Source organism: Sturnira hondurensis, unplaced genomic scaffold, assembly GCF_014824575.4.
Source record: "Sturnira hondurensis isolate 20B ecotype Veracruz unplaced genomic scaffold, ASM1482457v3 Scaffold0020903, whole genome shotgun sequence".
NCBI classification, from domain to species: Eukaryota; Metazoa; Chordata; class Mammalia; order Chiroptera; family Phyllostomidae; genus Sturnira; species Sturnira hondurensis.
In genome coordinates this window covers 4,255-107,371 of record NW_028093534.1, presented here as the reverse complement: position 1 = coordinate 107,371, position 103,117 = coordinate 4,255, and the positions used below count along the sequence as shown (strand labels likewise).

Here is a 103,117-nt window from a genome sequence, read left to right as displayed (position 1 = left end):
TGACACAGAGGAACGTCCCGGAAGCGTTTGTAGAAACGCCTCCCCATACGCTCCCCTCTCTGGGAGTCTTGGGCAGACCTCATTATGGCGTGGTTAGTCAGGTGTCCCACGTGGGAACCCAGAACAAAAACTCAGACCTCTGGTTGGAGGGCGTCTTCCCCAGTGGCCTGGATGGGGGCCATTGATTGGGGAGCAATGTCTTTGACCTGTTCTTGAGCTGACCATCCCCGAGAAGTCCCGCCTGGGGCGGTCTGTGTAGTGTCCCTGCGGATGCAAGCGCATCCCTCAGGTATGATGAGGTGGAGAGAGGGCTTTCTGACGGGCAACTTTCTTTCACTTGTTTTACAGGAGGAACTCTACTTCTCCCATCTTTTTTAAAATTTGGGATTAAAAAACAAGATTTTAAAAAAGACCTGAATGGGTAGAAGATATTTTGCCACAAAAACATATATCTGATCTTAAGACATAGAAACCCTTTCAGCTGTTTTCTCCCTGGCAATGCAGTCCGTCGGATGTCTCCAGTGTGTGTGCCCAGGAGCACGCCGACCCTTTGGGACCTTGCGAGCACTCCTCTCGGTGCAGCGTCCCCTAGTCTTCCTAGACTTCCTGGGCCGCATTCTGGGCACATCACGGCCTGGGTCCCACCAAGGGGCAGAATCAGGTTCAGGGACTACCAAGTCTCCTGTGAGGAGGGAAAGGAGTCCCACCAGGCACCTGCTGCTCCCGGGGGGGGGGGCGGTGTTGTGGGGGAGTCTAGGGGAGTGTCCGCGTTTTCTTTCTGGTGGTGGTGGTGGAGGATATGTATGTATACACATATGTGTGCCTCGGGTGTTTTCTCCATTACTTCATGCCCATCCTCATCCTCCCAGGGCTGCCTCCACCACACTCCGTTCCCTGGCTGCTCGCTTCTCACCACCACTGTCCGAGAGCACCCAGGGGAAGAAGAGAGGGCATGTTGGGGGACCACTTTGCTTTTGAACAAAATAGAAGTGGGCAGGGACTTTTGGGGGCACAGAGGGGTCTGGTGGGGGGTGCAGGAAAGTGGTGCGAGGCAGCCGTGCACGAAGCCTTTCCCACTGCAAGTCCCCCCTCCCAAAGAGAGCAGAATGTAGTGCAGGTGTCCTCATTGCTCCAGTGTGCAATGAGCACAACACTCAGCTCTGTCTCCTTCGACGTCCACGTTCCTGAGAGTGGCAGGGCTGTGAGTGTGCACACAGGGCTGTGAGTGTGCACACAGGGGGAATTCCCAGGTGGTCATTTCCTACGTCCAGGTGCACTGCAAAGGGGAACATGCGGTGTGATTGCCTTGGTCTTGTGGTTGATTCGCGCTTCTCACTATGTTTGGCTCCGGTGAATAACGACACCAATCTATGTTTCCTGAGGTCCCAAAGGCTGAAGCAAGGGACAGTTGGAGACACTGGGGCTGGGAGCTAGAGTCAGTCTGGGAGTGGGTGTTGGTGACAATGACACAAAGTGGAGGGGACTTGAGACAGCAAGGAGTGCTGTGACCTCAGAGAGAAAAGAAGATTCTGAGGCCCAAGCTTCCCTGAGTTTTCAAAAGGGCTGTAATGCACACTTTCTCATTCTTTGGAGACCCTGTGCACTTTTGGGGATACACCGAGTATTTGAATAAGAGTAGAAAACAGGCAGAAGGTCTGATGTTTCTGCCAGGTTCCTAGCTTGGTCTGTGGAGTTTCAAAGGAGAGGGCAGCCCAGGAGAGAGCACTGGAATCACCCACACGGGCCAACTTGGTCATCTGGGCCGCCTGCTCTTCTGGCCCTTCCCCGAGCTCTTGATTCTAGACCACTCGGCTTCTCCTTTAAGTTTATTATTTCCTAATACAACTTTAATTCTTAGTTACTCTTATAATCACATCCTTTCATTTCTGTAGGGGATAGTTCTTCTATCAGCAGAGGGCTGTGGGGGCCCTGGAATCCTTTGAGCCAGAACAGTTTGCTCTGCGTTTTGCTGTTGGCTGCAAGGAGGGCTGGGGGAGAAGTTTCCTTCCCCAACCAATGGCGCCTCTCTCTAATTGAGTCAGTTGGCTGGTCTCTGCATACAAAGCATGGAAACTTATTAAAAGGCTCATTAATATCTCTAAGCTCCTGACTGTTTGACTTTTCAATGCGTGGTGTCATATTTGGGGGCGGGTATTGGATTTGGCATTTTTGTTATGTTTGGCTCAGACCCGTGGTAACATCAGGGTGTCTTCCCCAACACAGACTCACTCCAGCAACCCAGAACCAGAGGAGGTAGCTGGGCCGGACCTTACACTTCCCTGGGTTGATTGCTGGAGCACGGAGGCCACTTCTTGTTCAAGGTGTCCCTGAGACACGGCAGACTTGATGCCCAAACTCTGATCTCCTGACTTCTCAACCCCTGAGATTTACCCTTCCTGTGGCTGAACGTGGTACCCTAAATCGAGCGTTGTCCTGTTGTGACTATGACCATGTCCTCAAGGCCCAGCCAGGTGGGAGAAAAGAGCAGAGCAGGCAAGAAACTTGGAGGAAGCCAGCTTGGTGTCGGCTGGCAAACTTCAAACAGCAGCAGCCTAAGCACTCAGAAGAGGCCACTGCCTCCAGTGGAGCTACAACGCTTTGGGCTTGGAGTGAGATTCCTCAGAATGCGCAAGGTCTTACTCTCCCAGGGGCAAGGCTGGGGGGATGGGGCAGCAGAGGGGGCTGGCAGGTGGACATCTGTGTGAAATAGCGGCAGCCAGTTTGTGAATAGTGACAGCCAGTTTTGGACTCACCTCCAGTGGATAAATGGAGGTGAGTCCCAGAGGGCTGGTGTCTACAACTCCTGCTCTACCAGCTGTCTGAGTTCACCCAACCATCCCAGACCTGACATGCCCTGGACCCCCATCTTGGGGCTTAGTTGGGGGTCAGAGCCAGGAGGAGATACTTCCTGCTCTCAAGGAACCTCCAGCTTGATCCAAGCTCCAGACACACCCAATGACACCCCTGGCCCTGAGCCACGAGGACAGAACCAGAGATCTTCAGGGTTCCGGACACTGTGGTGCACGGGGAAGAGGATGTGTGTGGGGGAGGGGAGGGGAGGGCAGAAGAGTACAGAGAGCACTGAGCAAAGACAAATGGGAGGAGGAGTGTGGGATGGCCTATGTGTCCGTGGGGGATGGTCCTTGGTGGCTTCAGAGGGTGGTCTTGTCTCCATTAGGTGGTGCCCTCGTCTAGGACACCAGCCCTGGCTGAAGGGGTTGTGCAGGGTTCAGGAGCAGGTGGAAGAAGAGAAGGAAGGAGCCTGTGTTTGGCATAAGGAGCACACACACAGGCTGGGAGCTGGTTGGAACCAGGCGGGAGGGGTGAGAGTGATGAATTTGGGATGGGATTCTGGCTGCTGGGGGTATGTGGGTATGGTTAGGGAGAAAGAGGTCATGGGGAAAACTGGAGCTTCGGTCCAGGCCTGAGTGGACTGAGAAGTCCTGAACTGGAATCAGGCTATGGAAGTGGATAGGAAGCAGCAGAGTCACTGGGGAATTGGGGACGCGCCACATGGATTGGGGAAAGGGTTTGCCAGCTGGAGATGGGGCAAGAGGGAGCGAGGGGTTGGGACGTTGGAGAGGACGCATGCACATCATGTTCATAAGATCACGTATCCTTGCATCGTGGCAGCATTTATTGAAACACCAAGTGAGACAACCCAGAAGGCAAGCCACCCACAGACAGTCATTCACAAGCGGGAGACTCAGGAAGTGGCCTAATTTTCCCCATCTCACCCTCTCCACGTTGGACAGACCCCTCCTGCGCGGGCAGGGGCAGATCTGGAGCAACCATGGAGTTTCCTCTGAAATATATAAGGTGCATTGAATAGCAGTACCTGTCCAAAGTCAGAAGGGTTTCCCTTCCCATAACGGGTCTCTCAGCTGGGAGGTCACTGAGAGAGCTGGAACAGGCTAACCCAGAGGAAGGCAGTCAGTCAGAGAGATCAGGGAAACACACACAAAATGACCCCTGGGCAGGTGCTCCCTGCTGAGACATTTCCAACCAGGAGAGGGAGCCACCGGGTATGGGGCAAACAATAGCTTCCTTTCTGATTCTCAGGTTGTGGGAGACCTGAGGAGTTAGGCTCATTTCTTGTCCCCGGGGAAGATCGAGCTCCCATGATGTTCAGCCACGCTGGGTGACTGGCAAACAATACAAATTGGCCGTGGGTGTTTTTGAGTCAAATGGGACTTAAGTGAAGAGCTGGGAATGACTCTAACTGAAGCCAAGAGGAGAACCAAGAAACAACTCCCTAAAAAAAGAAGGTAGCAGAGCGGTTCCAGGGTCTGTACCTCTGTAGGAACATGTGGAAGATTCCAGAAGCAAACATACATTTTCCATTCATACATCATCTGTGCACAAATACACACAGGCGGCCCTGGACCCTATGCAAAGCGGACAGACCGGCTGCTCCCGCAGCTGAAGCTGGAGGGGCAGGGCTGACAGGGGGCGCAGGAGTCCGGCGCCATCACGGTGATGCTGCCCCCCGTGGCCATGGGGCCAGAGACAATCTGGCGTCCAGGGGTGGTGCTACATGTGAGGCCCCCACAGGTGACTCCGCCGCGGGAACTGCTGACGCCTGTGGGATGAGGGGACACAGAGGGATGAATGGCCTGCCGTGATTTCACCAACCCTGGGACAGGCCCTAACTGGCTTCCGCATGGCAGGACTTTCTTTCTCCTCAAAGAATTTTAGTGGTTAATAACTCAGGCCCTGTTCTTCTCAGTATCTCAGCCCTTCTAGGGGAATGGGGCAAGAAAGACAAAGAGGCCCGTGGGAAACCAGTGGGACCCAGTTGCCCCTCCAGATTTCCATGGCCTGCAGTTCACATTGCCACCAGGGGAGGGCGCTTAACCCTACTTTTTCTATAACTCCCTTGGTGTCCCCAGTGAGACGTCAAGGCAGCATGAAAGGCAGCCTCCCAGTCCAGGAATGTTCCAGGTTCACTGGGTTAGATTGTAAGGTTCAGCTTTGCCTACTGACAAAGCCATTTTGGGGGGAGTTCCAGCAGATACTTACAAACGTTCACGGCGCTCACTCCTTCACACAGCCTATAGAGAAAGAAAACTGTTAACTCTGGACACTGAGCTGGATTCTTTGAGATGATGGCTGCTTGGAGACAGAGAGGGCCCTCCTGTGTACAGATCTACCCCCAGAAGCAGGAAGGGCCCCCCTAGTCTGCACTAAAGGCTCACTGTCTTTCTCCAACTGTTCTGTGACCACAGAGACAAGGCCTTCTGATTTTCAGCAGAGGGTGGTGAGATTATGAACTCGACCCACTACTTCCAACCTGAGAGCCCAGGCCCACGCTGGGTGGTAGGATTGGGCTCCCAGAAAGCGCCGAACTGCACACACCGGTGTGTGTGAAAGGGCTTTGTGGGCGGTGAAGAGCCACTACCTGCATCCAGGGGTAGGCAAGAGTAGGTTTACAGTTGTGAGTTCCTGACACTCAGAGTTTATTCTTGTATTATTTACTCTTGTATTACATATTTTTTTAATACAAGCAACTGTACTTTTGCCCACCTCTGCATAGAGTAAATTGTCCTTAAAATGGGTAAGTTTGCGTGCAGGCCCAGCTACAGCCTCACGTAGGAAGCTACTCAAAGACAATGGATTTCAGAGGCACATGACTTGGGTGCAAGTCCCGGCTATTGGACTTACTAACTGTGTGGTCATGAGAAAGTCACTGAGCACTGACTGAGCCTTATTCCTTATCTTGTATGGGAAAACTGATACCTACCCCGTCGGATTGTGAGGATTACAGTGAGCATTTAGCACAGGCCGAACACATAAGAATTTGATAATTATTATTACTGAAGCTTGACCTGTATGAGTGGTTGGAGGAGATGTAGCTCACACTTGGGCTTAAGGAAATTCACTCTGATGGGACCAGGGCCTCCACCTCCTATACCCCACAAGGTCTTCCTTAGCCCCACCTGTGCTCCTCGCCCTCCAGCAGGCGCCTGTAGGTGGCGATCTCGATGTCCAGGCCCAGCTTGGAGTTCATCACCTCCTGGTACTCCTTGAGCAGGCAGGCCATGTCCTGCTTGGCCTTCTGCAGGGCGGCCTCCAGCTCTGCCAGCTTGCAGCGGGCATCGCTGATGGCTGCCTCGCCCTGCTGCTCAGCCTCTGCCACGGCAGCCTCCAGCTTGGCCCGCTGTGGGGAACGAGGTAAAGACAAGGATCAGAGAGAGGAAGCACAGCTTGGTTCACTCGAGTTGATAGATGGGGACAGGAAGAGGAGGGTCCCAGAGAGAAGGCAGGTTAACTGCCTATGACCAAGTAGTTAATATGATGTAAACACAAAGAAGAGAGTGGTAAGCTCTTTACCATCTCTCCTTGGTGGTGGTCACGGGGTGGCCAAGGAAAGGGGCATCAGCGATACAGCTCAACCCAGCTCAAGTGCTGTGTGAGGTGGTAGGGGCCCTGCCTTGTCTCTGGGTCCCTGCTTCCTCATATGCACACTAGGGGGCCCGATTTGGGCCAGAAGGGCAAAGGGCTCGGTGCTGCAGTCTGCCTGTTCTGGGTTTTTGAGCTCTCCCCACACCCTACCTGGCACTTGGCGTTCTCGATCTCAGCTGTCAGCCTCTGGATCATGCGGTTCAGCTCATTGATCTCCTCCTTGGTGCGGCGCAGGGTCTCCCCATGACGGATCACCGTGGCCTTCATCTCCTCGCACTGCAGGGAACAGAGACTCAGGATGGCGTGTCCCACCCACTCGGGACACCACGCATGACTGTGTGAGTTGTACAGCGCTCAGCCTGTGCAACTTTCCATGGCAGCCCTGCTCAGCCACCTCAACCGGAGAGCTCTCTGCCAAAAGAAGCCTCTTCTAATATTTACCTCTCATCCCTCCCTCCTGAGGCCGTGACTAGGAGGCAGGGGTCCAGTGCCACTCACCTTGCTGCGGTACCAGGACTCGGCCTCGGCCCGGCTGCGGCTGGCGACGTCATCGTACTGAGCCTTGATCTCGGCCACAACGCAGTCCATGTTCAGGTCCCTGCTGTTGTCCATCTTGACGATGACCGAGGTGTCTGAGATGTGGGCGTGGAGAATCTGGATCTCCTGGGGGACCAACAGCCAATGCGTTTGTTTCTGTTGCCTGATCTGGGCCATGTGCTCCACCCCTGGGGGCAGTGCCCATTCTCTGGAAGGGACACTGGTCATGAATGTTACACGACGCCTGCTCCCCATGCTCCCACCCACTTTCATTCACATACAGACACATAAAATGAAGCTGGAAGAAGCTTAGCATGTGTGAAAAGGCCTAACTCTGTCACCCAGTAAGGAAACTGGGGTTTCAGTGCCAGGACTAGTGATTTGTCTATTAACTAAGGCCCCTCTCTAGCTAGAACCCCACCCTGATGCCTACCCCCACATAGGTGCTTTCATATCCATGTGCAGATGGACAGGGCACAGACCAGCACACAGGCACACACAGTGCAACATGCAGAGGTGCTCAAAGACATAGAGAGGCGTGACCACGGACAATCCTATCTTCATACATGTATGCCAGGCTCCCAACTCGGCACATGCATACACATGCCTGTGGCAGCCACACAACATGCCCCTTTTGCTTGTGTCTACATGTTCTTTTCATGCTCACATCACACATGGGACAAACATGTGCACACAGTGCACCCTCGCTCCTCTCCCTCAGGTCTCCACACCGCCCCCTCCACTGCCCTGGCTGGTTGGCCTCACCTCGTCATAGAGGCGCTTCAGGAAGCTCGACTCCTCCACCAGGGCCTCCACGTTGGCCTCCAGGTCTGATTTCCGCAGGTAGGCGCAGTCCACGTCCTGGTGGTGCGGAGAGGAGGAGGGGCACGTGTGTGAGAGGAGGCCCACGGAGGGAAGGTGCCTCTGTGGTCCGTGTGGTGACCGTGCCCCCATGGGAGGTTGCACAGGTGGGGCCACCTCCCGCCCTGCCCCTTGACCCGTCCACTCACCTTCTTTAGAACCACGAACTCGTTCTCTGCTGTGGCTCTCAGAGCCACCTCCTCTTCATACCTGAGTGTGGGGGACAGAGGTGCCAGAGCTGAGGGATCAGTGCTTGGATACCACCCCAGTTCCCAGGCAAGTTCTCCTCTGGGCCAAAATAGATGAACTTGCTGCAAAGGTTATCTTGCTCTCTCCAGGGTCTGTTTTGTGTTATCCATGGGCTGGCCCTTGTATCAGCCTGGTTATTCTGCCCCACTTGTTCTGCTTGTGGGGTGAGATCAGGGAAGCACAATCTGTCCCCCGAGCCTAGACTCATCTGTGCGCCCTGGATCCACAGAGAGATAACGCCGTGGGCAGGGAGAGCACAGAGCCCATGTAATACAACTGAGCTGGGCGGGGCAGGAACAAAGATAGCTGCAGAACTCCATTGGGACTCCTTTCTTTACTTCCCTGGAACCAGCTCTAAGACCCCCCAGGACTTCAAGGGGTGAGATGAAGCCAAAGAATCCAAAGAAATCTAGGTCTCTGCTGGACAGTCCCTGGGGTCCCAGACAGCTCCTGTTGACAGGCAGGAATCTTAGAGAAGCTGCCTCCATAAGGTTTTGGGGGGGTTTTCCCCCTTTCCCTGTGTCCCCCAGTTGTGCTGAACTTACTTCTTCTTGTAGCCCTCCAGCACCTCCTGCACGTGGTTGAGCTCTGAGGCCAGCCTCCCGCTGTCCGCCTCCACGCACTCCGCCTCCCGCCTCAGCGTCTCGATGTAGCCATTGAACAGCGGCTCCAGGTTGCTCTCACAGCAGCGCTGGTTCTGGTAGAACTGCCACTTGGTCTCCAGCAGCTTGTTTTGCTGCTCCAGGAAGCGCACCTGCCACCCAGGGGTGGGGAGAGAGACTCAGTGGGGAGTCTGTGGGGGCGGGGGGTGCGTGGTCCGCGGAGCTCCCTCTGCCCTGAGGCTCCCTGAACGGCCAGGTCCAGCCAAGAGCTGAGCCATGGGGTCGAGTGTCTGCAACCGAAGGGACCTAGCTCCAGCTCCTGAGGGCGGTGCGGGTGTGAGCGAAAGCACCCAGGCTTAAAACCGGAAGCCTGGGTCAGGCCCCAGTTCTGTCACTGTGAGCAGGCAAGTTGCCGGACCGCTTGGTGCTGGGTTTGCTCATTTCTAGAACAGAGACGGTCGTAGTGCCTTCCTAGGGCTGTGAGGACTGAGCGAGTTCACGCATGTCAAGTGCTTAGAACAGTCCCAGATACACAGTAAGTGCTTCACTAGTTTGATCGTTACTGTAATTACTCAAATTAACTATTATTACAATTCATTGATACAACACATTGAGTATATACTATGTGATGCCAGGGTCTGTGCCAAGATACATGCACACACACTTCCATCTGCATCTGTCTGTACCTGCACCTGCATCTCTCTCTCTCCGTCTATCTCCATCTACCTACCCGTTTCACTCAGTTACTGCAATCCTTTGGGTGGGGCACGTTATTTCCCCAATGAACAGGCAGGGAGACTGTCCTTTGGGTGTGGAATGGCTAGCTTCTTGTCACACACTGATGGAGTCCCTTTCAGTCCCCTTCACCTGCCCACCACCTTATGTTGAAGCAGCTCATCTATCTTCAATTTATTATTAAAAAAATGAAGACAATAACATACCCCACTGGGGCATTTTGAGGATTAACTAAGATCACCACAGAGAAAGTGACAATAGGAAGGTCACTCTGTCGCCCCCGAGCCCCTGATCCCAGACCCCAGAGTGGGTCCTGTCCACCCCACCAGAGTGGGGCCCCGAGGGGCCAACGTGAAGGGCGGTGCAGAGGTGGCCTTCTTGGGCGGCAGCCTCACAGTGGCGTGGCATTTATCACACCACGTCAGCGGGCCTCCTGTCGCCAGCCTGCATGCCTTCCCTGCCGTGGTCCCAGCCCTCCATCTGTGAGAGAGGCTGCCAGGCCTGGCTGGTCATCTCTCACACCTCCTCACTCCTGTCCTTGGAAAACAACACTAACAGCTAATATTTTTGAGCACTTACTTTGTGCCTGCACTTTTCATGCACAAACCCATTACTCCTCACAACCACCTCTTGAGGCTGGTTCTGTTATCCAGACACACACACACCGGAGGACCCACATGGCTGAGGGGCAGAGTGAAAGTGGGGGAGGCGGCAAGGCTCCCAGCCATGCCCCAGGCATGCCCCAGCCGCTTCCCCGACCCCTGGGCCCAGAGCTACATGCCCTCTGTCTTCCCCACTTGCCCCCGCTCTTCCAGCCCCCGGTCTAGTTTTTCGGGGGCAGCTCTGCTATCCCTCGCTGTCTCCGGAAGCACACAAACACTTCAGATCGCAGACTGGGTTTCTGGACTACTCTGGGCCCTCAACACTCTGCTGAAATTAAACAACGAAAACTGATCTTCCCGCGTGTAATGGTTGCATTTCTCTCTTCTCTCCTGCCTCAGATCTGGCTGCCACGCTGTCTCCCCAACAGACTGGGCCCTCCCCGAGGCAGGGCGGGGCTGGGACCTTCTGTGGACCCTCCTGGGCCTCACTGACCTTGTCGATGAAGGCAGCGAACCTGTTGTTGAGACACTTGATCTGCTCCTTCTCCTCATGCTTCACACACTGCGCGTTGGGGTCAATCTCCAGGTTGAGGGGCGTGAGGAGACTCTCGTTGACCGACACGGTGGTGATGCAGGGCGGGCTGGGTCCGCACACGCCGCCAGAGCGGTATCCGAAGCTGCGGCCGCAGGAGCCAGAGCGGAAGCCGCCCACAGCCATGCGGGGCCCGCAGGCGCCCAGGTGAGAGAGGCTGCGGCTCCCGAAGCCCGCCAGCCCCCGGTAGCAGGACACCCCTCGGTAAGGGGTGGCCGTAATGCAGCAGCGGCTGCCGGTTTTCGGGGCCACAGCCGAGCAGGAGCTGAAGGTCCTGGTGACCCCACATCCAGGGTTGATCCGGTAGGAGCGGCAGGACATCGTGTGGGTCTGAGCACAGCCTGAGGGCTGCAGGAGTCTTCGCGGCTGCGGGAGTCTTCGTGGGCTGCGGGAGTCTTCGTGGGCTGCAGGAGTCTTCGTGGGCTGCGGGTGCGCTGCTTAGGTTCCCTCTGGCCTCTCTGATCCTTCCTGGTCCTTTTATTGGCGGGGAGAGCTAGGGTTGGCTGCATAAAAGGAGTGAAAAGGCATTTTATGTTGTTTATTGGCTTGGGGAGTTCGCCAGCAACTCCCCAAGGACTCGTCTTAAAGGCAAGCTCAGCGGCGACTCCGGGGCTCCCCAGAAGTGTTGAAGAGGTTATTAGGAACACTATGCGTTTGCACTTTTCATCTTCAAAGCTTGTTTACATACATTAAGTAATTAATTTTCTCGTATTCTCCCTGTGAGATGGCCTCAACCCATCCCCAGAGACGGATTTGAACTCCACAACAGCCTGAGGTGGGTGGACCTGGGATAGAGGCAGGGGCCACTGTCCCAGGGAAAAGTTCCGGGGGTCCCAGATTGGGTGAGACCACAGAGGGGTCATTACCTCTTTCCTCCCGGCTCCACGCAGCATTGGTGGTCAAGTGAATCATTGTTCCAGAGGCTGATAGGTGAGGTGACTCCAAACCCACCCGGGGGCAGCATGGAGGGTGGGGTTGAGGGCCAGAGGGGCCATTATGCTCCCTGCACAACTGAGGGGTGGGGCACCATCTCTTAGAACCTTCTGGATTCCAGACCAGAAGACCCTGCTTCAGAGCCTTCATTTCTCACCCAGCAAAACTGCAAACCACATAACGCTCGGTGGCCTCAATAACAGCCATTTGTGGGTAACAGGGAGCCTCCCCTTTAGCCACTTTCTCCCGCGTGGCTGCATGAGGGAGAACCCTGACCTGGGGGGATAACCTGGCTGCCGTGAACTTGCTCTGGGCCGTTTCCCTTGGCTATTTAAGAAGAAACGGGCCCTTTGAGTCTCTCTTTGAAGACCACCAGCCAGAGGAGGTCCTCATGCTCTCCATCAGCCTTGGGCTGTCCCTCTTAGAGAAACGTTTAGAGGCTGCTGGGTGGGAAGGCGGCTTTTCTCATCTAAAGGCATGGTGATTTCTGGCGCCTTCTAGTTTCCCTGCGACCCTGTGTGTCCTGGGGCAACTTATGAGGAAAACGATGGCTGTTCTTTTAAGGTTCAGTGAGCATAGACCTGGGGCATGTGGTCCCTGCCCAGGGAGGCTGGCTAGAACCCCGAGGTGTTAGGGGCCTCAGGAAAAAGAGCCGATGACATTCCTCTGAGGGTGATAATCCCTCCAGAGAGCCTTCCAGAACCGGACACCGCCACTGTGCCGCCATTTCCTGAATCTTCCCTCAAACGCACGATGTTCTGCCCTGGGTCTGCCTTCGTCTCTACGGCCAGGACCAGGCTGGTTTCTAGCTCCATCTTCCACACCCGTTCTTCAGAGTAGGGCAGGACCACCTCGGGCAGCTGGGGGGTAGGAGCAGTCCCGACACTATGGCCCCAGATGATCTTCAGAGCACAGTCGGTCATGGGGAAGCTGCTGGGGTTTAGCAACCTGGGCAACGGAATCAAAGTTGGAAGACCTGGTTCAAACCTGGAGCCTTTCTAGCTGTGTGGCTTTGCGGGAATTCTTAACCTCTCTGAGCTTCTATTTCTTTCTTCGTAATGTAGAATTCATCCTTATCTCCCAGGGCTATTGGGAGGATTAAGTGGATAATACGCAAAAGTGTGCTTTGGGGATCAGAAAACTGTGTCAAGGAAAGGACGCTTGCTTCCGGTCGGGAGCACCTCCCCCAACCCACTGCACCAGCGGAGACTGGCCTGTCCTGTGCCCCACCCACGGTCTTCACCTCCTCTGCATGTTTACGGCTCCTTACACTTCCATGCTTGCCTTTCATGTTTCCTCCAACCTGATTTCACTGGTATGAAAATTTGGGGTGGAGTCTGGGGGTGGAGAGGGGAAGCTAGGTTGTGGAGCACGGGGGCTTTGCTGGCCTGGGCCAGGGGTGTATTCTGGTGCCTTGGACAGTGAGCTCACTGGCTGACAGTTGTGTAGACCTGCAGCTGATGTGGTGTGGGCCAAGAGGAATTTGGCCCTTCGAAAGTGGGGGGAAGATAGGGGCTGACTGTGAGAGGAAGAGGGTGGGTGAGCCCTCTGCTGAGCCAGCCTCAAGAGCCCATAAGACCTCACCCTCTTCTCTAAACTCCTATGGGCCTCCGCTCACCTTCAGCGTATTGAAAAGGGTAGAAGCGGATCCATTTCTGCCTATTCTTGGGAGAGGAGGGGTGAGGTCTTTTTCCTACAGAGTGGCTTCCCTATGCCCCCAACACACACACCCTCCCCAAACCTCTACCCTGATTTGGGCCTGGACGCTGACGATGGGACAGGGGAGCTGGAGGACTCAGGAGACCTGGAGAGTCCCCACTGGTTTCGGAAACAAGATTACCCACCCAGGACCAGCAGGACTATCCAGAACAACGGTGTGGGCACTTGGGTGTCCAGGTCTGGAGTGAGGGCAGGCCCAACTCAGCACAGGGATGAACTAATGGACACTGGGTAAAGTTTGCGTCACTGCAGATGGCCGCTGAGATCAGGGCTGGTGGGGGCTGCTCATGATGGCTGTCTGCACTTTGGATTAGACGGGCTGGGCTGGAGAGGGAGGCTAGGTCCTTATGCAGTTCATTCAGGGCAAGTGAGAAACTCACAAACCAGACCAGTCGGACGCAGCTGCCCTGAACCCATGGCACATAGGCCTTTGTCCTATGGATCTGTACCCAAGGGAAGGACAGAACACCCATACCCCCCTGCCTATCTCTGCCCATCCCCTCCCACCTCTGTGCAGTAGGTCTGGATCCCCGTCCTGCTCTGGGATGGGAGCTGGACCTCCCTTCTCTGGCCGCCTCCTCATTTACTGCCCACCTGTGCCCTGTTCGCTCCCCAGGCATTCTCCCTGGTTACGCTTTGCCCGAAACGCCCCAGAATGGCCAGCCATCGCTGCCAGGAAGCCTTTGTGAACTAGTCAGAGGGAGGCTGTGATTCCTCCTCCTCCCTGTCTCAGCAAGCATCTCATAAAACGCCCTTTCCGGGGCTCCCTGGGTAACTCCAATTATCCACCTCCACACCCTCTTGTCTTGGGTGTTGTTGTTCATTGCCCTCTTGGTCTTGTACTCTCTTGCTCCCAAACTTTTTGAAGGTCACACCCAATGTCAGGAATGTCCACTCAAGAACCCATGTCCTTCCTGTAATTTAAAATGCTCCTAAGGCATCCTCCTTCGTGTTACCTAAGCTGTGATGTCTGCTGGGGGAAGGCTTGCTCTCCACTCAGGGCTCACTGTCTCCTTTCCCTTCTGCCCTCTCGACTGGGCTCAAAGTCCCCCTGCCTCTAGAAGTGCCTTTCCGATTTGTCCAAAGATAAGGCAGCGCAGCACCTTCCGTCCTGCCTTGTTGACCCCTGTGATTCTGTGTTTGTATTCCCGTGGGTTCTCACGGGTCATCTTGCTATCTCTCTTGGCTGGTTCTCGGGAATCAACCCGGACTGGCTCCCTACAGACAAGGCATGTCCTGAGCAGCGCTGCCCACACGACTCCCCGGAGTCAGGCATCACCCATCACCTCTGCAGTTCTTCTCCACACTTTTACTATGTATTTGAATCTATATCACCGCCTGGTGCTAGGACACAGCTTGTGAAGGGTCTTCTAGCTCTGTGACACTTTCTTCGGCTTTCATTAAAATTTGGGCATGACTCAGAGATCCTATAAGAGAGCAGTGAGGATGGAGAAACTGGAAGGAGCTGGATGAACCACTGGGCCACTCCCAATGCAGGGGCCCCTCGCCCGGGTGACAGATCCGCTCCCTGGGCTGCCTCGCCTCTCCTCTCACAGGCTTCTCCAGCAGGAGCTCTAGCCTCCCCCGAAAGCCGCGCACGCGCCCTCCTGCAGGCAGCGTCCTGTGGCTGCTTTGGGCCAGAGCAGACGCTGAATAAATACAGAGCCCCTAATTTCAGAAATGATCATATTAATGGTTTTGACATTTTTCTTTTTAGCACTAGAACCATTTTCCTAAGTCGAAGAGGAAAAACAGCTACCTAAAGCTGATGGTTGATGGTAGCAGCTATGTGATGCAGAGTGGGGGTGGTCGTCTGAGCCAGACCTCTCTCCGCCGTGTGCTGGGAAGATGGGCAGGGCCCCTGGGGGAGTCCGGCCTCCACGACGTCTCTCAGGGCGTGGCTAAGGACACCCCCTGAGACCTTGATGCTGGGGCACTGACCTACAGCCATGTGCTGCATCATGGTGTGTGGGTTAATGACAGACCACAAATGTGACAGTGGCCCCATAAAATTATAATGGAGCCGAAAAATTCCTGTTGCCAGGTGACATCATAGCCATCGTGATGTTGCAGTGCGGTGGATGCGAAAGCCAACCTTGTTGAGATGGCAAACAACTTCAACCTGGGTGTGGATGGCAATGACGTTGGAGAGCCCTTCCAGACGGTCCCCGAGGAACTGACCGATGAGGGGTTGTGGGAACCAGCTCAGGAACACATAGCTGGAGAAGAGGCAAGAATCTTCAGAAGAAAAAGAACCCCCAAGAATATTCACAGCAAAGGCTTTAGTACAAGTTTTGCAGACCTCAGCAAGCTCCGTAAAAAGTTTGAAAACATAGGCTCTGAATCTGGAAGGTTCTTGCTAACAGAGAGGAATGTTCATGCTGTATTATTTACCTGCAAGAACATCTATAATGAAAAAGAACACAAACTGAGCAGACAGTAAGGACATACTCCTCAGGCGGGCCCTCGGGGGTGTTCCAGAAGAACTGGTCATCACGGGAGGTGACAGCTCCACGCGTGTCATCGCCCCGAGGACCTTCCAGTGGGGCAAGATGCGGAGGTCGGAGGCGATCCTGACCCTGTGCAGACTCAGGCTAATGTGTGTGCTTGTGTCTTAGTTTTTAACCAAAAAAAGTTAAAAATAAATTTTAAAAATATAAAAGCTTATAGAATAAGGATTTAGAGAAAGAAAATATCTTTTTGTACAGCTGCATGATATGTGTATGTTCCAAGCTAAGTGTTGTTATGGAAGAACCAAAAAGTTAGAAAGGACTCTCCGTAGTGCAGTGAGAACATTACAGTGAACCACGGTCAGCGGTTGTAAAGTCTGCCGTGGGCGCAGCACCGTCCCGGGCCCTCGCCGTCACTCACCCCGCACTCACGCCTCATCCGGGGCCGTGTCGGTCCTGCAAGCTCCACTCAGGGCAAGTGCCCTGTGTGGGCATACCATTTTTATACCAAATTTCTACTGTGCCATTTTAGCGTTAGATGTGTGCAGAGACACAAATGCCGTTGTGTGACAGTGTCCGCAGTGTCCAGTACAGCACCACGCGGCCCAGGCCTGCGGCCCGGGAGGAACGGGCTGCACCTCACAGCCGGGGTGTGCCGCAGGCTGTGCTCCCCAGGAGTGTGAGCACAGGCTCTCGTGTTCACACGACAGTGAAATTGCCTAATGATACATGTCTCAGAATGTGTCTCTGTTGTTAAGTGACACATGACTGGATATATATACTTAGAAAAATGGATAAGGCTGACATGCTCATCTCTCTGCTTGGCCTGGCCCCCTACCTTCCATTCTCAACCTAGTAGAGTGACCCTTCACAGGGTTCTGTTGGGTTGTGTCGCTCCTCGGCTCAGACACCCCAATAATCTGCCACTCCACTGGGAGTGAAAGACACGTCCAAACAATGGCCACCAAGGCCATGCCCCGCCTGCCCCTCTTCCTACCTCTCTCACCTCAGCTTCCCACCACACCAGCCTCCTGCTGCTCCTCGGACACACTGCCTCACTCCTGACTCAGGGCCTCTGCACTGACCGTCCCTCCCGTCCAGAATGCTCTTCCCGCAGCCGCATGGCCTTCTCTGTTGCCGCCTGTGAGGCTTCGCCCGAAACCACCTCTTGCGGAGGCCCGGGGCCCTTGTAAGAATGGCAACCTGTCCTCCCGTTCCTAGACATTCTCCAGCTCAACTCGCTTGGGCCTTTCTCTTTGTTCCATAGCGCTTAGCACCTTCTAACACACTCTGTAATCGACGTATTTATTCTGTGTATTCATTGCAGTCTTGCCTCTCACTCCAAAATAAACTCCACGGGAGCAAGAATTTTTGTCTGTTTTGTTCATTGATGGCTTTCAAGCACTCACAGCACTGTTGGGAATATAGAAAGTGCTCAGTAAATGTTTGTTGACTGCGCATAAATGAATGGATACCTTGGATACTTCAAATATTTGATGTTTGGCAGAAAATGTCACCTGGTGGGAAACTCTGGTGCTCTGGACCTGAGGAGCACACCCAGCTTGAAAACCATGGGACTCAGAGCCCTCTGTGGCGTTTTCCTGCTTCGAGGCTGTGGCTTTCTGAGCACCTGTGGGAACAAAGACTGACATAAGCTCAGAACAGTGAAGACAGTGCTGTGTTGGGCTGCTAAGAGAGGGGGTGAATTTCTCTCTTAAAGTTGCTATTTGTTGTTGTAGAAAAAAAAAGTGTTTTAAGAGCCTCTAAGCTCCCCTCTCCCCCCACATAATGTTAAATCAGCAAATACTAGGTTACTTTGCTTTGAAAATGCCCTGTGTGGTGGCACCTGGGAAGTTGGTGGCCAGCAGAGGGCAGCAAACGCCCAGAGTTGGAGGGCAGAGGCTCAGTCCTGGCAGCAGGAGCAGGAAAAGCCCGGCAGCAGCCGGCCTGCCTGCCTGCCTGCACCTCAGGGTTCACGCAGATGCTGGAAAGCGTCCACTGCCACCACAGCGCCCGCCTGTGCCTCGCCCGAGTGGCTGACTGCCAATCAAAGCTATTCCCTGCTAGTAATAAAACGAGAAACACCTCCACCACCATCATCAAAACACTAGCAACCATTTATCGCGTGCCCACTGTGCGCGAGGCTGTGTGCCACACACGCTACTTGTGCCATTGTGTGACATTTCCACAACAACTCTTTGACGTAGGACGTTATTTTCACATGTTCTGGACAAGGCAAGGGGCTTACTGTTTTCCTCCAGTATTATTTTCTGCCATTCTGCAGGTGACACATTCTTTTAGTTTTCTTTCATCTGAGAATGTCCTTTTTTTATTTTTTATTTTTGCTTTCCCTTCTGAAGGATGGGTTCGCCAGATACAGAATTCAGAGCTGGCAGTCATTAAGGACTCCGTCTCTCTTGGTTTCGGATGTGAGATCTACGGTCCTTGGACTTGCTGCCCCCGTACGTAATGTGTCATTTTTATGCGGCTTAAAAATGTATTTCCCAATATGTTTTTCCTGTATTCTTCAGACTGGATAATTTCTATGAATTTATGTTCAAGTTACTGACTCTGTCTTACGTTCTCTCCTTTTGGCCCTGGAGCTCACCAGTGATTTAGAATGTTTAAAGGCAGTGTTTTGGGTTTTTTTTTTTTTCAGTTCTAAAATTTCCACTCGGCTCTGCTTTCACAGTTTCTATTTTCTCCTGAGAAACTTTTATTCACTCCAAATGCATTTGCCTTTATCTCCTGGAACAGAGTTATAGCTGGGCTTTCATGTCTCCGTGTGATAATTCCAATGTCTGTATCATCTTGGGATTGGCGTCTGCTGATTTTCTTTCCCTTTGAGAATTGGTCTCGTTTTCCTGGTTCCTTGAGTGTCCAAATAATTTTGGTTCATGTCCTGGGTATTTAAAATACTATAATGTATAGGCTGTTGGCCCTGCTAAAATCCTCTGGAGAATGTTCCGCCGTGTTTTGCTTTAGCGCAGAATCAGCCTCGTTAGGTTCAGACTGCACGTTCTGCCCCTCCTGTGCGGGCCCTGATTCCAAACTTACTTCAGTTTGTCAGCTTTTTTTGCTGCTCTGTGCCTGTCCTGTGTGTAGGGCGCTTAGCGGTTTGCCTGAAACTTGGGCAGCGCTTTCCATCTCGCCTCAGTTTTCAAAGCCTTTCGGCCTGCTGCTTTGGGTCTCTGATGAGTGTGCAGCTCACGGGACAGGACTCCTCACCCTCCTTCCTCCAGTCCAGAGGTCCCTCAGCCGGAAGATCACCTTTCTCTCGGAGTTTTGCTCCCAAATCACTGCAGCCACACAGCTCCATGGCTGGGATCTGCTCCTCAGGCAAAGCCATGGGAGGAAAGAGAAAAACATGAGGATCCACACTTTCCAGCCCCTGGGGCCTCTTTTCCTACTTTCTCTGGTTGGAAAGATGGAGTTTCTGTTGGAATTTTGGCTGGTCGTGCTGTGGTTCACAGCCCCACAACCGGGGCCCACCCTCAGCTCACAGCCATGGGAACAGAGGGGAAGACACATAGGTCACTTCTGCAAGCTTTGTTGTCCCATCGTGATCTGCCTGCTTTTGTTTACTTTCTGGAGTCTTCTGATAGAAGTTCAGTTTTTAAAAAATGTATCCAGTGTTTTTAGTTGTAATCAGTGGAAGAGACAGGCTATAATAGGCTTACTCCATCATGCGTGCACCTGGAGGTTAACTTAGTCTGAACGAGATCACCTTGGTTGTTTTTCTGGGAACAGACTGAAGAAGGTGAGAGAAGCAGGGAGCCAGTGAGGAGGCTGCTGCGGTCGTCCAGGCCGGAGCCACACACCGGGGCCTCAGTGGTGGTCACGGGGGTGGGGGAAGCAGTTGGATGCTGGATGTTATCTGAAGGTTATGCCGATGGGATAAATGTGGGGATGTTAGAGAAACAGAGGGGTTGGAGATGATTCTAAGATGTTTGTTTGTTTATTTATTTATTCTTAAGCAACTGAATGAAGTTGCCATTATTCTGGAAGCAGCACTGACGGGGAAGAGGGAAGATGAGGCGTTCGGTTTTGGACGTGTTTGTTGTGAAACGCCCCTTCGATGCTCAAGTGGAGAAGTCAGTGAGCAGTCTGTGTGTACCAGCCTGTGGTTCATGGGAGGTCCGGGCTGGAGATGCAGACTCAGGTGTTACTGGCATATGGGTGGCGTTTAAAATCACGAGGCTGGGTAAGGTCACCTACAAGGTGGGATAGAGAGAGGATTGAAGAGACCTGAGGGCTGGGTCCTGAGAAATCCCAGTGCTAGCTTGTTGCCTGGCCTCAGAGGTTGGAAGCAATGCCGTCCAAACGGCATTGTGTCAGTCGAGGGACAGTACCACACAGAAACTTGAACATGGGAAGTTCAGTATGGATAATACTGGGGCTGGCGTCCTGAGGGAAAAAGAGCTCTAGTGAGTATAGAAATGACAGATGTAAGGAATAGCATCTAGGCCTGTGAAAGAAGCACCAGAGAAAAGCCACAGCTGATACCCAGACCCCATTGGAGAGGGCACAGCCACTGCTCACTGGCTGCTACACTGCTGGAACTTGCTGGAAACCTTCCATCCAGACTTACCAGAGTGTACCCTTTCGGGTGCTGGGAAAAGCTTATCCCAAGGGGGGGGTCTTCCTGGAGGCACTTTGCTATGCCATTGCCCCACGAGACTGTTGGGGCAGCTCCTGGCTGCCGCTGCCACTGCCGGGCCCGAGGTGGAGATGCCGTTTGCGCTGCAGGAATCTCCACTGGGGAAACTGCCGAGAGAGTGCAATGGAAGCACATGCTCGACTTTGCAGTGCCTCTCCAATGGTTACGGAAACGCCTACTGACAAGGCTTAATGTCATGCTACCTGGCAAAGGGAAACTTCTAAAGGGGTCAGATCCATTGGCATAGAGTAGTCAATAAGGGTGAATTTGTAGCTGGGGCAATAAATTGATAATTGGCACAGGGTGAATGTGAGTCTGGCTGAGGAGAGGCAGCAAGGTCAGGAACAGGGGCAACCTTGTTGGGGGCAACGTTGGGGGCAACCTTGGTGTTGCTGTCACCTGAGAGATGTGTGTGTGACTTTGCCCATGGGAGATGAAGTGGGAAGTCAGGAGTCCCTGGAAGCAGGAGGGCAGGTGGCTGGTGAGTCCCTGGTCAGGCAGGCCTTAGGTTGTGAGCAGAAAAATCTGTAAGTTGTCCGGTTGCTGGTTGAAGTCTGAGCAAGGCAGCATATATAAAGGTGTAAGACGAGCATCCTGCTCTCTAAGGAGGACCCTGGAGGTGAGGCAGAGTGGTGCGCAGTCCCTGCTGTGAGATACGTGCCCAGTGGAGCCCTGTCCAGGGTGCTGGTCACGATTGTGCCTTGGCTGGCCCCTGCCCCTTCCTGTGCTATGGTCATACTCAACCCCAGGCAGATCCCAAACTGGGCATGCTCTCTCCAACCTCTTGGTTTGCACACATGCTGTTGTTGCCTCTGCTTGGGACAATTCTCCCTTCTTAGCACAGCTAACTCATCATCCTTCACGTCTCTGCTGGGACACCACATCCTCCTGGGAGCATTTAATGATGCCCCAGCCTGGGTGGGCCTCTCCTCTGTGCCCTGCAGCCTTGACGTTAGCCTCAACACAGTGTGTAGCATATCGAGTCCCAATTGCTTGCTTGTCTGTCCGTCTATCAAGCAGCACTGTAAGCTCTTTGAGGACAAGGACCAAGTCTTGCCTACTGCTCCTTTCCCAGCATCAGGCCTGGCGTGTAGCAAGCACTGACCAAATGTTGATTGAACAAATAAAGGATGATAGGCCAAACGTGGGGCACATGGGAAGCAGGGATGGCAGGGAGTGTGTGAGCAGGTCATCTGGGGTTTATCCGCCATGGTAAGAAGTTTGAACTACTTTGGAAGGCAGTGGAGAGCCACCGAGGGCTGTAAGTACATGGGTCAGTTTTCTCTGTGAGAAAGACCTGTATAGCAGCATCATGGTGAATGAGCTGGATGAGGACAAGAGTGGGGATAGGAAATTCAGGAGATCCCTGCAGTGATCCCAGAGGACACCTGAGTGTGGGGTGGGGTCCAGGGAAGATGAATGGGCACCCCTCGGTCAGAAGGGCACCAATGGGTCGCAGGGCAATGCCCGGAGAGAAGTGGGCTGCTTGACACTTGTGTTCAGAGCCTTTGCTGTGTATCTCCTGTCCCTCACTGAACTGTAAGCCCCTCCTGGGAAGGACCTGAGCCCTCTTTTCTGAGCACCTACCCTGTGCCCAGGATACCAGCTTCTGCCTTTGGCAAGCCCCCAGGATGGGTCCAGGAGGCCGTAGCCCCCACCCCAGCACCAAGAAGGAGAGGCCAGTGTCCTAGTGATGTTAGCATGGCAAGTTTATTGAAAACCAAGGGACACAAAGAGCAGTACAAACAGGTACCCCACCCAACTCCAGGGCTCCCCGGAGCTCACAGACATAAACCCTCCCGCAGTGGACAGGGCTGGGCACCCCCACCAACAGGCATGTAGGGTGTAGCAGAGCCCACCTCTCCACGAGCACCCAACCCACTTCATGAGCTCACATGCCGCGGAGTTAAACCAACAACCCAGGAAAAGAAGCAACCAGGGCATATGCCCCTTGGAGAAGAACCATCTCGGGGTACTGAGGGGTTCCTTGGGCCACCAAGGACTATGGCTCCTTCTGGGTCAGGAGAGAAGGGGAAAGCCTTCTTCTGCCCGGGGAAAGGAAGGGGAAAGAAGCCAGAGGTTGTGGGCCAAGGACACCTGCAGCGTGGACAGTCAACTTTGCATCCTCTGAATGAATCTGAAAATGGGGTGGCGATGGTGCCCAAAGACACTCGTTTTTGGCTTTGGGCTGCTGCTTTTCTTCCCAGACCCAGGTTTTTGTCATTGTATTGAATCTGCATTTCTTGAGGCTATTCATCTGGATGGTGAGTATTGATCCAATGGAAGGAAATTGGGAGTCAGGCAGAAACCAGTCTGGTTGGGGCTGCGATGGACCACCTGAGTGGTGAAAAATATCCCCCTGCATCAGGCCAGGCAGAGCTGTCGCTTCCTGGAGGGAGAGGTAGCCCCTCCCGCCCAGAGTCCAGATGCCTTGGGGTTGGAAGCAGGAGACTCTGAGATGGTTCTTCCCCGGGCAGTGGCAGCTGGCACTAGGTTCTCAGTACTTGGTCTGACGGCAGGTGGTGGTGGACACGAAGCGGACGCTGGAACCGCGGATGCCGCGGCCCCCACTGCAGCTGCTGAAGCCACCCTCGGTGGGCAGTGGGCAGGAGATGCTGGGGGTGCAGGCCCCCCCCAGGAGCACTGAGCCTGAGCCCACCCGGGAGCCTGTGCTCAGCAGGTTTCCACCGCCCATGACAACCTGGGTGCCACCCAGGCTGGAGCCACACATGCCACCAGAAGACATGCTGCCGCTGGAGAAGGTGACTCCGCTGCGGGAGAGGGTGGAGCTGGTGGCCAGGAGCTCAGGCCCACACACCGTGCCACCGCGGGAGCTGCTCACGGCTGCGGGGGGAAGAAACACAGCGAGGCTGCCAAGTCCGCCAGGCTCCCAGTGTGGGGTGGGGGCCAGGGGTGGTGGCATCAGGGAAGTGGCCCCTATTATCTACATAGTCAGTACCCACTTTTCCCTTCTCTTGTCTAGGTGACTCAGGGGCTGTGACTCTCCTAGAGTCAAACATTCAGAGTCAAGTAGAAGATTCAGTCAGTTCTCCAGATGTGCGCATGTAGCCACAGGCTGATTCTCATTTCTATGTGGCCAGAGTCAGGCTGGGTTTTGTTGGGGGGACAGTGCACTGCATTATGAGATGGAGCAGTAGCCTTCACACAGCCATGAGGCTCCTGTCTTCCAGTTACATCCTGCCCCTCGGTTGTCCCCACACGGCCCCTCTCATGAGTCCCTTGTCAGCTCTCTTCTGACCCTCTGGCGACCCAGCTTATAGCCCTTTGGTTTCCACTGGGCACACCTCAGTGTCCCAGGACCCTGATCTGACAAACATTTGCTTAGACCAGCCCTCATCTATGGGGCGCCCCTCCTTCTTGCCTCTTCTCTCATGGACTCCTCCCTGGCCTCCACTCAAGCATGACCCCCCCCCCCAAAGCCATTGCTCACTAGCCCCGCCCTCCGAGGGCTCTGTCATCCAGCACTTGCGCTCTTAAGGCCTGACCCACCCAGCGAGCACTGGGTTCCACTGTGCAGCTGTGTGTGTTTGTGCTTTTGGAGTCAGAAATCTGGGTGTGAGTTCTGGTCGTGCCACTGGCTGTGTGACTTCCGGCAAATCCTGTATTATCCCTGAGTGAGGTTGCCCCTGTCTATTCCTCCCCCCGGGTTCCTTTGAGGAGTGGGGTGATAATGGGCAGGACTCCTCTCCTCAAGAAGATTATAATTCTAGAGGGCAGGGGCGGGGGATCACCCTCTTTGTGTCCCACCCTGCAGTGCCAGGCACGGTGCCCTGCATGCTCTGTGCACAGCCAAGACTTTAGTAGAAGCAGCAGGGGACTTCCATTCAGCCTTGTCCCATCCCCTGCCATCAGGAAGGTAGGGAACTTCCCAGCAGAGGCCCTTTCATTCCTCCCTCTGACTTTTGTCCCTAAAGGACAAAGTCACTCAAAATGAAAGGGCTGCTGCTCTTCCGGAACCCTCCCCCACCTATGAGGCTCCACAAACCTTGGCAATTGCTTACTCTGGGGAAGGCAGGCCCTGGAGAGATCTCAGACCTCTGCTAAGGGGTGCTCCCAGGCCAGGGGCCAGATGGTCCCTGCTCCCCTGACCATCCTGGCCAGCCCAGCGTGGGCTCCTGACCCCAATGTGGGCCTGAGTTGAAAGGAAATTTGAAAGGCCCCAGGAGAGAAATGTGAAGAGGAAAAGACTTAAGTTTCTTACATATGTTTACTGGTCCAACACCTTCGCAGATCCTGGAGGGAGAAAAGAAGGAAGTCAGTTAAAGAGTAGTGTTGTTCCCTGAAAACTGGCTTGCTCTCAGAAGGGCTTTCTTGGCTGAGCAGACCAGTGGACCTGTGGTTTTCACCCTTAACTGTACGAGCATCCAGAGCTTTGAAAAAAACAGTGTATTCTTAAACCCCATCCCAAGACCAGTTAGCAAGCTAACCAAATCCAGCAAAACTCCTTCTGTTTCTGGTACAGTCTGTCTACAAACTTGCATTCAGGCGTCACAGATTTAGTCATCTTCTAATCCCCCGCCAGGGTCAACATGACTAATGTTTGCAGAAAAGGCTGTCTTACTTCCAGAGATTGATTATTCCAGCAGTTCTTCACCTGCCCCCCTCCCCTACTTAGTCCGATGCCCAAGTCTGACCTCATTCCCTCCCCGGGCACTGAGAGCGCTCACCGGATCTCCTCGCCCTCCAGCAGGCGCCTGTAGGTGGCGATCTCGATGTCCAGGCCCAGCTTGACGTTCATGAGCTCCTGGTACTCGCGCAGCTGCCTTGCCATGTCCTGCTTGGCCTGCTGCAGGGCACCCTCCAGCTCGGCCAGCTTGCATTTGGCGTCCTTGAGGGCTGCCTCACCCTGCTGCTCTGCCTCCACCACCGCGGCCTCCAGCTTGGCTCGCTGCAGGGAGGGCAGTCTGCGTGGGCTTTGGCAGAGCCTGGGGGTCCCCGTGTGGGGCCAGAAACACTGCTCCCTGTTAGCGGGGACACAGCCTGGTGCCAGGTCAGGGGTGGAGCCCGTGTGGCATGCTTTCTTAGGGACTGTGATCTCGCAGTTTGATGTCACCAGGGACGAAGTGTTCCTTTTCTTCAGTTCCCATCCCCACTTCCTGCTATCTGCTGCTCCAAGGCTGTGAGGTGCAGAGGGTAAAGCTATTCTTTCTCCTTTACCTGCACCCCCCCAAGTTATCCCCCACCTTTTCTTCTATGTGGTAGACCCTCCTTTTCTTTCACATTTTCCTTCTCCAGGAAGTCTTCCGGGACTAGTCACTTCATTTCTGGGTCCTAGGGGTCTCTCCCATGTCATCAGACATGCCTATCCTCAAATCTCAGAGCCCTGCCTTCCTCCCTCTGGGGCTTTCTCAGCTTTCCTTTGCCCACCTGAGCCTTGGCGTGCTCGATCTCTGCCTTCAGCCTCTGGATCAGACGGGTCAGCTCACTGATCTCATTCCGTGTGTTGCGCAGGTTGTCACAGTGTTGGCCAGCTGTCACCTGCATCTCCTCATACTGTGGGGAGGGGGCACAGTGGTGAGGAGAAAGGGATGTTCTGAGGGCTCAAAGGTTGGGTCAAGACCACAGCTTCGACTGAGCTGGAAGTCTCAGACCTCCATGGGGCCTACTTCATGGTACCTGAGTCTCACCCCAGGGCTGCCTACCTCCCTTCTTCAGCCCCCCTCTGCCCACCTTGGTCTGGTACCAGGCCTCAGCATCAGCCCGACTGCGCCTGGCAACCTCTTCATACTGGGCCTTGATTTCACAGATGATTCCATCCAAGTCCAGGTTCCGGCTATTGTCCATCTTCACGATGACTGATGTCTCTGAGATATGTGACTGCAGCAACTCAATTTCCTGTGTTGAAGGATCGGTAAGATAGATGGATTCAGTCCCATTAGTGGCCAGGACGCTGCCTCGAGGTCCCCAGGATGTGGCGGCAGGAGCAGAGAGCACTGCTCATTCGTTCAGAGCAAAGCAGTGGAGCAGGGCATCCAGAAGAAGGGCAAAGAAGAAGACGCGACCGAGAACCATTTACGTCTGACTGTAAACTCTCGAATATCAAGACCATGGAGGCCTAGGGTTTAGTCAAAGAGGAGTGATAGCCCTGCTGGGACTTCAACTTGTCTTTGCATAAAGTGGCTGTGCCATTCATGGATTGTTGAGAGCCAACAATAATTTAGGACATGTTAGTCTAGGAATTTTTCTTTCCAAAGTCCTTAATAGAACCAGGGAGCATGGAACTGGCCTGCAAGGTCAAGGATGCAAAGGGAGCTTTCTTTAGCATTTCCCCTCAGAGCCAGACGTTCAGCTCTGGCTGGGTCTATACAAGACCAAACAGATCGCCTATGAAGCAAAAGAGAGCTGGTTCATTTGACTAATTAGGTCAAACACAATTTTTCTTACATCTTCTAGCAAATCAATTTTATAGAATCTTTTGATCAAGAGATAGGAAGTGACATTCCTAGACCCCAACATTTGGATTGGCCAACAAGAGTGTAAGTCATAGATCCAAGGAGTTTATTCACAGACTTCAGTCAGGCTGCTGAGAAGCCTGCTTGCCTTTCCTTCTCCACTGGGAGACACATCACATAGAGAGGATAGAGATTGGAGTGGGAGGAGAGATGAATGGCAGCATGTGTTAGAAAATATGCCAGTCCAGGCGAAGCCCCCAAGGTGTCTAGGTTAATCATTGATCTTATATCGCTCAGAGAAAATGGGCCCTTACCGCCATGTACAAGGTTTTCAGGAAGTCAATTTCCTGAGCTAGGGTGTTCACATTGGTCTCTAGATCAGATTTCTTTAAGAAGGCTGTGTCCACATCCTGCATAAAAGAGAGAAGGATAAGATGCTCATTACTTGTGCACTGTTCAGCCTCCCCACCTTGGCAGGGTCCGAGGGTGGGTGGGAAGATCAGATCAATCCCCATAGGCTCAGGCCGGGCCATGGCGTGGGTGGTAAAGTCACTGGGTAGAAACGCTGTATAGTGACTGTCGCTCTTCTCCTCCTGCAACATAAAAACTCCCCTGGGGCTGCTGGAACTTTCCCGATGCCTATTTAAAGGCAAAGTGAATCTGGATAATCCAAGACTCTTAAAAGGACATCTAAATAGTCTAACTGACTTTAAATAGTCTGAGACAAATTAGAACCTCAAAGGGAACCTGTGTGACCTTAGGGATTCCACTCTGAGTGGTCTGACACACCACAGGGCCACCTGACTGTTTTCATGGGCTATTTCAAGAACATTTGCTTGTCTGAAGGAGAACTTTGCCTGGGCTTATTGCTCTCCCTTACCTTCTTCAGAGCCACAAACTCGTTCTCAGCATTGGCCCGGAATCCCACCTCCTCTTCGTACCTGGATTATAAGAATTAAGAGGATGGGTTCTCATTCTGAACTGAGAGCCAGTGACTTCCAACTCCCCAGTGAGCATCTTAAGACCTCTTTGCCCCACCCAGGAGCATGGCTTCCTGTTGACACCTACGTGTTCTCAGCCACTCTGTCCCTTCTTTAAGACCTTACATGAACCGGTAGCCTTCGGTTTCTCCAAACCCCTTTTACTTTCTCAAATAGAATGTGGACCTGAAAATCAAGTCCATTGCCATGCTCCTTTGCTAGAAAAGATTTAAGGTCATTGCCAATGACCATAGAGTAAATAGGACCCAACTTGTTGTTGAACCTGGGCACTACTCTCAAAACCAGAGGGGCTAACTCACCCATCCCCACAGTCAGAATTAGGAAAAACCATGCCAGTTCCAAGTCTCCCTTTCCCTCAGGACCCACCAAGGGCCGCCTCCTGCTCCCTTACATATCACTGCCCCCCACTTCTGTGCCCAGGCTGGGTGTCGAAACCCACATGCAACTCCAGTTCTCCCAGCTGCTCTCATCTGAGCCTGGCTGCCACTTCAGGGATCGGGACCTGTCCATCCTTAGTCAGTGCCATCCAGATGCCACTCACTTTTTCTTGAAACCCTCAAGGACATCCTGCATGTTGTTCCTCTCAGCCTCCAGACGGGCCCGGTCACTGTTGGCTGCACCCAGCTGCCTCTTCAGGTTGGTGATGTAGTCCTCAAAGAGGGGCTCCAGGGTGCTCCTGGCACATTTCTGCTCTTGGAGGAAGTTCCACTTGGTCTCTAGAAGCTTATTCTGCTGTTCCAGGAACCGCACCTAAAACCGCAGGGGCACAGAAAGGGCAATTGAAGTGCTTGGCAGAGTCACCTGCGTGCCCACTGGCTCTTCAGGCGGCCAGACTCTCAACACTGGGGTGACATTGTTCTCTCCTCCATTGACTTTCATTCCTCCTCTAATTTGGTAGGACCTGGAAAAGCAGGTCTCTGACGCCCTCCTCATGTTCTCTCAGGCTCAGCTACAAACAGAGGCTCTTGAAACAAAGCACCTCAGGACTATTTCTCTTTCTACCCTCTGAGAAAGGTGTAAGCCAGTGTCCCGGGAAGTTTGAAAGACTGCTTCTGCCTGAGTTGGCTTTGTCTATTTATGAAAACTGACGTCAGCCATCCCTGACAGGAAATGAGGAACAAATTAAAGTACATCCAGGGTGGGGTATGGCACTAGGAGATGGGTCCTACTGACCACCCCAGATATTGCATCTGCTGAGACTTACGGGGCTAGAGGAGAACACGGAGATCGTTTGCCCCAACTCCTCATTTTAGACGAGGAAACTGAAGCTCACAGAAGTGAAGCTCGGGCACCATCAGAGCATTCTCGCTCCATGGAGACAATTTGTGGGACGTCTGTTCCAGGTCACTGTTCCTCTCATCAGCCTGAAGATCGGTGACTACCCATGGTAGTTACCCACTATTTCCCTCAATCTAGGTGCCTAGGTTGAATCTGGATAACCCACATGGAGGTATGGGTTCTTTGTTTTGTACCCCATTCCCCAATCTCCTAAGGCGGGCAGATGTGGCCACCCAGCCTCAGGAACTATGAAAACTTCAAAGATGGCACGGGGGACTCAAAGGATAAAACCTTTTAAACCTACAACAGCTGGCACCTGGCTGAAGTCCTAATGTTTCCAGCCTGTTTAGGAGATAGTTCTAAGTGACTAAGTAGTAGGTCTTAGTTTGTCCAGATGCCCTCAAACTTGACTGGACGTTCCTTTTTCCTCCCGTAAGATACACCCTCTGTGTTAGTCTTTCCCATCATGCAGCATTCCTCAAGCTTGCTCTGCAGCTGGGTGACCTGGAAATCATACTGCAATGCCTTTGGTTGACACCTGAAGGATCTAAGGGTCAAGTTTGATGCCCTAGACCAGGGCCATTTCTTCTTAAGGAAAAGAACACTGCAATGCGTGTTAGCTCTCATGATCCCAGACCCAGATATTGAGCTGTACCTTGTCAATGAAGGAGGCAAATTTGTTGTTGAGGGTCTTGATTTGCTCCTTCTCATCCCTCTTCACCCTCTGTGCATTGGGGTCAATTTCCAAGTTCAGAGGGGTCAGTAGGCTCTGGTTAACCGTCACTGCTGTGATAGATGGGCCTGCTGGGACTCCAAGTCCTCCGACTCTGTAGCCAAAGCCAGGGCCACCAAAGCCATAGCCAAGGCAGCTGCTGGCTCCAAAGCCCAGACCAACACCACTGCCAGCCCCAAACCCTAGGCTAGCACCGCACCCATTACCAAAGCCAAAGGCCCGACCACTACCAGCACCAAAGCCAACTCCACAGCGAATGGGACGAGGGCCTCCAGCCGCTATCCGGGGCGAGCACGATCCATAGGTGATGACACTCCGACTACCAAAGCCACCAGAGCCTCGGAAGCTGGACCCACTCCTGCAGGAGACAGAGCTGGCCTGGAAGCGGTTCAGGTTCTGGGGAGCCACTGCTGAGCAAGAGCTGAAATTTCCTGCGTGGCGACTAGAGCTGGCTCGGTAGGAGCGGCAAGACATGATGGCTTCCGGGGTGAGAGCAGAGCAGTGATTGCAGAGTGTGCGGAGTGCTGGAGCTAGGAGTCCCTCTGAGGCTAGAGGATCCCTCTCACCCCTTTTATGTGTGTGGGGATGTGAGGATTGGCCCCATAAAAATGGAAAAGGCCATTTGGATGCATTTATGAGCTTGGGTAGTTAGCAGAAACTCTTCATGCCTATAACCTCCTTAAAATGAGCTAATCAGACACACCTATTCTCCTTAAGATGAGAGTTATAACATCAAACCTATAAACATTAAAAATGCATAAACACGTAAACATTATGGCCCCATTTTTCCCACAAGTCCACCACAATTGCCATTATGGGGACATTAATTTGTTTCAGTCATAAATCCAATAGACTTTTTCACTGCAAGTGTGGCTAACCACCAGAAAGTTAGGATGGTAGTAGCTCTAGGAAGAGGCTCACGAGGGATGCATCTATATAGACATAAGCCCCCAAAGAGATGGGATTTGCAGAAGAGAGATGGGATCTGCAGAGCTCTTAGCAAGAAATAATATGGTGAGAATACAGCTTATTGCATCTCTGTAGATGGATTCAGGAGTATCCAACCTTTTGGTGTCTCTGGGCCACACTGGAAGAAGAAGAGTTGTCTTGGGCCACATATTAAATACATTGCAATGTGTAATCACAAAAAAATCTCATAATGTTTTAAGTAAGTTTACAGTTTTGTGTTGGGCCACATTCATAGCCATCCTGGACCACATGCAGCCAATGGGCTACAGGTCGGACACCCTGCATAGTCCATTGGATAGTCCAGAAACCTTTTGCAGTATTTTATCTATCCTCTATGATCTGATTTGGCTGTTTACCTAGGAGCTTAATCTTCGGTAAAGCTCATTTGCAGTAGTATAGACACATGCCTAATTCAAGACACTCAAAGGAGATTCATTCATTCATTCACTCATTCATTCAACAATAATCAGGTGCCTACACTGTCCCAGGTGCTGTGCTTGGTGCTGAAAGTACAGAAATAAAAAAGATGGTCACTGCCCTCATGATGGTGGAGGAAGATTAACCTTGAGGACTTCAACCAGTCAATACTTTTGTCACATAATTTGAGGCCAAAGCACACCAATAATTTGGCCGTCTCTCTGTGTGAAAAGTTAGCCCCATGGTTTTGAGCCCCTCTCCCTAGTACACGTGAGGGCTCATCTCTAGCTCTGTCTGAGCAGATTCCTTAAATTATTGATGAATCTTTGGTTAGGATAGAGAGATACAAAGCAATAAGCATCAAGAGAGAAAAATAAAAAGCTCTAAGCCACTGGATGTTGTTATCCTTTTAATCAATGTTGCAGATATTTCAGGACCCAGAGGCAGGTGTTTGCCTTTTCTATTCTAGTGGGTGATATGGTTTGTCTTGCCTGCCTTTTGCCTTGGGGAGCTCATGCTTAATTGCACATTGGAATTTGCGGGGGATGCTTGGGATTACGCTTGGAAGGGAATATGTGCTTTTGACTGGAGCTCCTTTCTTCCTTCCCAATTGCTGTACCTCTTTTTCTTATTTTTGCCTATTGCTTTAGCTACAACTTGAGTGTGATGTTGAAAAGCAGTGGCAAAAGGGGGCATCTTTGCCTTATTTCTAATTTTAGTGGAAAAACTTCAAGTTTCTTATCATTAAGCATGATGTCAGCTACAGGTTTTTTGGTAGATACTCTTTATCAAGTTGAGGGAGTGTCCCTCTATTCCTAGTTTACTGCTATTTTTCATAAACCCAGTTGTCAGGTATATGTCTAATGAAAGAACAAGCAGAAAAATAATAACGAGAATACTTCTTGTGAAGACTAATAGTGATCTTCCTGTTGCTAAAATCAGTGCCCTGTTCTCAGTTCTCATTTAACTTGACCTATCAGCAGTATTTGGTCATTCCCTTTTTCTTGAAATACTTTCTTTCTTCTTTTGGTTTCCAGACATTACACTCTCCCGATTTTCTTGTTATATTACTGGCTGCTTCTTTTTAGTTTTCTTAGCAGTGTCTCTTCGTATCTCCAACCTCTAGACACTGCAGCACTCTGGGACTCAGCCCTTATGCCTTTTCTCATCTTTCTCTATACTCATTCCTTTGTTGAGGTCATACAGCTTCATAACTTTCAATACTATCTATCCACTGGTGATTGCCAAGGGCCTATCTTTATCCTGGACTTCCCTCTGCACCATATATGTATACTTTTTTAAAGAAGTTCTCACCCAAGGATATGCTTATTGATTTTAGAAAGAGAGGAAGGGAGACAGAGAGAGAGAAACACTGATGTGAGAAACACGGACCAGTTGCCTCCCACGTGTGCCCTGCCTGGGGATCAAACCCCAAACCTTTTCGTGTATGGAACGATACTGCAACCAACTGAGCCACTTGGCCAGGGCTCCACATGTATACTTTGACCAATGTCTCTATTTGGATATCAAACAAGCATGTCACCCTTAATATATCAGAAACTGTTCTCCCACATGTTCATACTAAATACGTTCTGCTTGCCAGTCTCACTGGCAAAACTCAGTAGTAGCTCAGGCCAAAACTCTGAGAGCCATCCTTTATTCTTCTGTTTTCTCCATATCTACATTCAGTCCATCGGCAAATCATACCTCCTTAATGTATCTGCTACTGCTCTTCACCACCCCAAGTGGTACCACCACGTGGGCCCAAGCTCAGCACTTCCCACAGGGACCACTGATGTATCCTCCAGCCTGTCTCCCTGTGTCCTCCTTTGCCTCAGTCTTCTCTTAACACCCTGGTCAGTCACCCACTAAAAACATGTTAGATCATGACATTCCTGTGCTCAAACCCCTTTAACGGCTTCACATCCTACTCAGAGTAAATGCCATACCCAGTCTCCCCTCCCCTTTCACCATCCTCATCGCCCTCAGCCACCCTGGCCTCCCAGTTGTCCACCAGACAGGCAGGAAAACCCCTGCTGCACACACTTTCCCACTCGCTCTTTTCTCTGTGGGGAGCGCTTTTTCCTCAAATAGCTACACGGCTGCATCTCCCAACTCCTCCAGGTCTCTGATCATAGGTCACCCCTATTTGAAACTCCTCCCCCATGTACTGGCTGTCTCCCCTCCATGGCCCCTTCTCTCCTTAGCAGTCTTCACCACTGAGGCCCAATCCCGAATGGATTTGCTGCTTGTAGGCCGCCATCTCTTGCTGGAATAAAGCTCCAGGAGGCAGGCACTGTTGTGTGTTTTGCTCTCCTCTGTGTTTCCAGTGCGCAGTAGAGTGGGCCATGTGGTAGACATGTTACATGGCTTTGTTGAATGAATGGATACACCACAGAGATTAAAAGCAGGGGAGGGGGGAGTGGGAGACAGGAGCAGGATGCACCAGGAAGAGGAATTTAGGTATTTGGTGGTGCAGAAACTCAGACGCTCACAGGGGAACCAAGCCAGTTTGCCCTCCAGCTCCAGCTTCTGGGGGCTTGAGTGGGAAAGGTCGTGTCGGTGCTTTGTAGGAAAGGGCATTCCCCTCTTCTGAGGCCACGCAAGGGGATCCAGGAGAGAGGGTAGGGGACCAGAGGACCCCTATGGAGGTGAAAGGGAGAGGGGAGCTGGAGGGATGGCATAGAGCATGCCAGCTAGTGTGCCAGGCCCAGGACAGAAGACTTGGCCTAGCCCTTAGAGTTTTAGATGGGCCTGGATTCATTCCCTGTGTTGCCACCTGACAGCAACGTGACCTCGGACAGCATGCACCGAGGGCAGGGTGGTGGCAGGGTTCTGCTCTGGGTAGTAGGCAATAAAGCGAGCTCGTCTGTAGAGAACTTAAAAAGCAATAATATAACCAACTAAACATTGATCAGTTTTTATTGTCACTGTGCACCGCTAGTCTGCGAATGCTCTCCCTCTCTGGTATACAAGTGACCTGGGGAAAATTGTTTAACTTCTCTGTAAAATGGAATGACCCTTACTTCCCAGCACTGTGAGGATGAATGCCAAGAGGATGGGGTGTACCCTGTGTGGTTATTGTCATCCATTTTCCCCTGCTGTCTTTCCTTCTTCCCTCCGTCGTTTTCTTCCGCCCATTCTCCTCTGTCTTACACAATCCTCCCTTCACTTCTCTTGTAAGTAATCATCCCTGGTCCGGTCCAGCACTCCACCCCCTTCCCACTCTAGTGTTCATTGCCCCATCAACTGTTCCTGGGACCGTCCCGTGTCTGGGCTCAGCTTCCTTCAACCCTGACCAGGCTGGGTGGGGTGGGGGTAATTGGGACCGGGCAAGCATAACCCCAGTTCTGGGATGAGCTGACACCATCAGCAGTTTATAGTTCTGAAGCATAACTTCGTCAGATGATGCATAACACCACCCTCAGTCATTTTTAGGGGGTGGCAGGTGGGGAGAGGGGGAGGAGCCGCCCTCGAAACTCCAGGCAGAAGGTTTTGCTGCCCCGACAGTTTCTTCTTCCTGCTGTCAGTCAGCCTGAATGCAATCCTCAGATATGCTGGGAGAGTCCCATGGGGCTGCTGCAGGGTGATTGCTGGCTCATCCCCAAGCTGTCTGTGCAGCAGGGAGGAGGGGAGGGCTAGGGGGAGGGGCTAAACAGGGTCTGGGAACGCTGGGCTCTAGGTGGCTGTGTGTGTGAGTGCAAGCGCTGGAGAATGCGGTGGGGAAAGAGGGTAACAGGGAAATCCCAGATGCTTAGAAGGCTTTGCTAAAAGCCACCTTCAGAGTGTTTCCGTTTTGCCCAGAAACAAGTTTGTGCTGGAGAGAGGCCCTCACAGGGAGGTGCTCAGGCTGAGACACGCCCTGTGGGAAAGGAAGCTCAGGAGTCCCTCAGCAGAAGGAGGGGGACAGTGGGAGAGGCTGAGTCCACCCCTGCCTATGCCCTCTCAGATTGATGACACTTAGACAGAATCTAAACACCTCCCTGGAGAGATAACACACCCCTCTTGTGTGGGCCCATCCCCACCCTCCAAGCAGGACCATTTGTTTCCGGTTTGATCCGGATTCTTCATTTGCCCACACAGCCTCATCTGTCCAGGGTAAAAATATTGCATCTCATGGGTGTGAGGTCGGTTTGCTTCAACAAACCTTTATTGCATGCTGCCTTGTGCCCGGCGTTGTATGTAGGTGCTGGGATGGCTGGTCCCGAGCCCTCTTCCTTCTGTCAGACTCAGTTTCCCCTCCGCTGCTCACAGTGCCATTTCTGAAACTATTCCCCCCAATCCAAGCTCCAGTGGAGAGTGGCAGTAGTGGGTGACCTGAGGGGGCCAGGCTGAGGAAGGGGTCCTGGAGAGAGACAAGTGCCTCTGGGGGGAAGAGGCAGAGAGCACCTGAGGGAGGGGTCAGTGGGGGCAAGGTAGGCCTTGTCAGGAGAAGAGAGGCACCAGTGAGAAGGTAAAAAGAAGGACAAAGAAATGGGAGACATTTCTGGGGAGACAGACACAGACACAAGGAGCTCCATTCTGGATTCTCCCACCCTCCCCTGGCTCGTGGTGGGTGGTCCCCACCAGTCCTCACAGGGACTCTCGGGAAGGCCTGGATTTGGAGTTCCCAGGTGAATGAAATACAGTGAGGCTGTGGCTTCATGGAGCGGGGTCTCCCTTCCTTGCCCAGGACAGGGGGTTGGGCCTGATCCTCTGTATCCCTGCATCCTGTGAGGCTGGCCCCAGGGAAAAAGAAACTCAGGAGGTGTTTGCCCAGGGGAGCGGAGTGTGGATCACTGGGCCACCACTAGGAGGCAGTTTTCCCCCACCTGCCTTGATTCACCTTCTGGGAAGAGAAGGGGGTGGGAGGATGGGGCGTCACTGCCACACATCACTAAGGGAGTTCCCCTGGTGGAAATTCTGGAGGGGGTGTGACCAGGCCTCTGAGCTCACACCCAGGCCTGATCTGGGGCACCTCCATTACTGAGTTTAGACTGGCCTCCCCTCCTCAGGGGCCTGGGCGCTCTGAAATGGGAAGTTCCAAAGGGATGGTCCACAAATCAAGCCCACCACTCAGTGCTGGTGGGGGAGCCTGTCCCCCGCCCCCTCTATTCTGGCAGTGGGTTTCCTGGGCCTCAGGTAGTCATTTGTGGGATAGAGGTGGATGGTCTGTTGGAATCTCCTAGGCCAGGGCATCCCTGTAAGTTTTCAGAGCTTCAATATATTAACCAGCAAGGAGCTTGGCTGGCTCTAGGGCCCGGGGCTAGGGTGGAACCCTCAGATACGTCCCCTCCATGACAGGTCTCACGTCTGTGGTTTTCTGGTCCAGGGCTGCATTCCCTGCCGTTTGGTACTGAGATGTATTTCCCACACCATAACGTTCACTCATTTAAAATGTACGATTCAGTGACTTCAGTACATTCCTAGGCGTGTCCTCCAGTCCTGAGCAACCCGAATCTGCTGGCTCTCTCTGTGGATTTGTATATTCTGAACTTTCTTAATATACTGCATGGTCTTTGTGTCTGCCTTTTCTGTACCTTCCATAATGTTTTCAATGTTCAACCATGTTGCAGCACATATCAGCGCTTCATTCCTTCTTATGACTGAATAATATTCCATTGTAAGAACATACCACATTTTCATTACCCATTTGTCTGTTGATGGACATTTGGGTGTTTTCCACCTCTTGGCCATCGCACGTGCAGCGATGAACATCCACGTGCAAGTTTTTATGGGGATGTGGGTTTTCATTTCTCCTGCATAGATACCTAGGAGTGGAATTGCTGGGTCACGTGGTAACTCTGTGTTTAACGTGTGAGGAGTTACCAGACTGTTTTCCAGAGTGGCCGCACCAGCACGCAGCCCCCGCAGTGGGCTCTAGGTACTGTGCCTACTGTGCCTGCTGGGAGAGTTGGCCCTGACTGGGCCTGTCTTGTTCACCCCTGTGTCACCAGCCCCGGGGTGGCCTGACCCATAGCAGGTACTTGGCAAATATGTATTGGGTGGCAGAAATAAGGGCATGTGCTCTTTGGAATTTTCTGCCCACGAGTATGACACCTAGACTTCCCTTTAGACTCTGTCCTTACGGTCCTCTCTGTGAGTCTCTCTGACTGGGCGTCAACAGGAGCGGCCTTTTCTCTTTGCTGCCCTACTCCCTGGCTCTCACCAATGTCCCCTCTGTGAAGCAATGTCCCTCCACTGTCCAGAAGGTGTCTTAGTCACCTTGGCACCACCAGCTGCGTGTGCGGGGCCGGGCACAGAATAGACACCCCGTGTGGGGCTGTGGGGAGTAGGAGCTTGCCTAAGGCCCAGGAAGGGGAGCCACAGGGCAGTTTGTGGTGGGGGGCCGTTTCAGGGAATCAAGCCCCCAACCACAGGGAGGCTATCGGGCCCCACAGGGGGTGAAACTGTTGCTACCAAGTCTCATTTCCAAATTACCAAAGTCTCAGACCTTGGGACTCCCTAAGCAGGGACAGGAGACTTGAGGGACCTTCTTCCTGGCTGGGCTGCCCCCCATCCTCGCTGCTTCCCCTGGGCCAGTGCTGTCCTGCACGGAGACGGGTCCAGGATGGCGAGGCAGAGCCCAGGCTTTGGAGCCTGAGACATGTAGACAAGATGGGGGCCCAGGTGCAGGGGACCACGTTGCAAGGAAGCCTATGTGCTATGGGCATGCGGTTTTTAATGTTGCAAATGCCTTGTACACTACTGGGGTGTGACGTGCGTCTTTTAAGCGCAATTTGTGTGGGTCCACATTGATTCCAAGGGCTGCTTGTGAATTGTTCATAGGTAGTTTTCCCTTTGTATAATAACCTTCATTTCTACCCCAAGTTCCCCAGCGTCCAGGCCCCAAAGGCTGCTTATTTGTTCTGCCTCAGAGGAGCTTCCTCACTTCACACCCCACAGAGCAGATTGAATAACCCTGATCCCTGTAACCTGTGAACAGTGAATTTATTGGGAACAGACAAGCCCAGAGGCTCTTGGCAGAGTGGATCCTTGGGTGGGTGAGGCTTCTGCAGATGTAGTGCTGGGTGAGGGTCCGGGGGAGGGCTCTGGGGGGATAGGGTCAGCCCAGCACCTCCTCCTCCTCCCTGGCAGCCCCAGAGCTAGAGCCTCCAATAGGGTTTGGAGGTGCTGCATGGCTGTAGCCAGGAAAACACATTTGTATCAGACCCAAAAGAAGAGGAAGTTAAGGGAGAGAGAGTAGGAACCAGGTGGCTATGTACAGGAGGGGTGAGGTGGGGTGGGGCTTGATTCCTTTAAGCAAATAAAGCCAGCTCTTCATTGTCCCTCTGTTAAGTAAATATCCTTGTCCCCTTGCCTTTGTTCTAGGCTTGTCTCCACCATCAGCGGCCAAAGTGAGCCCAGGAAAAGGCGTATTTTCATAGCATGGGAGTTCAACGCATCTGAGCAGGTAAATCTACTGCCCAAAGGCCACCTGTGGATTCTGTATTCTCTGAGAGGACTGTGGGCAGGTCCTGCGTGGCCCCCAAATCTTGGCCCTTGCCTTTCCAATTCAGAATGGGATTTTGGAGTGTCTCTTTTTGACATTTGCAATGGCACATGTTTTAGGTGCGTGTTAAAAGAAGTCCATTTTTCTTAGTGGCATGAGAATCAGAGGTAAGGGAAGTGGGGAACCTCCAGGGGTTGGGGGAGGCTGGCTTTGTGGGGACACTTTGTGGTTTAATCGACAAATCAGAACTGTGATGTGCCCGTTGTCTTCCTCATCCGGAAGAGAAATGGTTGGGCACTGTTACCATTCAGTTGGCCACTTGAGGGCCTGACTGTCAGCAGCAGCGGTCCAGGCGGCCTGGGCGATGCCTTCCTTTCTTCGCATCCTACCCCACCCCAGGGCCCAGCTCAGGGTCTGCAGACAACTAGTGAGCAATGACTCTAGAAGATACAGTGCATTTGAGGAGTGGCTTCCCATGAACATCCAAGGGAAGCCTGAGGTCAACACAGCAAAGTGGGGTTTCAGAATCTCCTGGCCTCTGCCCCAGTGAGCATGGGCAGCATCCAGGCTGGGGCTGGTGCCCTGCATCCTGGACTTGTGGCTTCCGAAGCAGTGCTAACACTTGTCGGAGGAGGAGCTGCCTCCAGCCCCTAGCTTCACGCTGGAGCTCTGCCCGCTCGAGCAGCCCAGGAGCTCCTGGGGCTCGCAGGGGACGAAGGGTTCACCGGTGCCCACCACGCTGCAGCCCCCACTGTTCTTGAGGGCAGTGGTGCCCCCTGGGCAGTATTCGGTTCTCAGCAAGGGCGTGCTGACCACACATGGCTCATACAAGACGGCACCTTTTGAGCTGCTCACGGCTGTGGGGATAGGAAAGGATGCTCAGGGCCCTGTACTGCCTGGCTCCAAGGACATTGCCCTGAACTGGTCAGTCAGGCCGTGCTCCCCGCCTGCAGTCACTCACCTCGAAGGAACTTTCCCTCTCAGTTAGCAGTCCCCACCCCAGCCACAAAGTACCTATGAGTTCCCCACGTGCCTCTCTTCTATCGCCAGAGCCTTGGCTTCTGCCTCACTCTCTCTGGGTCTGCTGGTCTGAGCCTGCTTCAAATCCTCTCTCCAGAAAAGCATATCCTGATCAGTATATGCTTGCAGCTTCCGGGCCTGAAGCCCCGAAACCTTGCTGCAGACCTGCTCCTCATTCCAACTCCCAAAGCATCATGTAGCCTTGCAGGGGAGCTTCTCCCTCTGACCAGGAGCTCCCAGCAGCCAGAATCCTCCTTTGGGGTGAGGAGGCATGCCGAGGTCTGGGCGGGGGGACTGTAGTCTGTGTTGGCTTGATCAGCCCCCAAGACCCCGAGAGCCCCCGGGGAGTACGCATCTACTCACAGATATTCACGGGCCCAATGCCTTCACACAGCCTGGGGTGAGAGGAAAAAGACACAAAGTAACTGCATCAAAGAAGACAAGGCGGACACCGCGCCCCCCGTTCTTCTGCCCACAACACAGACCAGGTTCACAAGGAGGGCCTGCAGACCGTGTGCTCTTCTGGGTGTTCCGTGACGGTGGGATTGGCAATAGCAGCAGCAACCCAAGGGCAGGACAGTGTCCACGCCTGGGGCCCATCCTTGACTCACCTGTACTCCTCGCCCTCCAGCAGGCGCCTGTAGGTGGCGATCTCGATGTCCAGGCCCAGCTTGGAGTTCATCACCTCCTGGTACTCCTTGAGCAGGCAGGCCATGTCCTGCTTGGCCTTCTGCAGGGCCTCCTCCAGTCCGGCCAGCTTGCCCTTGGCGTCGTTGAGGGCCGCCTCGCCCTGCTGCTCCGCCTGGGAAACTGCAGCTTCCAGTCTGCAGCGCTGGGGAGAGGGCACAGAAGATTACTGGGGGCCTTTGGAGCCCTAGGCCAACTCTCAGAGGAACAGAGAGGACATGGTCATTTAGAGGTGATAGAGTATGCATATGTTCTATTATCTGTCACTGGCACAGAGCTCCTAAAACTCTTGTAATTTCATACGTGATAAGAACACTGCAGTCATCTTTGTTTCTAATATTTGGTCTTTGTCCCAGGTTCTTTACAAAGATCCCCTAAGTGCCTTGGAATTTTTTGAATGACAGCAGTGTCTTTTGTTCTAATGAATGACTCCGGGTGGCTCCTGGATGGCTCCTGGGTGAGGGTGGGTCCCAGAAAGACCAGAACACGATCCAAGACTTGGAATTTTCAGTCCAACCCTCCACCCTCCAGACTGAAGAGAGGGGCTGGAAATTACAGGCCATGCCTAGGTGAGGAAGCCTCTGCAAAAATTCCAAGGTGGGACTCAGGGGCTTCCAGGTTGGTGGACACATGGAGGCGTCGGGATAGCGGTGCGCCCAGAGAGAGCACGGAAGCCTGTGCCCTTTCTCACATACCTTGCCCTGCACATGCCTTCCTCGTTCATGTTCATTTGTATCCTGTGTCATATCCTTTTACAGCAAACTCAGCAGGTAAATGGTTTTCCTGAGTTCTGTGAGCTGCTCTAGCAAACCAATCAAACCCGAGAAGGGGCTTCCAAGGCATAACAGATTGGTCGGAAGCTCAGGTGACAACCTGGACTTGTGATTGGCATCTGGAATGGAGCCGTCTTGTGGGACTGGTGGGACAGCCCTTCACCCGCGGGGTCTGATGCTGTTTCCATGTAGTGTCAGAATGGAGTTAAATTGTGAGATACCCAGCTGGTATTGCAGAGTTACTTGGTGTGGGGAAAAACGCACACAACTGGTGAAGGAGTGTTTTGAGTTTTCCCACGGTCTTGGTTACATGGCAGATTTAAATCTGCTGTGGGTTTTGTCCTGGGATTGTTCCTCTGGGGGAGTTGTCCCAGTCCCCCTGTCTGGAACACCTCAAGGAGATCCAGGAATTTCTCTGAGACACACTGAGCAATTTCTTCATGGCAGTAGATTTTAAGTGGCTGGTCTTCACCAGCCTAGGAGAACAATGGGTCCCATTTTATGAACTCTGCAGAGTCACCTTGAATTTCAGGATAATTAAATTATAGTCTTGGGGTTGGAAGGGACTATGGGGACCATCTTTTCTATGCTCCCATCTACTGAAGCACATTTGCTATTTCATCTTTGACAATAGGTCACCTGGCCTCTGTTGGGAACCTCGCTGTTTCCAAGGCTGCTCCTCCTGCAGTTGGTCAGCTCTTTTGTAGTAAGGGCTGTGCCCTCTTGCGTGAGGCAGCCTAAGTTTGTTCCCTCTTCTGCAGCACGCCCAGGGAGGGTGCAGCCACCCCACGTGACCAGGCTAGGCGGCGGGTCAGCCTAGGATTAGCCCTCGGAACAAGGTCTCTCTGGCCTCACCTGGGCTTTGACGTTCTCATTTTCTTGCTGCAGCTGCTGGATGAGCTTGTTCATTTCCAGGATCTCGTTTCTGTGGTTGCAGAGGTTGTCACAGTGGTTCCCAGAGGTCTGCCGCAGCTCCTCGTACTGCCGGGACGAGAGGTCAGAACCCCGGTGCCCTGCTGGGGTACCTCCTAGCCCCCTTTCTCACGGTCCCCAGTCTCTCCTACGATAGCTTCCTGACTCAGGTGCTCCCTGGATACTCACACTACCTCTTCTCCCCACTCCCTGCCCATTTCTGGTCAGTTTTGGGGTTCTTTCCTGGGCTTCTCCTTCTTCCCTTCTTCCCTCCCAGCCCCGAACACTCAGGTTTATTAAATTTTCCTTCAACTTCTGTGCTTCCTTCCTCTCTGTTTAGCTGTTCTGTGTCTTGTCCTTTTCTCTCTGCCCCAGAGCTCAAAGGTCTGCTGAGGGCCTCTCCCTTTCAGATGTTCCTCTGGATCTCAGAAGGGGGTTCCGTGCTCAGCAGGGAGTGGCGACAGACCGAGGACGGGGGACGGACCGTGTCTGTCCCCACAGTGAGTACAGTGGGATATTCTTGTCCAAAGCCATTGAAAACAATTGCTTTGTTATTTGCAATGTTATTTCTACCTTGGCTGAGGGTTTTTCTAAACTTTGCAACTCCGAAGCCAATTTCTGACTAGTGTATTCTAGATGACAGATGTTTGAAAATGAGCCAACTAGATTTTCTGCACACAGTGGAGAGGAGCATTTTGCATAGAAACTGCAAAACAAAGAGATAAGTACAAATCTCTCTCTTTGGCCCTTTGGGTATTTGGTTATTGTGATAAAGCCCTACAGTTGCTTAATCAGTGTCTATTATCCTCTTGTTAAACAGAACTCTCCTTTTGAGCCCAGATGGGAAAATTTTGCTCAGCCTTCTTATCAATGAGATCTATGGCCCTGGCTGGATAGAGTTTCCAGAAAAGTTCTTTGAAGTGGGGGATGACTCAGTTGGCATTTTTCCCCTTCCCTGATTCTCTCTGCCTGGCAGCTGTCTTGAGACAGGAGGCAGCTGTGAAGATTCATAAAGCAATGGTAAGGGTGGCAGAATAGAAAGCTAGAAAGAGCCTGTATCCTTGAAGGTGACATAGATCCCTTGGGTGAAATAACTTGAAGTCTATTTCTGTACTTCCAGTTATTTGAGAAAAAAAGGGAAAACCAAAGTTGTTTTAACTAATGTTTTGAAAAACTTTCTGGTCCTCACAGCTAAATACAATCCTTGAACAACAGAGTTGTCTTTCTGGTTCTGACTTAGAAGCATGGGGGACCACGGTTGTTCTGAGCCCCCTTGACTGATGGGCTGATGGGCGGCCTAGGAGAGCAGCCGGAGGAGAAGGGACCAGCTGGGGTGAACCCTGGTGTGGACAGGCCATAGAATCACTGGGAACTCACTTCAGGCCAGGGGTTCCATACCTCTGATCACCATGGATTTCCAGAAAATGGGCATAATATTGCTTGGGGCACTCTCTGAGCAACCGTACCCATTGGCTTCCGAAAACAAGTCCAAAGTACTTGGCACAGCTCTGCAGATTTGCTGTGCTCTGGTCCCATGCTCCCCTTCCAGCCCCATCTCCCCATGGTCCTTCATACTGGGAACCTGGTTTTCATGCTTGGCATCCTGGCTACTGCTGCCCCTCAGCCAGATGCACCCTCCCCTCCTGCTCTGCTGATTGAAATCATGCTTGGCCTTCAAGATCCAGATCAAGCGCCGATGGCTCTGCCATTCCAGGTACTGCATGCGACCAGGCTACTCGTTTCTCTCCCCATGGACTGTAGTGTCCTTGAGCACAGGGGTGGCCTGTCGCTTAGTGTCCTGGTGGTGCCACACGCCTTGGTAAGACCATCCTTCCCCAGCTACCTTCTTCAAACCACATTCCCACAATACTTTCTACATTTCTGCCCGCCCCCCTCCCGCCCAGTCATCTCCTCCACGGCACCCATCGCCATCTAACTCACGTGCACTCATTTGTCTTGTTCGCTGTCTGTCCCCCCGCTCTGCCCCTGCCTTTAGAATGAAAGTGACATGAAGGCGTGGATTGCTGTGTGTTTTGTTCCCTGCCTAGAACAGTGCTTGGCACATGGCTCAAGAAACAGTTGTTGAATGAATAAATGGATGAGCGAATGAATGAATGGATACATGGTGCCTTTCACAGATGGGGCAGGTGAGACTGATATGATATCTGTTCCATCAAATTGCCCTCGGGGACACCAACTGTCCTTATAGCAAGCTCCTCATTACCTGAGTCTGGGGCCACCTGAATCACCCTTCCTGGTTCACCATTAGTACCACCCCACGCCTTATCCTCCTCTGACGCTGTGAAGCCCAGAACCCTCTTTGCCTTCATTGGCAATGATGTTCCTTGAATTCAGGTCAAGGGAGCCTGTGGGTAAATAAAGCTGGGGCACCCTGGCATCATGATAATAGGCCTGGGCTGTCTGTGGGGTCCACTTTCCAGCGTTTCATAGGCACCTGGCCAGGGGCCTGCCAGAAACACCAGGGACTGGGGTTATGGGGTTCCCTTGGCTCTCTCATTATTTTCCCACCCACTTTCTGGGGAAGTGGGTCCAGGGCCCCCTCCCCAACCTGGGCCTCACCCGGCACTGGTACCAGGCCTCCGCTTCAGCTTTGCTGCGGCTGGCGATGTCATCATACTGGGCCTTGATCTCGGCAATGATGCTGTCCACATCCAGGGCCCGGCTGTTGTCCATCTTCACAACCACCGAGGTCTCTGAGATCTGAGACTGGAGCAGGCAGATCTCCTGGGGGTGGGGTGAGGACGGGTGAGGTCTTTGAGGGTACAGGGGGAGAACCTGCTCTGACCTTCCTGTAGCAGCTTCATGCAGGACTTTGCTGTGACTGTCTCGGGCCTTCAATTACCAACTTGCTCCCTGTCCCCCATGCTAGCTACACAGACACCTGGGAGCCAAGGTCTGGGCCATCACTGGCTGAGAACCAGCTGTCCAGTGCTGACTTCTTCACATGCTCACTTTGCAGCCTGCTTGTCCTGAAACGTACCCACTGGGCAGGAGCTTTCCCAACCCAGGGTCCTCACAGAACTGGCCCCCGATCTGCCACCTGCAGGTGGTGTGGCTGCAGGTACCTCCTCATACAGGCCTTTCAGGAAGTCGATCTCCTGGACCAGAGCCTCCACGTTGGTCTCCAGGTCAGACTTCATCAGGAAGGCCGTATCCACATCCTGTATTCAGAGCATTGACAACTATAACCTGGGGCTGGGGGAACGTGGAAGGGCCCCCCAGCCCATTCACCATCTGGGCCCTTCCCAGCAGGGCAGTGGCAGATGCGGGACCCACCTTTCCTCACTTAAGCCCATGTGAAGAGGAAGGGACCACAAAGCCAAAGATGGAGGGAGAGGTCCCTAGCCCCAGGACCGCTTGCCTGGGCCTGGCACCTTGTTGGAGAAGGATCTAAAGGGAAAGGGGTTTAAAGGAGCCTTGAGTGCAGCTTCTCAGAGCTCACTGCGTAGGGCCTGGGCCAGGAGCTACCTAGCTATCTGTCTGGGAAATCATGGCAACAGTTTTCATCTTTTGGGGTTTGAGTCAGAGTTTTTGTTTTGCCTTTGATTTGGCATTGGTTACCTCTGCAGCTTTCTTGGGCAGGTGTAGATACAACCTTAACCAGCTTTGGCCCCTATGCATTGGGAGGTGGAGGCCCAGTCAATCACTGCCCTTTAGCAAGGGGTGGGGATGCTGGCCCTCCTCTTCCTCATGGTCACTTGGACTGGCATTGGGACCTGGGGGTGAGAGATCCTTTTGCATGTGTGTGTGTGTGTGTGGGGGGGCGCTGCAGACTTGTTTGGACGCCATGCCGGCCGGGCCCGCTGAGGAGGCTCTCCCCTGTCTGTGCCAACTCCCTCACCTTCTTTAAGGCAACAAACTCATTTTCTGAACAGGACCGCAGGGACAGCTCCTCTTCATATCTGGTGGCATGGGCAGGAAAAACAATTTTAGTCAGCCTGTGGGATTGGAAGGGACCTTGGTATCACACCTAAGAGAAGGGGCCTTTGTGGGGCGAAGCTGCCTGTCACTGACTCAGTGCTTTAAGGAGTCATCAGGTCCCTCTCCGGTCTCGGGACACCTCTAGCTGCTCCAGCCACTCAAGACAGTTGATTATTACTGTAGCCTTTCATTAGCTACTTTGCCAGTTTACCCCACTCCCATTAGCCTGTTCCTGTGATGAATCATCCTCTGGGAAGTCCTTCCTAAGGCTAACTTCATTCTGTCTTCATTCTGCTAAGGAAGCCCATTTTAGCTGATCATTTCCTATAGAAAGGTGGTGAAAAGCTGGCTGCCTGTGGCTGGCATGGCTGTCTACGATTTGTGTTGCTCTGAGAGTTGGCCGTAGTCCCTGAAATCCTAGCTGACCCCATGCCCTCCTCACCAGAGAGTCCTGGGCCTGATCCCTACCTGCAAGTCTATTGCAGAGGTAGCAATTACCCATTTACCAGACCCGCAGACAGAGCCCAGCTATTTCCTCTAGGACTTCGCCCACTCACTGCCCTCCAAGGCAATGGAGTCGGGGGCAAGAGGTTCAGTCTGGCCAGAATGACTCAGGTCGAAGAGCAACATTGATGCGTTAAAAGCTTCGCTGTGCTTCCTGACGCCCATCCTTCCTTTTCGCAGTGGAAGGAACTCTTCAGCAAAGCTGGCACTGGGCGCAGGAGCTCACCCTCGGCTTTGAATCCTGCCACAGTCAAGTGCTAGTCATGTGACCGTGACTTGCCTTCTCTGTGCCTCAGTTTCCTCATCTGTAGAATGAGGATAACACTGGTCCTGCCTCACAGGGCTGTTGTGAGTTAATGCATCACATGTGTTAGTATCTGCAGAGCACTGAGCCTGGCACGGGACATGTACCATGAAAGTGTTGGCTATTCTTGTTAAAATATACTCTACTCTCATCCTCCTCCTACTGTTGCACTTTTAAAATCCAGAGTCCTCATCATCTCCAGCTGCAAGATGTGGTTCAAGGAGATGCTGAGAGGGGAGCCTATCAGAAGAAAAAACAGGGGGGCAAAATCTTGGAGTGGAGAGGGTTTGGGGACCTGTTTGGGGAATAAGATGTAGTTCAGGAAATGCCAAAGGGTTGGTAGAAGATAGGTCAAAATAGGTGGTTTGGAGTGGAGCCCTGGAATGCCAGAAATGGCAGGAGAAAGATCATGTTTTACACTGAGAGAGAGGACAAGGACCTTCCCTAGGCAGGGCGGTGGGCAGTTTCAGAGTTTCTACCATGTGCCAATGGTCAGCACCCTAGATGCTCTGCCTACATTATCCTACCGAGTTGTTCTGCCAACTAACGAACTTAGTTTTAGGTTTCCCTAAAACTTTGTATAGAAGGGGAGACCAAGACCCAGACTGTTTACGGAGCTCGCCCTGGGTTCCTTGGCAGGGTGAAGTCAGAGCAGACTCACTTTTTCTTGTAGCCCTCCAGTGCGTCCTGGAGGCTGCAGAGCTCCGTCTGCAGCCTGACCCGGTCCCCGGCCACACAGTCCAGCTGCCTCTGGAGGCTGCAGATGTAGGCCTCGAAGATGGGCTCCACGTTGCTCTGGTAGCACCTCTGCTGCTGCATGAACTTCCACTTGGTCTCTAGAAGCTTGTTCTTCTGCTCCAGAAACCGGACCTGCAACCAAGAACAGGACATCACTGGATAGCAGGCTCCCTGGGGACCATGGCTTGGAGAGAGTAAATGGTGGTGTGGACAGTGAATCAGTTTCTGCTCTCTCTTCTGACACACTGCTACCAACATGCTGCAGTTTACAGATTGGGTCTCCGGGTAGACTGGCAGCTGAAGTTATGTCTCTGTGTCTCTCCTGCCTGGGGAAGCTTATAGGACCCACCTCCCACCCAGGGCTTGCATGTTGTAGTGGAAAGAACACTGCCCACAAGGCCTGGGGCAGGTCCTCCTTCCAGCCCTGCCTGCCTGCCTGCCTCCCACCAGCCTGTAACCTTTTCCAGGCCATTCCATCCTTTTAAGCCTTGCTTTCTTTCCCAAAGCTCCTGCTTTGGGTTGTGCATGGGGAGCACTTCACAGATCTTCCTACTAATGTAAGTGGGTGACATTATACCCAGGAGGGGTTGGGCTCTCTTCAGTTACAGCCCAGGGACATGTGGGGGAGAAGGTAGTATCGAAGGCCCTGTCCCAGGACTTATAGCTGTTTTCACACTCTGCCCCATCCTGCATGGCTGCATCCAAAAAAAGTCTCTCATACAGTAATGTGGAGAGCTGCTGGCCCACCCCCTCCATTTCTGTGGCTTGGAAACCTAGATTAGGAGAAGCTGAGCGAGTTGATCATGGTCACCCAGCTAGCCATTGGCAGAGAGAACATGGTGTCCAGTTCTCGCTCTGGGATTTTTCCTATTGTGCATCGTCTCCCAGAAGAACGGTAGAGGAAGCAACGTTGCCCTACTGCTGGTGACCTGCCACGTCCTCAGGGGGCTTCCAGCCTCGCAGCGGGTGTGGTGATGCTGCTGACAGCCAGGGCCTGTGCTGATAGAATGAACTTGCAACCAGAACTTACAAGCTTTCAAAATTAAACTGTGTGACAGTTCCTATTTACTAAAACAAGTTCCTTTTTGGAAGGCTTCTGCATCTGTTACCTCCTCTAATTCCCCCACCACCATTCCCCCACTTTTCTTGAATGTCTCTGAGGCTGGGAGGTGAATGGTTTGCACAGGGCCTCAGGGTAGCAGTCAGGACTGGAGCCAACGGGTCTCCTGATTTCTGGCTCAAGACTCTTTGCCCTAAACCTTGCAGTCACCACAAGTGCCTGCTCAGACTTTGACATGGGTTCTGATCCCCACGAGCCTTTCTGAGGTGTGGGGAGCAGTCCAGAGGTGGTGCAGGGTGACGGGACAGTTCAGCACCTTCCCTTTCCTGAAGGCTTTCAGAGTTGTGGCTCTGGGTTGACAGATACAAGACTTTGGTCACAAGCCCCCTCATCCCTGGCTCTCATTGCTGCACCTTCTCTTCATCACAGGCCTAAGCTGATGGCAAATTCTGAGGTCTCCTCCATACCCAAAGGTCTGGCCCCAGCTCAGGCACTTAGAAAGCAGCTCTGTTGCTAAAGCTTCATCAAGAAGGTCTCTTAGCGAAGGTTTAATCTCCAAAATATACAAAGAACTCACACAACTTCACTCTAAGAAGACAACTAACCCAATTAAAAAATGGGGAAAGGACTTGAACAGACACTTCTGCAAGGAGGACATACAGAGGATCCAGAGACACATGAAGAGATGCTCAGTATCGCTTGCTATCAGAGAGATGCAAATTAAAACCACAATGAGATACCACTTTACACCGGTGAGAGTGGCTAACATAAACAAAGCAATAAACAAAAAATGTTGGAGAGGGTGTGGGGAAAAGGGGACTCTGGTCCACTGTTGGTGGGATTGCAGACTGGTACAACCATTATGGAAAACAGTATGGAATTTTCTCAGAAAACTAAAATTGGACGTGCCTTTTGACCCAGCAATTCCACTGCTAGGATTGTATCCTAAGAACCCTAAAACACCACTCCCAAAGAACATATGCACACCAATGTTCATAGCAGCACAATTTAGAATGGCCAAGAGCTGGAAGCAACCTAGGTCCCCGTCAGTAAATTAATGGATCAAAAAACTATGGTACGTATACACAATGGAATTTTATGCTGCAGAAAGAAAGAAGGAGCTCCTACCTTTTGCAATATCATGGATGGAACTGGAAAGCATTATGCTGAGTGAAATAAGCCAGGTGTTGAAGGACAAATACCATATGATCTCACCTTTAACAGGAAGCTAAACAACAAAACAAACAAGCAAGCAAAATATAACAAAAGACACTGAAATAGAGAACAGGCTGACAGTGACCAGAGGGGAGAGGGGAGGGAATTTCAGGGGAAATAGGGGAGGGATTTAGAAGAACATATATAAAGGATACATGGACAACAACTGAGAAGGGTGGAAATGGGAGGGGGGGAGCACGGGGGTTGGATGGGATGGGAGTAATAGTCAGAAAACTGTACTTGAAAAATAATTAAATAAAAAAATTGGAAAAAAAAAGAGAAGGTCTCTTAGGTTGTTCCTCTCAATATCTATCATTGTGTTGGAAGTTCCTCTTGTAATCTGACCTCAAGCAACCTTGGTGATATACAGAGAGAGATGACATGTTAAAAACAAAGGATCAGCAAACAGAAATGTTTCGTGCTGACCTTGATCTCACCCACTTTCAATGATTGCTGGTTGTGGAGTACAGAAGAGGCGGATAGATGAACCATGGCTTCCTATGGTGAGTGTTTTTGTTGCCCCCCCGGGACCAGATACAAGATGTTCTCTGCATCTGACCGTCCCAGACTTCTTACCTTGTTGATGAAAGATGCAAAACGGCTATTGAGGCATTTGATCTGCTCCTTCTCGTCCCTCTTCACACTCTGCACAGTTGGGTCAATTTCCAGCTCGAGTGGGACCAGTAGGCTCTCATCGATGGTGACAGGGGTGATGCAGGCAGAGGGCCCACAGGTGGCCCCCGCTCGGTATCCGAAGACAGGAAGGCCACACCTGGAGGCGACCCGGGGCCTCCCAAAGCCCACGTTGCACAGGCTTCGTGAGCCAAGGCAGCCCAGGACGCGGAGGCCCCCACCACCCCCTGGCCGGCATGGCCCCTTGCTCACTGCGTAGTGGGTGACCACCTGGGGGAGGACAGCTGAGCATGAGCTGAAGCTCCGGCTGCCACATCTGGAGCCCTGCTGGAAGGATCGGCACGACATGGCAGGAGAGAGAGGCAGAGAGGTGGGCCCTGGTGGGGAGAATGGGCGAGCTTCAGGTCAGTTCAGCTCCCACCCTTTTAACTGGTAGGGGGATGGAGGGCTGAGCTGGGTCAAACTCCAAATCACCATTAAATCAAGTTTATGAGCTTGCGAGATGGGCAGCTGTAAGTACCCCAGTGGATAATTAGGGTAGCAAAGAGCAGAAAAAGGTGCCAATGGTCAGTGCTGGTGGCCCTATAAAAGTCCCATGTGTCCTGCTTCCTTGTTTACAGGGGTGATGAAAGGGCCAACCGGACAGATGCGTTTGGCATATTCAGAGTCTCCGTCTCAAGGGAAGGGAGAGTTCGGACTTTACGCCATTTCAAAAGAGAGGGGGCATAAATTAGAGGCCAATGGAGGTATGTGTGAGGATGCTCTACTTCCTCAAGGCTGTTTTTATGTGTTTCTGCAGATGCGCCAGGCCCAGGTGCCCTTCATAGACAGGTGATCCTAGGAGCTCCCAGGGCAGAAGGGTTTTGGGTGGGAGCAGCCTCAGTAAGCAGGCTGGACCCTGTCCCTCCTCAGGCCTCCTCTGGCTCCCTTACCCTTTGTTTTCCTGCAGCTCCTGAGATAGAAGCCTCCAGACACAGAGTCTTGTCTCTAGGGCTTGTTTAGTCCAGAAAGGCCACAGAGGACCCAAGAAGAGATGCCTTGTACTTGGCAAGAGGAAGGGATGCTTTCTCCAAAACATGCAGCCATGGTGGCCATTAGGTTGGGGCTCCATGTTGCTGTTTCTTTCCCGTTCTTCCCACCCCACCCCACACTTCCCTGAGGCCCCAGGACATCTCTGGGGACAGTTGTTTCCCTCAGGAATTGTTCAGGTGGATATGGGATATAAGCCTTCTCCCCAGCATCCAGGTCACAGCTCTTTGAAGATGCTTGAATTACTACCCCATTCTGTTCCCTCCCCCTTCCCATCAGTCCCATCAGTGAAGCTGCTGCTGTGGCCAGTCGGTCTTTCCCTTCCACATTGTGGCTTCTCCCAGGGCAGAATCAACTCAGTAATAGTGAGAACATGTATTGGGTGCTTCCTCTGTGCTGGACCACCCTGAGCTCTACATTCATGATCTCATTTAATTCTTATGATGGCACCATGATGGAGCTTGTGTTTTACAGGTAAGGAAAGTGAGGAGCAGAGTGGTTCAACTCCACTGAGGCTGAGTTCAGTCCCACCCTTTCTGACATCTCCGTGTTCTGCTGGAGGGAGAACAGAACCCTTCCCTTCTCGTGGAGGGAAGCCTGGGTTAAAAATCAGGGGTCTGCTGCCAATATGCATTGCATTTTCTTGTTCCTTGGCTTTCCCACCTATAGATTAGGAGACTGGAACTCAAAACTTTCTTGTGCCCAGAAATTCTCAGTCAACTGTGACACTTCACAATGTTCCCCTTTTGCATAGTCTTGACTCTGGGTCCCAGCATGCTGAGGAAAGAAGATTGGGCTGGGGCAGGTGAGGGCTGCAATAAGAGACTATGGGCTGTGATGGGTTGGATGTTGCATGGTGCATGGGAAGGGGATTCTCATGGGGCCCTGAAAGAAATGGCACAGCATTGGGCCCAAGAGATGGTGTTAGTGGTGATGGTGACGCTGAGAAGTCAGACCAGAGAGCACACTCCCTCCAGGCTCCTGCCAGAGGGAATGAATGACATAGAGGGCAGACCTCACTGGGGGCAATGTGGACACGGGAGAGCACCCCCCAGACATACTGGGCCAGAGTGTGGTCTCAGTGACTGTGTTGGACTCCCTGGAGCCCAGGGCCAGAGCTCTGGGGCAGAGAGTAGGGTAGTGCATTGGAAAGCACCTGCTCCCAGAGAACACCAGCTCCAAGGTTGCCTTTTCAACGTCAGATAGGACACAGACTCAGTCAAGACCTAGAATGCTTGGTGACATTTTATTGAAGCTATTTCAGGCAACAGGCAGGAACTGGGAGCAGGCCATTGAGAAGGGTTTTAAGCAATCAGAAGAGGGGTGACTTTTTCTGAAGCAGTGAACTCTCCTGTGTTCACGTCAGCTATGTGGCGGCCCATCTCTACTTGCCTTGGGAGTGCATTTTGGTCTTAAATACATAGTAGGTGTTTTGAGGATTTATAATTCTTCTAACTTGATAGGGAAATCGCCCTGTGAAAGCCAGGCTCAGAGAGATCTCTGTGCCTCCCTCACTCCCCTACTCCACTGCCGCCCTACCTCTGGCCTTCTAGGGGCTGGGCAATGTGTCCCCCCAGGAACACTGAAGGAAGAACTGCCTGTCTTCTGAGTCTGCTCTCTTGGGCCTTCCCTGTGGGGCAGGGCATTTGGTGGTCTGCCTTGGAGAGTTTCAGTTGTGGCTAATGCTGGGGGTGGGTAAATCCACACAACAGACATATCAGAGACAGGAAGATGGAAAAAGAAAGGTCAGGAGAGAGAAAGGAAATGTACTGCCAAACAGAAAAGTTGGGGAGGGAGAAAGGAGGAGCAGAGGGGGATGGAGGGAGGAGACATGCAGGGTGGCAGAGGATGAGCAGAAAAGGAGGAGGGTGCAAGAGAAGGTGGAGAGACAGGGTAGAAAAGGAAAGAAAACTTTCCAGCAGAGATGTGGCCAGCACAGAAGAAAGAGAAGTCCTGAGCCTGGCGGGTTATTTTGTAGGAGGACCCCCCAGGGCGGTTCTAGTAGAGGCTGACTGGGCTCCTTCTTCCAACGTGGCTGTTGCAGGCTCCTCGCGCTGGGCTGCCTTTCCCACACGCTCACAGAGCCTGCCTCCTCCCCTCCTCATCAGGACGTTTCTGTTTGGGCCCATAATTCTAACGTGGCTTAAATGAGGCAGATTTAGAAGGAATTTGGCTATAAAATATCACCGAATGCAGCCCCTGGCCATAAAAAACTTTTGGATTCTTGATAAGATCATTCCGTTCTATATAATCAAGAGTTGGTCATATTTGGATGGGTGTTGATTTCTCATGCAAATATTCTGCTGGTAGGAATTGTCAGGGGAATGGCTGGTGGCCTGGGCGAGGGCGAGAAGGAGGTGAGGATGCCATATGTGGGTGGGGTTTGCAACATTTTCCTGGGTTCCACGGCCTGCAGGAAAAGTGTTCTGCCCATGCTGAGAAAGCTCACGTGGAAACTCTGGGCCTAAACTGCGCTCAACTTTCTTAGAGCACCAAGGTCAGTTCTAAGCCCCACCCTGTGAAGGACTGTGGTTGCAGTGGATGTGGGTTGGACAGGAGGAGGAAGACCAACTGCAGCCCTGTTCTGGAAGCTACTGAAGGGCAAAGTCCTAGCCCAGGTCTTGGCTTAGAGCAGTTGAATCAGCATTAGTTAGAATGGATGCTCATGGCCCCTGGAGGACCCTGGGGATGAGGAGCGAGTGGGTGCCTCTGGGGGGACTTGTCTGAGGCAGAGGGATGGATAAGGCGATCTCAGAATTCACAGGCCACTTCCCTGCTCCCTGTGCGTCCTGCTGCCAGGATTGATTGTGTGCAGAGGGTGTCAGCAAAGCGGCAGGCCCTGGGGCTGGGAAGTGGGGGCCTGGTGGGGAAGGGTGGGGGACGGGGAAGCAGCAGAGGCGGGAGAGGCCCTTTAGCTCCTATAACTCTTTTTAGTAGACGTCTTGGAGATGATGCGCATGCTGGAGGTGCTGCCGCCCAAGTTGCGGCCACTGGTGGAACTGAAGCCGCTGCCGCTGGTACCATAGGAGAGGCCGCTGCTGTAGCCGCCGCTGCTGTAGCCGCCGCTGCTGTAGCCGCCCCCGCCCACACAGAGGCCACTGCCCCCACTGTAGCCTGTTCCGCCCGAGGAGGAGACCACGGCTGTGGAGAGAAGGCACAGAGTACACTGGCAGCCTCCTCCAGTTTCCCAAGACCCACCCTGCCCAGACTTGGTGCCAGTGGGGCTCCCGCCCATGGCACTTCCTCAGGGAACAGGAATCTCCTCTGCAGCCCAGGAGCCAGAGTCGGAGGGTGGGCATGTACTCCCGTCCCCATCGCGCACTGTCTCAGCGTGAGCGTCTGCACAGGACATCGCACCTTTCAAAACCCTTTCGTAGCTGTGACTTCACCGATCTCAACAGGCCTGAGAGGAGGCTATGACTACGAGCTCCTCATTTTACAGAGGAAAAACTGGAGGCACAAAGAGATCGAGATTTGGCAAGCCCAAGGTCAGCCCTGCCGGAGACCAAGGCATTAGGCTCCCACGTGGCGCTCCTTCCTCATCTACACCAGGGGCTCTCACTGAATGGAACGTGAGGCCTTGTACACTGGGAGGGGATCTGGACGCCCACACTAGAAGGCGCTGGGAAGCCATCCAGATGTACTGCTCTGGATGCGAATTCCTTCTGCTGCATCCACAGGGACAACGGTGTAGCTTCTGGTCAAATACTTTCAGTGACAAGGAGCTCGCTGTCTGTGGATGCCGCTGTCCACAGCCCATCAAACATCTGAAGATGCCTCTTTGACCTCCCCTCCAGTGTATATTTCTCCACGGAAACTACGCCCATTTCCTTTACTAATCAGTTTCAAGCTCTCCTCCGTCCTGTTCTCTAGCCTTCCCAATGTGGTATGACCCACATGGGGCCCAAGGAGACTCTACTTTGCATGACCAGGACTCAGGGCTCCATGAATGCCACCTGCTGGGCCACTGTGGGAGGTGGTTCCTCCTCACCTCCCTCCCGTGGGCTGAGGCCAAGCCAGGCCAGTCACTGCTCGGCTTGTTCAATTAATTTGCTTCAATTCTAAACAAAGGTCTTTACATTTAATCTGTCAAGCAGTCTCTCGTTAGTTGTGTGAGTAGTCTGAATGCCTGCCATAGCTAGCTGAGAAAGCAGGGGTTCAGATGGGGGACCCATTGCTCGCCGGTAGTTCTGTCCTGCCACTGGGGTCCCCTGAAGCAGGGGTAGAGTCATTCCCGTGGACATATGACCCCCCTGGGAGGGACCCCGGGGGTGAGGAGTCTCTCTTGTCTCTCTTGACTCCACTGGGAGGAAGAGCCAAAGAAGACAGGGTCTCTGAAAAGCCCCTCTGAGGGTCTCGGTGATGCCCCTCACCCAGCTCGTTCATTTTCTAGTCTCAAATCCTTATTAGTGATGCTATTAGCTTCCACTTTGTCTCCCACTTTTCTATCATCCCAAGACATTTACTTACAGATGTTCACGGATCCGACACCTTCTCCAGTGAGTCTGTTGCAGGTGGGAGAGAAAGAGAGAGATGTTAAGGAGCCCTGGCTTCTTTGGGCTTAAAGTTATCAGTACAGAGCACTTACTGTGTGCCAGGCACTGTGCTTAGCACACTTATCTCTCATCTCATTAGCTGAAGGAAGTTTCTGTGAATCTGTGAGGGGACATCTGGAAGATAAATCCAGTTTCAACATGTAGAGAAATGGGGAGAGGGACCTATGCTCACTAGATAGAGGCAATCCGACAGGGGACTCAGCAACACAGAGCCCTTGAGGCTCTTCCCAAGTGTGGCCTCATTTGTCTAGGATCTGGTCAGAAATGGCCCTTATTATGGCCTTCCAGGTAGTCATGGGCCACTTTTCCCTGAGACCTCTTACCTTGCCCCCTGCCCTAGGTCCAGCTGGAGCTGTGGGAGGGGCTGTGACTGCAGGAGACTTCCTGCATTTGAACCCTGTTTCTTCCCTTGGAATTTCTATCTGGGGCCTGACCTGGTGGGGCTCTTGGCCTCTGTGGCATCGTTACAGTGCTCTGGTAGAGTCTGTTTGAGCCATGGTGGGAGGAAAAGGTAACCCACCGGTTCTCCTCGCCCTCCAGCAGCTTCTTATAGGTGGCGATCTCGATATCCAGGGCCAGCTTGACATTCATTAGCTCCTGGTATTCACGCAGCTGCCTGGTCATGTCCTGCTTGGCCTTCTGCAGGGCATCCTCCAGCTCGGTCAGCTTGTGCTTGGCGTCCTTGAGGGCCAGCTCCCCACGCTGCTCAGCATCTGCGATTGCAGCCTGGAGTGCGGCACACTACCAGGAGGACACAGGTTTGTGAAATTGTCCACAGAGAATGTAGAAATATGTGGGCTTTAGGTTAAAAATATGGAGGAATATTTTTGAAATGGATTTCATGTAAAGAAGCTGGAGCTTCATCATGTTTACAAATAAGATTAATCTCTGTCCCCTGTGGGTAATTCGAGACTTAGCCAGGATAGAGAAAATGATTTGGGGGGTGGGGTCCTTTCCAGTGCTGAACGTCTCTGGAGAGTGGGTAAGTAAGGCAGGTCAAGTCTTTGCCATAGATGCCTCCAGGGAACAGAGCCTTTTCTGGAAGCACTGATGTTGGACAGGATTCAGGAAGAAGGTCCTGACACCCCTGGTGAGGCAGGAGACTGGATGGTCACCCATCTGGGGAGGCTTCAGTCTGCATGGGCTGAGTTAGGACCAGACCCAGTTCTGCCCAGCACAGCTGGGATGACCTGTGGGAGCTCAGTCCTACACTACCTGCTTCTTCAGGTTATCAATCTCGGAGCGCAGCCTCTGCATCATTCGGTTCAGCTCAGAGATCTCCATCCTGGTGGTGCGGAGGTCGTCCCCATGCTGGCCGGCCGAGCGCTGCAGCTCCTCGTACTGTGGGGGTCCGGGGGTTAGAGAAGGAGAAGCAGGAGGCAGCAGATTCAGGCCAGAGAAGAGAAGGCAGTGGTTTCCCAGGGCCCAACAGGCTTTCAATAGGCTGCCTGGTGGCCCCTCCCTTGGCCCTTGCCACTCTCCATCAAATCCTTCCTTAGTGCCCCTGGGCTCTGCCTCTCATTCTCCATATCCAGGGCTCTGCACCACAGTTGGACATTTCTTCTTGGATCCAGTCTTTTGTCCCTCTCCCTTGAAACCAGGTATTTTATTCTCAGCCCATCATGCTCTGATTTTAAAGCTCTTTCATATTTGTTCTCCTTAGTGCCATATATCATATCCCAGACACTCCCCAGCTCAGCGTGTTTGCTCTAATCTGGAAAATCTCACTGTGTGACCCATATCCAGCCTTTGTCCTCTTCCCTCCCCAAACCCTCAGTCCCAGACTATTCTAGCTTCCTCCTCTGGCTCCAGGAGGCTCAGCCTACTTCTTGTTAATGCCCTCCCTCTCTGGCTCCTCCTGGCACTGGTGGATAGTATGTCCAGCTGTCCCTTGCCTCTCCTATACAGGGCACTGGAGGTGTGTCCATCCTTCCAGTGGCAGAAGGACTGACCACCTCCCACCTTCATCCGTCTATTCCCTCACGTCCTGGCTGTTCAGCCCAAGGAGTGCTCAGCACAGAGGGTAAGCCCCCGGCTGCACTCAGAGAGACCCCTTCACCCCCACCAGGCTGGGGCACCTGAGAGGACAGGCTTTTATCTTTGAAACCCCAGTTCTGTACAACTGTTTCATGAACATGGTGTGGACACCTCACCTTTGTCTGATACCAGGACTCAGCCTCAGCTCGGCTGCGATTGGCAATGTCCTCATACTGGGCCTTGACCTCAGCAATGATGCTGTCCAGGTCCAGCTTGCGGTTGTTGTCCATGGAGAGGACCACAGAGGTTTCAGAGATCTGGGCCTGCAGCTGAGCCAGCTCCTGTGATGGGGTCCAAATGGATGAGGTGAAGCAGGATATCATGTGTGTGCATGTGTGTTGGGACACTGTGACCAGGTCCTCGGAACAGATCTTGACATTGAGGGCCTCACTTGCACTGTTGGGGTGTAGCAAGCTGCTTAGGCCTAACAGGGCTGGGACGTTAGGGAGGTCACTGGGTTCACTCCCATTCTTTATCACCAACTCATCTGCATGGAGGGGGTGGCAGCTCAGAAACTCCAGCTGCTCTGTCACCCCGTTGTGAAGGGGACACACCTTGTTGCAACCTGTCAGTGCTGTGATGTCTCATATTCTGAGAAAGACACAACCTTTCACACCAAATAAAGAAATCATCTTGTGAAAGAAAAGTGAGTCAGACAGGGCCAGAAGCATCGCTGCATCTCAATCTTGTTTCTCAACTTCGCTCCTCCCAGCTCCTCAGGGACAGGAAATAGAAATTTGCTGGAAAGAGCAGAAAGAGCACCAGACTGAAAAAATCCAAGTCTTGGATGTGCCACGCAGGTTAGATAGAATCTCTGAGTCTCAGGCGGGAGCACTAAAGAAATTCACGTCCATGTAAGATGGTTTTTGAGACAATAAACCGACAAAAATTGTTAATGATCACTGCTCAGATTCACCTAGGGCAGTGGTTCCAAGTATGTGATCCACAGACCAGCAACATGAACATCACCTGGGAACTTGGCTGAAATGCAACACTTTGGGCCCCACCATAGACTCACTGAATCCGACTTGGTGTGTTACTAAGACCTATAGAAGATTCTGATGCCCTGTAAAATTTGAGAGTAACTGGTCCACGTCACAAGTCTAAGTAAAAATATTCCTTCCTTTCTTAACTAACAATTGGTTCATGCATTTCCTGCTTTAGTTTGTTGTTGTGCCCTGCAATTTGTTTTTCATAAGTAGTTTTTTTTTTCTGGTAGCTGATGTAGCTTGAGAGTCTCAACCCATGGTCTTGCTGGGCCGTGGGCTAGTTCAGAATTAGGAGCCAACGGCACGCTGGTTGTCAGTATTAAAGTGAATAAGTAGAGAAAATGATGCCTTTTAGCCCCATGTGGGCTGTTGGTCACTGAACCCATCCAAAAACACAGAGCTGATGTTCCTGCTCCTGGAATGACATGACCAACTTCAGCTGGGCACCAAACACTGTAACCCCCTGGGCACATCCCCTGTCCCTATCAGGCCTACCTGGAGGCACGCAATGCCCCCTCCATTCTCTCCTCGACACATCACTGACCCCATCTCTACCACTCTCCCCTCACTCACTCTACTCCAGCCCTGTTGTCTCTTCCTAGCACTCCTGCTTGCCACTGCTGCTCTCTGCCAATTGTCCGTATCGTCCCCGACCCGGTGTTGAGTCTGTGCTGCCTGTCTCCCAGACTGTAATGAAAGCTCCAAGAACTCAGGGGCTTGATTATGTTTGCTCAATGTTCTGTCCACAGCTCCCAGAACAAAGTCTGACTCCTAACAAAATGCGTCTTCAGAAGAACCAAGCAATCATGTTGCATGCTTCTAAAAGCACCTGAAGGCTCACAGTCACTTGATTTGCATAATAGTGTCATCCTGCAGCCAAGAATAACAGGTAAATTTAAGCTGAAATGGGTGAACCGGGTTGCTCAGATAGTTCTTTGGAAACTGTGCGTAATTCAATGACAGGCAGTTCTTTTGTCTGACCAGCAGAGCATGTGTGATCCACGTGGTCAAGGTTAAATTTCTCACCTCACCATCAGCTACCACAGAAGCTCATTTTTCTCCTTAGGTAGGGGAAGCAGCATTTGCTCCATCAGTTCCAACCCAGAGATGGGGTGGGGAGCAGAGGAGAGATCAGAGCGGGAGCTGGTAGCCTCAGTGCCCAGCCTCCAGCGGCTCTGAGGGGAGTGGTGGACACTGCTTACCGCATCGTAGAAAGCTCTCAGGAAGTTGATCTCATCCATTAAGGCATCCACCTTGGCCTCCAGCTCCACCTTGTTCATGTAGGAAGCATCCACATCCTGGGCACATAGCATACTGTCACTCTGAGTCCTACCCAGTCTGGGGTAACCTGCCCCTCCGTCAGGCAGGAGAGCTTCAGCTCCCAGGGATGAGAGCGGGTCTTTATTCTGGGCTATGGAGTGGGACTGGCTGGGGTGACAGGGGTAGGGGCAGGGGGTCCAAACTGTGTAGGGGCATTCCCAGGGCTCAGGGAATGCCCACAGCTCATCAGCTGGTGCCACGTGGAAACATTTCCTGTGTCACCTCCACATGGTGAGGCCAACCCCACCCTGGGCCCTTGGGCTCTCCCAGCCTCTCCCTGAGGCTCTCAGTGGCTTCTCCTCCTCCTCGAACTTTCTGCTTCTTCCTCCCTTTCATACACCACTGCTCTTTCCTCCCCCCTGCAGCTTAGCTCAGGGCTGGTTCTCCCCTCTCTCTGGCTGTCCCCCACTGAGCAGAAAGGCCCACAACTCTGTGGGGCTGATGCTTGTCCCACACCCATCCCCCGAGCCTGCCTTGGTATCATGGAGACTCAGCCCAGCACAAGGCCCATTTTGCTTCACCTCTCCCTGCACTGGACTCCACATGGGGGGTGGGGGTGGGAGGGCTTGTGTCATGATTTATGGCTTGGACTTTGGAGCCCTGGATTCTGACTCATTTCTATTACCTGGGTAACCTGGGGCACTTGCTTAACCTCCATGAGTCCGAGTTCTCTCATTTCTTAAGCAAAACCTGCTTCCAAGATTGGTTGCACAGATTATTTAAAGCCTTATAGGCAATGCCACTGGCTTAAGTAGCAGCTGTCACTCCTGGAAGGGGCTGCCTGGGCATCAAAGGGGAGCATCCCCGTCTCCTCACCTTCTTGAGCATCACAAACTCATTCTCTGCCACTGTGCGCTTGTTGATTTCTTCTTCATACCTGTGAGGAGCATCAGATGTGGATTGGTGTTAGGATGTGGGGCTGTAGTTGGGCAGGCCTCCGTGGGTCTGCAGAGCAGACCTGGAAAATGCACCGCTGTAGCAGAGTTCTCCTGTGACACACATGCCCCCAAATTCCATAGCAACTATCACCTACCTACCCCTATCCAAACAAAGCCCAAACCCCAAACAATGACAAAACAGAACCAGCCCTCATTCTTTCTGAGCTAGCTTTTCACACATCTCTGCCCCTTAGAGTGCTGAGGTCCCATAAAAGGCCATGCATGTTTCTTTTTATACCTTATGGTCTTGCCCCAATACAAAGAAAGGAAATGAGGGGAGGAACAGAGGACAGAAGGAGGTGGGCAGTCCTAGGCTTCAGCAGCTTCTCATGCCAAAGGTGCCTTCATGCCTTCTGTTCTGTCCTTGGCTGTATTGACCCTGGCCTAGGAAACAGAGTCTTCAGGGTAATAGGAGTGACCCAGCCTGTCTTCAGCTTCCGCATTCTTTAATCTTCCCCATTCTTCAATCTTCCCCTAGGCAACACCCCTTACCACCCCCACCCCCAACCCACCTTGCTCACTGATTAGTGGGAAGGAAGTTGCACTTCTGTTCTAGTGACCCATTTCCTACCCGACCTTTCTAAGTATCAGGGAATCCCACCCTCTCTGTGGCTCTGGACAGCTGTGGTTGGAGCTTTGTTCCTCGACCATCCAGCTGAGTAACCCCAGGCAGGTCACTTAACCTCTCATAGGTGCCCTTCCCCTCTATGAAGTGAGATGTCCTTATTCTTTTGCAACCACGAAGCCCTGTCCCACGTGATGTATGTAGGACATATATCATGAACAGATCTCCCCTGCTTTTATATTGCTTCTGTTGTCCATCAGGATCTGAGACAAACTTTTTACTACCAGTTAATTTGGTTCTCCTTATTGTTTCCTTGCATTGCCTTTTCACTAAATATGAATGTCTATTCTTCGACTAATTTTATGCAGCTGTCCGTGTCTTCTGTGGTTCCCAGCTCACAGGCCCTCTGCCTGAGGGTAAGCACCAACTGGTCCTACACAGGCCTCTTAGATACCTGCCACAGGAACATCACTGTCTATAGCTGGGGGCATACTCTTCAACACCTCCCCACCCCGCCCCATATCCTTCCTCTGTGCCTCTTTCCTTCTCAACATCAAGCTTTCATCTCTTCCTTCTTGGGCGGAAACAGTGTTACTCCATGTTTGCATCCATCTGCACTTGATTCTCTTGCCACTACATACACATGTCTAAACAGCAGTACAATAAAATACCTAACCTGTATTAACAGCAATACAATAAATACAATAATGCCTAACCTGTACTAACAACTTAATATGTGCCAGGCACCGGGCACCCTACCAAGTAGTTTATATGCAAGTTTTAATATTCTCAACTCCCCTATAAGGTGGGTATCCCCTTTAACAGGCAAAGGAATTGGGGCTTACAGAAGTGAGTTTTTTATTTTGAACCTCCCACTCACCATCGTTTCAACCACCCTGCCTCACTCATGACTTGGCAGGGTTCTGTTTTCCTGCCCGAGTCTCTGGGGTAACCATACCAAAACATGCATTTAAGAAAATAGGCATCAGACTGCCAGTCAAAATGGAGCCATAAGTAGTCATGCTTTGCCTCCTTGCGCAACCACAGAGAGAATTACAACTAAACCTCAAAACAAATTAACACCCAGAACTCATGGAAAATCGAACTGTATGGCAGTCCGACAAGCAAGGATTTAAAGAAGCCACATTCATCCGCATGGGTAGGAGGGGTGGAGATGTGAAGACAGGTAGAGAGGCGAGAAGACACAGTGAGGCGGCAGTGGGAATGGGTGGCCCCACATTCACGTGTGGTGGATAAAAATTGGGAGGGATGCCTTGGGAGTGGGCAATCCCAGCCCCAGGCCAGACTGCACAGCCCAGGGTTTGAGCACTGGGAAGATACATTCTCGTAACCTCTGTCTGTAAAAACCAGTGGGAGATGGGGCAGCAGAAGAAATTTCCAGATTTTCAGGAGACTCCACTTGAAAGGGCCTGCACAGTCTTAAACGTATGTAAATTCACCCATTTTTGAATTCTCTGCCACTGCAACAGCTGGAAGGGCATCCGTTGCATAAGAGGGAGTAGGTGAAGTGACTGGAAACAGGGAAAGTCCTGGACAAATCTCCAGAAACCAGGCAGTGGCACTGTTCCCTTTCTGATCCCTCCGCGCACACAGAGCCACAAAGTAGTGAAGCAGATTGCCCTGCGCTGGTGATTACCTAAGGTTCTGCTCCACGCAATTTACAGGTGCCTTTTCTACAATAAGCCACGCTACTAAGACAGGGAGTCAGAGCAGCTCTATCTAATTCACAAAAACAAAAACAGGGAGGTTACCGAATTGAGGAAAGAAAGAAATATGGCCCAGAAAAAAAAAACAGAAAAAGAACTAAACGAAATGGAGATAACCAACCTATCAGATGCAGAGTTCAAAACACTGGTTATCAAGATGCTCAAAGAACTCATTGAGTATGGCAACAACATAAATGAATAAATGAAAGCTACACTAAATTAAATAAAGAAAAATCTACAGGAAATCAACAGTGAAGGGAAGGAAGCCAGAGTTCAAATCAATGATTTGAAACATAAGGAAAAAATAAGCATTCAACCAGAATAGAAAAAGGAAACAAGAATTTAAACAAACAAACACACACCAAGGAGAGTATAAGAAGCCTCTGGGAATCTCCAAATGTACCAACATCTGAATCATAGGGGTGGTAGAGGGAGGAGAGAAAGAGCAAGAAATTGAAAACTTATTTGAAAATACAGTGAAAGAAAACTTCCCTAATTTGGCAAAGAAAATAGACATACAAGTCCAGGAATCACAGAGAGTCCCAAAGAAGTTGGACTCAAAGAGGATCACACCAAGACACATCATAATTAAAATGCTAAAGGTTAAAAATAAGGAGAGAATCTTAGGAGCAGCAAGAGAAAAGAAGAGAGTTACCTACAAAGGGTTCCCATAAGACCATCAGCCGATTTCTAAAAAGAAACTACGCAGGCAAGAAGGACCTGGCAAGAAGCATTCAAAGTGATGAAAAGCAAGGATCTACAACTTAGATTACTCTATCTAGCAAAGCTATTATTTAAAATGGAAGGGCAGATAAAGTGCTTCCCAGACATGGTAAATATAAAGGAGATCATCATCACAAACCATTATTACATGAAATGTTAAAGGGATTTATTTAAGGAAAAGAAGATCAAAATTATGAACATTAAAATGGCAATAAATTTACAACTATCAACAATTAAATCTAAAAAACCCCCAACAAACTAAACAAACAACTAGAACAGGAGCAGAATCATAAATATGGAGTTCATCTGGAAGATTATCAGTGGGGAGGGGAAGGAAGAGAAGCGGGGAGGGAATAAGAAGTATAATTGATAGGTAGAAGATAGACAGGGGAATGTTCAGAATAGTATAGGAAATGAAGAAGCCAAAGAACTTACATGCACGACCCATGGAGGTGAACTAAGAGATTGATGGAGGGAAGGGGGCTACCAGGGGGAGGGGGCAAAGGGGGAAAATTCGGATAACTATAATAGCATAATCAACAAAATATATTTTTTTAAAAAAATGAGATTTCTTTAGGTCTTTCAGCTAGTAAGTCATTGAGCCGAGATTCTAAAGCCACTGACTAGACTCTATACTGCTGTCCAGCAGAGTTTTCTGTGGTCATGGAAATGCTCAGATGAGCTATATCTGCATCCACTGTGGTGCCCATTAGCCACTTGTGGACTGAGCACCAGAAATGTGGCTAGTGGGACTGAGGACCTGAATTTTATATTTTATTCAATTTTAGTTCATTTAAATGTGAACAGGCACGTGTGGCTGGCTAGTGGCTACCGTGTCAGTGCAACGGTCTTAGCGCTTACCATGTTACACAAACAGTAACTAAAACTCCTTATTGAGTGACTCACTTTGTTTGGACCAAGATAATTAGAAATAAATTAGAACAACAAAAATAAGAGGTTACTTGTGTCTATGGGCACATCTTTAGTGATGTGTGCATGGGTGTGTGCTTCCAGGGAGAGGGCAGCATATATGGGTTTCTTTCCTCTGTTTCCCACCCCTTGGCCAGGGTTGGTGTAAATGCGTTGTCACGTGTAAGTTAGCCATGGGACTGACTTGTGTCAAGTGTAAGTTAGCCATGGGACTGAGTTGAACAAATGTGAAGATGAGATTCTATGCGTTTAATTCTTAACTCATGAGTTGCCACTTGTATAAACTTGGATAAGCCAGTTACTCTCTCTCAGAGCCTTGCTTTCTTCATCTACAGAATTTATCAGGTTGTGGTACGTACCATGCTCTCTGTGCCCATGTTAGTTTCATCCTATATAACCCTAGCCCCTCCCCAAATCTCCAACATTCTTGACTGCAGGGTCCCAGTTCATTTTCTGAGACTGCCTCGGTTCCCTAAGTGTGTGTCCCACCTCCCTGCTGAACTGGGCACTTCTGGAGGAGTTGGCTGAGTGTTTACTCACTTGTTCTTGAAGTCCTCCACCACATCCTGCATGTTCTTCAGCTCCGTCTCCAGCCTCACCCTCTCTCCACCCAAGCTGTCCAGTTGCCGCCTCAGATTGCTGATGTAGGCTTCGAACATGGGCTCGATGTTGGCCCTGGTGGTTTTATGCTCCTGCAGGAGGCTCCATTTGGTCTCTAGGACCTTGTTTTGCTGCTCCAGGAACCGCACCTGCCCCAGCCAGAGATGAGAGACTGTGAGAGCTTCCTTATAGCAGCCTCCCAGGACCCTCCCAACAGTGCAGGGGAGTGCCCTGCAAGGCCTCAGAGTCCAGGTGGCAGGCTCCTTCTTGTCATCCTCAGCCTGAAAGGAGCCTGGAATGTAGAAAGCCAAGCAAATGTAGATACAATGGGCCTGCGATAGAGGTGGTGGCTTGGTTTGGAGGTGGGAGAATCAGGGAGGACCAGAGGGGCTGGAAACTCTCTGACCACACCAAACCATGCTGATGTGTGGTAAGAAAAGAACACATCATCACATTACTGGGTAAAATTTTGATTCCCATTAAGTGGGTAGGAGGTTCTTGGCAGAAAATTCAACTTGTGTATTTTCTTTCCAATCTAATTTCTTGAGATCTGGAAGCCAGACTCAGTTGCCCACCTACTCCAGGCATGCTGGACTGGACCACCCTGGAGTGGTGTGGAGGGGATCTGGGCACAGCCCCAGCCATGTCCCTCTAGCTGTATGTCTTTGAAAAGCCCTTCCTCTCTCTGTTCTCTCAGGTCCTCTGTGGTCTTATGTCACAAATTAGGTTTTCTCGAATTGTACTAATTAACCCCCCAGGCTGAAAAAAATATCCAACACTTTATCCCTAAACAAAGTCCTTCCCTTGGGAGCAGATGGAATGACACATGACCTCAGAGAATGAAGAAATAGCCTCCAAGACTTTGGAGATGGCAATATGCCTGCAGAGGGTCTCTGACAAATGGACCTACCCCACCAGCTTTCTCTTCTTTTACCAGAGGAAGAAGGACAGTCCTAGCTCCAAGTCCCTCCCTAGTTACAACCCTTTATTCCCCATCTAGGGCCTCCAGATGAACTGAAGCAAAGCAAGGCCCACATTCTCTCCCTCAGATCCAGGCTCCTGGAAATTACACAGCTATTGAGGCGAACGCCAGGCCAAGTGGGGTACATGGGTGATAAAGGTGAAGAACTACTGCCTCAGTGGTTAGCTTTGAGATCTGGGTTCATATGGTGAGGCATTTCATAGACTATTAGACCAGCAAAGGTGCCTTAGAGTCCACCTGTCCAACCCAACTAAAGCCTGAGAAGTTAGGGATTCTCTCAGATATAAAGCCAAAAATGGACCTGGGCTGGTTGCCTCTTAGGTTGCTTCTTGAATTATACTTATCAGCCCCTCATGCTTTCTTCCAGATCCCAGGTGTGAAGTCTAAATGACCCAGATATTTGAGCTGGTTCTTCCAGGTAAAAGCAACCAGCTCAGATGTGAACCAGTGGTATGATCCAAAACAGAATTATTTCTTTCCCCAAACTGGGAAATCCCTAAGATTCCAGGCCACACAGCAAAGAGAACCCAGGGACAGAGTCACAGCTCTCCTCTTTCCAGAAGAAAAGAGTGAAACACTTTGAGCAGCCTCTGGCCAACCAGCAGCTTCCCAGACATGCCCAGATCACTAGAGGGGTCGCCACAGGAAAGAGTGACCTCAGCCCACTTCTGAGAACTGAACCTGTAACCTTTCTTTCCTTTATCCCTTTTCCTCCAAACCAATCCCCTTTCAGTGCCTAATTTTAAGCACGTGGCATGATCACAAGCCATCAAAAGACAATGAATGTCCTTGCGGTGGGTCAGAAAGCTCTGGAGCCTGGAGGTGGGCATTTTCCCACTCTCACCTCATCAAAGGGGAAAACCACCCCCTCCTCCCCAGCAGTTATCTCACTCCCCCAGATCACAGGTCTTGGGCAATTCTCAGTTGACCTCAGAAAGGCACAGAGAGCAGAGACCCCCCAATGTTTCTGATGGGCACCCCATTTGCTTCTTACCTTGTCGATGAAGGAGGCAAACTTGTTGTTGAGAGTCTTGATCTGTTCCTTCTCCTCCTTCCGCACTCGCTGGAGGGAGGGGTCAATCTCCAGGTGGAGCGGGGTCAGGAGGCTCTGGTTGACAGTGACCTCCTGGATGCCTCCAGCTCCAGGCATCATCCCACCTCCAAATCCCCCTACCCTGTACCCTATGCCTCCAAGACCCATCCCATAGCCAGCACCACCGTAGCCCCGGCCAGAGCGGTAGCCCCCGCTGACGGAGATTCTCTTGCTGCCTCCGAGGCTGTGGAGGCTCCTGGTCCCGAAGCCACCGCCGAAGCCACCCCCGAAGCCCTTCCCACCATGGGTCACAGAGACAGAGCTGAAGCTGGCCCGGCTGCCTGGGAGGAGGTTCGCTGAGGAAGCACTGAAGTTCCGAGTGCCCCCTGACTTGATGGTGAAAGAGGATCGCTGGGTCATGATGGAAGCTGGAGCCACAGGGTCAGAGGAGTGAAAATGTCAAAAGGATGAGGAGGCTTAAGAGTCTAACTCTCCCAAAATCTCCTTGACTTTTATCCCTTTCAAGACTGGGCTTGGCCAAAGAAGATCAAAGACCACTGTGTTGAGTTCATCTCGATGGCATGTCTGGCCACGGCCCATCTTCCTGCCCCACTAATCATTATGGGAACACCCTACCTAGGGCAGGACCAGGCCTGGGCATTCGAGCCCGGGGCAGGCCTGGGTCCTGAACCCCCCGTCTGCCCAGGTTCTCTGCCACATGCTGGAGACACTCCCACTCTAGCTCACCTGCTCCTCTCATCTTGCTTTCCAGGTCTTGGACTCTGAACCCAAATGCTTGATTGTGCCCTTCCCATGGCCATGGTCACTTATAAAGAAAGCCCGTTTGTTAAAGATTCAACGCATGTGGGATCATGTGGCAGGATCATGTGGCAGGATCATGTGGCAGGTCAGTAGCCAGCACTGTGTCACTTGACTGTCATGATAACTTTGTGATGGCAATACAAATTGCTAACATTCACTGAGCAGCTACTGGGTAGGTATTTTACACTTGTCTACTCATTTAATCTGTACACAGCACCCTGTGGTGGTTATTTCTGTTTGTGTTTTGCACATGAAGCCACTGAGGTACAGAGTAGTTAAGAAACTTGGCAGACTTTGCATAGCTAGTGACGGCTGCGCCGACGGGGCCCAGTGGTCTGACTGCACCTCATAGCAATGGACAGAGGTGGCTTGTCAAAGAGAAGCAGACTCTGAATTTCAGTCCCCTCTACTCCTCTTGTCCTAGGTCTTAACTTGCTCCTCCCCCACTCCACCAGGGATATTTAACAGTTGTTCTTAGTATCATTTCTCTCCTGCTTGCCATCCTCTCCCCTTCAACCCTTCCAAATTTTCCTTGATGAGAGGGGATCCAGGAGGCTGTAAACTCAGGAATGTGGGAGCTTCCCGGATGTCTTATTGCTGCAATTATGGGTCTGAATGTCTCCTCTGCCGGTGAAAGCACTGCCCCAGGGCGGACTTTTAACTCCACTCCTGCCCTGTTATTTCTCTGCCCAGGTCTGCAAGTTTGAAGCTGTCAGGGAACAATGGCCCCTTTACTGGCCAAGGGCTGGGCAGCCCACCCTACGTCAGTGTCCTGGAGGAACAGTCTGGTTTGGGGAGGGGATGGCTTCACTCTACATGACACATGTAGTGAAGAGGTTGGATAGAGCCTCTGCCCAAAGGTTTGGGCTTCTCAAAGAAGGCATTCCAGTGAGAGGTAGGAGGAAATGGGCAGAAGCTTGGGTGTGGAGTCTGCCCTCTTGTTCCTCCCATTTCTCCCCTGTCCAGCCTTCTTAGCTCTGGGCAGGAGGAGGAAAGGGAGGTCTGATGTGCTCTGAGCACTTCTTGTGTGGGTCCTTGTGCTGGGAGGAGACCTGAGAAGGAGGAGCAGGGGGAGGAGGAAAATTGCTCTGTACTCGGGCACCATTCCAAACAGAGGGCTGGACACCAAACACATTACACATACCTTTAATTGACACATTCTGGGGAGGGGCGAGAGGGAGCCCTCCTCCCAGCAGACAGCTTATAAGCACCGTGAGACAATGGGGTTGACAACCTGGCATTAAGATGGCCTAGAGACACTGACTCCCCATTTCTGTATCTGGAGGGAGGATGGAAGGCAGGGCTGAAGGGGCAGCCTGTCTCTGCAAGACAAGCTGAATGTGAATCTTGAAAGTCTCCATGCTTTGGCACAGAGAGGGCACCGGGAGCAGTCTGGGGACTATCAGGAGGGCAGAGGCTCAGGTTGGAAGATGGGGTTTAGCCACAATGCCAGTCTTCCTAGCAGCACAGGTAGGCCTTGTGAAGGAGAGCAGAAGAATGACCCAGGTCAGTGGGCGGATCTGATTTCAGGACAGGAGTGGGGAATGGGGCGACTGTACTTAGTGCTTATAGCTTTTTCGGCTGGAGGATGTGGTGGAGACAAACTTGACACTGGAGCCATTGCCCCCAGGGCTCCGGCTGCTACCAGCACTGAAGCTGGAGCCCCCCAGGCCCGCACCCAAGCTGTGTCCGCCGCTGGTGGTGAAGGAGTAGCCGCTGCCCCCACCAAGACCCAGGCTTCCACCTCCGATGCCACTGCCACTGCCATAGCCACTGGAAATTGTGGAGGTGACCACAGCTGCCAGAAGAGAGGAGACGTGGTCAGAATCAAGCGCAGGAGAGAAGACACCTGGGAACCTGGGGTGTCAGGGCCTGTGCCCTGTAGCTCCTGGGGAGGGGATGGTGTGATCTTGTCAGGCAGCTGTTAGCCTTCTTTTAATTGCCACCCCCCAGCATCACCTCCAACCCCCAGTGTGGTGAAGTCACTGTCATATGCCTCAGCCTGGTCGTCTCTGTGCTGAAGCTCTGGACGTTCTCCCAGTCTGAAGTGGCTTTCTGGCTCCCCTCTGTGCTCGGTGTCTCTCTTTTCCTTCCAGAACTTAATGCAGCCTTCTCTCTTCTGGGAAGCTATTCCAGTCCACCTGTCTTCCCCTTTGATCCCACCACACTCATCCCTGCTACTCTGTCCCTGTCTCCCTTTGTGGGCCTGACTCTTGTGTCTCCCTTCATCATGGGGGGCACCTATATGCTTCCCTTGGTGTTCCCCAGCCTCTGTGCTCTGAATCCCCGGTGGGGTGGGGGACTGGAATATTCTTGGTAGACCAAGTAACAGATGACTCACTGGCCAGCCAACTTGGGCCCTATTCTCTCCCCATCTGTTCTTTCCTTAACTTTTATTACCAGCATCACCTTAAATATCTAGTATTCTACTTGGGCTCTGGAGAAGGAAAATTGAACCCCAAAATACTCAGTGCTATGGGATGAATTATGACTGCCGAAAACATATGTTGAATCCCAGTACCTGTGAATGTGACCTTATTTGGAATAGGATCTTGAAGATATAATCAAGCTAAAAGAGAAATCATTAGGGCGTGCTCTAATCCAGTATGACTAGTGTCCATATAAGAAGAGGGACAGTGTGAAGACAGATCACAAAGAAAGGGCCATGTGACCAAAGAGACAGAGAGTGGAGCAATGAGCCAAGGACTGACAGCAGCCACCAGAAGCTAGAAGAGGCAAGGGGGGAATTCTCCCCTCCAGGTTTCACAGGGAGCATGGTCCTGCTAGCGCCTCAGTGTGGGATTTCCAGCCTGCTGAACTGTGAGAACAAGTTTCTGTTGTTTTAAGCCACAGAGTTTGCGTACATTGTTGTGATAGCCCTGGGAAACCAATACAGACTTTTAGGTGCTTCCAAGAGAAAGGAAAGTTCAGAGGTTGTGCCGTCCATTCCCAAGGATGCCTGAGTGGTTCAGAGGGCTCTGCCTTCTAGAACCATTGGCCAATATAATCAATTGCATTTGCGAATTCCACATCAAGAATACCAAACCCACTTGTGGAGTGTAAGTTGCAGAAGTCATTTTTGTTGGTCTCAAGATGCCAGCACTGAGCTCTGTGAGTGATTCCTTCTGCCCTTACTGGCACAGATCTGGGCCAGTTTGCTAACCTCTTCTGTTTCTTAGTAGCTGCACCCACATACCATGTCTTATGAGCTCTCATTGTCTTGGAAATCCTTAGTAACTCTGCACTTACGATCTGCAGTTAGGCTAAGCAGTGCGGCTTCTTCCCAAACTGTCTGAATGGCAATGCCCTTGTGCTCCACATGAAGGCTCCCTTCAAAGATGGAGGGCAGACCAGGAGTTTTCATAAAGTCCATCTACATCGAACACTCATCTCTGAGCTAGACTTGCAGTCCCAGCAAGAATGATGTGAAGTCCTGGGAGGTGGGTGTGTGTCCTGTGGGTCTTCCAAACGCAAGTGGAAGGAGTGCAGCAAACCTCTCATTTCCCCCTCGTGGCATCTTTCACTTGCAAAGAGGTAAGTATTGTGACATGGAAGACTCTCTCCTAACACAACTCCCTTTTTAACAGACTCAAAACCTCAAACCTTCTCAAAATGAGTCCTTTTGGTGGGATCCCCTCTAATGCCTCATGCATGCCCACCACCTCCCCACCCCCCAACCACACACCCTCCAAATGGCACAAAGGATGTCATACTCACAGATGTTGACCGGAGAAACACCCTCTCCACTCAGCCTGATTAAAAGGAGTGGGGAGAAGGAGGTTACTATGGTGTCCATGGGCTTGTGGGCATTTGAAATGACATTTTTGTGATGGTTTTAAATGCATTAAAAAACCCTTCATTACTTTTATAGCAGAAAATTGGGGTCAAAATGATTTAAATAACAGTATTATTAAAAATAATAATTTAATGAATGAAATAATGTGGAGTTTGAGGTTTATAGGAGTCAAATCTGTAATCCCAGAGACACATTTTTGGTTTAAACTAGGCAGACACCTCATGAAGATTAAAGCTAATCACACACTGGTGTCAGTTGAAAAGGCAGCTCTTGTCATAGAACGAGGAGAGTTCTCTCTCAACAATGGACCATTGTCGTGCCCTGGTTAGTGCTGAGGTTGTCATAGGTGTGGAGAGAAGTCTGAGACATAAACATAACACCAGCAATAAACAGTCTATCATCATGCTGGCAACCAGAGTGATTTTGTTTTAGAATCTTGAGGACAGACTGGCATTCATTCATTTACAAATACATACTTAGAACATTAAGAGAGCTAACAATTACTGGGTACCTGCTACCTACATAATGCCACTTATTCTCTCAACAACCCCATTAAGTAGGCATTATTATCTCAGTTTTATAGATAGAGAAATTGAAGCTCAGAGAGGTAGTTAAGTCGCCCGTGGTCACAAAGCTGGATTTGAAGCCAGAGTCATTTGGCACCAGAGCCCATGTCTTTGGCCACTAAGTTGAATGATAACTGTTATTTAATGAGTACTTTCTGTATATCATGCACTGGGTGAAGAGCTTCATGTATAGTCCCTTTGTTGACCCTCTTAAAAATGTATGAGCTAGAAACTATGGTTGTCCTCCTTTACAGGTGAGAACGCCGAGGAATGGAAGGATTAAGCAATTTGCTCTGGGTCACGCAGCCGGTAACTGGCAGCGCACAAAGCCCCACTGATCTAGATCATGTGTCCTAGCCTCTATTCCATCACTGAAGAAGTGAGGACCAGAGAAGGGACACTGACTTTCCTAAGGTAACACAGCCTACTAGTGGCAGCCATGTAAGCCTAAATCCTAGGACAATTTATTCTCAGTCCAGAGCCTCTCATGCCACATATCCAACCCTGCCATGTAACCAAATTTCTCCTTGGACAGAACTTGATTCCTTGGACCTGACTGGGCCCTAGATTTCTATGGGGTGCTAAAAGTAGTTGTCCCTCAAATGCGGGAGTCTGATAATGATTTACTAACCTGGAAAAAAGTGTACCTATATTCTTTGTCATAACCCAATTCCACCTGCATTTTGTTCTCTTTTCCAGGAAAGGAGGGGCCTGCAGCAACCTGAGCCCCTAGGAATGGCCGGGCAGCTGGGATGGGGTTACTGCCTCTACCCTTACCTGCTCTCCTCGCCCTCCAGCAGCTTCCTGTAGGTGGCAATCTCCACGTCCAGGGCCAGCTTGACATTCATCAGCTCCTGATACTCCCTCAGCAGCCGGGCCATGTCCTGCTTGGCTTTCTGCAGAGCCTCCTCCAGGTCCACCAGCTTGGCTCGTGCATCCTTGAGGGCCAGCTCCCCTCGCTGTTCTGCATCAGCAATGGCTGTTTGCAGGCTGGAACACTGCGAGGAGAGGATAAGCCATGAGCCTTACCGGAATCCCCTGGATGTGTGGTGCTTCTTGGTTGGAGTCCTGCACACATGGCGGAATGACTCAGGAGAACTGAGTGTGCAGGGAGCTCTCGGCCCTGCCAAAACTTTACCTGCTTCTTCACGTTGTCAATCTCGCTTCTCAGCCTCTGGATCATCCGGTTCACCTCGGCGATCTCTTGTTTGGTGTTTCGGAGATCATCGCCATGTCTGCCCGCTGTGACCTGAAGCTCCTCATACTGAAGGAGTCAGAGAAGAGCCAGTCATCTCGTCAAACGCCTGGGCTGGACACTGCCTGTGTGCCCAGCCCGGCCCTCAGGGCCACCGCAGGCCCCTCCATTCACTAATCACTCACACAAACCCTTGCCCATTTAGTCAGGTGATATTTCTTGAGCACATCTAGTTGACAGGCATGTACCAGGCCCTGGGAATATCACAAAGAACATAGACCACCCCTGCTTACAATGTATTGGGGGAGATGGACATTAATCAAATCAGCATACTATTGAATATATAGTTCCAAACTGAGATAAGTGTCCCTTAGAAATTAACAGAGTCCTACAGGAGTATAATGAAGGAATCTGACCTAGATATGGAGGTGGGGGTGGTGATCAGGGAAGTCCTTCCAGAGACAGAGATCCTGGGGCTGTGCTCTGAAGGATGGAAGGGAGCTAAGTGACTGGCTGGGCAGAGACCATCCCAGACAGGAGAAACAGACAATGTGAGGACCCTGGGGCAGGAAGAAGCGTGAGGAGCTCTAGGAATGAGAGGGCACTTGGTCACCTTCCTTGAGGGGTTCCTGGTCACAGGACCTACATCCAGACCAATTGTGATCATGAACTTTGGTCACCCTGCAGACACCAGCGCTGGAGAAACAGGAATAAGATGTAAGGAGATGGTGTTGGTTGGAGCCAAGGCTGCAGAGAATCCAGTTCTGAAGACTTTGTAACAGAATAGCTCTCCACCTCATTTAGGTGCACAACCAGGACACACTCATTTTGGAGAGTGAATGTACCCTGTCTCCTCTAGCAGACTGGAGTGAAAGCCACGCCTTTCCCAATGAAAGGGGGCTCCTGCCTGAGTGAGTGTTTGGTGGGTTTTGAAAGTGCTGACTAGTTCAGCTCCTCTGTTTCTAGATAAACACTGTTAAAGGGAACAATAGCATTGCCAACAAAAGAAATTATCTGCTGTAAATTTCAACCACTGTGTCCCACCTCCACCCGCTGTCAAGGGGCTGCCTCTGCACTGTGCACCCCTGTCAGCTGATACCCTCTACCTTCCCACCACCTTGCAGTGGTAGGGACTAAGGCATGAATGCACGGAGCAGGGCAAGGGACAGGAGACAGCTTGCAGGTGAACAGCTGTCCCTGAACAGCATCTGGATTTGGCAGGAGGCTCCTCTCGTGGGTTGGACTATCCTGCCCACCACACCCCTCCAAAGCCAAACCTTCTTCTGGTCATCTGCACTTTTGGACAGTAGCTCTCTCTGGTTGTCCCTGCCTTCCTCTTCTAGATACAAACTCTCTTGCTCAGCAAAGTGCTAATTTCCAACTTGTAGCCCCACAGAACAGCTTGCTCAGCCTCGAACACCTTCCCCTCCTTGGCACTCATGTTCCTCCCTGCCTCCCAGGTGGACTGAAAACCCACTGCTTCTTGGCAGCTTTTTGTTAATGTTGCCTTTTTCCCTTCCAAGAGCATCTATTCACTTCATGGCTTCCCAGACCTGGGGTTCTGCTTTCAGTTTATTTATTTACAACTCTGTAACCTGTTTGGCATATAGTAGGAGCTCTGTGAGCATGCGCTGACTAAATGAGCCCTTTGGAAACAGCTTCATGACTGTTTCTTGGGTGTTTCAGAGTCTCACCCAGCCCTTGCCCAGATCATAAGTGATGTGGGGATGGTGGGTGTCCTGAGTGCCTAACATCAGCTGACCACATAACAGTGTCTACAGTTGGATCTCCTTACTTTTCAAGTTAAGTTTTCATAGGATCAAAGATGCTCATGCCAAGTTGAAGAGATGGACATGCTCGCATGTTTAGCCAAAGCTTATGGCTAATAGTTAGGTGATGATTTGGGGTTTCAAAGAGTGCTAGCCCTGGACGCTATCATGGAGGTGCCCACACTCACCTTGGTCTGATACCAGGACTCAGCCTCAGCCCGGCTGCGGTTGGCAATGTCTTCATACTGGGCCTTGACCTCGGCAATGATGCTGTTCAGGTCCAAGCTGCGATTGTTGTCCATGGACAGCACCACAGACGTGTCACTGACCTGGGTCTGCATTTGGGACAGCTCCTACAAGGCCAGTAAACTCAGTGTTATCAAGGCATAAGAAGAAGGGATCTTGAAATCGTGTGGTTGAGCACCCTTCTAGGTCAGAAGGCACTTCTGTGGCACGCCTGTTAGGGAATCTTTTGGCTCCACCCTGGCTACTTCCAAGAGGTGTTTGGGTCATAGGCCAGTGTGATGGGACTGTGTCCCTAGTATTGCTTCTCCAGAATCTCACTTGGGTGATTTCCCTGGATACAAAAGGTGGGTAAGTGTTCTTTGATCCAAGTTACATGTAGTTGACTATGACATATGTTGACTCATATGCTGGCATAAAAGATTTCTTTAGGATTGGATGATTTTTAGGACCCTCTGCCCTCTGCACAGCATGTCTCTATCAGCCCCCACCCCTGCTTCCCTCTCCCTCCCCATAGACCCAGGTCTCTGCTTTCAGAGTGGCAGTGCCCAGAATGAAGCATCTTCAGAGGGCAAGAAGCTGGCCAGTAAGCTGAGGCACAGCTTACTTTCAGAATTTTACTGGGAGGGGGGATGAAGAGGTGGGTGTTGCTCCCTTTGGACCTGGGATTCAAGAACCAGCACTCCTTCCTTGACATACTATGGGATGGGGGGAATAAGCCTCACAGCTAGGGTAGGGTGTAGTGTGGTGAGATTTCTAGTAGTTCTCCTGGTTTGCCTGACCTTCCAAACTCTAGCTCAGAGCATCTGGGGCACGATGCCCCCTGGGAGAACTACGAAGATGGCATTCTCTGCAGGGATTTTTCTTTCCTGGGACCCAAACCAGGAGGGATAAAAACATCTGCAGGCTCTTACTTCCTCATACAGCATCCGTAAGAAGTTGATTTCGTCGGTCAGACAGCTGACCTTGGCCTCCAGCTCCACCTTGTTCATGTAGGCGACATCCACATCCTGGAACAACAGCACAGCATGCCCCTCTGAGACCCCGGCCACATGTGGCAAGTCCTAGAGAAGCTGAGCAGACTCCTCTCTAGCCCTTCTAGGTTGGACTTCAGCAAGTCTGCACCTGGGGTTGGGAGGTAGGGGAGGGTGATTACTGAGAACTGGAAGCCTGATTTTTCTGAGCTAACGGCACCCTAAGCAGGGGTGGTGGGGCCATAAAGACAGAGGGAGCGTTTTGACGGCTTTGAGCTCTCCACTGATTCTCCAGGTTGTGTGACATTTCTTGGGTGGCCCAAGGGCCGGGTCATCCCACACTCCAGGATTCGGTTTTGAATCTTCTCCTTTGAGAGACATTTCCACCCACCTTCTTCAGGCCCACAAACTCATTCTCAGAAGCCGTGCGCTTGTTAATTTCATCCTCGTACCTGTGAGCGGAGGAGAGGGGGTGTGCTGTTGAGCAAGGCTTTGGTGGGGCTCCTCCCAGGCTGTGGAGGAGTGTGCTGGGGCGGCAAGAATGCAGAGACCTTGAGTCCCCTCCAGCTCTTCTGCTGACCTGTGTGTGACTTGGGGTGATTCACTTAACCTCTATTTCTCCCTCTATGAAAGGAGAACAATTTCTTCTGCCAGACGTCCCCCCTCCCTGCCCCCCTTATTCTTTCTTCAGTAAGACTAGAAAGGGAGCATAGAACTTGTGGAACTAGAAATAGGTGTTCAGTCAATTCCATCTTCTTAGAAATGTACACTTACAATCTTTAAAAAATGTCACTGTCTCAAGTGCCTGCTGTAAACTTTGTGCAGGGCATCATTCCTGGTAGATTTTGGTACATTTCACTGAACTTCGGGGCAGCCATTCGAGCAGTGTGCTTTTAGTAAGTAGGTGTAGTTCTACCTCAGAAATCAAGGGTAAGGCAGCTAATAGTTTAGGGGGGACCACTGTCTTCCACTGACTATGTCCCCTGCACTGAATACCTGCACTGATTACTGCAGCCCGGATAATTGCCAGTCAAACTTTGCCTCCTCAAGGAGGACCAGATTGCTTTGCTTATACTCTAGTTTGCGTCCTGGAAATGGACGCCATCTCAGTAACAGCCCATGCCCAGTGCAGTTAAATCATATGCTAACCTTGAAATAATATTATGCTTTCCAGAGTAACAACATTCTGTTAGGTGATATAGCTATCCCTTTGTGGTCGTGTAGACAGGTAAGAACAGGCTTCTCGTTAACAGTGATGCATGAGCTGAGGGACCCTCTGTTGCCTCCTCCCACAATGCTGTCTTCATCCGATGGGATAATGACTGCAAGTTGCAAATCTCCAAGCTGATACTGGCATTTGCAACTTTGCTCCTGGAGGGTACTCATGAAAAGGAACCTTGAGATGACTGTGTGTGACCAGCAGTCCATTTTGAACTTACCTGACTTTGAAATCTTCTACAACGTCTTGCATATTCCTGAGCTCAGCATCCAGCCTGCCCCTCTCAGTGGTGATGCTGTCCAGCTGCCGACGGAGGTCGTTGAGGTAGGCATCAAAGAAGGGCTCCAGGTTCTGCCTCACAGTCTTGGTGCCCTGCTCCTGCAGGAGGCTCCACTTGGTCTCTAGGACCTTGTTCTGCTGCTCCAGGAACCGTACCTAGAGTGGGGAAGAAGAGAATGAAATCTTGAGAAACAGGGGAGACTTGAAAAATTAATTGGAGCCAGACATTCCAATTAATATGGGAAAGAATAAAAGTACACTTTTTACCTGACACCTATATTTCAACTCTTTAATTGACAGCTCCAAGTCAAGATGACAAAGCCCTTGAAGCAACCTCGAAGTGCTCAAGGGCTTCCATAGAACTAACATATGGAGTGGGGCTCAGAGGCCTCTACAGGGAACCTTGATTCTCGGGTGGACAGTCTCCATAATGCCTGCTCTGGGTTAGGTCAGTTTGCTTAGTGGAAAGCCCTCCTGTAGAGAACAGCCTAACTTTTCATGGTTTTGACTGAACCAGCCCACGTGTCTCCCAAGAAGGACAAGGAGAAATTTCCACATGTTGCCATTTGTAAATACCTCACCTCCTGGGAGGTACCTGTTAATCAGATGTACTTTTCTAGAGAGGCCGTTGCATCGCTGCTTCCTCTCTGGACTGGGCCTCTCCAAGAGGTCCTACCAGCCTAACCCAACGGGGCAGGTGCAGCTCCCGGCTCACCTTGTCGATGAAGGAGGCAAACTTGTTGTTGAGGGTCTTGATCTGCTCCCGCTCTTCTTTCCGAACTCGCTGGATGGTGGGGTCAATTTGCAGGTTGAGGGGAGTCAGGAGACTCTGGTTGACGGTGACCTCTTGGATACCTCCGGGGGGACAGACAGGGAAGCCAGGGCCACCAAAGCTCCCTCCCACTCCACCCCCATAGCCAAATCCACTGCTAACACCAAACCCACTGCTTGCCCTGCCACCAAAGCCACTTCGGAAGTTGCCACCACTCCCACTGACAGAGACCCGCTTGGTCCCCCCTAGGTTGTAGAGGCTGCGGCTTCCAAAACTGGCCCCAGGATCACTAATTCTTCTCAGGCCTCCACTGCCCCAAGTGGAGCGGGCCACAGAGGCTGAGCTAAAGCGAGGGCGACTGGAGGCTGAGGCAGTGCTGAAGCCCCTGCGGCTGCCCGTCTGAAAAGTGACGGTGGACTGCCTGGACATGGTGGCTGAGAAAGTGGGGCAAGAAGAGCTTCAGAGGTGGGGATGTGTGAAAGGGGACAGAGAAGGCAGGGTATCTGGGGAGCCCCAGACCCCTGGCTTTTTATGTGCCTCTGGGAGGGGCGGGGCAATACTAATGGAGGCTTCTGATGGTATCTCCTAGGCATTTGCCAACCCTGAGCTCACACTCAGCTTCCCTCTGGAAATGGTGCACAAGCCACTGGTTGGCTCCCTGGCAGCTTCGCCTCTCCCACGTGGAAACTTCTTTCCAGTCACAACTTGATCAGCAAATGAATGAGAAACAAGTTAATTGCTTTCAGTCATGTTCTAATCATGCATCTTATAATGGACTCAGAAAACACTGCCTCATTTCTAAACCGTTTTCTTAAGCCTGGGACCGACTCCCTCCTGTCCAAACAACTTGTGTCAGTGTACGTGGCTGTGATTTACTGTTTTCTGTTCTTTCCTATACCTTAGCTGTGCTTCCCATGCCCGAGCATTTCCTCAGCTTTGATAGCCCAGTTCCCCTCCTCCCACGAAGCGGCCCCTCCAGATCTTGAAAATCCTGCTCTATCCTCGTCTTTCTCAGGAATCCAACCAGTTTTGACTGCCCCTTTATTTTGCTCTTAAACTTCCATCTCTGTAGTGTAGGTCACAGGATAATCTGGAGCATGAGCGTGTGCATGCCCACATGTCCAGTCTACTCTAACATAACGCGACTCTGAAGACCAGGCCCTCTGTCTTCCATGGAGAGAAGCTATGAGAGTGGAGAGATAGGGTTGCATCTCGGGCCTGCCATAGACTCATTGTGAGACCTTGAGGCAGTCATGAGCTTCTCTGAGCCTCAGTTTGGGTGTCTATAAAAATGGGATTGTGATGAGCATTCATGTGTGAAAACAGCTTGTGCAATGTCTCAGCCATGTAAGTGCTGAGTAAATGTTTGTTGAGTCTTCTCCCCTTCTGATACTACCAAGCAAGAATGAACGAAGTGCCAGCGGTATGTCCATCCCGTGGCAAGTTCGAAAGGAGCACAATAAACATTCTTTTTCTTTTACAATGGACTTGTGTTTCTGTGGGGAAGACAACACCGACGCCGATTAGGTAACTTACGAAAAGGTGGTAGACACGAACGCACTACTTCTCAGCTCTGTTTGAGGCTGCCTTATTCCAGAGTCTCCCAGACAGGCCACCCCTCCTACTGAGTGCCCGGGGTTCCCCACCCTTTAATCCTTCATAAAAGCTACAGTGGTTGCGCCAAGTAAAGGATTTTTTCTCCTTTTCCCTGCTAGCCTTGTTGACTGTTTCCTCCCTCTTCCATTTGTCTCTGTCTAAAACTGAAAAGTTTACAAGGCCCCTTGTTCCCTTTTATCTGCCTCTCAACTCTCTGTCTCTACCCTGGGGGAGTCAGCAGAGGCATTGCTAGATTTTCTTTTATCTCGCTGACTTCTTGCTTCTTGCAGTGATTTCGAAGGATGGCAGAATGAGAGAGGAACTGAAATGCATTCAGTTTTCCTTTTGTGGGTGAGGACACAGAGTTCCCAAATGGTAAATTAAGCAGGTGGACATTGCCTAGCTAGTGAGAAGCAGGGCCAAATTCCATGGCCTTGCCACACAGGTGCCCTTCCAGAGGCACACGGTAACTGAAGGGCTGGCAGACGCTCCCCTGCCTGGACTGGTAGCTTGGCACTTGGAATGGCGATTCTCTGTTGTATGAGCTATTTCCTCCTTGGAGCCAAGGCCAGGGGGTGAGTCTCTCCTCCACTGAGAGATTGTTTGAGAGTCTCAGTTTCCACGGGAATCTATGAATCATTGCTTTTGTTGATATAGGCCAGGAGGAGCACAGGCGTTCTCTCACCTGGTGGCCAATGCTCCCAAGTCCTCGCTGAGGTGGTGCGTGCATTTGGGGTGGAAAGAATAATCATCTTTGTTTTCTGTACTCCTCACATGATAATCTTTCTTCCAGAAAAAAAGAACACTTGTTTTCTGAGCCATGCTGACTAAACCCTTCAGAACGTCCCATGAAACACAGGGTCAGGGCCCGGAGAGTGCCTTAGCTGGCACACCTGTGGGAATGGGAACTGCCACAGCTTCCTCCAATCAAGCTTCCCGTGTGGAAGCTGGCTTCATCTGTCTTCACTCCTGGATCCTTCTTTCCTTTCCCATACACTCTCCCAGGAGTCCTTTCTCTCGGCATTGCCATCTCATACTTCCCCATTCCTGTTTCTCTCGGTCATCACCTCTTGTCTGGAGTGACCCCTTCCTCCTCTGCCTCCTTCCTCTAATTTTTCCACCTGGATTGATGTTTACAAAGCTAGACTGTCTTACTCCCTGACTTCTGTGAGATAGATGAAAATAGTAAATCTTTTACTTCTCTTACTCCCTCAATCCCTCCTCTGTGAAATTTGACTTTCATTGTGACCTTTTACCCTGGTGGATGATGCCTTCATGTGTGACCTGACAGCCTATGTGGATACCCCGTTTAAAAACTGGAAACTTAGAGAATAGGAACATGTTGTTTCATTCTTGCCAAGGAAGGTTTTTTGTTTTGATTTTAACCTCCATTATAATTCTGCTTAGACTTCACACCCCAAGAAGCTTTCTCAGGTAAACTGCCCAGGCACTAACCCTTTTCCACCTGTTCCTTGAGAACACCTCTTCGGGGCTTGCATATCATTCACCTGCACTGGTTTTCTGATGGTCTGAGCGTTAGTTTGCCTCGGAGGGCTAGGAGTGCTTCACAGGTGCAATTGTGGCAGAAGTTCACTCGACACAGGTTGTCTAACACAAAAAAGAACGAAGTATTCCTTCCTGTTCTCCAAATCTCCTGAGTCTCTCCAACTTTGTACTATTGAGCCTTTCTGGGAGGAATTTTCTTGAGGTTTTGGGGAGTAGTGGATTTTCTTGAGGTTTTGGGGAGTGGTGGGAGCCTATGGTATAGGCTCTGGTGCCCAAGGCTGGGAGTGCCAAACTCTGATTTCCTTGTTCCCCACCCATTATGCTCAGTGTGGTCTCTCCCACTCTCAGAGGGACCCTGGGGCCTTTGGCCACAATGGATTTCCAGGAGACTGGGCCAGGTGTCAAGTGGGACTGTGGAGGTCAGTGGAGGAGGGGAGAGAGAGGGTACACAGAAGAGCTTTGGCTTCCAACCAGGTCAGGGCCAGAGGAGGGCAGGCTGGATTGGGATAGAGAGCATTAGGCAAACCCCCTAGATCAGGCTGCCTGCTTCGCAGAGCCAAGGTATAGTGTCTAAGGACCCAGATTCCAGCCACCCACCACCGATCCCTCCCAGAGGGCCTGCTATCTCAGAGAGTCCTGCCTATAGTTAATAAAATGTTTATTAGGAGCTACTATGTGCCAGTGTTCACTGTTCAGGCACAGGCAGTAGAGCAGTGGACAGGGCAGACAAAGCCCCTTCCCTCTGGAGCTCACACTGAAAAGGAAAGGGCAGCAGAGGTCGTTTAGAGGAGCAGTCACAGCCTGGCTCTCCCAGTTCACAAGTCCCAGCAGCTGAGGGTAGAGAAGATAGTTCCATGGTGATACCTGAGACTCTCAACCAGAAACACTTTTCAAACTTGACTATCTGTGTTAGGGTAGCAGACTTCCTCAATATTTGGTATCTCTAAGGTGTCACCAAGCCTGTCTCTATGGGGGCCAGACCCCCCACCTCACAGATCCCTTGGTTACTGCATTCAGTGACAATATTGCTCCCCAAAGGGACTAACTGTGCCAGCTGATCTCAAGAAACCCCCAAGGTTTAGGACTCGGAACATGTACTTCCACATGGCCAGACCTCCCCTGGTCTGCTCTCTTTACTGCAGACATAACTAAGCATTTCACATGGGCCCAAATTTGATGGACAAGTGCAGAACCTCAAGCAGGTGGGCAGGCAACCCTCAAGTCCCCTTCTGTCAATTTTAGGAGCAAAATGAAATGCTCTTTTTCTTCAAATTTATGTTTAAGAGAAGCAACATGGAGCCGCCCCTTCCTCCCATGGTCAAGCCCTTCAGACACATCCGACAGGTGTGCATATGCAAAGCATGGATGCACATGTCTTAGGAACACTCACAAAACAATAGCCCACACATGAATGTGTTGCCAACTAGAGGCGTGGGACAGAGAACTAAAGCAAAGGAGTGTGGAAAGTAGGGGTGGGTGGGGCAGGAGGAAGTGGTGGCAGAAAAATGGAGACAACTGTACTTGAACAACAATAAAAAATAAAGTAAAATAAATAAAGCAAAGGAACAGAGTCAGTCTTTCAGAACCTGAAGGAGCCCTTAGGGATGAGGACACCAAGGGCAAGAACATACAGCCATTTGGTGGCCAGGGCAGAGCTCCTGATTCTTTTTGATGCCCAGATTTGCCCCAAGCCTCCCTCACATCGTAGAGCTCAGGGAGAAAGTCTCCCCACTGCCTGGGAAGCGCAGTTGCGGCCCCTCCTGTAGGGAGAGGGGGCGGTGCAATGCCAGCGTCTCCAGGGCCCCACATTGCTCCCCCACAAACAGCGACAGAGGGATTTAGACAAGGGAAGATTCCAGATGCCTCTTGGTCATTCACCTCTGACCACTTAAGTGGCCTCATTGTTCCCTGGATTGGAGCATTTCACCAAGTCTGTCTGGTCGTTGTGCTGGAGCTGCTGCACAAGGACACTGCTGGGAGAGGAAAGTGGGGGTGAAGTGGGGTGCCCCTGCAGCTCTTCCTGGCAGTAAGTGGCATAACTGATTATAAGACGGAAGTTGAGGGCTTCAGCTGAGCCTTGATCTCTCTGTTGGCTCTGAGGCTCATACTTGGGGCACATACAAGAGGCCGTAGAACCCTGAACATGGGAGGAAAGGCTGGGGGGGCTGGCTTGGTTTAACATTGCTCACGGATGAATCAGAGTGAAGCCATCCAAGAATGCTTAAGATGGGACTGTGTTTATCTACTCAGCACACACTTACCTTGTCTGTGAAGCCGCATTTCTATCTGAGACATCTCAGTGATGCATCACTTACCAGTTTCCACAGGCAGAAGCTTAGGAATGTGGGGTTGTGTTTTCCACCATCTCCCAGAGGGGCAGTCATCCTGGGCTTTGGAGTCCCTGCCTCATTCTGGGCAGCCTGATGCCCAGCTAACCTAGAGGCACTGAGTGAGCACACACTAATTAATGATGAGGATGGTGAATGATGATGGGAAACCAATAGTCATTAAGCTGGGAGTGATTGACTCCAGATAACTGGAGAATGGATACCTCTCAGTTGTTGTCTGAATTAAGAGGGGTAAACATTCTAAAGCCCAGACACAGATGTATGAAAAAATTTACAGTCTGGGATTCATTATTACAAAGGAATTTCTCTCTTTGAAGAAGGACTCAGCAGAGGTTTCTTTCAATTTTGAATGCTCTGTTTCAAAGTTCATTTTTGAATGTACATCAAAGGCTTCTAGGGTATAAAATTAGATGTATTTCTGGAACATGATGGGATGAAATAGTTTCCACTGAAAAGACTAGTACCATGTTTTTGATGCAGGTTACATCTAAGTGGCCAGGACACTGCTCTCCTCCACCTCTGCCCCTTTCTGGAAAGGAACTAAACTGGTGGATGACCTCACAGGCAGGGATGCCCCTGGGTCCTCTGCATGATTCCCTCCTGGTGGATATTCTGGATATGCTCCTATCAGGCCAATGAGAGACACAAATTCCTTTTATAGGAGTGCTTCAAAGCACTTTTCATTTGCCCTGAGCACTAGTTTATTAAGCAAGAGTTGGCCAACCTCAGGTGAGCCTGGAGACTAATGAAAATGAAGGATGAATTGGAAATAGGAGCTGTGAGTAAAGGGGAAAGGCATTACGGTAGGAGACCAATCTGTTTCTTTGTTGTTATTGTTGTTATAGTGACTAAGGAGTACTTTTAAACCTTAAGGAAACCTCAGTTCCACATCAAAGGGCTCCTGTGGTCTGACTGTAAGCAGAGACATTCTCTCTCCAGAGAAGTTGTGAGATTTTTGTAGATTTTTTTCTGGAGTGATTTACGGGATATGATTCTGCAATAAATGGAATTTGTTTTTATTTGTCTTATTTTCCTGGAGCATTTAATGTCTCTATGAGATAGGCACCTACCTATAATCTCTATTTTAATAATGTTGTTTAAGCACCATGTATTTCATGGATTTGGTTTAAAATATGATTTTCCTATTTCTTTAAAAATTTCCCCTCAAAAAAACTGACACTTATCCTCTCTGAAGTTAGATCTGCCATTGATTGAGAAGTATGTACTTGGCACACATTGCCGTTGCCCTTTGGTTTGTATGGTGTGTGTGCCCACCATACAAACATGTGCGCATGTGTGTTTATGGGTGTAGTTCTAGCTCTGCCAGGTGAGAGGGATTTTTTTCAAGGGGTAGGCACATGACTCAGTTGAACCCAAAATGTACTTAGTATGTGCAATACCTACCTTCCTTTACATTCTCTGCTGTGGCCAGAACCCCACTATGCCACAGGTAATCTTACACTGTATTGCTAAGCAACTTTGCTGGGTTGCTGAGTGACACCGGGCGTAGATGAGCAAAAAGTGAGGTTTGGAAGACAGTTTTTGAGACAAGGGTAACACAGGCTAAAGACGGTCACATTCCATTCATCACTCCCTCATCACCAAGGAGTAAACGAGAAGTCAGAGTTGGAAAATGAGGCTTCAGAGACTGGTCAGGGCTCCCAGGAAGAGGAAAAACAAAATAAAGCTTGGGATTGAGTCCAGAGCTGGGGGAGGAGAGAACAGTAAGCTGTGCCAGCTTGGGCAAAAGCATCATTCCTTTTCTGCCCAGTGTGGGCTGAGATTCTCAAACTCAAGGACAACACAGCTTGGTGTTTGCCCTCAGTGTGTGAACATGGCACCAGCTGATGTCTTCATCCAGCAGATGACCCATTTAAGTAAGGATCTCACTCCGGTCTGCTCTTCGCATCCCAGGGGAGTGGCATCTCCACCAGAGGGCAAGCAAAGCAAAAAAAGGGCCCGAATAGTAGGGGAGGGACAGGCCAATCCCTCCTTGTTCTCACCTGCACCTGTCTCTGTGGCCAGAGGGGAACTGATGGAGCCAGAATCCGGGCAAGACCACACTTCTCTACCACTGAGGAGAGAAGTGGCTCAGCCTCTTACTAGTCGCTTATCATTACAACTGGGTTAAAGTACAGCAAGGTAGGTGGATACAGAAATCAATAATTCTCATGCACCACTTTCTAGTAATTAGAAAATACATAGGAAAGAAAGAGTTTTAATTCACAATGCAAAAATTCTTAAGATACCTAAGGACACCTAATACCAACAATAACAACAAAATAAAATGCACAAGAATAACCAGAAAAACATTGGAAAAAAACAAACGATGAGTAGGAATTGCTGTATCAGAAACCAAGATGGAATAGAAAGCTTTAGTAATTACGGTTGTGTGATCACACAAAGAGCTCAATGGCACAGAAGAGAAAATGTATAAATTCATCCTGTAACAAAAGTCACATTCCAATGGGGGAAATGAGGATGTTTATCTTTATGTAGAAAAAAGTACAAAAGAGAAAACAACAATTACCCAAATTCCCACTCCTCAGAATCAGTCGCTATTAATATTTGGACTTACTTGCTTTCACCCTTGTTCCCATGTTAACAACTTATTAAGTAAGTCACAAACATAATAAATAAACACAATGTCCTTAAAAAAATCTATGGCTCAGGTTCCAGCTAAGATTGCTAATCAGCTGGTCCTGCTGTCTCTCTCCCCCAGGATCAGTCCTGAGAAATTACAGAAACCCACAGAAGACATGGATAGTAGGAATTGCCAATGACCGTGGAAAAAACTGTGGGAAATGACAGTGGAGCTTAAGACCACTTGAGCTGATTTGGGGGGCGGTGAGCAGGTGGAGAGCTGTAGCCTGGAGCTGAGGCATGGGGTAGAAGAGAGGGCCTGGTTAGAGGAAAGGGTCTACAGTGTGGTCCGTGCCTACGTTCTGCCCTTTTACAACAGTGGCTGAGAGCAGCAGCCCAACCACCAGTGCCCTTGTCTGTAGTTCAATGTGAGGGCAGATCTACTTCATCGGCAGAGTTGCCATATTTAGCAAATAAAAATACAAGATGTTCAACTTGAATTTCAAATAAACAACAAACAATTTCTTAGTGTATGTTCCATGTAACACTTGGGACAAATTTATGCAAATGTATTTTAATTGTTCATGTGAAATTCAAATTTAAGTAGGCATTCCCTATTTTGCTGGGTGGGCCTATTCACAGGTGACTGAGATAGTAATATCCACTCTGAGCATCAAGCCTGCTGGCAGGTAGTCAGCCTCCTTAGAACTGGGTACTCAGCTGGCCTTCCCTCAAGGGTGCTGAGAGAGGCCTGCAGGTAACTGTCATGCAGTGTCTCATGTCAAGAGTGACAACCAGAATCTGAGCAGGCTCATTGGGAATTTCCCCTATTAGCTTCTGGGATTTGGTATAGCGTGGCAGTTTCTAATCTCTGCTTTCACCATGCCCTTGGTCTCAAACCCTGAAGCTGTATAGTAGAAGGGTAGGGAGGACACTAGTCCTCAAAAGTCTCACCAAGCCCCAAATTTCTGCCTAGTGACCAGCTGAGCAGCGAGGCCCTTGCCAACCTGCAGACAACTGTGGAATAAGGCTAGACAGCAGCTGGCCTGATGGGGGCACAGGGTCTCTGACATGGCTTCAAATTATCAAAATATTATTATAACGGAGTTGGTTATTATTGTTCTTAAGGAATTTTTCTTGCTTTTTATCTTTTCGCATACAGATAAGACCAGTTATAAAATACCTGATTAGCCAAATTCTAGAATAATCTTGTATAAACATGACCTAAAAAATAGTCCATTTCTGTCTAAGAGTCAAAATATAACCCTGACACTGATATCTGAGAATATTAGGATGAACCTTCAACATCTCTTTTTGCTGGTCAAAATTCGCATATATTTGTACACTGAAATGTTTTTTGGGTATCCAATCACAAAAGATTTTCCCCAGCTAGTACCACCCCACGCTAATGTGTCATCTGTCCAAATGGCCATCTTTCCATCTTATTTTTTTTGCCAACAGCACTTCAGAACAAAGCTTCTAACTAAAACTTTTTGAAAGTTTTATTAATTTATTTTATAGAACTTTTTGACAACTTGATTTTATTTCACAGCTCTGGAGATATAATTAATGGACAGTCAAATTCATTAGTTTAGGTGTATGGTTCTACAAATTTTAACTAGCAATTGTCAAGAGAAGTTCTTCAGTGGAATCCAACTATCTTTGGGTGCAAAGGAAATCCATTCCAACTCATTTAGCACTACATGGCTTTTTAGGTCCACCCACTGTGATCCGGGGATGTTTCTTTCTGTACCAACTGAATGGATAAATCTCAGATGGTATGTCAGAGCAACAGCTTTGAGGGAAAAGTCTTTGTTATCATAGAAAGGACTCAAGCATTTTGCCTTCCTACCAACTGGCCTCTGTTCCACTGGATCAGTGCTGTGTTTCCATGGTTGTGGGTGGGGGAGTGAGAGGTGTATCTGAGGAGGCTCAGAGACCAGGCTGGGGATCAAGCCACTGAATGATGGAGCTGGTAACAAGATTATGCTGATTTAGGTTCCAGGACCCAGGCTTCCTTTTCTTTAAAAGACTTCCTTTTGAGAAAGAGCCTTGAATGGCAAAGGGCTGAAGAGGCATTGGTAGTCATCCACCCACAGGATAACTGAGTCTCATTTAATGCGACCGACAGAGTTGGGTATGAAGCAGGGTAAATTGTCAGTGGGGCTGAGAGATGGGTTCTACAAAGATGAGGATTATTGCCTGGGATGAGAAAGTTTCAGAACCAATACGTGATCAGCAATACAATCTGACATAGAAACATTGTATTAAAAGTTTGCTTTATTGAATACAACTAAAGAAATCAAAGGAAACAGAGAAAAACATCACAGGACTACAACTCTGTACATGACAATGTTGTGCCAATACCATGTAGGGATACAGATTGAAAAGTCGCTTAATTGCCCTATGAGCAGCTAGTGGGTAGAGTTATAATGAGAAGAACAGCCAGACATCAAAGGAAAGATCCCCATTCTATAGAGTGTAGATGATATAGATTGAGCTTCACAGGTACATAGGTCATTTTCTTCCCAGAGTAATAGCAGACTGATGTAACTGCTAATAAGATGGGAACATCACGGAGATGTCCGCACATCTTCAGGACACTAATTGTAGATCATCCGAGGGTGAATAATGAAAGCTCAGACCCAGCAGGTGTAGAGAGATGAAATGAACACTAGACAACTTCAGCTTAACCCAGAGGTCAAAAGAAGTCTGAGGCAGGAGACAAATAGCAACCAAAAGAGAGGGCCATGCAGCTGGACAGAGCCCCTGAGACAATGTGGACGGGCCGGCCAAGAGGAGGACTTCAGTGCTTGTAGCTCTTCCTGCTGGAGGATGAGCTGGTGGTGTATCTGACAGTGGAACTGCTGCCACCAACAGAGCTGAGGCCACCCCCCAGGCCTCTGCCACTGCCGGAACTGAAGCCACCTGTGAGGCTGTGACCACTGCCATAGGAGTAGCCGCTGCTTCCACCAAAGGCTAAGCCGCTGCCGACACCACTGGCGTTGCCAGAACCACTGGAGATGGTGGAGTGCACCACAGCTGTGGAGGGGAGGGCACAAAGACACACAGCCATGGTGAGCTCACTCGGCCAGCCTGAGTGCAGTCAGAGGAACTCGAGACAAGGGGACTAGGCAAGCAAAGATACTTACAGATGTTGACTGGTCCAACGCCTTCCCCGCTCAGCCTAGGAGGGAGGAAACACAGAGACTGTGAGACCTAAGAGAGCCACTGCTGGACCAGTGTGGGAAGTCCCCAGGTGAGGACAATCCATGGGGAGACTGCCCTTTAACTGGTTCTCAGAGAGAAGCAATTATGGCCATCACTACAGTGCTTGAAACGTGTGCTCCCTGGCTGGGCATCATGGAGAAACAGCCAGATGACTGACTGAGGGTGTTATGAATTACCCACCTGCACTCCTCGCCCTCCAGCAGCTTCCTGTAGGTGGCAATCTCCACGTCCAGGGCCAGCTTGACATTCATGAGCTCCTGGTACTCCTTGAGCAGCCTGGCCATGTCCTGCTTGGCCTTCTGCAGGGCGTCCTCCAGCCCGGCCAGCTTGCCCTTGGCGTCCTTGAGGGCCAGCTCCCCACGCTGCTCAGCATCAGCAATGGCGGCCNGCCTATAAGCCCTCAGAGACAGTCCCACCCTGATGGAAAGGGTGGTGCTAGTGGAGGAGGAAACCAGTGTGGGAAGGGGACACGGAGAGGAACATCTGAGTAAGCAGAAGGAAAAGACAATTTACACTGATCAGTGCCGTGTCTCCTTTGTCTGAAAACATGACTAACTCATGACTTCAGTGAATTCACATTCAGACTTATTGTGTGGGGATCAAGTAAAGGCTGGAAGGCAGGAGAATTGCACCCTGAATGAGGAAAGCCAAAAATGCAATCTCTGTATTTCATACCTTTCTAGGTGCTGGGGGTGACCTCACTCTTTGTAAAGCCCAACCCTTCCTAATCTGCAAGCTCACCTACCTTCCAGGATTGAGCCCAGCCCATTTTCACCATATATAAACTGCTAGGAAACTCATCACACACACCTGCTCCTCTCAGTTCTACCCTCCAGCCTCTCACACCTTCTCCAGCCTTCTCATCCTCAGGAACCATGTCTAGCAAATCCACCAAGAGGATCCAAAGCAGCAGCAAGCATGGCTTCAGTGCCTGCTCAGCCAGGGTCCCTGGGGGCAGCCGCTCTGGCTTCAGCTGCACCTCCGTGTCCCGCTCCCAGGGCAGTGGTGGCTTTGGTGGAATGTGTGGAGGAGCTGGTTTTGGCAGCCGGAGCCTCTACAGCCTGGGGGGCTCCAAGAGGATCTCCATCGGAGGTGGCAGCTGTGCCATCAGTGGCGGATATGGTGGCAGAGTTGGAGGAGGCTTTGGCTTTGGAGGTGGAGCCGGGAGTGGATTTGGTTTTGGCGGTGCAGCTGGTAGCGGCTTTGGGCTTGGTGGTGGAGCTGGCTTCGCTGGTGGCTATGGGGGTGCTGGCTTCCCTGTGTGCCCCCCCGGAGGCATCCAAGAGGTCACAATCAACCAGAGTCTTCTCACTCCTCTGAACCTGCAAATCGACCCCACCATCCAGCGGGTGAGGACTGAGGAACGGGAGCAGATCAAGACCCTCAACAACAGGTTCGCCTCCTTCATCGACAAGGTGAGCCAAGGAGTCCTGACCTCCAGTGGGGATTCAGAGTCCCCGGAATAGAGGGCCAACACATGTCCTACTGGGAGGAGAGTGGGGCAAGGGAGAAAGGAACTCAGACTGGCTTCCCCCGGGGATGCCAGATTAGCTCCACATTGACCATAGGCAGAATAAGATGGATATAATTTACAACTGCTGAATCTCTTAAATATCTCTCATTCATGTCCAGGTAAAATTCTCAACTTTGGTAACTATGCAACAAAGGAAAAACAATGAGAAGATTAAAGGGGTGGGCTGTACCTTCTGAAGAATCTAAAACACTAGAAATAAAATTTCAGTGGAAATTTTTTCAATGGGCAGGAGGGAAATAATGACAGAAAAAGTGGGGGTGGATTTCTGCCTCAATGAGAAAAAAAGATTCAGAAACACTTATGTATCCATTAAAATAATACATTTGTACAACCAGGCAATGAGCATTGAGGGAGTTTGTTTTAGCAAAGACTTGTGCACTAAATGGAAAGAGAGATCAGAATCTAATCATAATGAGATTGAAATTTAATCATCAGATTCCAAACATTTAACATTCCTTTAACAGCAGGACCACTGTCTTAAAAAACAAACTTTGTGCTATATATGAGGGAAATACTACATATATTATGTGGATTTGTGGTCACACACGTCATCAGGAGAAGGAGAAGAAATGCCGAGAGTCACTGGTAGGCTCCATAACTGAGAGGGTGAGAGTAGGTAGAGGGCCACAGGGGAGCTTCACTGGGGAGACGCGGGTGTGAAGAAGGGCAGCTTTGGGGAGTACGATCTCAGCACAGATTGTTGTGCCTGCTCTGTTAGCAGCCCAGAACTGTGGTGGCCACACAGGCCTGCTTGGGGATCTGACAACTCTCGTGTCCAGAACCTTCCTTCCTTCGTCTGGCAAATAACCACTGGTGTCCCTTCCAGGTGCGCTTCCTGGAGCAGCAGAACAAGGTCCTGGACACCAAGTGGACCCTGCTCCAGGAGCAGGGCACCAAGACCGTGAGGCAGAACCTGGAGCCCCTCTTTGAGCAGTACATCAGCAACCTCAGGAGGCAGCTGGACAGCATCCTGGGGGAGCGGGGCCGCCTGGACTCGGAGCTGAGGAGCATGCAGGACCTGGTGGAGGACTTCAAGAACAAGTGAGTTAGGAGAGAAAGGGGCTCAGTTCTCTGAAGCGCACACTTCAAGACCATGGAGTGTCCAGGCCCAGATGTGAGCATGATTGCAAGGCAAAACAAATCCATGAAAACAAAATTCACCAATGGTGCCTGGAAACAAACCCCTCACGACAAAAAGGCCATTCAGGTGGACAGGGAGAGTAAAGAAGGGAACAACTAATAGACCACAAAAGTCATCTCTTAGGCTTACTGGCAGGGAACCCACTTTGGGTATACTGATGATAGAAAGTTCTAGCCCCAGGCTGCCTTTTCTGTATCATCTTCACCACTGACTTGGTTACCTGTTATCCCTTTCTCATTCTAGATATGAAGATGAAATCAACAAGCGCACCGCAGCAGAGAATGAATTTGTGACTCTGAAGAAGGTGAGCTGATTAAAACCAGGGTTGAGGTTTCTTTGCAGGAGGACTGTGGAGCCCTGCCCACCTCTGAGAGCAGGAGAGGTGGGGAGGCTCAAGGATGGGCAGATGGGGAAGGAGGGCTCAGCTGACTCCAGCTTGTGGGCTTATTCCCTAGGATGTGGATGCTGCCTACATGAACAAGGTGGAACTGCAAGCCAGGGTAGATGCTCTGGTGGATGAGATCAACTTCATAAGAGCCTTCTACGAGGCAGTAAGCACCTCTACCCTCCTTCATCCCTCCTAATGGGGCTCTGCTAAAGGGTGGAAGATCTTGGGCTTGGGGACTCTGTGAATGTCACAGGAGAAAAATGATCTGACCATCTCATGTTCTGCAGGAACTGGCTCAGATGCAAACCCACATCTCAGACACTTCTGTGGTCCTGTCCATGGACAACAACCGTGACCTGGACCTGGACAGCATCATTGCTGAAGTGAAAGCCCAGTATGAGGAGATTGCTCAGAGGAGCCGGACTGAGGCTGAGTCCTGGTACAAGACCAAGGTGAGCAGCGAGTGGGCACCTGTTGAGGAATCCCTGTGCTTGCCCCCTAAACACCAGCAAGGCCACCAGACTTCACTGGGAAAAGGCACTTGTAGGAAGCTACTGTCCTCTCTCAGAACATGTGCCTTGCCCTGAGAGAGTAGATGTTTACAGAATTTCTGTGCAATTCTAGTAAGTCAAAGACACCAAACAGGAGCAAAGCTAATGTAGCTAAGGACCCAGTGACCTTTGCTTTAGCTTCACCCTGATGCTGGTCTCAGAAACCCAGTGCAAGACGTTGCTGGTTCTGAAGAGAACTAGGAAGTCAGTGGTCTCTTAACAAGGTTGGTCTGAGATTGGTGTATAGTCTCCAGTGATCTAGAAACATCAGCATTTCCTAACATCTCTTTGGGAGAAGCTGTTAGGTTTAGTTAACAAAAAGCCTGATTTTATTGGTAACATGGGAAAAGCCTGCACATCACCTTGTCTCTCTGTGGACTGCAGTATGAGGAGCTGCAGGTCACGGCTGGCAGACACGGGGACGACCTGCGCAACACCAAGCAGGAGATTGCTGAGATCAACCGCATGATCCAGAGGCTGCGGTCTGAGATTGACCACGTCAAGAAACAGGTATGGTGGGGACAGAGGAGAACAAATCTTCATTTCCATGCCAGAACCCCATGTGGTCATCACAATACCTGGGCAGTCCCCAGGTTTTGTGAACTACCTGGGGACTGAGGGAAGAGCAAGGAGAGGAGACCATGCAGTTTCTGCCCTTAGTGAGTTCCCGCAGGTAGGAGTAATGGATCCAACCCAAGGGCATGAGACATACAGGTGAACAAAACCAGTTTCCCCTGTCAGAACTGTAAAAATATACTCAGAGGCCTTGAAGGGCAATTACATGATAAGAACAGCTGATTTGGTAATACAGGGAACTGGGAAAGAAAAGGCAGGCCAGCAAGTGTGCAAGATTGGTGCAAATCCACTCCAGATTCAAGGTGGGGAAAAAACCCCAGTCAGGCAAAGACACAGGACAAAGACCTGTGTCACCTACAAATGTGAGAGGATAGAAACCCATCACCTCAATGAGAATGCTTGTAATTTTGTATGTGTTAGTGTAGCTGCCAGATGACATTATCCAAAGCTGTCAAGATTCAAAACAAGCTAGTGGGTCCATTCCTTCCATGGCCCCCTGGTCTATGCCTGGTCTGTGCCTGGCATCTTCCACCACTCAGCCCCCACATCCTCGTGCAGGGTGGCTGACACAAAGGGGCACAGGTTTTCTCAGGTGGCTCTGAGACTAGAGAAGGTTTGCAGAATGGACAAAGTCTGGAGGAAAATGATGCTAGCTCCTTTTCCGTGCAGTCTGGGCTCCGGATCTCTGCCTCACTGAGAAAGAGGAACCGAGGTTAGTCTCTTCTGGAGGACTAGATTACAAATTCATTCTGTCCATCTCCCCCTCCAGTGCGCCAACCTGCAGGCCGCCATTGCTGATGCTGAGCAGCGTGGGGAGCTGGCCCTCAAGGACGCCAAGGGCAAGCTGGCCGGGCTGGAGGACGCCCTGCAGAAGGCCAAGCAGGACATGGCCAGGCTGCTCAAGGAGTACCAGGAGCTCATGAATGTCAAGCTGGCCCTGGACGTGGAGATTGCCACCTACAGGAAGCTGCTGGAGGGCGAGGAGTGCAGGTGGGTAATTCATAACACCCTCAGTCAGTCATCTGGCTGTTTCTCCATGATGCCCAGCCAGGGAGCACACGTTTCAAGCACTGTAGTGATGGCCATAATTGCTTCTCTCTGAGAACCAGTTAAAGGGCAGTCTCCCCATGGATTGTCCTCACCTGGGGACTTCCCACACTGGTCCAGCAGTGGCTCTCTTAGGTCTCACAGTCTCTGTGTTTCCTCCCTCCTAGGCTGAGCGGGGAAGGCGTTGGACCAGTCAACATCTGTAAGTATCTTTGCTTGCCTAGTCCCCTTGTCTCGAGTTCCTCTGACTGCACTCAGGCTGGCCGAGTGAGCTCACCATGGCTGTGTGTCTTTGTGCCCTCCCCTCCACAGCTGTGGTGCACTCCACCATCTCCAGTGGTTCTGGCAACGCCAGTGGTGTCGGCAGCGGCTTAGCCTTTGGTGGAGGCAGCGGCTACTCCTATGGCAGTGGTCACAGCCTCACAGGTGGCTTCAGTTCCGGCAGTGGCAGAGGCCTGGGGGGTGGCCTCAGCTCTGTTGGTGGCAGCAGTTCCACTGTCAGATACACCACCAGCTCATCCTCCAGCAGGAAGAGCTACAAGCACTGAAGTCCTCCTCTTGGCCGGCCCGTCCACATTGTCTCAAGGCCCCTGTCCAGCTGCCTGGCCCTTTCTTCTGGTTGCTTCTTCTCTCCCACTACCTACTTCTCTTCATCCCTGAGCTAGAACTGAAGTTGTCAAGTGCCCTTATTACTCTACTCTGCCCCATATTTGCTCTGTCTGAGCTTCATTGCTCACCATCAGAAGGTATGTGCTTGGGTCTGACACTAGAACAAGGCAACTTCCCCTTGCTTTCCAGTGGCCCACGAATTTTCTATCTTTCCAGGGTGGACTCCTCCCTTGCAGTGGTCATGAAAGCACAAATGACTAGTTCTATAATGTACAGTCTGTATCCCTGCTTTGTTCCCTCTCCTCCTTGCTCACTTGTATTGCTAAATAAAGCAGATTTATGATGTAATGCATGTTTCATATTGCCTTGATTTGTCACCCAGGGTCTTTGAGCTTTTTCTCTGACAAATTTCTTTTTACAAATTAGGAGACTCTATCCCCTGTGCTTCACTCCCCTTCCTTAGAGAGCTTCAATAAAGAGCAGTCTGGCACCCTCATTTTCAGGATTCCTCCCAGATCAGATTCCATCTCAGTGTTTGTCATAGGGAGTGGTAGGGATGTGGTCCATGTCATTGTTAAGTTTGTTTTTACTGTCTGTAGCAGGTACCAGTGGATCAGTTTCTCTGACCTAGCATCTCATCTCCACCCCCTCCTGCCCTAGTAGTCACCTGCAAGCCCAGAGAAGCATACTGTTGTCCAATTAGAGTAAAAGAACTTCAACAAGAGAATAACATATTTAATTTATACTTACAGTTGTCTTCAAGACCAATAAATTTGCCCGATAACATATATATCAGGAGTGATTTAAATATGTGCACTCATGATCTGGTATTGTACTTTTAGAGATGTATTTGAATAAACAGTTCAAATGCAGGGAGCTATATATCAGAGATGTGAATCTCAATAATCTTCACAGTGGAAAAATTTGTAAACACTAGAGCTGGTCAAATTAAGGATCCAGTGACTCAGACATGCAACTCAGCTGTTGATTTCTTGAAGTGTGAAGGCAAAACAAGAATGAAAGTCCTCACCTGCTTACACTATAAACCTGTCACAGAGACTCAAAGAAGTTGAGTCCTTGTTTCTCCAAAAGAGATGGTCCCACATCGTCTCAGGTACACCCAGATCTGCTTTGACTTCCAGGAGTGGGGAAGGAACATTCAGATACAGTGCAACCGTGGTCTGTCAGCTTTTGCTTCCTGAGGGCCAGTCACTATTTCCAGGCCATTTATATTCATGTCCCCAATCCCCAGGTTCTCATACCAAGAGAGAAATGTTCTTGAATGAGCGAATTTATGGAGGGTGTTTCTGAATCCTGCTGTATCAGAATCTTGCTGCATTCACCTCTAACCATTGCAACAGCAATGTGGGGAGCCTCTCGCTTTGGTACCTCTTCACTTTCTGCTCAGAATCTCCCCTCAAAAGATGTGTGATGACTGGCCTCCAAAGTCTGAGCCTACTCACCACACTTTTTATCATGTACCCATGAGGAATGATGAAAATAAAAAAAAATGTCAAGGAAAATTATCTGGCTTATAGAAATACACATAAAGGAGGCTTAAAAACAGTATGTGGATGACAACCCAAAACTTATGGGACACAGCAAAGGCAATCCTGAGAGGGAAGTTCATAGCAATACAGGCTTACCTAAAAAAGATAGAAACATTTCAAACAAACAACCTAACCCTAGGCCTACAAGAACTCGAGGAACAACAACAAAGACAGCCCAGAGCAAGTAGGAGGAAGGAAATAACCAAGATCAGAGCATAATTAAATGCCATAGAGACTAAAAGCACAATTCTAAGGATCAATGAATCCAGGAGTTGGTTTTTTGAAAAGATAAACAAAATAGACAAGCCTTTAAGTAGGCTCATTAAGAAAAGAAGAGAGACGACCCAAATAAACACAATCAGAAATGAAAGAGGAAAGATTACAACTGACACCACAGAAATAGAAGGGATTGCAAGAAATTACTATGCAGAACTATATGCCAAGAAATTTGAAAACCTAGGTGAAATGAAAAATTTTCTAGAAAAATATAATCTTCCAAAACTCAATGAAGAAGAAGCAGAAAGCCTGAACAGACCAATAACAGCAGATGAAATTGAAGCAGTAATCAAAAAACTCCCATCACACAAAAGTCCTGGACCAGATGGTTTCATAGGAGAATTCTACAAAGCATTTAGGGAAGATCTAACCCCTATTCTTCACAGACTATTCCAAAAAATCCAAAAGGATGGAAGACTCCCAAACTCTTGTTATGAAGCCAGCATCATCCTAATTCCAGAACTAGATAAAGGCCCAACAAAGAAAGAAAACTTCAGGCCAATATTGCTAATGAACATAGATGCTAAAATCTTCAACAAAATATTGGCAAATCGCATCCAACAATACGTTAAAAAGATCATACACCATGACCAAGTGGGACTCATCCCGAGGATGCAAGGATGATTCAATATTCGCAAATCAGTAAATGTAACACATCACATAAACAAAAGCAAAGACAAAAATCACATGATCATATCAAGAGATGCAGAAAAAGCTTTTGATAAGATACAACACCCATTTATAATAAAAACACAGCAAAGTGGGAATAGAGGGAGCATTCCTCAATATAATAAAGGCCATATATGAGATACCTACAGCCAACATCATACTCAATGGGCAAAAACTAAAATCTTTTCCACTAAGATCAGGAACAAGACAAGGTTGTCCACTTTCACCACTTCTATTCAATATAGTATAGGAAGTTTTAGCTACAGCAATCAGACAAGAAAAGGAAATAAAAGGCATCCAAATCAGAATGGAGGAAACAAAACTGTCATTGTTTGCAGATGACATGATAGTGTACATGGAAAATCCTATAGACTCTACTTAAAAACTGCTCGACCTAATAAATGAGTTTGGCAAAACAGCGGGATACAAAGTCAATATCCAGAAATCAAAGGCATTTTTTGTATACTAACAATGAAACAGCAGAAGCTGAATTCAAGAAAAAAAATTCATTTGATATAGCAAAAACATAAATAAAACATCTGGGAATAAACCTAACCAAGAAGGTAAAAGACCTGTATACAGAAAACTACACAACACTGAAGAAAGAAATCAAGGAAGACACAAACAAATGGAAACATATACCATGTTCATGGATTGGAAGAATTAAGATCATCAAAATGTCCATACTACCCAAAGCAATTTACAGATTCAATGCAATACCTATTAAAGTACCAAGGGAATACCAATGGCATTCCAAAAATTTACGTGGAATCATAAATGACCCTGAATAGCAGCTGCAATTTTGAGAAAGAAAAACAAAGTAGGAGGGATCACAATACCTGATACCAAACTGTATTACAAGGCCACTGTAATCAAAACAGCCTGGTACTGGCATAAAAACAGGCACATAGACCAATGGAAAAGAACAGAGAGCCAAGAAATAAATCCAAGTCTCTATGAGCAATTAATATTTGACAAAGGGGGTAATAACATAAAATAGAGTAAAAATAGCCTCTTCGACAAATGGTGTTGGGAGAACTGGACAGCTACATGAAAAAAAATGAAACTTGAGCACCAGCTTACACCATACACCAAAATAAATTCAAGATGGATAAAAGATTTAAATATAAGCCATGGCACCATTAAAATCCTAGAAGAGAATATTGGCAGAAAAATCTCAGATATTTCACGCAGCAACATTTTTACTGATATGTCCCTTAGAGCAAGGGACATAAAGGAAAGAATAAACTAATGGGATCTCATCAAAATAAAAAGCTTCTGCATGGCTAAAGAAAACAGTATTAAGATGAAAAGAGGAAGACTTTCGGCCAAGATGGAGGCGTAGATGGAAACACTGTGCCTCCTTGCACAACCAGCTTTAAAGTCAACAAAATTTTAGTAACAAAAACTCAACCAAAACACAGAAAATTGAACTTTACGGAAGTCTGACAACAACAAACCATTCAGCCAGACCAGTAAGAGGGGCAGAGTCAGCAGCTGGCCGAGCGGGGTCACACAGGAAAAAGTGGCTGGACCGACTCAGATGCACAGGTGGTGGTTGGTAGATCCCAGGTGTGGGGTGGCAATGGGCAGACCCAGTCGGGGCATAAGGCGGCTGGATGACTGCGGTCACACATTCACACTCAGATAAACCAGACAAAGGAGCAAGCAGTGAGACAGACTGCACAAACCAGGATGCCAGGGACAGGAATTAAAGCCTAAAAGCACCAATTGGAAAAACTTGGGGTCGAGGTGCTGGGAGAAGCTCCCAGGCTCACAGAGAGTTTGTTGGAGAGACCCACAGGGTCCTGGAGGGTGCACAGGCCACACATCCGGGAACAACCACCAGAAGGGCCCAATTTGCTTGCAGGAAGCAGCAGAGAAGACCGAAATCCTAGAGAGAGTGAAACAAACGCCATTGCCCCTCTCTGACCCCGTCCGCCCACACAGCATCACAACCCAGTGATCTGGGTTGCTCTGCCCTGGTGAACACCTAAGGCTCCACTCCTCATACGTAACAGGCAAGAACAGACCAAAACATTATAACTCAAGAAGAACAGCTCAAAGCCCCAGAGCCAATATTTCTAAGTGACCAGGAGATAGCCAACCTATCAGATGCACAGTTCAAAGCACTGGTGATCAGGATGCTCATGTAACTGGTTGATTTTAGTCACAAATTAGAGGAACATATGAAGGCTAAACTAATTGAAATGAAGGGAAATGCACAGAAAACTAATAGTGATGGAAAGGAAACTGGGATGCAAATCAAGGGGGTGGATCAGAAGGAAGAAAAAAATGACCAAACAGAAAAAAATGAAGAAACAAGAATTCAAAAAAATGAGGAGAGGCTTAGGAACCTCCAGGACATCTTTAAACGCTCCAACATCCAAATTATAGGGGTGCCAGAAGGGGAAGAGGAAGAGCAACAAGTGGAAAACTTATCTGAACAAATAATAGAGGAGAACTTCCCCAGTCTGGCAAAGGAAATGGAAATCCAGGAAGCTCAGAGAGTCCCAAAGAGGTTGGACCCAAGAAGGAGTATATCCTAAGTATATCCTAAGAACCCTGCAACACCAATCCAAAAGAACCTATGCACCCCAATGTTCATAGCAGCACAATTTACAATAGCCAAGGGTTGGAAGAAACCTAGGTTCCCATCAGTAAATTAATGAATAAAAAAACTATGGTACATTTACACAATGGAATTCTATGCAGCAGAAAGAAAGAAGGAGCTACTACCCTTTTCAACAGCATGGATGGAACTGGAAAGCTTTATGCTGAGTGAAATAAGCCAGGTGGTGAAAGGTGTATATATATATACCTTCTATTGGTTATATTTCTCTGGAGAATCCTAATAACATTAGAAATTTATTAAAAATAAAGGAGAAATTATTGATTCCAGGAATGGGGTGGGAAATACATAAGATTATACAGGAGCGTCTTTCAGTGCCATGAAGTAAGGAAGTAATCTTAAAAACCCACTGAAAGAGCTCCTAATACCCAAATTGGAACAATCTGAGCCATTAATTAATTAATTAATTAAAGATAGATGGCATATTATTGGGTTATAATCCAAAGTATAAAATAAACATTCATGGCCCATACAAATATGAATAAATGATTGAATAATAATTAATAAAGGATGGTAGAAAACTCTCATGAAGAAGGACTCCAAATTATTTACACAAGTATAACTCTTCCCCACTAAGTGTGGGCTGTGGGTACCAACTTCGTTGCAAAGGAAGGAAGGGATAAAAGAGAGACTTTAAAGTAGAGAAATCAAATAAACATTTCCTCAGCCAGGTAACTAAGGTTAACATCAGTGACAAGGCATGTTGACAATATGTACCCTTAATATGATGTGATGAGAATGGTACATTGCCTTTGTGTCTTCCTCTGTTTGTGATTCCCCTAATTATAAAGAGCTGACAAACCTGACTTTGTCAGACTACAGACTGATTGAACTTAGGGCATACTTGTCACGAACTGCAATTTTTAATCTAACTGCATAACAGTTATTATATCATGATAAAGTTCTTTCTTAATGAAATCTAATACCCATTTACACTCAAATTTAGATTAAAAAGTCCTTAGTACCTAGACATACATGGAAATATTTATAAATGAAATGACCCAATGTCTGGATTTCCTTTAAGATGCTTCAGCAAAAGAAGTAAAGGATTCAGAACTTCTGGCTAAGATGGAGGTGTAGGTAGATATACTTTGCCTCCTCGCACAACCAATAGAAGGACAACATATTTAAAAACAAAATACAACCAGAACTGACAGAAAATCAAACTGTGTGAAAGTCCAACAACCAAGGAGTTAAAGAAGAAACATTCATCCAGACCGGTAGGAGGGGTGGAGACGGGCAGCTGGAGCAAGAGAATTCACGGCAAGGCAGTGGCTGGAGGACCAGGTGGTGAGGTGGAAGCTGGTGGCCCCACATTTGCATAAATGTGGATAAAGAGGGAGGAACAACTTGGGGCAGAGATGGACCACCCAACCCGGGGTTCCAGCCAAGGAAATAAAGCCTCAAAACCTCTTACTGAAAAAACCTGCAGAGGATGCA

At 50.4% G+C, this 103,117-nt stretch overlaps 7 protein-coding genes and 1 long non-coding RNA gene across 10 annotated transcripts; 2 read left to right on the top strand and 6 right to left on the bottom strand.

Annotated features, from left to right (window-relative positions):
- Positions 1–4,388: 4,388 nt before the first annotated feature.
- On the bottom strand, positions 4,389–10,904 carry LOC118976432 (keratin, type II cuticular Hb5). Of its 2 annotated transcripts, none has more exons than XM_037030926.1 (9): positions 10,485–10,904; positions 8,598–8,806; positions 7,953–8,013; positions 7,708–7,803; positions 6,904–7,068; positions 6,556–6,681; positions 5,940–6,160; positions 5,019–5,054; positions 4,389–4,575 (listed from the first exon to the last, which is right to left on the bottom strand). In XM_037030926.1, exons 1-9 carry the CDS (start codon positions 10,902–10,904, stop codon positions 4,389–4,391), a joined length of 1,521 nt encoding a protein of 506 aa, XP_036886821.1. The 2 variants fall into 2 exon arrangements, with proteins under 2 accessions (XP_036886821.1, XP_036886820.1); XM_037030925.1 differs by having other exon boundaries at positions 4,389–4,582; positions 5,023–5,054.
- Positions 10,905–22,797: 11,893 nt separating this feature from the next.
- Positions 22,798–30,244, bottom strand: KRT84 (keratin 84). Of its 2 annotated transcripts, XM_037030917.1 has the most exons (10): positions 30,022–30,244; positions 29,693–29,913; positions 28,301–28,509; positions 27,639–27,699; positions 27,073–27,168; positions 26,037–26,201; positions 25,734–25,859; positions 25,034–25,254; positions 24,568–24,599; positions 22,812–23,189 (listed from the first exon to the last, which is right to left on the bottom strand). In XM_037030917.1, exons 1-10 carry the CDS (start codon positions 30,242–30,244, stop codon positions 22,843–22,845), a joined length of 1,701 nt encoding a protein of 566 aa, XP_036886812.1. In that variant the 3' UTR covers positions 22,812–22,842. The 2 variants fall into 2 exon arrangements, with proteins under 2 accessions (XP_036886811.1, XP_036886812.1); XM_037030916.1 differs by having other exon boundaries at positions 22,798–23,189; positions 29,693–30,244.
- A 7,944-nt stretch (positions 30,245–38,188) lies between these two features.
- KRT82 (keratin 82) lies at positions 38,189–50,724 on the bottom strand. Its single transcript, XM_037030919.1, has 9 exons — positions 50,320–50,724; positions 47,392–47,600; positions 45,843–45,903; positions 45,067–45,162; positions 44,561–44,725; positions 41,924–42,049; positions 40,220–40,440; positions 39,972–40,003; positions 38,189–39,445 (listed from the first exon to the last, which is right to left on the bottom strand). Exons 1-9 carry the CDS (start codon positions 50,722–50,724, stop codon positions 39,204–39,206), a joined length of 1,557 nt encoding a protein of 518 aa, XP_036886814.1. The 3' UTR covers positions 38,189–39,203.
- On the top strand, positions 41,928–47,475 carry LOC118976437 (uncharacterized). The gene is made up of 3 exons (XR_005064274.1): positions 41,928–42,064; positions 42,356–42,480; positions 47,404–47,475. It is a non-coding gene; the product is annotated as an uncharacterized LOC118976437 (long non-coding RNA).
- A 2,953-nt stretch (positions 50,725–53,677) lies between the features above and the next one.
- On the bottom strand, positions 53,678–68,259 carry LOC118976436 (keratin, type II cytoskeletal 5-like). Its single transcript, XM_037030931.1, has 9 exons — positions 67,767–68,259; positions 65,731–65,939; positions 61,124–61,184; positions 60,190–60,285; positions 58,115–58,279; positions 57,177–57,302; positions 56,482–56,702; positions 55,876–55,910; positions 53,678–54,546 (listed from the first exon to the last, which is right to left on the bottom strand). The coding sequence occupies exons 1-9, from the start codon at positions 68,223–68,225 to the stop codon at positions 54,317–54,319; spliced, it is 1,602 nt and encodes a 533-aa protein (XP_036886826.1). The 5' UTR covers positions 68,226–68,259; the 3' UTR covers positions 53,678–54,316.
- A 1,912-nt stretch (positions 68,260–70,171) lies between these two features.
- On the bottom strand, positions 70,172–79,884 carry LOC118976435 (keratin, type II cytoskeletal 75). Its single transcript, XM_037030930.1, has 9 exons — positions 79,384–79,884; positions 78,610–78,824; positions 77,562–77,622; positions 77,111–77,206; positions 76,142–76,306; positions 74,128–74,253; positions 73,767–73,987; positions 72,345–72,379; positions 70,172–70,425 (listed from the first exon to the last, which is right to left on the bottom strand). The coding sequence occupies exons 1-9, from the start codon at positions 79,867–79,869 to the stop codon at positions 70,187–70,189; spliced, it is 1,644 nt and encodes a 547-aa protein (XP_036886825.1). The 5' UTR covers positions 79,870–79,884; the 3' UTR covers positions 70,172–70,186.
- Positions 79,885–89,735: 9,851 nt separating this feature from the next.
- Positions 89,736–91,568, bottom strand: LOC118976388 (keratin, type II cytoskeletal 59 kDa, component IV-like). Its single transcript, XM_037030848.1, has 4 exons — positions 91,549–91,568; positions 90,885–91,121; positions 90,626–90,660; positions 89,736–90,515 (listed from the first exon to the last, which is right to left on the bottom strand). Exons 1-4 carry the CDS (start codon positions 91,566–91,568, stop codon positions 90,280–90,282), a joined length of 528 nt encoding a protein of 175 aa, XP_036886743.1. The 3' UTR covers positions 89,736–90,279.
- LOC118976424 (keratin, type II cytoskeletal 6A) lies at positions 91,491–96,898 on the top strand. The gene is made up of 9 exons (XM_037030918.1): positions 91,491–92,119; positions 93,065–93,279; positions 93,623–93,683; positions 93,835–93,930; positions 94,055–94,219; positions 94,703–94,828; positions 95,664–95,884; positions 96,109–96,143; positions 96,254–96,898. The coding sequence occupies exons 1-9, from the start codon at positions 91,580–91,582 to the stop codon at positions 96,487–96,489; spliced, it is 1,695 nt and encodes a 564-aa protein (XP_036886813.1). The 5' UTR covers positions 91,491–91,579; the 3' UTR covers positions 96,490–96,898.
- The last annotated feature ends 6,219 nt before the right edge of the window (positions 96,899–103,117 follow it).

Excerpts from the sequence above, each read along its gene's own strand:
- LOC118976432 (XM_037030925.1), bottom strand. The coding sequence starts at position 10,904 with ATGTCCTGCCGCTCCTACCGGATCAACCCTGGATGTGGGGTCACCAGG. Across the intron at positions 7,069-7,707 it reads TGAAGCGCCTCTATGACGAG|GAGATCCAGATTCTCCACGC; the intron begins GTGAGGCCAACC and ends TTGGTCCCCCAG. Across the intron at positions 5,055-5,939 it reads CTGGAGGGCGAGGAGCACAG|GCTGTGTGAAGGAGTGAGCG; the intron begins GTGGGGCTAAGG and ends CTTTCTCTATAG.
- KRT84 (XM_037030916.1), bottom strand. The coding sequence starts at position 30,244 with ATGTCTTGCCGCTCCTACCGAGCCAGCTCTAGTCGCCACGCAGGAAAT. Across the intron at positions 27,700-28,300 it reads CTTGAGGGTTTCAAGAAAAA|GTACGAAGAGGAGGTGGGAT; the intron begins GTGAGTGGCATC and ends CTTATAATCCAG. Across the intron at positions 24,600-25,033 it reads CTGGAGGGCGAGGAGATCCG|GATCTGCGAAGGTGTTGGAC; the intron begins GTGAGCGCTCTC and ends TTCTCCCTCCAG.
- KRT82 (XM_037030919.1), bottom strand. The coding sequence starts at position 50,724 with ATGTCGTGCCGATCCTTCCAGCAGGGCTCCAGATGTGGCAGCCGGAGC. Across the intron at positions 45,163-45,842 it reads AGTTTGTTGCCTTAAAGAAG|GATGTGGATACGGCCTTCCT; the intron begins GTGAGGGAGTTG and ends CTCTGAATACAG. Across the intron at positions 39,446-39,971 it reads CATTGGGCCCGTGAATATCT|CCGTGAGCAGCTCAAAAGGT; the intron begins GTGAGTAGATGC and ends CTATCCCCACAG.
- LOC118976436 (XM_037030931.1), bottom strand. The coding sequence starts at position 68,225 with ATGACCCAGCGATCCTCTTTCACCATCAAGTCAGGGGGCACTCGGAAC. Across the intron at positions 58,280-60,189 it reads TGAGAGCTTTCTACGATGCG|GAGCTGGCTCAGCTGCAGGC; the intron begins GTAAGCAGTGTC and ends ACCCCATCACAG. Across the intron at positions 55,911-56,481 it reads CTGGAGGGCGAGGAGAACCG|ACTCACTGGAGAAGGTGTCG; the intron begins GTGGGTTACCTT and ends CACCTGCAACAG.
- LOC118976435 (XM_037030930.1), bottom strand. The coding sequence starts at position 79,869 with ATGTCCAGGCAGTCCACCGTCACTTTTCAGACGGGCAGCCGCAGGGGC. Across the intron at positions 77,207-77,561 it reads AGTTTGTGGGCCTGAAGAAG|GATGTGGATGTCGCCTACAT; the intron begins GTGGGTGGAAAT and ends CTGTTGTTCCAG. Across the intron at positions 74,254-76,141 it reads AGTCCTGGTATCAGACCAAG|TATGAGGAGCTTCAGGTCAC; the intron begins GTGAGTGTGGGC and ends TGACTCCTTCAG.
- LOC118976424 (XM_037030918.1), top strand. The coding sequence starts at position 91,580 with ATGTCTAGCAAATCCACCAAGAGGATCCAAAGCAGCAGCAAGCATGGC. Across the intron at positions 93,684-93,834 it reads AATTTGTGACTCTGAAGAAG|GATGTGGATGCTGCCTACAT; the intron begins GTGAGCTGATTA and ends CTTATTCCCTAG. Across the intron at positions 94,829-95,663 it reads TTGACCACGTCAAGAAACAG|TGCGCCAACCTGCAGGCCGC; the intron begins GTATGGTGGGGA and ends CTCCCCCTCCAG.